The sequence below is a fragment of the Saccoglossus kowalevskii genome, chromosome 12, assembly GCF_978046115.1.
Source record: "Saccoglossus kowalevskii chromosome 12, keSacKowa6.1, whole genome shotgun sequence".
Taxonomy (NCBI): Eukaryota; Metazoa; Hemichordata; class Enteropneusta; family Harrimaniidae; genus Saccoglossus; species Saccoglossus kowalevskii.
Genome location: NC_140652.1, coordinates 5,720,037 through 5,864,215, shown reverse-complemented (window position 1 = coordinate 5,864,215; position 144,179 = coordinate 5,720,037). Strand labels below are relative to the sequence as shown.

Below are 144,179 nucleotides of genomic sequence, written 5' to 3'. Positions count from 1 at the left end.
CAACATTTCCTTCGCTTTTTCCAACATTGCACGCTGTTTTCTAACATTTTACAGTCAGTTTATGTGAACATCTATAGGTTGCTTTCAATTGGCATTTATTAAATGTGTTGACTTTACAGCTGCACGTTTCTATATGCCAACAACTTAGGTCATGTATACCGATATATCTACCAAAGTTTCCATAACTTTGCACAACTTTGCCATCACTTTGAACAACTTTGCCCGGTGTGTTAACGGCTTAAAACCCACTATGTGCCGATAGCATCTACAACTTGTTCTTGAAAATTAGAAGCAATTTGAAAACTTTTCCTTAATTATAATAGTTACAAAAAAACCACGATTTTCCACTATAAATGATTGCCATCACTGTAAAAAAAGAATGAAGTAACGTGGCCTTATATCTTTACTATGTGTGTGATGAAACAAAAAAATAAATTAAACTGCTCGTTTACTCAGGGAGTCTCCCATGCAAGTACTAACCACGCCCGTTCGTGCTTTACTTTGAACATTTGACGGTCACGTAACCACTTAGCTGCATGGATCATTTCAAGTTAAGCCGAATTGGCGGGTATTTCATGTTTTTGTATGTTTTAAAATCGTTATCGCTGGCACAAAGTACATTCTAGATTATAGTATTGACCTATGACCTCTACATACTTGGAGCAACAATACGGTAATTTAACAGCAATTCTCGAAATATTTATTCACATTTTCGAACTTTTAACTATGGTACTTGTTATTATGATATCTCAGGTAACAATCCCGCATGAAACAACCAACTTCGCAATCAATTTTCACAACTTTGTAAGCAGTTTGTTGTCGATACTTTGGTTGGCTGTTGTGATAATTTGTTTATATATAAGGCATTCCTGTTGCATTTACTTAATGTTTTCTAAATTTAACTGCGGGGGTGTCGTTACAATGACTTAGGTTAAATAAACAAACAACTCCGCCAACATTTCCTTCGCTTTTTCCAACATTGCACGCTGTTTTCTAACATTTTACAGTCAGTTTATGTGAACATCTATAGGTTGCTTTCAATTGGCATTTATTAAATGTGTTGACTTTACAGCTGCACGTTTCTATATGCCAACAACTTAGGTCATGTATACCGATATATCTACCAAAGTTTCCATAACTTTGCACAACTTTGCCATCACTTTGAACAACTTTGCCCGGTGTGTTAACGGCTTAAAACCCACTATGTGCCGATAGCATCTACAAATTGTTCTTGAAAATTAGAAGCAATTTGAAAACTTTTCCTTAATTATAATAGTTACAAAAAAACCACGATTTTCCACTATAAATGATTGCCATCACTGTAAAAAAAGAATGAAGTAACGTGGCCTTATATCTTTACTATGTGTGTGATGAAACAAAAAAATAAATTAAACTGCTCGTTTACTCAGGGAGTCTCCCATGCAAGTACTAACCACGCCCGTTCGTGCTTTACTTTAAACATTTGACGGTCACGTAACCACTTAGCTGCATGGATCATTTCAAGTTAAGCCGAATTGGCGGGTATTTCATGTTTTTGTATGTTTTAAAATCGTTATCGCTGGCACAAAGTACATTCTAGATTCTAGTATTGACCTATGACCTCTACATACTTGGAGCAACACTACGGTAATTTAACAGCAATTCTCGAAATATTTATTCACATTTTCGAACTTTTAACTATGGTACTTGTTATTATGATATCTCAGGTAACAATCCCGCTTGAAACAACCAACTTCGCAATCAATTTTCACAACTTTGTAAGCAGTTTGTTGTCGATACTTTGGATGGCTGTTGTGATAATTTGTTTATATATGAGGCATTCCTGTTGCATTTACTTAATGTTTTCTAAATTTAACTGCGGTGGTGTCGTTACAATGACTTAGGTTAAATAAACAAACAACTCCGCCAACATTTCCTTCGCTTTTTCCAACATTGCACGCTGTTTTCTAACATTTTACAGTCAGTTTATGTGAACATCTATAGGTTGCTTTCAATTGGCATTTATTAAATGTGTTGACTTTACAGCTGCACGTTTCTATATGCCAACAACTTAGTTCATGTATACCGATATATCTACCAAAGTTTCCATAACATTGCACAACTTTGCCATCACTTTGAACAACTTTGCCCGGTGTGTTAACGGCTTAAAACCCACTATGTGCCGATAGCATCTACAACTTGATCTTGAAAATTAGAAGCAATTTGAAAACTTTTCCTTAATCATAATAGTTACAAAAAAACCACGATTTTCCACCATAAATGATTGCCATCACTGTAAAAAAAGAATGAAGTAACGTGGCCTTATATCTTTACTATGTGTGTGATGAAACAAAAAAAGAAATTAAACTGCTCGTTTACTCAGGGAGTCTCCCATGCAAGTACTAACCACGCCCGATCGTGCTTTACTTTAAACATTTGTCGGTCACGTAACCACTTAGCTGCATGGATCATTTCAAGTTAAGCCGAATTGGCGGGTATTTCATGTTTTTGGATGTTTTAAAATCGTTATCGCTGGCACAAAGTACATTCTAGATTCTAGTATTGACCTATGACCTCTACATACTTGGAGCAACACTACGGTAATTTAACAGCAATTCTCGAAATATTTATTCACATTTTCGAACTTTTAACTATGGTACTTGTTATTATGATATCTCAGGTAACAATCCCGCATGAAACAACCAACTTCGCAATCAATTTTCACAACTTTGTAAGCAGTTTGTTGTCGATACTTTGGTTGGCTGTTGTGATAATTTGTTTATATATGAGGCATTCCTGTTGCATTTACTTAATCTTTTCTAAATTTAACTGCGGTGGTGTCGTTACAATGACTTAGGTTAAATAAACAAACAACTCCGCCAACATTTTCTTCGCTTTTTCCAACATTGCACGCTGTTTTCTAACATTTTACAGTCAGTTTATGTGAACATCTATAGGTTGCTTTCAATTGGCATTTATTAAATGTGTTGACTTTACAGCTGCACGTTTCTATATGCCAACAACTTAGGTCATGTATACCGATATATCTACCAAAGTTTCCATAACTTTGCACAACTTTGCCATCACTTTGAACAACTTTGCCCGGTGTGTTAACGGCTTAAAACCCACTATGTGCCGATAGCATCTACAACTTGTTCTTGAAAATTAGAAGCAATTTGAAAACTTTTCCTTAATTATAATAGTTACAAAAAAACCACGATTTTCCACTATAAATGATTGCCATCACTGTAAAAAAAGAATGAAGTAACGTGGCCTTATATCTTTACTATGTGTGTGATGAAACAAAAAAATAAATTAAACTGCTCGTTTACTCAGGGAGTCTCCCATGCAAGTACTAACCACGCCCGATCGTGCTTTACTTTAAACATTTGTCGGTCACGTAACCACTTAGCTGCATGGATCATTTCAAGTTAAGCCGAATTGGCGGGTATTTCATGTTTTTGGATGTTTTAAAATCGTTATCGCTGGCACAAAGTACATTCTAGATTCTAGTATTGACCTATGACCTCTACATACTTGGAGCAACACTACGGTAATTTAACAGCAATTCTCGAAATATTTATTCACATTTTCGAACTTTTAACTATGGTACTTGTTATTATGATATCTCAGGTAACAATCCCGCATGAAACAACCAACTTCGCAATCAATTTTCACAACTTTGTAAGCAGTTTGTTGTCGATACTTTGGTTGGCTGTTGTGATAATTTGTTTATATATAAGGCATTCCTGTTGCATTTACTTAATGTTTTCTAAATTTAACTGCGGGGGTGTCGTTACAATGACTTAGGTTAAATAAACAAACAACTCCGCCAACATTTCCTTCGCTTTTTCCAACATTGCACGCTGTTTTCTAACATTTTACAGTCAGTTTATGTGAACATCTATAGGTTGCTTTCAATTGGCATTTATTAAATGTGTTGACTTTACAGCTGCACGTTTCTATATGCCAACAACTTAGGTCATGTATACCGATATATCTACCAAAGTTTCCATAACTTTGCACAACTTTGCCATCACTTTGAACAACTTTGCCCGGTGTTTTAACGGCTTAAAACCCACTATGTGCCGATAGCATCTACAACTTGTTCTTGAAAATTAGAAGCAATTTGAAAACTTTTCCTTAATTATAATAGTTACAAAAAAACCACGATTTTCCACTATAAATGATTGCCATCACTGTAAAAAAAGAATGAAGTAACGTGGCCTTATATCTTTACTATGTGTGTGATGAAACAAAAAAATAAATTAAACTGCTCGTTTACTCAGGGAGTCTCCCATGCAAGTACTAACCACGCCCGATCGTGCTTTACTTTAAACATTTGTCGGTCACGTAACCACTTAGCTGCATGGATCATTTCAAGTTAAGCCGAATTGGCGGGTATTTCATGTTTTTGGATGTTTTAAAATCGTTATCGCTGGCACAAAGTACATTCTAGATTCTAGTATTGACCTATGACCTCTACATACTTGGAGCAACACTACGGTAATTTAACAGCAATTCTCGAAATATTTATTCACATTTTCGAACTTTTAACTATGGTACTTGTTATTATGATATCTCAGGTAACAATCCCGCATGAAACAACCAACTTCGCAATCAATTTTCACAACTTTGTAAGCAGTTTGTTGTCGATACTTTGGTTGGCTGTTGTGATAATTTGTTTATATATAAGGCATTCCTGTTGCATTTACTTAATGTTTTCTAAATTTAACTGCGGGGGTGTCGTTACAATGACTTAGGTTAAATAAACAAACAACTCCGCCAACATTTCCTTCGCTTTTTCCAACATTGCACGCTGTTTTCTAACATTTTACAGTCAGTTTATATGAACATCTATAGGTTGCTTTCAATTGGCATTTATTAAATGTGTTGACTTTACAGCTGCACGTTTCTATATGCCAACAACTTAGGTCATGTATACCGATATATCTACCAAAGTTTCCATAACTTTGCACAACTTTGCCATCACTTTGAACAACTTTGCCCGGTGTGTTAACGGCTTAAAACCCACTATGTGCCGATAGCATCTACAACTTGTTCTTGAAAATTAGAAGCAATTTGAAAACTTTTCCTTAATTATAATAGTTACAAAAAAACCACGATTTTCCACTATAAATGATTGCCATCACTGTAAAAAAGAATGAAGTAACGTGGCCTTATATCTTTACTATGTGTGTGATGAAACAAAAAAATAAATTAAACTGCTCGTTTACTCAGGGAGTCTCCCATGCAAGTACTAACCACGCCCGTTCGTGCTTTACTTTAAACATTTGACGGTCACGTAACCACTTAGCTGCATGGATCATTTCAAGTTAAGCCGAATTGGCGGGTATTTCATGTTTTTGTATGTTTTAAAATCGTTATCGCTGGCACAAAGTACATTCTAGATTATAGTATTGACCTATGACCTCTACATACTTGGAGCAACAATACGGTAATTTAACAGCAATTCTCGAAATATTTATTCACATTTTCGAACTTTTAACTATGGTACTTGTTATTATGATATCTCAGGTAACAATCCCGCATGAAACAACCAACTTCGCAATCAATTTTCACAACTTTGTAAGCAGTTTGTTGTCGATACTTTGGTTGGCTGTTGTGATAATTTGTTTATATATAAGGCATTCCTGTTGCATTTACTTAATGTTTTCTAAATTTAACTGCGGGGGTGTCGTTACAATGACTTAGGTTAAATAAACAAACAACTCCGCCAACATTTCCTTCGCTTTTTCCAACATTGCACGCTGTTTTCTAACATTTTACAGTCAGTTTATGTGAACATCTATAGGTTGCTTTCAATTGGCATTTATTAAATGTGTTGACTTTACAGCTGCACGTTTCTATATGCCAACAACTTAGGTCATGTATACCGATATATCTACCAAAGTTTCCATAACTTTGCACAACTTTGCCATCACTTTGAACAACTTTGCCCGGTGTGTTAACGGTTAAAACCCACTATGTGCCGATAGCATCTACAACTTGTTCTTGAAAATTAGAAGCAATTTGAAAACTTTTCCTTAATTATAATAGTTACAAAAAAACCACGATTTTCCACTATAAATGATTGCCATCACTGTAAAAAAAGAATGAAGTAACGTGGCCTTATATCTTTACTATGTGTGTGATGAAACAAAAAAATAAATTAAACTGCTCGTTTACTCAGGGAGTCTCCCATGCAAGCACTAACCACGCCCGATCATGCTTTACTTTAAACATTTGTCGGTCACGTAACCACTTAGCTGCATGGATCATTTCAAGTTAAGCCGAATTGGCGGGTAATTCATGTTTTTGGATGTTTTAAAATCGTTATCGCTGGCACAAAGTACATTCTAGATTCTAGTATTGACCTATGACCTCTACATACTTGGAGCAACACTACGGTAATTTAACAGCAATTCTCGAAATATTTATTCACATTTTCGAACTTTTAACTATGGTACTTGTTATTATGATATCTCAGGTAACAATCCCGCTTGAAACAACCAACTTCGCAATCAATTTTCACAACTTTGTAAGCAGTTTGTTGTCGATACTTTGGATGGCTGTTGTGATAATTTGTTTATATATGAGGCATTCCTGTTGCATTTACTTAATATTTTCTAAATTTAACTGCGGTGGTGTCGTTACAATGACTTAGGTTAAATAAACAAACAACTCCGCCAACATTTCCTTCGCTTTTTCCAACATTGCACGCTGTTTTCTAACATTTTACAGTCAGTTTATGTGAACATCTATAGGTTGCTTTCAATTGGCATTTATTAAATGTGTTGACTTTACAGCTGCACGTTTCTATATGCCAACAACTTAGGTCATGTATACCGATATATCTACCAAAGTTTCCATAACTTTGCACAACTTTGCCATCACTTTGAACAACTTTGCCCGGTGTGTTAACGGCTTAAAACCCACTATGTGCCGATAGCATCTACAACTTGTTCTTGAAAATTAGAAGCAATTTGAAAACTTTTCCTTAATTATAATAGTTACAAAAAAACCACGATTTTCCACTATAAATGATTGCCATCACTGTAAAAAAAGAATGAAGTAACGTGGCCTTATATCTTTACTATGTGTGTGATGAAACAAAAAAATAAATTAAACTGCTCGTTTACTCAGGGAGTCTCCCATGCAAGTACTAACCACGCCCGATCGTGCTTTACTTTAAACATTTGTCGGTCACGTAACCACTTAGCTGCATGGATCATTTCAAGTTAAGCCGAATTGGCGGGTATTTCATGTTTTTGGATGTTTTAAAATCGTTATCGCTGGCACAAAGTACATTCTAGATTCTAGTATTGACCTATGACCTCTACATACTTGGAGCAACACTACGGTAATTTAACAGCAATTCTCGAAATATTTATTCACATTTTCGAACTTTTAACTATGGTACTTGTTATTATGATATCTCAGGTAACAATCCCGCATGAAACAACCAACTTCGCAATCAATTTTCACAACTTTGTAAGCAGTTTGTTGTCGATACTTTGGTTGGCTGTTGTGATAATTTGTTTATATATAAGGCATTCCTGTTGCATTTACTTAATGTTTTCTAAATTTAACTGCGGGGGTGTCGTTACAATGACTTAGGTTAAATAAACAAACAACTCCGCCAACATTTCCTTCGCTTTTTCCAACATTGCACGCTGTTTTCTAACATTTTACAGTCAGTTTATGTGAACATCTATAGGTTGCTTTCAATTGGCATTTATTAAATGTGTTGACTTTACAGCTGCACGTTTCTATATGCCAACAACTTAGGTCATGTATACCGATATATCTACCAAAGTTTCCATAACTTTGCACAACTTTGCCATCACTTTGAACAACTTTGCCCGGTGTGTTAACGGCTTAAAACCCACTATGTGCCGATAGCATCTACAACTTGTTCTTGAAAATTAGAAGCAATTTGAAAACTTTTCCTTAATTATAATAGTTACAAAAAAACCACGATTTTCCACTATAAATGATTGCCATCACTGTAAAAAAAGAATGAAGTAACGTGGCCTTATATCTTTACTATGTGTGTGATGAAACAAAAAAATAAATTAAACTGCTCGTTTACTCAGGGAGTCTCCCATGCAAGTACTAACCACGCCCGTTCGTGCTTTACTTTAAACATTTGACGGTCACGTAACCACTTAGCTGCATGGATCATTTCAAGTTAAGCCGAATTGGCGGGTATTTCATGTTTTTGTATGTTTTAAAATCGTTATCGCTGGCACAAAGTACATTCTAGATTATAGTATTGACCTATGACCTCTACATACTTGGAGCAACAATACGGTAATTTAACAGCAATTCTCGAAATATTTATTCACATTTTCGAACTTTTAACTATGGTACTTGTTATTATGATATCTCAGGTAACAATCCCGCATGAAACAACCAACTTCGCAATCAATTTTCACAACGTTGTAAACAGTTTGTTGTCGATACTTTGGTTGGCTGTTGTGATAATTTGTTTATATATAAGGCATTCCTGTTGCATTTACTTAATGTTTTCTAAATTTAACTGCGGGGGTGTCGTTACAATGACTTAGGTTAAATAAACAAACAACTCCGCCAACATTTCCTTCGCTTTTTCCAACATTGCACGCTGTTTTCTAACATTTTACAGTCAGTTTATGTGAACATCTATAGGTTGCTTTCAATTGGCATTTATTAAATGTGTTGACTTTACAGCTGCACGTTTCTATATGCCAACAACTTAGGTCATGTATACCGATATATCTACCAAAGTTTCCATAACTTTGCACAACTTTGCCATCACTTTGAACAACTTTGCCCGGTGTGTTAACGGCTTAAAACCCACTATGTGCCGATAGCATCTACAACTTGTTCTTGAAAATTAGAAGCAATTTGAAAACTTTTCCTTAATTATAATAGTTACAAAAAAACCACGATTTTCCACTATAAATGATTGCCATCACTGTAAAAAAAGAATGAAGTAACGTGGCCTTATATCTTTACTATGTGTGTGATGAAACAAAAAAATAAATTAAACTGCTCGTTTACTCAGGGAGTCTCCCATGCAAGTACTAACCACGCCCGATCGTGCTTTACTTTAAACATTTGTCGGTCACGTAACCACTTAGCTGCATGGATCATTTCAAGTTAAGCCGAATTGGCGGGTATTTCATGTTTTTGGATGTTTTAAAATCGTTATCGCTGGCACAAAGTACATTCTAGATTCTAGTATTGACCTATGACCTCTACATACTTGGAGCAACACTACGGTAATTTAACAGCAATTCTCGAAATATTTATTCACATTTTCGAACTTTTAACTATGGTACTTGTTATTATGATATCTCAGGTAACAATCCCGCATGAAACAACCAACTTCGCAATCAATTTTCACAACTTTGTAAGCAGTTTGTTGTCGATACTTTGGTTGGCTGTTGTGATAATTTGTTTATATATAAGGCATTCCTGTTGCATTTACTTAATGTTTTCTAAATTTAACTGCGGGGGTGTCGTTACAATGACTTAGGTTAAATAAACAAACAACTCCGCCAACATTTCCTTCGCTTTTTCCAACATTGCACGCTGTTTTCTAACATTTTACAGTCAGTTTATGTGAACATCTATAGGTTGCTTTCAATTGGCATTTATTAAATGTGTTGACTTTACAGCTGCACGTTTCTATATGCCAACAACTTAGGTCATGTATACCGATATATCTACCAAAGTTTCCATAACTTTGCACAACTTTGCCATCACTTTGAACAACTTTGCCCGGTGTGTTAACGGCTTAAAACCCACTATGTGCCGATAGCATCTACAACTTGTTCTTGAAAATTAGAAGCAATTTGAAAACTTTTCCTTAATTATAATAGTTACAAAAAAACCACGATTTTCCACTATAAATGATTGCCATCACTGTAAAAAAAGAATGAAGTAACGTGGCCTTATATCTTTACTATGTGTGTGATGAAACAAAAAAATAAATTAAACTGCTCGTTTACTCAGGGAGTCTCCCATGCAAGTACTAACCACGCCCGTTCGTGCTTTACTTTAAACATTTGACGGTCACGTAACCACTTAGCTGCATGGATCATTTCAAGTTAAGCCGAATTGGCGGGTATTTCATGTTTTTGTATGTTTTAAAATCGTTATCGCTGGCACAAAGTACATTCTAGATTATAGTATTGACCTATGACCTCTACATACTTGGAGCAACAATACGGTAATTTAACAGCAATTCTCGAAATATTTATTCACATTTTCGAACTTTTAACTATGGTACTTGTTATTATGATATCTCAGGTAACAATCCCGCATGAAACAACCAACTTCGCAATCAATTTTCACAACGTTGTAAGCAGTTTGTTGTCGATACTTTGGTTGGCTGTTGTGATAATTTGTTTATATATAAGGCATTCCTGTTGCATTTACTTAATATTTTCTAAATTTAACTGCGGGGGTGTCGTTACAATGACTTAGGTTAAATAAACAAACAACTCCGCCAACATTTCCTTCGCTTTTTCCAACATTGCACGCTGTTTTCTAACATTTTACAGTCAGTTTATGTGAACATCTATAGGTTGCTTTCAATTGGCATTTATTAAATGTGTTGACTTTACAGCTGCACGTTTCTATATGCCAACAACTTAGGTCATGTATACCGATATATCTACCAAAGTTTCCATAACTTTGCACAACTTTGCCATCACTTTGAACAACTTTGCCCGGTGTGTTAACGGCTTAAAACCCACTATGTGCCGATAGCATCTACAACTTGTTCTTGAAAATTAGAAGCAATTTGAAAACTTTTCCTTAATTATAATAGTTACAAAAAAACCACGATTTTCCACTATAAATGATTGCCATCACTGTAAAAAAAGAATGAAGTAACGTGGCCTTATATCTTTACTATGTGTGTGATGAAACAAAAAAATAAATTAAACTGCTCGTTTACTCAGGGAGTCTCCCATGCAAGTACTAACCACGCCCGATCGTGCTTTACTTTAAACATTTGTCGGTCACGTAACCACTTAGCTGCATGGATCATTTCAAGTTAAGCCGAATTGGCGGGTATTTCATGTTTTTGGATGTTTTAAAATCGTTATCGCTGGCACAAAGTACATTCTAGATTCTAGTATTGACCTATGACCTCTACATACTTGGAGCAACACTACGGTAATTTAACAGCAATTCTCGAAATATTTATTCACATTTTCGAACTTTTAACTATGGTACTTGTTATTATGATATCTCAGGTAACAATCCCGCATGAAACAACCAACTTCGCAATCAATTTTCACAACTTTGTAAGCAGTTTGTTGTCGATACTTTGGTTGGCTGTTGTGATAATTTGTTTATATATAAGGCATTCCTGTTGCATTTACTTAATGTTTTCTAAATTTAACTGCGGGGGTGTCGTTACAATGACTTAGGTTAAATAAACAAACAACTCCGCCAACATTTCCTTCGCTTTTTCCAACATTGCACGCTGTTTTCTAACATTTTACAGTCAGTTTATGTGAACATCTATAGGTTGCTTTCAATTGGCATTTATTAAATGTGTTGACTTTACAGCTGCACGTTTCTATATGCCAACAACTTAGGTCATGTATACCGATATATCTACCAAAGTTTCCATAACTTTGCACAACTTTGCCATCACTTTGAACAACTTTGCCCGGTGTGTTAACGGCTTAAAACCCACTATGTGCCGATAGCATCTACAACTTGTTCTTGAAAATTAGAAGCAATTTGAAAACTTTTCCTTAATTATAATAGTTACAAAAAAACCACGATTTTCCACTATAAATGATTGCCATCACTGTAAAAAAAGAATGAAGTAACGTGGCCTTATATCTTTACTATGTGTGTGATGAAACAAAAAAATAAATTAAACTGCTCGTTTACTCAGGGAGTCTCCCATGCAAGTACTAACCACGCCCGTTCGTGCTTTACTTTAAACATTTGACGGTCACGTAACCACTTAGCTGCATGGATCATTTCAAGTTAAGCCGAATTGGCGGGTATTTCATGTTTTTGTATGTTTTAAAATCGTTATCGCTGGCACAAAGTACATTCTAGATTATAGTATTGACCTATGACCTCTACATACTTGGAGCAACAATACGGTAATTTAACAGCAATTCTCGAAATATTTATTCACATTTTCGAACTTTTAACTATGGTACTTGTTATTATGATATCTCAGGTAACAATCCCGCATGAAACAACCAACTTCGCAATCAATTTTCACAACTTTGTAAGCAGTTTGTTGTCGATACTTTGGTTGGCTGTTGTGATAATTTGTTTATATATAAGGCATTCCTGTTGCATTTACTTAATGTTTTCTAAATTTAACTGCGGGGGTGTCGTTACAATGACTTAGGTTAAATAAACAAACAACTCTGCCAACATTTCCTTCGCTTTTTCCAACATTGCACGCTGTTTTCTAACATTTTACAGTCAGTTTATGTGAACATCTATAGGTTGCTTTCAATTGGCATTTATTAAATGTGTTGACTTTACAGCTGCACGTTTCTATATGCCAACAACTTAGGTCATGTATACCGATATATCTACCAAAGTTTCCATAACTTTGCACAACTTTGCCATCACTTTGAACAACTTTGCCCGGTGTGTTAACGGCTTAAAACCCACTATGTGCCGATAGCATCTACAACTTGTTCTTGAAAATTAGAAGCAATTTGAAAACTTTTCCTTAATTATAATAGTTACAAAAAAACCACGATTTTCCACTATAAATGATTGCCATCACTGTAAAAAAAGAATGAAGTAACGTGGCCTTATATCTTTACTATGTGTGTGATGAAACAAAAAAATAAATTAAACTGCTCGTTTACTCAGGGAGTCTCCCATGCAAGTACTAACCACGCCCGATCGTGCTTTACTTTAAACATTTGTCGGTCACGTAACCACTTAGCTGCATGGATCATTTCAAGTTAAGCCGAATTGGCGGGTATTTCATGTTTTTGGATGTTTTAAAATCGTTATCGCAGGCACAAAGTACATTCTAGATTCTAGTATTGACCTATGACCTCTACATACTTGGAGCAACACTACGGTAATTTAACAGCAATTCTCGAAATATTTATTCACATTTTCGAACTTTTAACTATGGTACTTGTTATTATGATATCTCAGGTAACAATCCCGCATGAAACAACCAACTTCGCAATCAATTTTCACAACTTTGTAAGCAGTTTGTTGTCGATACTTTGGTTGGCTGTTGTGATAATTTGTTTATATATAAGGCATTCCTGTTGCATTTACTTAATGTTTTCTAAATTTAACTGCGGGGGTGTCATTACAATGACTTAGGTTAAATAAACAAACAACTCCGCCAACATTTGCTTCGCTTTTTCCAACATTGCACGCTGTTTTCTAACATTTTACAGTCAGTTTATGTGAACATCTATAGGTTGCTTTCAATTGGCATTTATTAAATGTGTTGACTTTACAGCTGCACGTTTCTATATGCCAACAACTTAGGGCATGTATACCGATATATCTACCAAAGTTTCCATAACTTTGCACAACTTTGCCATCACTTTGAACAACTTTGCCCGGTGTGTTAACGGCTTAAAACCCACTATGTGCCGATAGCATCTACAACTTGTTCTTGAAAATTAGAAGCAATTTGAAAACTTTTCCTTAATTATAATAGTTACAAAAAAACCACGATTTTCCACTATAAATGATTGCCATCACTGTAAAAAAAGAATGAAGTAACGTGGCCTTATATCTATACTATGTGTGTGATGAAACAAAAAAATAAATTAAACTGCTCGTTTACTCAGGGAGTCTCCCATGCAAGTACTAACCACGCCCGATCGTGCTTTACTTTAAACATTTGTCGGTCACGTAACCACTTAGCTGCATGGATCATTTCAAGTTAAGCCGAATTGGCGGGTATTTCATGTTTTTGGATGTTTGAAAATCGTTATCGCTGGCACAAAGTACATTCTAGATTCTAGTATTGACCTATGACCTCTACATACTTGGAGCAACACTACGGTAATTTAACAGCAATTCTCGAAATATTTATTCACATTTTCGAACTTTTAACTATGGTACTTGTTATTATGATATCTCAGGTAACAATCCCGCATGAAACAACCAACTTCGCAATCAATTTTCACAACTTTGTAAGCAGTTTGTTGTCGATACTTTGGTTGGCTGTTGTGATAATTTGTTTATATATAAGGCATTCCTGTTGCATTTACTTAATGTTTTCTAAATTTAACTGCGGGGGTGTCGTTACAATGACTTAGGTTAAATAAACAAACAACTCCGCCAACATTTCCTTCGCTTTTTCCAACATTGCACGCTGTTTTCTAACATTTTACAGTCAGTTTATGTGAACATCTATAGGTTGCTTTCAATTGGCATTTATTAAATGTGTTGACTTTACAGCTGCACGTTTCTATATGCCAACAACTTAGGTCATGTATACCGATATATCTACCAAAGTTTCCATAACTTTGCACAACTTTGCCATCACTTTGAACAACTTTGCCCGGTGTGTTAACGGCTTAAAACCCACTATGTGCCGATAGCATCTACAACTTGTTCTTGAAAATTAGAAGCAATTTGAAAACTTTTCCTTAATTATAATAGTTACAAAAAAACCACGATTTTCCACTATAAATGATTGCCATCACTGTAAAAAAAGAATGAAGTAACGTGGCCTTATATCTTTACTATGTGTGTGATGAAACAAAAAAATAAATTAAACTGCTCGTTTACTCAGGGAGTCTCCCATGCAAGTACTAACCACGCCCGATCGTGCTTTACTTTAAACATTTGTCGGTCACGTAACCACTTAGCTGCATGGATCATTTCAAGTTAAGCCGAATTGGCGGGTATTTCATGTTTTTGGATGTTTTAAAATCGTTATCGCAGGCACAAAGTACATTCTAGATTCTAGTATTGACCTATGACCTCTACATACTTGGAGCAACACTACGGTAATTTAACAGCAATTCTCGAAATATTTATTCACATTTTCGAACTTTTAACTATGGTACTTGTTATTATGATATCTCAGGTAACAATCCCGCATGAAACAACCAACTTCGCAATCAATTTTCACAACTTTGTAAGCAGTTTGTTGTCGATACTTTGGTTGGCTGTTGTGATAATTTGTTTATATATAAGGCATTCCTGTTGCATTTACTTAATGTTTTCTAAATTTAACTGCGGGGGTGTCATTACAATGACTTAGGTTAAATAAACAAACAACTCCGCCAACATTTGCTTCGCTTTTTCCAACATTGCACGCTGTTTTCTAACATTTTACAGTCAGTTTATGTGAACATCTATAGGTTGCTTTCAATTGGCATTTATTAAATGTGTTGACTTTACAGCTGCACGTTTCTATATGCCAACAACTTAGGGCATGTATACCGATATATCTACCAAAGTTTCCATAACTTTGCACAACTTTGCCATCACTTTGAACAACTTTGCCCGGTGTGTTAACGGCTTAAAACCCACTATGTGCCGATAGCATCTACAACTTGTTCTTGAAAATTAGAAGCAATTTGAAAACTTTTCCTTAATTATAATAGTTACAAAAAAACCACGATTTTCCACTATAAATGATTGCCATCACTGTAAAAAAAGAATGAAGTAACGTGGCCTTATATCTATACTATGTGTGTGATGAAACAAAAAAATAAATTAAACTGCTCGTTTACTCAGGGAGTCTCCCATGCAAGTACTAACCACGCCCGATCGTGCTTTACTTTAAACATTTGTCGGTCACGTAACCACTTAGCTGCATGGATCATTTCAAGTTAAGCCGAATTGGCGGGTATTTCATGTTTTTGGATGTTTGAAAATCGTTATCGCTGGCACAAAGTACATTCTAGATTCTAGTATTGACCTATGACCTCTACATACTTGGAGCAACACTACGGTAATTTAACAGCAATTCTCGAAATATTTATTCACATTTTCGAACTTTTAACTATGGTACTTGTTATTATGATATCTCAGGTAACAATCCCGCATGAAACAACCAACTTCGCAATCAATTTTCACAACTTTGTAAGCAGTTTGTTGTCGATACTTTGGTTGGCTGTTGTGATAATTTGTTTATATATAAGGCATTCCTGTTGCATTTACTTAATGTTTTCTAAATTTAACTGCGGGGGTGTCGTTACAATGACTTAGGTTAAATAAACAAACAACTCCGCCAACATTTCCTTCGCTTTTTCCAACATTGCACGCTGTTTTCTAACATTTTACAGTCAGTTTATGTGAACATCTATAGGTTGCTTTCAATTGGCATTTATTAAATGTGTTGACTTTACAGCTGCACGTTTCTATATGCCAACAACTTAGGGCATGTATACCGATATATCTACCAAAGTTTCCATAACTTTGCACAACTTTGCCATCACTTTGAACAACTTTGCCCGGTGTGTTAACGGCTTAAAACCCACTATGTGCCGATAGCATCTACAACTTGTTCTTGAAAATTAGAAGCAATTTGAAAACTTTTCCTTAATTATAATAGTTACAAAAAAACCACGATTTTCCACTATAAATGATTGCCATCACTGTAAAAAAAGAATGAAGTAACGTGGCCTTATATCTTTACTATGTGTGTGATGAAACAAAAAAATAAATTAAACTGCTCGTTTACTCAGGGAGTCTCCCATGCAAGTACTAACCACGCCCGATCGTGCTTTACTTTAAACATTTGTCGGTCACGTAACCACTTAGCTGCATGGATCATTTCAAGTTAAGCCGAATTGGCGGGTATTTCATGTTTTTGGATGTTTTAAAATCGTTATCGCAGGCACAAAGTACATTCTAGATTCTAGTATTGACCTATGACCTCTACATACTTGGAGCAACACTACGGTAATTTAACAGCAATTCTCGAAATATTTATTCACATTTTCGAACTTTTAACTATGGTACTTGTTATTATGATATCTCAGGTAACAATCCCGCATGAAACAACCAACTTCGCAATCAATTTTCACAACTTTGTAAGCAGTTTGTTGTCGATACTTTGGTTGGCTGTTGTGATAATTTGTTTATATATAAGGCATTCCTGTTGCATTTACTTAATGTTTTCTAAATTTAACTGCGGGGGTGTCATTACAATGACTTAGGTTAAATAAACAAACAACTCCGCCAACATTTGCTTCGCTTTTTCCAACATTGCACGCTGTTTTCTAACATTTTACAGTCAGTTTATGTGAACATCTATAGGTTGCTTTCAATTGGCATTTATTAAATGTGTTGACTTTACAGCTGCACGTTTCTATATGCCAACAACTTAGGGCATGTATACCGATATATCTACCAAAGTTTCCATAACTTTGCACAACTTTGCCATCACTTTGAACAACTTTGCCCGGTGTGTTAACGGCTTAAAACCCACTATGTGCCGATAGCATCTACAACTTGTTCTTGAAAATTAGAAGCAATTTGAAAACTTTTCCTTAATTATAATAGTTACAAAAAAACCACGATTTTCCACTATAAATGATTGCCATCACTGTAAAAAAAGAATGAAGTAACGTGGCCTTATATCTATACTATGTGTGTGATGAAACAAAAAAATAAATTAAACTGCTCGTTTACTCAGGGAGTCTCCCATGCAAGTACTAACCACGCCCGATCGTGCTTTACTTTAAACATTTGTCGGTCACGTAACCACTTAGCTGCATGGATCATTTCAAGTTAAGCCGAATTGGCGGGTATTTCATGTTTTTGGATGTTTGAAAATCGTTATCGCTGGCACAAAGTACATTCTAGATTCTAGTATTGACCTATGACCTCTACATACTTGGAGCAACACTACGGTAATTTAACAGCAATTCTCGAAATATTTATTCACATTTTCGAACTTTTAACTATGGTACTTGTTATTATGATATCTCAGGTAACAATCCCGCATGAAACAACCAACTTCGCAATCAATTTTCACAACTTTGTAAGCAGTTTGTTGTCGATACTTTGGTTGGCTGTTGTGATAATTTGTTTATATATAAGGCATTCCTGTTGCATTTACTTAATGTTTTCTAAATTTAACTGCGGGGGTGTCGTTACAATGACTTAGGTTAAATAAACAAACAACTCCGCCAACATTTCCTTCGCTTTTTCCAACATTGCACGCTGTTTTCTAACATTTTACAGTCAGTTTATGTGAACATCTATAGGTTGCTTTCAATTGGCATTTATTAAATGTGTTGACTTTACAGCTGCACGTTTCTATATGCCAACAACTTAGGGCATGTATACCGATATATCTACCAAAGTTTCCATAACTTTGCACAACTTTGCCATCACTTTGAACAACTTTGCCCGGTGTGTTAACGGCTTAAAACCCACTATGTGCCGATAGCATCTACAACTTGTTCTTGAAAATTAGAAGCAATTTGAAAACTTTTCCTTAATTATAATAGTTACAAAAAAACCACGATTTTCCACTATAAATGATTGCCATCACTGTAAAAAAAGAATGAAGTAACGTGGCCTTATATCTTTACTATGTGTGTGATGAAACAAATAAATAAATTAAACTGCTCGTTTACTCAGGGAGTCTCCCATGCAAGTACTAACCACGCCCGATCGTGCTTTACTTTAAACATTTGTCGGTCACGTAACCACTTTGCTGCATGGATCATTTCAAGTTAAGCCGAATTGGCGGGTATTTCATGTTTTTGGATGTTTTAAAATCGTTATCGCTGGCACAAAGTACATTCTAGATTCTAGTATTGACCTATGACCTCTACATACTTGGAGCAACACTACGGTAATTTAACAGCAATTCTCGAAATATTTATTCACATTTTCGAACTTTTAACTATGGTACTTGTTATTATGATATCTCAGGTAACAATCCCGCATGAAACAACCAACTTCGCAATCAATTTTCACAACTTTGTAAGCAGTTTGTTGTCGATACTTTGGTTGGCTGTTGTGATAATTTGTTTATATATAAGGCATTCCTGTTGCATTTACTTAATGTTTTCTAAATTTAACTGCGGGGGTGTCGTTACAATGACTTAGGTTAAATAAACAAACAACTCCGCCAACATTTCCTTCGCTTTTTCCAACATTGCACGCTGTTTTCTAACATTTTACAGTCAGTTTATGTGAACATCTATAGGTTGCTTTCAATTGGCATTTATTAAATGTGTTGACTTTACAGCTGCACGTTTCTATATGCCAACAACTTAGGTCATGTATACCGATATATCTACCAAAGTTTCCATAACTTTGCACAACTTTGCCATCACTTTGAACAACTTTGCCCGGTGTGTTAACGGCTTAAAACCCACTATGTGCCGATAGCATCTACAACTTGTTCTTGAAAATTAGAAGCAATTTGAAAACTTTTCCTTAATTATAATAGTTACAAAAAAAACACGATTTTCCACTATAAATGATTGCCATCACTGTAAAAAAAGAATGAAGTAACGTGGCCTTATATCTTTACTATGTGTGTGATGAAACAAAAAAATAAATTAAACTGCTCGTTTACTCAGGGAGTCTCCCATGCAAGTACTAACCACGCCCGATCGTGCTTTACTTTAAACATTTGTCGGTCACGTAACCACTTAGCTGCATGGATCATTTCAAGTTAAGCCGAATTGGCGGGTATTTCATGTTTTTGGATGTTTTAAAATCGTTATCGCTGGCACAAAGTACATTCTAGATTCTAGTATTGACCTATGACCTCTACATACTTGGAGCAACACTACGGTAATTTAACAGCAATTCTCGAAATATTTATTCACATTTTCGAACTTTTAACTATGGTACTTGTTATTATGATATCTCAGGTAACAATCCCGCATGAAACAACCAACTTCGCAATCAATTTTCACAACTTTGTAAGCAGTTTGTTGTCGATACTTTGGTTGGCTGTTGTGATAATTTGTTTATATATGAGGCATTCCTGTTGCATTTACTTAATCTTTTCTAAATTTAACTGCGGTGGTGTCGTTACAATGACTTAGGTTAAATAAACAAACAACTCCGCCAACATTTCCTTCGCTTTTTCCAACATTGCACGCTGTTTTCTAACATTTTACAGTCAGTTTATGTGAACATCTATAGGTTGCTTTCAATTGGCATTTATTAAATGTGTTGACTTTACAGCTGCACGTTTCTATATGCCAACAACTTAGGTCATGTATACCGATATATCTACCAAAGTTTCCATAACTTTGCACAACTTTGCCATCACTTTGAACAACTTTGCCCGGTGTGTTAACGGCTTAAAACCCACTATGTGCCGATAGCATCTACAACTTGTTCTTGAAAATTAGAAGCAATTTGAAAACTTTTCCTTAATTATAATAGTTACAAAAAAACCACGATTTTCCACTATAAATGATTGCCATCACTGTAAAAAAAGAATGAAGTAACGTGGCCTTATATCTTTACTATGTGTGTGATGAAACAAAAAAATAAATTAAACTGCTCTTTAACTCAGGGAGTCTCCCATGCAAGTACTAACCACGCCCGATCGTGCTTTACTTTAAACATTTGTCGGTCACGTAACCACTTAGCTGCATGGATCATGTCAAGTTAAGCCGAATTGACGGGTATTTCATGTTTTTGGATGTTTTAAAATCGTTATCGCTGGCACAAAGTACATTCTAGATTCTAGTATTGACCTATGACCTCTACATACTTGGAGCAACACTACGGTAATTTAACAGCAATTCTCGAAATATTTATTCACATTTTCGAACTTTTAACTATGGTACTTGTTATTATGATATCTCAGGTAACAATCCCGCATGAAACAACCAACTTCGCAATCAATTTTCACAACTTTGTAAGCAGTTTGTTGTCGATACTTTGGTTGGCTGTTGTGATAATTTGTTTATATATAAGGCATTCCTGTTGCATTTACTTAATGTTTTCTAAATTTAACTGCGGGGGTGTCGTTACAATGACTTAGGTTAAATAAACAAACAACTCCGCCAACATTTCCTTCGCTTTTTCCAACATTGCACGCTGTTTTCTAACATTTTACAGTCAGTTTATGTGAACATATATAGGTTGCTTTCAATTGGCATTTATTAAATGTGTTGACTTTACAGCTGCACGTTTCTATATGCCAACAACTTAGGTCATGTATACCGATATATCTACCAAAGTTTCCATAACTTTGCACAACTTTGCCATCACTTTGAACAACTTTGCCCGGTGTGTTAACGGCTTAAAACCCACTATGTGCCGATAGCATCTACAACTTGTTCTTGAAAATTAGAAGCAATTTGAAAACTTTTCCTTAATTATAATAGTTACAAAAAAAACACGATTTTCCACTATAAATGATTGCCATCACTGTAAAAAAAGAATGAAGTAACGTGGCCTTATATCTTTACTATGTGTGTGATGAAACAAAAAAATAAATTAAACTGCTCGTTTACTCAGGGAGTCTCCCATGCAAGTACTAACCACGCCCGATCGTGCTTTACTTTAAACATTTGTCGGTCACGTAACCACTTAGCTGCATGGATCATTTCAAGTTAAGCCGAATTGGCGGGTATTTCATGTTTTTGGATGTTTTAAAATCGTTATCGCTGGCACAAAGTACATTCTAGATTCTAGTATTGACCTATGACCTCTACATACTTGGAGCAACACTACGGTAATTTAACAGCAATTCTCGAAATATTTATTCACATTTTCGAACTTTTAACTATGGTACTTGTTATTATGATATCTCAGGTAACAATCCCGCATGAAACAACCAACTTCGCAATCAATTTTCACAACTTTGTAAGCAGTTTGTTGTCGATACTTTGGTTGGCTGTTGTGATAATTTGTTTATATATGAGGCATTCCTGTTGCATTTACTTAATCTTTTCTAAATTTAACTGCGGTGGTGTCGTTACAATGACTTAGGTTAAATAAACAAACAACTCCGCCAACATTTCCTTCGCTTTTTCCAACATTGCACGCTGTTTTCTAACATTTTACAGTCAGTTTATGTGAACATCTATAGGTTGCTTTCAATTGGCATTTATTAAATGTGTTGACTTTACAGCTGCACGTTTCTATATGCCAACAACTTAGGTCATGTATACCGATATATCTACCAAAGTTTCCATAACTTTGCACAACTTTGCCATCACTTTGAACAACTTTGCCCGGTGTGTTAACGGCTTAAAACCCACTATGTGCCGATAGCATCTACAACTTGTTCTTGAAAATTAGAAGCAATTTGAAAACTTTTCCTTAATTATAATAGTTACAAAAAAACCACGATTTTCCACTATAAATGATTGCCATCACTGTAAAAAAAGAATGAAGTAACGTGGCCTTATATCTTTACTATGTGTGTGATGAAACAAAAAAATAAATTAAACTGCTCTTTTACTCAGGGAGTCTCCCATGCAAGTACTAACCACGCCCGATCGTGCTTTACTTTAAACATTTGTCGGTCACGTAACCACTTAGCTGCATGGATCATGTCAAGTTAAGCCGAATTGACGGGTATTTCATGTTTTTGGATGTTTTAAAATCGTTATCGCTGGTACAAAGTACATTCTAGATTCTAGTATTGACCTATGACCTCTACATACTTGGAGCAACACTACGGTAATTTAACAGCAATTCTCGAAATATTTATTCACATTTTCGAACTTTTAACTATGGTACTTGTTATTATGATATCTCAGGTAACAATCCCGCATGAAACAACCAACTTCGCAATCAATTTTCACAACTTTGTAAGCAGTTTGTTGTCGATACTTTGGTTGGCTGTTGTGATAATTTGTTTATATATGAGGCATTCCTGTTGCATTTACTTAATCTTTTCTAAATTTAACTGCGGTGGTGTCGTTACAATGACTTAGGTTAAATAAACAAACAACTCCGCCAACATTTCCTTCGCTTTTTCCAACATTGCACGCTGTTTTCTAACATTTTACAGTCAGTTTATGTGAACATCTATAGGTTGCTTTCAATTGGCATTTATTAAATGTGTTGACTTTACAGCTGCACGTTTCTATATGCCAACAACTTAGGTCATGTATACCGATATATCTACCAAAGTTTCCATAACTTTGCACAACTTTGCCATCACTTTGAACAACTTTGCCCGGTGTGTTAACGGCTTAAAACCCACTATGTGCCGATAGCATCTACAACTTGTTCTTGAAAATTAGAAGCAATTTGAAAACTTTTCCTTAATTATAATAGTTACAAAAAAACCACGATTTTCCACTATAAATGATTGCCATCACTGTAAAAAAAGAATGAAGTAACGTGGCCTTATATCTTTACTATGTGTGTGATGAAACAAAAAAATAAATTAAACTGCTCTTTAACTCAGGGAGTCTCCCATGCAAGTACTAACCACGCCCGATCGTGCTTTACTTTAAACATTTGTCGGTCACGTAACCACTTAGCTGCATGGATCATGTCAAGTTAAGCCGAATTGACGGGTATTTCATGTTTTTGGATGTTTTAAAATCGTTATCGCTGGCACAAAGTACATTCTAGATTCTAGTATTGACCTATGACCTCTACATACTTGGAGCAACACTACGGTAATTTAACAGCAATTCTCGAAATATTTATTCACATTTTCGAACTTTTAACTATGGTACTTGTTATTATGATATCTCAGGTAACAATCCCGCATGAAACAACCAACTTCGCAATCAATTTTCACAACTTTGTAAGCAGTTTGTTGTCGATACTTTGGTTGGCTGTTGTGATAATTTGTTTATATATAAGGCATTCCTGTTGCATTTACTTAATGTTTTCTAAATTTAACTGCGGGGGTGTCGTTACAATGACTTAGGTTAAATAAACAAACAACTCCGCCAACATTTCCTTCGCTTTTTCCAACATTGCACGCTGTTTTCTAACATTTTACAGTCAATTTATGTGAACATATATAGGTTGCTTTCAATTGGCATTTATTAAATGTGTTGACTTTACAGCTGCACGTTTCTATATGCCAACAACTTAGGTCATGTATACCGATATATCTACCAAAGTTTCCATAACTTTGCACAACTTTGCCATCACTTTGAACAACTTTGCCCGGTGTGTTAACGGCTTAAAACCCACTATGTGCCGATAGCATCTACAACTTGTTCTTGAAAATTAGAAGCAATTTGAAAACTTTTCCTTAATTATAATAGTTACAAAAAAACCACGATTTTCCACTATAAATGATTGCCATCACTGTAAAAAAAGAATGAAGTAACGTGGCCTTATATCTTTACTATGTGTGTGATGAAACAAAAAAATAAATTAAACTGCTCTTTTACTCAGGGAGTCTCCCATGCAAGTACTAACCACGCCCGATCGTGCTTTACTTTAAACATTTGTCGGTCACGTAACCACTTAGCTGCATGGATCATGTCAAGTTAAGCCGAATTGACGGGTATTTCATGTTTTTGGATGTTTTAAAATCGTTATCGCTGGTACAAAGTACATTCTAGATTCTAGTATTGACCTATGACCTCTACATACTTGGAGCAACACTACGGTAATTTAACAGCAATTCTCGAAATATTTATTCACATTTTCGAACTTTTAACTATGGTACTTGTTATTATGATATCTCAGGTAACAATCCCGCATGAAACAACCAACTTCGCAATCAATTTTCACAACTTTGTAAGCAGTTTGTTGTCGATACTTTGGTTGGCTGTTGTGATAATTTGTTTATATATGAGGCATTCCTGTTGCATTTACTTAATCTTTTCTAAATTTAACTGCGGTGGTGTCGTTACAATGACTTAGGTTATATAAACAAACAACTCCGCCAACATTTTCTTCGCTTTTTCCAACATTGCACGCTGTTTTCTAACATTTTACAGTCAGTTTATGTGAACATCTATAGGTTGCTTTCAATTGGCATTTATTAAATGTGTTGACTTTACAGCTGCACGTTTCTATATGCCAACAACTTAGGTCATGTATACCGGTATATCTACCAAAGTTTCCATAACTTTGCACAACTTTGCCATCACTTTGAACAACTTTGCCCGGTGTGTTAACGGCTTAAAACCCACTATGTGCCGATAGCATCTACAACTTGTTCTTGAAAATTAGAAGCAATTTGAAAACTTTTCCTTAATTATAATAGTTACAAAAAAACCACGATTTTCCACTATAAATGATTGCCATCACTGTAAAAAAAGAATGAAGTAACGTGGCCTTATATCTTTACTATGTGTGTGATGAAACAAAAAAATAAATTAAACTGCTCTTTTACTCAGGGAGTCTCCCATGCAAGTACTAACCACTCCCGATCGTGCTTTACTTTAAACATTTGTCGGTCACGTAACCACTTAGCTGCATGGATCATGTCAAGTTAAGCCGAATTGACGGGTATTTCATGTTTTTGGATGTTTTAAAATCGTTATCGCTGGTACAAAGTACATTCTAGATTTTAGTATTGACCTATGACCTCTACATACTTGGAGCAACACTACGGTAATTTAACAGCAATTCTCGAAATATTTATTCACATTTTCGAACTTTTAACTATGGTACTTGTTATTATGATATCTCAGGTAACAATCCCGCATGAAACAACCAACTTCGCAATCAATTTTCACAACTTTGTAAGCAGTTTGTTGTCGATACTTTGGTTGGCTGTTGTGATAATTTGTTTATATATAAGGCATTCCTGTTGCATTTACTTAATGTTTTCTAAATTTAACTGCGGGGGTGTCGTTACAATGACTTAGGTTAAATAAACAAACAACTCCGCCAACATTTCCTTCGCTTTTTCCAACATTGCACGCTGTTTTCTAACATTTTACAGTCAGTTTATGTGAACATCTATAGGTTGCTTTCAATTGGCATTAATTAAATGTGTTGACTTTACAGCTGCACGTTTCTATATGCCAACAACTTAGGTCATGTATACCGATATATCTACCAAAGTTTCCATAACTTTGCACAACTTTGCCATCACTATGAACAACTTTGCCCGGTGTGTTAACGGCTTAAAACCCACTATGTGCCGATAGCATCTACAACTTGTTCTTGAAAATTAGAAGCAATTTGAAAACTTTTCCTTAATTATAATAGTTACAAAAAAACCACGATTTTCCACTATAAATGATTGCCATCACTGTAAAAAAAGAATGAAGTAACGTGGCCTTATATCTTTACTATGTGTGTGATGAAACAAAAAAATAAATTAAACTGCTCTTTTACTCAGGGAGTCTCCCATGCAAGTACTAACCACGCCCGATCGTGCTTTACTTTAAACATTTGTCGGTCACGTAACCACTTAGCTGCATGGATTATGTCAAGTTAAGCCGAATTGACGGATATTTCATGTTTTTGGATGTTTTAAAATCGTTATCGCTGGTACAAAGTACATTCTAGATTCTAGTATTGACCTATGACCTCTACATACTTGGAGCAACACTACGGTAATTTAACAGCAATTTTCGAAATATTTATTCACATTTTCGAACTTTTAACTATGGTACTTGTTATTATGATATCTCAGGTAACAATCCCGCATGAAACAACCAACTTCGCAATCAATTTTCACAACTTTGTAAGCAGTTTGTTGTCGATACTTTGGTTGGCTGTTGTGATAATTTGTTTATATATGAGGCATTCCTGTTGCATTTACTTAATCTTTTCTAAATTTAACTGCGGTGGTGTCGTTACAATGACTTAGGTTAAATAAACAAACAACTCCGCCAACATTTTCTTCGCTTTTTCCAACATTGCACGCTATTTTCTAACATTTTACAGTCAGTTTATGTGAACATCTATAGGTTGCTTTCAATTGGCATTTATTAAATGTGTTGACTTTACAGCTGCACGTTTCTATATGCCAACAACTTAGGTCATGTATACCGGTATATCTACCAAAGTTTCCATAACTTTGCACAACTTTGCCATCACTTTGAACAACTTTGCCCGGTGTGTTAACGGCTTAAAACCCACTATGTGCCGATAGCATCTACAACTTGTTCTTGAAAATTAGAAGCAATTTGAAAACTTTTCCTTAATTATAATAGTTACAAAAAAACCACGATTTTCCACTATAAATGATTGCCATCACTGTAAAAAAAGAATGAAGTAACGTGGCCTTATATCTTTACTATGTGTGTGATGAAACAAAAAAATAAATTAAACTGCTCTTTTACTCAGGGAGTCTCCCATGCAAGTACTAACCACGCCCGATCGTGCTTTACTTTAAACATTTGTCGGTCACGTAACCACTTAGCTGCATGGATCATGTCAAGTTAAGCCGAATTGACGGGTATTTCATGTTTTTGGATGTTTTAAAATCGTTATCGCTGGTACAAAGTACATTCTAGATTCTAGTATTGACCTATGACCTCTACATACTTGGAGCAACACTACGGTAATTTAACAGCAATTTTCGAAATATTTATTCACATTTTCGAAGTTTTAACTATGGTACTTGTTATTATGATATCTCAGGTAACAATCCCGCATGAAACAACCAACTTCGCAATCAATTTTCACAACTTTGTAAGCAGTTTGTTGTCGATACTTTGGTTGGCTGTTGTGATAATTTGTTTATATATGAGGCATTCCTGTTGCATTTACTTAATCTTTTCTAAATTTAACTGCGGTGGTGTCGTTACAATGACTTCGGTTAAATAAACAAACAACTCCGCCAACATTTTCTTCGCTTTTTCCAACATTGCACGCTGTTTTCTAACATTTTACAGTCAGTTTATGTGAACATCTATAGGTTGCTTTCAATTGGCATTTATTAAATGTGTTGACTTTACAGCTGCACGTTTCTATATGCCAACAACTTAGGTCATGTATACCGGTATATCTACCAAAGTTTACATAACTTTGCACAACTTTGCCATCACTTTGAACAACTTTGCCCGGTGTGTTAACGGCTTAAAACCCACTATGTGCCGATAGCATCTACAACTTGTTCTTGAAAATTAGAAGCAATTTGAAAACTTTTCCTTAATTATAATAGTTACAAAAAAACCACGATTTTCCACTATAAATGATTGCCATCACTGTAAAAAAAGAATGAAGTAACGTGGCCTTATATCTTTACTATGTGTGTGATGAAACAAAAAAATAAATTAAACTGCTCTTTTACTCAGGGAGTCTCCCATGCAAGTGCTAACCACGCCCGATCGTGCTTTACTTTAAACATTTGTCGGTCACGTAACCACTTAGCTGCATGGATCATGTCAAGTTAAGCCGAATTGACGGGTATTTCATGTTTTTGGATGTTTTAAAATCGTTATCGCTGGTACAAAGTACATTCTAGATTCTAGTATTGACCTATGACCTCTACATACTTGGAGCAACACTACGGTAATTTAACAGCAATTCTCGAAATATTTATTCACATTTTCGAACTTTTAACTATGGTACTTGTTATTATGATATCTCAGGTAACAATCCCGCCTGAAACAACCAACTTCGCAATCAATTTTCACAACTTTGTAAGCAGTTTGTTGTCGATACTTTGGTTGGCTGTTGTGATAATTTGTTTATATATGAGGCATTCCTGTTGCATTTACTTAATCTTTTCTAAATTTAACTGCGGTGGTGTCGTTACAATGACTTAGGTTAAATAAACAAACAACTCCGCCAACATTTTCTTCGCTTTTTCCAACATTGCACGCTGTTTTCTAACATTTTACAGTCAGTTTATGTGAACATCTATAGGTTGCTTTTAATTGGCATTTATTAAATGTGTTGACTTTACAGCTGCACGTTTCTATATGCCAACAACTTAGGTCATGTATACCGGTATATCTACCAAAGTTTCCATAACTTTGCACAACTTTGCCATCACTTTGAACAACTTTGCCCGGTGTGTTAACGGCTTAAAACCCACTATGTGCTGATAGCATCTACAACTTGTTCTTGAAAATTAGAAGCAATTTGAAAACTTTTCCTTAATTATAATAGTTACAAAAAAACCACGATTTTCCACTATAAATGATTGCCATCACTGTAAAAAAAGAATGAAGTAACGTGGCCTTATATCTTTACTATGTGTGTGATGAAACAAAAAAATAAATTAAACTGCTCTTTTACTCAGGGAGTCTTCCATGCAAGTACTAACCACGCCCGATCGTGCTTTACTTTAAACATTTGTCGGTCACGTAACCACTTAGCTGCATGGATCATGTCAAGTTAAGCCGAATTGACGGGTATTTCATGTTTTTGGATGTTTTAAAATCGTTATCGCTGGTACAAAGTACATTCTAGATTCTAGTATTGACCTATGACCTCTACATACTTGGAGCAACACTACGGTAATTTAACAGCAATTCTCGAAATATTTATTCACATTTTCGAACTTTTAACTATGGTACTTGTTATTATGATATCTCAGGTAACAATCCCGCATGAAACAACCAACTTCGCAATCAATTTTCACAACTTTGTAAGCAGTTTGTTGTCGATACTTTGGTTGGCTGTTGTGATAATTTGTTTATATATGAGGCATTCCTGTTGCATTTACTTAATCTTTTCTAAATTTAACTGCGGTGGTGTCGTTACAATGACTTAGGTTAAATAAACAAACAACTCCGCCAACATTTCCTTCGCTTTTTCCAACATTGCACGCTGTTTTCTAACATTTTACAGTCAGTTTATGTGAACATCTATAGGTTGCTTTCAATTGGCATTTATTAAATGTGTTGACTTTACAGCTGCACGTTTCTATATGCCAACAACTTAGGTCATGTATACCGATATATCTACCAAAGTTTCCATAACTTTGCACAACTTTGCCATCACTTTGAACAACTTTGCCCGGTGTGTTAACGGCTTAAAACCCACTATGTGCCGATAGCATCTACAACTTGATCTTGAAAATTAGAAGCAATTTGAAAACTTTTCCTTAATTATAATAGTTACAAAAAAACCACGATTTTCCACTATAAATGATTGCCATCACTGTAAAAAAAGAATGAAGTAACGTGGCCTTATATCCTTACTATGTGTGTGATGAAACAAAAAAATAAATTAAACTGCTCGTTTACTCAGGGAGTCTCCCATGCAAGTACTAACCACGCCCGATCGTGCTTTACTTTAAACATTTGCCGGTCACGTAACCACTTAGCTACATGGATCATTTCGAGTTAAGCCGAATTGGCGGGTTTTTCATGTTTTTGGATGTTTTAAAATCGTTATCGCTGGCACAAAGTACATTCTAGATTCTAGTATTGACCTATGACCTCTACATACTTGGTGCAACACTACGGTAATTTAACAGCAATTCTCGAAATATTTATTCACATTTTCGAACTTTTAACTATGGTAATTGTTATTATGATATCTCAGGTAACAATCCCGCATGAAACAACCAACTTCGCAATCAATTTTCACAACTTTGTAAGCAGTTTGTTGTCGATACTTTGGTTGGCTGTTGTGATAATTTGTTTATATATGAGGCATTCCTGTTGCATTTACTTAATGTTTTCTAAATTTAACTGCGGTGGTGTCGTTACAATGACTTAGGTTAAATAAACAAACAACTCCGCCAACATTTTCTTCGCTTTTTCCAACATTGCACGCTGTTTTCTAACATTTTACAGTCAGTTTATGTGAACATCTATAGGTTGCTTTCAATTGGCATTTATTAAATATGTTGACTTTACAGCTGCACGTTTCTATATGCCAACAACTTAGGTCATGTATACCGATATATCTACCAAAGTTTCCATAACTTTGCACAACTTTGCCATCACTTTGAACAACTTTGCCCGGTGTGTTAACGGCTTAAAACCCACTATGTGCCGATAGCATCTACAACTTGTTCTTGAAAATTAGAAGCAATTTGAAAACTTTTCCTTAATTATAATAGTTACAAAAAAACCACGATTTTCCACTATAAATGATTGCCATCACTGTAAAAAACGAATGAAGTAACGTGGCCTTATATCTTTACTATGTGTGTGATGAAACAAAAAAATAAATTAAACTGCTCGTTTACTCAGGGAGTCTCCCATGCAAGTACTAACCACGCCCGATCGTGCTTTACTTTAAACATTTGTCGGTCACGTAACCACTTAGCTGCATGGATCATTTCAATTTAAGCCGAATTGGCGGGTATTTCATGTTTTTGGATGTTTTAAAATCGTTATCGCTGGCACAAAGTACATTCTAGATTCTAGTATTGACCTATGACCTCTACATACTTGGAGCAACACTACGGTAATTTAACAGCAATTCTCGAAATATTTATTCACATTTTCGAACTTTTAACTATGGTACTTGTTATTATGATATCTCAGGTAACAATCCCGCATGAAACAACCAACTTCGCAATCAATTTTCACAACTTTGTAAGCAGTTTGTTGTCGATACTTTGGTTGGCTGTTGTGATAATTTGTTTATATATAAGGCATTCCTGTTGCATTTACTTAATGTTTTCTAAACTTAACTGCGGTGGTGTCGTTACAATGACTTAGGTTAAATAAACAAACAACTCCGCCAACATTTCCTTCGCTTTTTCCAACATTGCACGCTGTTTTCTAACATTTTACAGTCAGTTTATGTGAACATCTATAGGTTGCTTTCAATTGGCATTTATTAAATGTGTTGACTTTACAGCTGCACGTTTCTATATGCCAACAACTTAGGTCATGTATACCGGTATATCTACCAAAGTTCCATAACTTTGCACAACTTTGCCATCACTTTGAACAACTTTGCCCGGTGTGTTAACGGTTTAAAACCCACTATGTGCCGATAGCATCTACAACTTGTTCTTGAAAATTAGAAGCAATTTGAAAACTTTTCCTTAATTATAATAGTTACAAAAAAACCACGATTTTCCACTATAAATGATTGCCATCACTGTAAAAAAAGAATGAAGTAACGTGGCCTTATATCTTTACTATGTGTGTGATGAAACAAAAAAATAAATTAAACTGCTCGTTTACTCAGGGAGTCTCCCATGCAAGTACTAACCAGGCCCGATCGTGCTTTACTTTAAACATTTGTCGGTCACGTAACCACTTAGCTGCATGGATCATGTCAAGTTAAGCCGAATTGACGGGTATTTCATGTTTTTGGATGTTTTAAAATCGTTATCGCTGGCACAAAGTACATTCTAGATTCTAGTATTGACCTATGACCTCTACATACTTGGAGCAACACTACGGTAATTTAACAGCAATTCTCGAAATATTTATTCACATTTTCGAACTTTTAACTATGGTACTTGTTATTATGATATCTCAGGTAACAATCCCGCATGAAACAACCAACTTCGCAATCAATTTTCACAACTTTGTAAGCAGTTTGTTGTCGATACTTTGGTTGGCTGATGTGATAATTTGTTTATATATGAGGCATTCCTGTTGCATTTACTTAATGTTTTCTAAATTTAACTGCGGGGGTGTCGTTACAATGACTTAGGTTAAATAAACAAACAACTCCGCCAACATTTCCTTCGCTTTTTCCAACATTGCACGCTGTTTTCTAACATTTTACAGTCAGTTTATGTGAACATCTATAGGTTGCTTTCAATTGGCATTTATTAAATGTGTTGACTTTACAGCTGCACGTTTCTATATGCCAACAACTTAGATCATGTATACCGATATATCTACCAAAGTTTCCATAACTTTGCACAACTTTGCCATCACTTTGAACAACTTTGCCCGGTGTGTTAACGGCTTAAAACCCACTATGTGCCGATATCATCTACAACTTGTTCTTGAAAATTAGAAGCAATTTGAAAAATTTTCCTTAATTATAATAGTTACAAAAAAAAACACGATTTTCCACTATAAATGATTGCCATCACTGTAAAAAAAAGAATGAAGTAACGTGGCCTTATATCTTTACTATGTGTGTGATGAAACAAAAAAATAAATTAAACTGCTCGTTTACTCAGGGAGTCTCCCATGCAAGTACTAACCACGCCCGATCGTGCTTTACTTTAAACATTTGTCGGTCACGTAACCACTTAGCTGCATGGATCATTTCAAGTTAAGCCGAATTGGCGGGTATTTCATGTTTTTAGATGTTTTAAAATCGTTATCGCTGGCACAAAGTACATTCTAGATTCTAGTATTGACCTATGACCTCTACATACTTGGAGCAACACTACATTAATTTAACAGCAATTCTCGAAATATTTACTCACATTTTCGAACTTTTAACTATGGTACTTGTTATTATGATATCTCAGGTAACAATCCCGCTTGAAACAACCAACTTCGCAATCAATTTTCACAACTTTGGAAGCAGTTTGTTGTCGATACTTTGGTTGGCTGTTGTGATAATTTGTTTATATATAAGGCATTTCTGTTGCATTTACTTAATGTTTTCTAAATTTAACTGCGGTGGTGTCGTTACAATGACTTAGGTTAAATAAACAAACAACTCCGCCAACATTTCCTTCGCTTTTTCCAACATTGCACGCTGTTTTCTAACATTTTACAGTCAGTTTATGTGAACATCTATAGGTTGCTTTCAATTGGCATTTATTAAATGTGTTGACTTTACAGCTGCACGTTTCTATATGCCAACAACTTAGGCCATGTATACCGATATATCTACCAAAGTTTCCATAACTTTGCACAACTTTGCCATCACTTTGAACAACTTTGCCCGGTGTGTTAACGGCTTAAAACCCACTATGTGCCGATAGCATCTACAACTTGTTCTTGAAAATTAGAAGCAATTTGAAAACTTTTCCTTAATTATAATAGTTACAAAAAAACCACGATTTTCCACTATAAATGATTGCCATCACTGTAAAAAAAGAATGAAGTAACGTGGCCTTATATCTTTACTATGTGTGTGATGAAACAAAAAAATAAATTAAACTGCTCGTTTACTCAGGGAGTCTCCCATGCAAGTACTAACCACGCCCGATCGTGCTTTACACGGCATGAAATCGCGTGTTTCCGGTACGGTTACACAACGGTTACATGGCAGTTATGCAGTAAATCCGCCGCGTAACCGTCGCGTAACCGTCGGACTATGTGGGTGACATATCCGTCGCGTAACCGTCTGCCGGAAATGCTACGTTTGTCGTCCATTCAGTCCAACGTAAATCAACGGTAATTTCTGAAAAACCGCAGATTTCCGTTCAACGTTTATACCGTATACTTTTAAATAACCGCTGATTAAGTTGGACGGAAGAAACGTAAATGCAAAAATATACGCCAATTTACGTTGAAACTGAAACAACATATACAGCTGGGTAACCGATCATTACGTGAACGGTTTCCGTCGTATTCTTGTGTTCTTCTACATCATGTACGCAGAGTACGCCCATTGTAAATTACATTTATTTTGACGTTTTCCGGGAACTGCCTTATAATATTTATCCTTACATGGTGTGTATAATCGTTTACAATTTAAATGTGCTTTAGCAAATATAATAAAATTATTCCATATTCGTATATAGCGCCCTCGTATGGCTTGTTTTTAAATCGCTTGTTAAGTACAATTACTCCCGCATCATGATCCCGCCATCAACGACAAACACAGTCGTGGCTTGAGGATTGATGTGCCCCCAGACGTGCTTAGCTCCAATACATCACGCTTCTTGTACGTCTTTATCAGTTCAATTTCATGACATTTAAAAAATCTAAAGAAAAGTCTAGTATGATAGAACGAAGTTCCGTCATATTTTACGTTTTGGAAAAAAAACGTGTAAGGGGCTGCACTTGAACTCAGCCAAGACAGCTCACACTTGTTTGTTAATACATTGTTTATAATCACGTGTGTTACTTCAACAACAAAAGAGGTGTTACCACTGTGGCATCAAGTGATATTTGTTTTGTCTGATGTGACTGAACCACGGTTACTAAAACCGTAACTGAACTTATAAACATACTGTTGATTAACCTATGATTAAAACACACAATGAATGTTTCTTAAAACCATTATTTTCGAAAGTTAGAAAAAGAGTGTCAGTGTTAGTATATTGTAGTACGCAATCATGTCTCAGCCAAGTCACTTTCGAGTGGCGTTCACGTTAGAGATCTACTTGAACGCTCGACACGAACCGAAATCAGTAGTGAATTTTCAGAGAACACATAACTATATATATATATATGATCGGATACAGTAGTAATGAATGAAATAAATGCAAACTGTCGTCGGCGACGAATATTCATGTGCTGCAACCGGTATTTTCTTGCGATGCTACATTGACGTAAACAAAAAAATCGAATCTTCTAAGCCGTTCATTGCATGATGACTCGTAGTAAATACTATAATAACAAAAGGAATTAAATTCAATATGTCAATTATTGTTTTCATCATATGTGTATCGCTTTCCATGTTTGGGTCAACTAACAGATCGACGAATGATTGCGTGATTTCTGCAAGAGCCGAGTGGGTCTCGATGTGGGTCCGGACAAACGTAAACCCAGTGCTGTAATTCTCTTCAAACATAAAGGCTTAAAATATCGGCACGTGCCGAGATCCCAACATGTGCACGTAACGGATGCTGATGTTGAAAAGGCTGTAGACTGGTAGCTGTACAATTCGTAAATAAAATACGTTGGTCGTTACGTCCGTGGAATTAATTATATTCGAAGTTCATATTTAGTGCACTACTCTAGTGAAGAGGGATTTTGGTTAAATGCACAATGAATGTGTAACGGCACTGGTTTGTATACTTGCCTTGGCACAGCTATGCCCGTGTGAGAGACATTATGGAACTGTTAATAATATAATAAAATATTTAAATTTAAAATGTGTATTTGTTGTAATGTCAATGTAATGTGCCTGCTCAAAATCATCCGATACCTTGATAAAAACTATAATGGTCCATTAGAGGATGTGGATCTACATGTAAGTGTCAACTACGTTTGTTTCTATGAAATATGTGTGGTCTAACCAAGATCTGATTGGCCAAGAACAGTATACTATACCAAATTATAACCGAAAGAGAGAGACTATTCCACTTCCGTCTGAAGATAAAAACGAATAGAAAAATTGTAATTAAAATGTTCGTTGGTAGAAACTACATACAGAATGCTTTATCCCGATGCATATTTCGTCGAGAGACCATTTTGTCAAAAGTATGATGTGAATTGGCATTGCTGAGCACACTCCCCATAATAATATCATGTTTTGCTCCGCATTTATTGTAATATTACAAATTAAGAAATCCGCTGCAATTAATAGTTGGTGGTTTGTTGATGTTAAATGGATAAAACTCAATTCACACACCAAGAGGTGTCATTCTGACATTGCTTCCAGCGTCTCTTTCGTTACACTATTCAATCAGGAGAATGTAAAGTTTCACCTCGTCCAAAAACGTCCACGCACAAAATATATATAATTATATGTATGTATATCAAGTATAAATGGGAAAGGATGTTTTGTCTTAACGTATATATTGAATAATTACGACACCACGATTATCTGGACTACTACATTTATTTTTTATATCGGTCTTAGCAAAGAACCACAAAATGCCAGTACCGAGGATTGATTCCGATATTCTGATTAGTCCACCGTCCACCACTGTTCTATCTCCCTTTGTTCTATGTCAAAAATTAACGCTGTTTCGTTTGTCATTACTTTGCGCAAAATAACGACAAATGTGCAACTATATCAAGTACGAAGTCTAGGCAGGTAGTGTGAATAGATCTGGTGTCGTGTCGTGTCCCGGGGTGCGAAAACGAAAGGGGCTTCCCCAAGGAAGTAATTTACACGAACCAGCTCCCTGCACGAACCTAATTCGGGAAAGTAGTGTCACGTGAGTGTATTGATCTACTGAAAACTCATCTAGTTGTGTTTTATGTTTGAGAATATTACTCAAACACCTTTTTACCTATCGATTTCTTCGTTCGTTATTTTTTCAAAAATCTGCCCACGCTCGCTGCTAGAAACCGGCATTCAGAATTTCCGACCAGAATAAAAAATTGCCGACCGGCGCTATGCTATTTGTTTGCAATACACACAGGATGTCGGCCACTGGACCGTTATGCATCAGACTCGTAATATTACTAGTCTGGGGTTATGCTATTGTCACGACATGGAAGGAGTACCTACCATGGTCACGTTAAGGTAGTGAGAAGAGTTTGACGACGTTTTTGAATAAAGTGTTCTCTGCCTGTTTTTTTTTTTCATTCAGAACCATACTTTAGAATTTATGATTCAAAAGCCTAAATATAGAGGGACACGTTCGCACTAACCGGACAGTCATTGTTACCACATGACAAAAAAATTGCGAACCTTGTAAAAATGACGCGATTCCGAGAGCTCACAGCGGAATTTCCGCTTGAAATTTGCGCCATGCATTTCCCGTGATCAAGTTCATTGAAATGTGTCCCCGGTAATCAAAAGACCCATTTTTTTTTCGATTTCAAAGCAGGTTTGTTGTTTTTGTCCCATAACTATTTCATACTATTCCACAGACTATTATTCTGTGACAAAGCATTTTCTAAAAAAAACAGACATATTTCACAACGTTATTATCTTGTGAATGTGTGAGTTTAAACGTCCGAACGCACCTAATTTTACAGCGGTGCCAATGGGTTCATTAATACCTGGGGTTACACAACACTAAGGAGTTGATTTGTAAATTGTGTTATGTCAAGTGGACTCATATAGTTATAACAATTTAAAATTAAAATATAACACTTGAACGCATATGCAACATATAATCTGTTATTTTATTGTAACCAGGCGTGACGTTTTGAAAACAACGTTTTACCCGCATCTAGCAAGATTATGAAATGGTCCCAATTGTGGGCGTGCCAACACAACGGCGCCATCAAGACTAGATTGGAAAAGACTCAAGTGTTTTGCAAAGTTCCAAGATATAATTCTCAGAACAGCTGTGATTGCTTCATGAATATTTATAAACAGATCGGAACTCTAAAACAACCCCAGGCACTGCGACAATAGTTGCGTTCACGCACAGCTCCTTAGCACGGGCTAAGAGGTCAAATTCCTTAGCCCGTGCTAAGAAAACGTGCGTGAACGCTTAGCACGGGCTAAGGAATGCTAAGTACGGGTTAAATCTGATCCGAATTTAAGACGCGATCTAGACCTTAGCACGGGCTAACGAAGTTTGCGCGAACGCTTAGCCCAGGGCTAAGCGCCCTCTGCGGCGACCTTTGGGTGTGAAAATTGTCCCATGTTCGTATAACGACACTATTCCACCAGTCATTACTCCGCGCTCGCTTCCACACTAATCGGGTCACTGTAGTAGTAGAGCGTACATCAGCTCCAATCGTAGACAAAATAAATTTGGTTCGCTGTCTACGACATGCATTAATAAAACTCTGTATTCTGTTACGACCGTTGTATACTGTTTATGTGCATCCAAATAAGTTGGGTCCGTCTTCTCTCGCGTACCTGTGCACGTCGCTTCAAATTTAGAACGAAACATGCCAGCAGCAGAAATAGAACCTCGCGCGTGTCATCCATTTTTCGTTCGTAAATAGCGGCTTACCAAAGGTCACCGACTAATGGCACCTCTTAGCCCGTGCTAACGACTGGCCCGCCCTGTGCGTGGACGCAATTGGGTCTAGCCAAAATGCAAATATGCTAGATAAGCCTAAATCAGCTTAAATCTTAGCCCTACTTCGTGTAACGTGAACACAACTAATGAGCGATAAAAACTGAAAAAAGTTGTGACGTCGCTCGAGTGAAATTATTTAAAAAATGCACTCCTTTTTCTCTCTACATAGTCCCACTCTAAAGAGACTGTACTTATTTCAGTCCATCAACACCCGGTTGGGAAACGCCTTTGTTCACAGTCCCTCTATCTGATAGAGGGACTGTGCTTTGTTCTAAGATGTTAATCCCCCCGATCGCTGGTAACAGTGTGCGTTATGCTTGTGGAGTGAAACCGGTGACTAGATTTACACTGTCTTCCGCTCTGCACCTGTGAATCTTTGTCATTTTATACAGCTTATTTCGAAATTATTCCGAGTTGCGTGTGTAATTTATGTCCGTAAAAGCTTCCTGATCAGGCACGTGTAATTTAAAAGATATGTTTATTTAATTGACATAACAAAAATCCAGAATTTCAGACCATCACAGCCAGCACTGTTCATTGCAGGGTGCCTTGTTACGGTGACGCTGTACAAAAAGTTTTCGCCCTATGAAAATGCGTCCCTACATCTAAAACGATCACAGTCGTCATATTTTTGTTTAATATTTTAATTATTCCCCAACATAGATTATTTTGTGTAGAAGCAGTATTAAAGGGTTCATTTCAGTCGATCATTTTACCGTTAGTTTTGCCCCCGTAGATATTTGTATCCGCCCACGAACCAAGATGGTTGTCGAGTATCGTTCGAAGAAAACGACTGTTCGAAGTTTTTTTTTTATATTGATGCCTAAAATGTTGAAGAACCATTGATTTATATCTTAGAAATATCCGAATCATGTTGGTGTAGTCAGATTCCGATATTCTTCTCAGAAAATCACTGAATTAAACAGCTCCCTGATTTAGAGTGTACAAAATTTGTTCATGTTATATCATTTATCTCCATGGTTATATCATGGAGGTATGGTTATATCAAGATGGCGATTCGAATGATCAAATTCGATGTTATAGTGACAGTATCTGATTTTAACAAACCTCACAAACACACTTTTCCGACTTGAGCTATTATTTTATTAATATTGAGGTGGAAGTTAAAAAAAAGTGCCCAATGCTGTTTTAGTGGCTGTTCTGTTTGTTTCGATCAAACTAAGATCGTGTTTTAACACATAAACTACGTACGTTCGATACGTTTTTTGCGGCCCTGACAGAATGGATGGCTGCGTCGATGTCTCTGTTTCCGTAGCCTTCTATCGTGCATTCAGCAGCAACATTCTCTGGGCCCTCTTGCAATATATCATTCCAATCGATATCGAAATCGACAAAATCCTCGTAGTTTTCTCACATTTCGGTAAATAATGTACCGTCTCTCGCGTTGTGCCAAAAATCGAAACGAAGTGTATACGCATGCGTAGATGTGATTCAAGAAAGCTTCTGTTGTCATAATAATAATAATAACTTTATTGTCAACCTATCTCCATTGAGATCTGGACTAACATACAATAAAGATTAAAAGATACAGAAAATATAAATTGAAAATACAACAACAATAAATAAAAGTATAACCGAATAAGAAAAAATAACTGTTAAAAAAAGTCTTTGACAAAGTAGTAAACAAATAGTTTACATATAAATGTAAGAATGCATTATATTTTCAGGGCAGCTGGCAATCTCTGTATATTTTCTTTTCTTATAAGAAAGCATTTGTGAATGTATTTTGATATTTTGAGAATCAGTTTTTCATCTTTGTTATTTAGAAGAGTTTCTAATTTCTGTCTATTGGTATTTTAGGCTGTATTTTTAATTTTTTGAATATATCGTTTCTTTCATTTATGTATAATTTACAATTTAGAAGAAAGTGTATTTCATCCTCTACTTCATTAGTTTTACAAATGGGACATTTTCTATTGGATATATCTATGTTGCCGTGTCTTCCTGTTTCTATCTGTAAAACGTGCGCACTGATTCTTAATTTTGTCATTGCAGCTCTATGTGATGGGTTTTTAACAACTTCTAAATATTTGTCATATGTCATACCATATGCTAATTTTATGGTAATAGAAAAGTAGGCTTGCGTTCACTTGGGTTAAAGGCCCAATTCACTTGCCCCGGGCAAGTGTGAATTGGAGGTGTGGCTATTCTAATGAGTGTTGTTAATCACTTGCATAGCCTATGACGCATGCTGTTTCAGCGGTCCAGCATCACGTGACTTTGATTGACAGTAGTAATTATTCAAGATTAGTCGCGCATCCCTTTCCCCGGTTCATGTTTTTTACTTTTATCCGCCAAAATCTCAGCTCGTACACAATTTATTGTCATAAATATTACACACAGTCACTGCTGTGATATTTATAGTCACATGCATCCACTTTGGCATGACATAATCGACCTGTAAGTTTGAGAAAACACGTTTTTACCGGAGCTTGGCTGGAGCTGTTTACTACAGCGTGACAAGCAAGGAAATAATCCCTATTGTTTAGGAGCGTATTTATAGTATACCTGGGCCTTTATTAACCATGGAGGTAAAAAGAGACCTCCATGGGTTAACAAATAAACAATTTGACGAACGTGTAACACGCATTGAGACAAAAGAAGTATTATCGTTTCCCAACCTGAGGTTGAGAGACTGCGTTTCTATCCACCCCTTATCACGGAGATCTTACCATGGATCTTACATAACCAAAGCTCTTTATTAACAGTTTATTTGTTCACAACTCCCGACTTCGGGCAAATTTATATTCTTGATTATCACAATAAAAATAACATTCCAAAGATTTGCTAAATTAAGAGTTGTAGTACTATCAGATTAAATACCACATCACAGTTGAGAGAATAAGACAAAACTATATACAGTATACCATGGAACTATAAACCCCAGGGAGAACAACCACTTCGTTTCCTTTGAACTATGATAGTTGCCGCGATGTCGAATGTTTATTTTGACTGTGTATTTCGTCGCATTAAAAAATAAGCCGATTTACGCAAATGAACGTTTATCTCTGACTATCGGTCATTTTCGGAGTCAATCGGGCGACTTCGGGAGATCACATGATCGAGTTGTTTCGGTTATAGCATAAAAAACAATGGTGCCAAGACAAAAATACTGATAAATGAGCGACATTCAACGTGAAAAAAACAACACATTGCCACTTCTGGCGATCGAAGGGAAACACGGAATAAGTCGGAATATCTCGACAACAAACAGCATACGAAACCCCATGTTTCGCAAACTTTCGCAACCTTAGTTTTCTGAGGGTTGAAAAAAACAAGAAGTAATCTAAAAACGACATTGAAAATTATGAAAACTCGCTAAAACTCCGACCCGTTGCATGATTTCCGGTACACTGAAGGTCACCCTGCAGACCGACTTGTTTGCGCATGCGTAGTGAACGAAATATTTTACTGCGCAGATATGATTTTTTTTTTTCAAGTTTACCGTTTCCAGCAAAGCGGTTGATAAGGGCGTATCGGCGGCAACTAACATGGCGTATGACTAATGTTGTGGAAACAAAATCGAAGCACTGTAAGATAAACTAAGACAAAGGTTTTTGTAATCCTCTTAGTTTCGTTGTTCTTCCTGGGGTTTATAGTTCCATGAGTATACAATGTATTTCAGCAAAAACAGTTAGACGTAACTTTGCAAACGAAACCCAAAAATGTTTAGCTAACGACTACCAAACACGCATATGAAAATTTCAGCTTACAACTGAATTCGTGCCGAAAACATGCACAGCACGTTGTGGACACCGTTGTGATTACCGGTAACCCCAAGTGCCAAATCAGGATAAACAGCCATTGTCAATAGAGTAGCCAAGGTGTTAAAAATGGATTATGTACTGGCAAACCAAATTCTGCATAGGCATATGTCCCCAACGCGTTCTTTTTGGATCATTTCGTCTTTTTTTTTACTCAGCAGCTCTCAAAACCTAATATTAAATGTAAGAACGAAACAAATCTGTCGCGATTTCACGCTTTCACGGTAAAGGGGTGGTGGCTGCTCCCCCGCTGTAAACCCCTGCGTTTACTATCAACTCTTTCTACCGTGTCCTTACTTGGTGACGTTTCTCAATTTGTAAACTTGCCACGCTACTAATTTCGCCCAATCACCCGCTTTTATCGGTTTTAAGCCACTAATTATCACATAATATCTGACCACGGGATCTTTTCCGACCGAACAAACTACCACATTTATATCACTTTCTTTTCTCGCTCGCTTATTTAAAACACCAATCGCTGGCTCAAACACTGATCACTGGTACACGAGTGGTTGAATTTGTTGTTTCAATGGTAAAGTTTAAGGATACAACGAGTAATAGAGTATTAATTACTATTAAAATCCGAACGACACGATGCGACAATCTATGATACTTTGTATGGAGGGGGGCAAAAGGGGAAGCTGGTACAGTTTTACGGGAAATAAAAATGGCCTTTTACAATTTACAAGGAAAAAAGACGTTTTTACAATTTACAGTGATAATTGAATTTTGCAATGAATTGTGTCATCTAGTCATTTCACAGTTTCGAAAATGTAATTTCGCTTGATCATTCTTTACGACTTTTTTAATTTGGATGTAAATTCTTGTACATACCGAGAAAAATTACACATTTTTACAGTGTACGATAAAAATATTTGATTGATTACGTCGTACGTCTAGCCTGTGATTACACGATTACGGAATTTATTTTTCCAATTTCCGTTGTACGAACAACAAAATATTGCAATTACGTTGAACGAAAATAACCCTCCTTGCCCCCTTGTATCATTCGCGCACGCAACTTGAACTACGACCTTTTGTTTAACATGCTGAAGGAGCCGAACTGTGTTCCGTTTGAATCCAGGACTGCTCTCTCCTTTCATCAATGATTATCGAGACAGTTACTTGATAAAGACAACGCTAACTGCCTAGGGCAAAGAAACGAAGAAAATATTGATGTGTTTTCCCAAAAATAACGATGCCAAAACCACGAATTAAAATGCGCGCAGCGGGCGATATTTTCAAAATAAAGCGGAAATTAGACAGGTTGGGTGAAATTAATACTGTGCACTCGGTTGGTATAAACAGATCATTAAATACGTAAAAATACGACCGGACAATATCTATCATTCTGAAATATGCCAAAGACAGAAACAAATGCAGCACGTTTTTTTATGAGCCAAAATTAACAAAACAAAAATTCTACGAACGAAACAGACCCTGTTTGCAATGTTTATTTACACCGCGGCATCTCTTAAACACATTCTCAAAATTTGCGATGTTAATTTTACAAACGTTTAAAACATTGTTATTATGATATTTTTTGGTCAGCATATAAAATAAAAAAATCTTTTGTTCAAAGGGCGGTGGTCATCGCGTCCTGTTGGATAGAGGACTCATAGCGACGTATACAACACGTGTAAACATTGCTTCATTACATGAAGTACGAAAACGCGCTGCGCAACGACCAGCGCCCTTCAAATTTGTACCTGTATCATACTATTTTAAAGGACGTTGGCGTTTTTTAGTTTGGAAAATAACTTTTCAATAAAGTGGTTATACACTAAATATTTATGTAAACAACTAAACATCTAAATAGACTACTAGTATGTTTTAATATTTTTGTAAACTGAATGACGACATCATTTCTGTGAACAACTGATCACCGATATCACGTAATTGACTATGTATTAAATATTTCTGTGAACAACTGCTCACTTATATCGTGTAATAGACAACAACTGTAACAACCAGTCTTCTCGGTCATTATTATGTTCAGTATTATGTAAATTAGATAATGAAAAGTTCTTATTTGTATTGTTGTTTTATTTGCAAAGAATAATTAGAATGTACTGTATACACGTAATTTCTATTGCATGTTCAAGGGTACCGAATATCCCGCCGTTTAGGCCCCATCCACAGCTTTACCCTAATGTGATATCATGGAGGTAAAAGACTTTTTGTGAAACGTATATTTTTACTATCGCATTTTACAAAAGTCGAAACTGGGTGTATCATGGTACAACACACGCTGCGACAACTGAGTGATCAGCGACATCTTTGTTGGGCGATGTTTCAATGGTGAATTAGTTTATTTGAAATGGAGTGAATATGAATATGAACTCTATTACAACGTGTTTGAATTATGTGCAGCAACGGGCAATGGCCTACATAGTTCACGCATTAATATCTAATTAAATTCGCTTAACTCCTGAAAAGCAGGAGATATTTTAGATTAGTTTTATGTTTACCGATGTTCAACATTTTAGAATAAATGATTGCTACCGTTGTCGAATCAATCAAGAGGCTCGAATCCGGAAGGCTTGGTTATTTTAAACTTCGTAAATAGCATTCTTTTCAAGCGGCGACTTCATTCAAGTTTAATGAACGTAAGTGAAATGTATGGAAGAGACACGATACTTGTACCTACGAAAGTTACGACTCTTATTCTTGAAATCTTTCATAAATACATGCACAAAATACAAGCATATACCATTTTTTCAATGACACAAAAATCATACTTATTGTTTGAAATACTAGTAACTGATACCTACACATATAACGGTGGGTGCGAATTTCAAATATTGAAACCCTTGGCCAAAACGTCCGTCCACCGGAACGCCCAAACCCAATTTTCTGTCATTTTAAATATAATTACTAAGTAAAGTAACAAGGAAGGTATACATGTTCGATTTATAGTTATAAATCGATGCCAAAGCAAATTCAGAAAATGCAGATAACAGTATAACAGGAAGTGGACACGATGTCTCGACGTCAGTTATTTTTTTCGCTTTCACACATTTTTATTTAGGCCGCAGTTTGGTTACGTCAGAAGTGTCCAATACGCCGGACCTCAGCGTGTTGTTTCTCGGTGTTTTCTTTTACATTTGTATGTACATAGCACATTTCGACGAAAAGGTAGTCTGCATTATCGGAATAGTGTCTTAAATTGAAGTCTCTGCTTTATGTTTCTACAATGCTGTCTTTGGAATAACGATTGAGAAATTAGTTTTCCTTTAATATATACCAACCATTAGTTTTGTTTCCTCGGCAGGCTAATTGACATCTCTCACAGCCACCCTGGTTGCAATTGTAAAAACAGATTTCACGAAGCTAATTTAGTCAATGCATGGAGGTATCTGTTTATACCTCCATGGTCAATGATAGTTGCGGTTACGCAATCTAGCACTTGATCATGCTGTAGTTAGACCACCCATGGAGGCTCTTTTTACCTCCATGGGCCACCTAACCTTGGGATTTAAATGCAATGGTTGTCGCGCCGCGTCGTGTTTGATATGGACTCATAGCGACGTATACAACACGTTGTTTACTTACAAACAATTCAAACACGCACTGAGCAAAGACCACCGCCCTTTCATCAAAGGCCTCTTCTAAGCTATGATTTATTTATACCGCCCGAATATTTTGATTCGAAACAGCCCCTCCACAAAATCCTCCATTATTTTACAATGTGAAACCACCTTATTATCGATATCCAACAACATTTACTATCTTGAATATTACATTTAAGCCCAAATAATAAACGTCAACAATATTAGTAAATGCTAGAACAATCTCAATTATGAATTCTAAGTAGGAAGACTGAATAGACGTGATGTCACAGCGTCAACCGTAGTGCTTGTCATGATTACAAGATCCTAAAGCGGAAGTGATGCAATCGTAGAACGATTTTTAGCCCTTGAAAGAGAAGCAACGTCATAACAGTTATAAATACGCCTGTCGTTGTGTTGGTTGTTGGCTCACCCGCTTCAAGTTGTCCGAATATAACGCCTCGTTAATTACTACTTAATGCTAAGTAGTGTTGTTTGAAATAACGCTATTTTACAGAGTGGGTTGCGTGAATTGTCGTATGTTTTAAAATTACGTCAATTAGTCGCGTGAATCCGGGCCAGAATCCCAGGGCCGACCTGCCGTTCACAAAAAAACACTCCTGTAGATTCGTGTGCTACAGTAACTCATGAGTAGACATCATCTTCATAAAAAAAGATCATAAAATTTTCCCTGAAAATTATATGGTCATCAAGTATTGCAATACACTACATAGTAATATAGCATTTTGTTTAAAAATTGTAATATAAATGATGATATAGAAACATTCCCTGTAGACACAATCAGGGTAGAACAAACTCCCAGACATCGCATGGAGACAATGGCATTTAATGTGACGTACCATAATCCGTTAATTGTTAAACCACCTATTTTTTAGCTGTATATTATATACTATGATTTATAAAGCAACAATAGGACTATTTGTATTTTAAAATAAAGATTGAAATTGGTGACCTTTTAGATCTACTGTGAAATACTTTATTTTCGCGAATATACCTTTTTTCTATATGTCTCATTCAACTCGTCAGAAATCAGTAAAAAAAATCCACGCAAAACACTCAAAAACACTTTTCAGCAAACAATAATTCCAGCTAAAATAAAGTATTTCACAGTACATCAACGTCCATCGTCGACCCTGTTCTATTGTAATGTGTTGGCAGTAACTTAAAAATTACATTATCTAAACACATGTTTTCTGAGATAATGTCCGCCGGGATCTTGCTCTGCCGGAATCCAGTAAATCTCAAATTCAGGTTAACCTCAAAACACATTTCGTGCTCGTAGTATTAGCGATGGTGCGGGTTAAACCCATACATTATCCATGTAAGGTCCAAGGCCACTTCACAAAATGTCAATAGTCGATAAAGTGTTAATTCCATAGATAAACATACACAATTTACTGAGGGCGCGCAACCATCGCATAAGCCATGATAAGGAGCTATTTTGCTTCACATGAATTGTAAAGTTCAACTGGATTTGAGATCGGCGAGGGCGCAATAACAGAAGTAATATTATTATTAGTCACTACGGATTCGTCTGTAATAAATTATTATATGTCGCTATAATAGCGTATTTATGTAATGTACAGTTACAGTCGCTAGTTAAGCACTTCGCCACAATCGAATCATTGAGTATTAGTTCAAACAATACCATTGTAAAACAAAAAATATATAGTTGACGATAAATTAGTAAATTATAAACGGATTAGTTAGAAATATATTTCTATAGTCTTTAGACCTGGCTACCTAAGCAGGTTTATATGAAAAGTGAATGATGTCTACCATGTCAAGCCAGTAGTGCAGCAGTTCAAGCTGCGTGATTTCCGCTTAATAAGTTGAACGTAAAACAACGACAAACTCAGAGTTGCCCGTCAATTTACCTTGAAAATATACAACGGGCAATGTAGTATATCAGTTCTTTAAGTTCAGCGTAAAACGACAGCAAATTTGTGAATTTCCGCTGTTTACATTGGGCGTATCAAACGCGCAATTTCTAAATTTACGTCGTTTAAGTTTCGACGGTTACGCGAGGGAAATTCGAACGTTTACGCACCCAAATATAAACAACGGATTTACTGCAAAACAAGTTGCTAATCCGGCAAGCGGCTACGACGGAAATTCGAATTTTCATGCAGTGTTACTTTAAACATTTGTCGGTCACGTAACCACATAGCTGCATGGATCATTTGAAGTTAAGCCGAATTGGCGGGTATTTCATGTTTTTGGATGTTTTAAAATCGTTATCGCTGGCACAAAGTACATTCTAGTATTGACCTATGACCTCTACATACTTGGAGCAACACTACGGTAATTTAACAGCAATTCTCGAAATATTTATTCACATTTTCGAACTTTTAACTATGGTACTTGTTATTATGATATCTCAGGTAACAATCCCGCTTGAAACAACCAACTTCGCAATAAATTTTCACAACTTTGTAAGCAGTTTGTTGTCGATACTTCGGTTGGCTGTTGTGATAATTTGTTTATATATGAGGCATTCCTGTTGCATTTACTTAATGTTTTCTAAATTTAACTGCGGGGGTGTCGTTACAATGACTTAGGTTAAATAAACAAACAACTCCGCCAACATTTCCTTCGCTTTTTCCAACATTGCACGCTGTTTTCTAACATTTTACAGTCAGTTTATGTGAACATCTATAGGTTGCTTTCAATTGGCAATTATTAAATGTGTTGACTTTACAGCTGCACGTTTGTATATGCCAACAACTTAGATCATGTATACCGAAGTTTCCATAACTTTGCACAACTTTGCCATCACTTTGAACAACTTTGCCCGGTGTGTTAACGATTTTGTCTTACCGTAATTGTTGAATACCAACTCTCCGACTCCAGAAATATGCGGAAATAGGTCAGTACATGATCACGTGACGACCTTTGAACCCACTTATTTACCACCACCTACATAATTATTGACGACTGTTTGAATGTTCATAAATTGTTAAGTTCAAGTTCGTACTCTGTTTCGGGCTCTATTATCACTAAGAAGAATAAGTAGGTCATGATGAACTTGCTTCATAAAACGTTACTGCTACCTTCATCGTAATGTAATCAAATGACTAAACGTAATGTAATCAGATGACTAAACGTAATGTAATCAAATGACTAAACGTAATGTAGTCAAATGACTAAACGTAATGTAATCAGATGACTAAACGTAATGTAATCAGATGACTAATTGTAATGTAATCAGATGACTAAACGTAATGTAATAAAATGTCTAAACGCAATGTAATCAAATAACTAAACGTAATGTAGTCAAATGACTAAACGTAATGTAATCAGATGACTAAACGTAATGTAATCAAATGACTAAATGTAATGTAATCAAATGACTAAACGTTATGTAATCAGATCACTAAACGTAATGTAATCAAATGACTAAACGTAATGTAATCAAATGACTAAACGTGATGTAATCTAATTTAAAACATATTCCGGGTTGAGTATATTATTATTAAAGTCATTTATATAAATGTATTCAGAAATGTTGTGCATTTGTTCTGAACACATTATACATTCTTTGTTTTGTAGCAGGTAAATGTCAGACGAATTAATGTTAACAGAATCCAGTTCAAGTCTATCAAAACGATTGCCGCTCATAATACCTTCACACAATTTCTGGAACAAGCCTAATAAAGCCCGAAACAGAGTACGAACTTGAACTTAACAATTTATGAACATTCAAACAGTCGTCAATAATTATGTAGGTGGTGGTAAATAAGTAGGTTCAAAGGTCGTCACGTGATCATGTACTGACCTATTTCCGCATATTTCTGGAGTCGGAGAGTTGGTATTCAACAATTACGGTAAGACAAAACATAGTTATATGTAACCAGAACTTGAGTGAAACACTGAAATTGCTGTTAATGTCATCAACGAAAACCTTATAATCTGCCGGAATACGATGGAGCGCTTTTAGAGACAAATTCTAGAAAGTGAAGCCAAGTCTGGAGGTCGATCAGCCTGAGTAAATATTTGCGGTGTTCTCATAAAAACAGTATTATTGTACATCTTATCTTGCTTGTAGGCATATTTTATTGCGAGATAACAAGAACAGATTACTTGATTCGTTTTTATGAAGTGTCTGTGCGTTGCTTGCGTTCAGTGACTTGATTCTACTGATATGTCTGATGTAGACAAGGTAGTTTTCCAATGAGTCACTGGAAAGTCCCAGTACAGGTCCCTTATACAGACGCATATCTCCGTAAAGCAAAGCGAAGTCGTAACTGATTTGAAGATTGCGCCACTTAATTTTAGTAGTCCTAATTGTCAATGTATGTAGACAAATATTTAAATACAAATACATATTTGTATTTGAGTCATATACTGTCATGTAAACAAGGCCGATGCAGGTGAGCATCCATTGATTGGTGTTCGTCGTCGGGATTGGTTATACCGTTCAATGAAGGGGGGGGGGGGCAAGGATTATTTTCGTTCAACGTAATTGCAATATTTTTTGCTCGTACAACGTAAATTGAAAAAATAAATTCCGTAATTCTGTAATCAAAAGCTAGACGTACAACGTAATCAATCAAATATTTTGTTCGTACACTGTAAAAATGTGTCATTTTTTTCGGTACGTACCAAAATTTTCTAGGTTTTCTTTTTTAATTTTCCGTAAATGTAAAATAACTTTTATTTTCTCTGTAAACTGTGAACATTCAATTTTCATTGTAAACTTTAAAAACGTCCTTTTTTCCTTGTAAATTATAAAAAAGCCCTTTTTATTTCTCGTAAAACTGTACCAGGTACCCCTTTGCCCCTCTTCAATTATTGTAAAATACTAAGTATCAATCTTTTACCACGAAACTGCATTACGCAGTGTAAAATAAATTCTGTAACAAATAGATCGGTCATTGACATATACGTGCTGTAGCCAATTCAAGAACATGGTAATTGTTGTTGCCAATTTGCATATGCTTTTGAAACCCTAGCCTCACTCTCATTACTATTAACTAAAAAAGGATAAAAGAATAAATCTGAGTACTTTCATCCTGCAAAGAAAAAAAGAGAAAGTGTTACTATCGTGTGACAACTCGATTAATATCGATAAAAATTGACAAATTGGTGAACAACAGGTCATTCTAATAACTATTTTTTATTTTATTTTTTATAATATTTTCTGAGTGATTTGATTTTGTTTTTCGTCGTCTAGCTGCTTTGGGTCCCCTAGTTTGGTTCTTATTGAAAGTTAAAACACTGATGACTATTTGGCACATGATACGATACGCCATATTGTACATGTGTAAGGGGTATTTCCACGGTGGCCCCCTAGAGCGGTCTGAAATGGTGCTTGTTATTAATATATTGAGGTTTTGAGTTGGTTTGCAGGTAAGAGATATATTTTCTGTTGACATCACAACTTGTGTGGTTGTGGATCTACATTAAATGGCGGCGGTGATCGTCGCGTCGCGTTCGGTTAGAAATGCTCTTTAAAATACAACGTATAATCGAGAATTGTGTTCAGATTCGGTTACAAGAGACGTGTGCCAATGTAGAGACAGTTATGGTTCCGAACTATTACAATTACTGATCATGATGTATATGTGTGAATCGATTCTAACGAAATCGACAAAAATGACCTCATAGCCATGTTGTGGTGTATGTTTGTGCACTTGGCTCTCAATTCGCATCATCATAGCACCAAGACAATATAGACGCGCCCATGGAATGAACGAGACGCTGTGAAAGAGTCACTCATTATAATAACAACAACAACAAGCTTATTCAGGTCAATGGGCTGTACCATTGTCACAAGGGGTAGTATAATTTCATATAGAGGAGGGTAATAAAAACATCAATATATAACTTTGTAAAACCGTTTAAATATAGATTAAATCAGGTTTAAACGTGTTAATATTTATACTGAATTCTGAATAAAGACATTATTTAAGTGATGAAATATTGGACTGGCCTAAGATAGAATTATGTGTGATCTACCATATATTTGTATTGTCTTTAATTGATCAGGACCTGTCTACGGGAGCCCTGCGTCAACAGCATATAGTATCGGTTATGTTTAGAAATGACGGATTGTGAAATAGTGGAATAGAAACTGAACATCGCGGAGTTATTACTTGTTCATTATATGTAATCTTAGTTATAATACTTATAATGTTTTTTGTTATTTTATATATTATTTATTTTTTCTCATGCACATGAAATATTAAATTTATAACACTGCATTGTAATCAGCTCATTTTGTATCATAGCGTTGTTTATCGAAAATACCACTCTCGTAGAGCCCATTATACAAAATGCTGTAACATCAGATTTCACAGTTCGTAATCCATTTCAAATTTAGTTTGTGTGGTATTGATCTTATTTCTTTGTCATGGGCACGGTGTTAATTTAAAGTATAACGCGATATCTCAGAATAACGCGATATCTCAGACCGTTGCTCAGACTGACAAAAAACTAAGTCTTATACTACGGAACTATAGCAAAACTTTAGAATTGCCGATGATTATATGTGCATACTTAATTAGCTTAATTAGTATCTGAATCGAATTCTTGTTTTCACATACTGCTCGTGATCAAGAGACAAAAATAATATTATTAGTTCCAGAACCAGCTCTGAAACTCGTATTTTTTAGTTCGGTTTCCTTCTTTCTTTTTCACTTTCCCACTTTCTTTTTTTCATTCTTTCTTTTTGTTCTTTGAATTTGGAATGTTCTTGGAGTAATCACACATATGTTGTCGTTATTTCTGTGTTCCCGGCCCAGCATCCTTTGCGCGCCTATGTGAATTGACGATTTTTTTTGTTTGCATTTCTTTCGTAATGTTGTGACAATGACTAAAAATTATGGTTCAAAATCAACTTCGTTAGAACCACTCCATACATTGATATGAAAATCGGCCGTAATAATTTTAACTGAAATGTATTTACGTACAATATACGCAAACCGCCATATTTGATTGACCTTGCAATGATCAATTGCCCCTCGATTTTTATTTTTACAAAACAAAACATTATCTTATCACAAAAGGAAACAAAATCTCAAATTTAAACAACACAAACTTAATTTCTCGCACCAAAACTTTAGTTTATAACAATACTTCAAATTATAGAAACACAAATTGAATTTACAAAACTATACTTCAAAATCCCGTAACAATACACTATTAAACTAGAAATTATAATACTTTTTAATAAATTAAGTTTGTCTTGCAAAAAGTAGTTTGTAATTCTTTTATATTTTCTTTTTAATTATAGAACTCGCCTTGCGGAAGCTGAGCAGAATGGATAAGCTGATACCCAGCGATTCTGAAAAGTCAGATTCAAGTATATATTCGATAAGTTACATTTAGTCAAGAAGCGTTGAAACAAATCACGTGACATACAATTAAAACACTAAAATCAACGTCATCTCAAACTAACCATATCACGTTCCGGTTTGTGTTAATTTTAAAAAAAATGTTTGGGGGATTGGTCAAGTTTTAGTAAAAGCAGTAAATAACTAAAGTTTCAACATTTCTAATCAGTTAATTAATTAATATCTACTCACATAGTGAATTTCAACTCCACCTATATTTTGGTCAGACAGTAAATTAGATAATACAATTTCCAAAGTTGTTTTCTCGAAAATTTGACTTTCAATTGACATTACTCCGAGGTTAGGATGATTAGTTTGGTTATTGTACTTCATATAAATGAGTTCATTAGCAACATTAATTTGCAATAAGTATCAATCTTAAGGTATAGATGCAGGTTCGTGGGAGCTAAGAATGATTTGTCTTGACTAGATATTGTTAAAACGTCGGAGCTTTGTCATTGTTGGAACATACTCAAAAAACGATTTTAAATTACAGGGAACAGAGGCACGCGTATGTGATTTAAAGTACCGAAAGTTTGTTCGCGTTGCTCTTTGATTGACAAGTCACTGTTGATGTTATATGCAAACGAGTTGCTGGCCTCAGTAACGGGGCAGCGGTGTGTGACTTCCTGTCCTGGCTCTCTGTTTACTTACCTCAAGCGATTTAGGACGATTTAATTTTCGCACAAAACAGGGCCACAATTTCGTTTGTTTCTTTTTCTCTTGGTGCATAGATTTGAAGCTTTTTGGCATTGTGGGCGAAACTAAAAAATGTTTCCACACATTTTTATTCCAAAGGCATTTTAACACTGAAATAAACATTTTAGTTTTGCTGTAACGATCCCCGTGCTGGTTGAATTGCGATGCAATTGACAAACACTGCTGTTTTTGTCATCTACCTTCCAGTGTCAACATACACAAACGTAAAATGCTTGGTTAATTAAAAATAGAAAAATACCCTGTAAATTACAAAAAAAATCAAGAACGAGATGCTGTTTTTAAACACCGCGGAAAAATCATACACTCTGCGATGCCATCTTTGTTACCTTAATCAGCTAGCATGCACCGGTAGCGATGTCGCAAAGTACGTTGTGTAGATGTGCTCGTCGACCTCTGGTACTAAAGCACTCTATGAATGAGGTATTTCCAGAGGTAAAGGTTCGTTTTCATCGCCCCGTCTCGTCTGTAATTAAAAGAAACCTGCCTCGATTTACAGTAGTTTCCCTTCCAATACTACTTCAGTTCAAATTTGTTACCGGCGTTTGGGTGATTGAATAGTAAACATAGCGAATAGACGTTGTGTAGCAAAATATTTGGGCCCATTTCAACCAGGTCGTCTAACGTCGCACGGTTCATTTCAGCGGGGATCGCGGAAACTGCGTCATACAAAGTATTTTTTAAAGGGGCTCGCTATGTTTACGTAACTGTATGAATATCTCATCTGCTCTACGTAATCCATTGTGCCCCTCCTTCTGTGGAATTAATAACACGACGCCATGATAGTTTTCACGCAAAATTGTGACTTCGCGGACGATTTTTCGTCCTTTTTTCCTCAAATTGTAAATATTTTTATTTTATTGTTTTTACTAGACGACTTAACATCAGCAAATTTCAGTGTTTATTGTATTTTTATGAGCCTCAGTTACACATATGAAGCGAATGATTCGTTTTTATCACTTATTTACAAAATGGCGATTATCTCAGTTTTATTTTTTACTAAAAAATTTGATTTTAAAACTATTTAACTTCTAGACGGTTCATTTGTTTTCAATGGAATTTTCAGGGGTGATTATTCAGGTCTTTCCCAAGTGAGTGGCTTCGTATGCTTCCACTGTTTTCACTGGAACAGAAACAATAGAGCTGCCAATTAGCGGCTCTGTCAATTGTGAACGATTTATAAAATGTTAATGTATCAAAGAGCACTGTGTAAAAACTTTTCAATGGAAACACTAATAGATAAGCCACTTTGTTCCTGGTAAATAGAAGTTTCAAATAAGTGTTTTTAAATCAAAAATCAAAAGTTAAATAGTTTTAAGTGCACTTTAACCTAGAATGCATGATTTTAACTCAAAAAACACACCACTTAATATGGTATTATAGTACATTATTGTGAACCATAGAACTTGAAAGTTTAAATAAAACATTTTCAACTGATATATAACTTGATGGGTAAATTTATATTTTACTCATGTAATTACAGTAATTAGAGCCAATTAAAAACAATGTCTCCCAACCTGCATCTCTACCTTAAATTCGACTTTAGATATATGTTTATGTTTTATTTACTTATGGATACATAATCACTACTTACACATGAACTTGCTTTGATCATTTTTTCTTTATATTCATTGTTATAGACCCCGTTGAACGCAGTGATTCCCCGAAGTATCCAACTCTAAGGCGACGCAGAGTATGTAAGTAGAACTATGATTGTATCAAGAATGACATCACAGTGTGACTGTACATGTGACGAATACATTGTGAAATGTTTATGCAGAAAATACAGTAATTTTACAGAGTAAAATCATATTTATTAAAGTTATTGTTCATACATAAGTTGTTGAACACACTACATAGTTTGTAATTTCATTCAACTTTTTTCAGTCATAATTCAAGGCAAATAAAAGGCAAAAACATAGCATATGCTTACTCAATACAGTGAGCTGTCAAATAGATGTTAGAAGTTCAACTTTACAAGAAAAGGTTCAATTTGATTTCCAGATTATGCGATACACATAAAGATGTTTTTGCAATTAAGATACATTCTAAAGGTACTGGTAATTAATTAGAAGTTTCGTCTTTATCTTGTCTGCTGTCGCATGAGCTACGGAAAATGAACGTTACTGACATTTTGCGTTTACCCGGTTTTCTGGGATGTTAATAGTGGTATTAGCGGACTATTAGCATTGATAATGCAGCTATAAACAGTGTAATTCATAGCGATTATGATAGGTGATTATGATCTCTGATAAAATATGTATTTTAACACTAAAACAAGTAATAGTAAGATTATTACTGTCTAAAACGTTAAAATTATTTTGTATGAATTCCCTAAAAAGCGACGTTCGGATTCAGTGATTAATATTATACAAATGGAAATGAAACAATGCAAGCATGACTCTGTTTTACTGTTTAGGTTCGTTTATACCACATTATTTATTAAATTCAGTTCTCGTTAAAATATACTAGAATCTGTAGCTGATTTTACATGAGCCTTGCACAACTACACGTAAGCTTCATGGAGTGTGTTCAGATCTATGCGAACTGGAATATGTTTTACCTTTGAAAATAAATTAAACTATTTTAGTAGTTTAGCACTGTTTGATTTTTATAACTCGCGACACATGTAAATATATTCTGAACACCGATTTATGGTGTGTTGAAAGAATGGTATAATGAGGTTATGAACGGTACACTTGGATATTCGCTTCCTTGTGTGATATTTTACACTATTCTGCTATTCTTTTATGGCATGGTTTATTTATATGAATATAATCATTTGTTACTTACTATTGACACAGATACACTGCCTGATATAAAAAGACCATGTGTCTATCGCACGCTGTGTGCTCATTTCGTCAAGTCATTAGAACTTCCCGGTAAGTATAATTATTTGTGCTAACGTTTGATAAATATTGAACGTGTTTAACTAAACGTTTGACATTATTTACCGTCACCTCTCACGAATAAACTTATGTTTTAGAATCCGCCTTCAGGTCCGATGACAAGTACAATATGTGTTACTGCGAAATTTGTCATGACCGGCGTGGGGATAGTGATACTTACAAACGTGGATTTCCTGAAAAAACATATACTCTTCCTATTGGATGGGTACGAATTTCATTAGAGTAAGTTATACTGACATGATATATCAATAGGACATGATACATAGTTATTATGTGTAAATATAAAGACATTATCACATAATCTGTCAGTAGAGCAGTATTACGAGCGACACTTCGGGTACCAGCTATTATGAGTAAACGACTGAGTTAATTGAGTTATAATCAGTAGAAATTTGTGATAGCATTATGCTGTTATGCATCTAAATTTATTTTAAAATCGACGTGGTAAACAAGATGCCATCACATCTTTGCGTTTTACCATTATGCGTTCGCATCCCATCATGACGTACACGGTTAAAATCATTAGACTTGTAAAATATTTCGTACACAAAGGTAATTTTCCATTAATGGTAATGATAAACACATGCTAATGACCGCTAAATTAAATCTTTTATGGAAACAATCCTTGAAATTAAGGTGATGTTAAGATGCGAACTACAGTACTATATCACCAATGACACTTGTCTTTACATTTCAGAGTTCCGAGACATAAATTAGATGGTTTGAATGTTGATAGAGTGTATCACGTAGCTTTTCATGGAACCTTGCTCAATAAAGTAGAAGATATTCTCAACAATGGATGCCTTCTTGCAGCCGGTTAGTATTTTGCTTGTACGTACATGATCTTTAACACAGAGGAGACAATAAAATCGCAGAGCAGCATTGTCGTGTCAATGTTTGAACCTTTTATATGCCTTATATATATATCCACTGATATATCTGACTTAATTATAAAGAGAATATCGTAGGTACTGTTCTACATTGTAACCACAGTTTACTACATCACCTACCAGAAAATCCGTGGAAATAATAAATTTCATTTATTACTCGTTAGGCTTAATTACAGATTACAGCCCCAAACGGAACTACTAGAGAATACACCAGGGTTCAAAAGTAACACTCTGGGGTAGCATTCCATAAAAAAAGGCCTGGCCTAAGGGGTCATCCACTGGGCAATCACGCACCAGAGGCCTGCCAGTTCTTTTTTTTGTTCCGCTGGCTAACGGTTGTGTAGTTTGTCACCTGCTGTATTTATCGGACAAAAAAGATACAGATTGCAGTTTTCTGACTGAGCCTATCTAGAAATCTAGTGGTGATTGACAATCAACGTCATTACGGTAAAGGCTTTCCTTATTAGGGGCCCAATTTTTTTTACCTGTTTTTTGTTGAATCGACAGCTCAGTTTAGCCTTAATTCCTATTTTTGGCGCGGTGAATTTTCTCGTTTTTTCACAATCTTCGATTGCATCATGCTTTAATCCTTAAAAAAGACTAAGATCGTGCCGACTTAATTCGACACATTAGATACGTTCATCTTGCCATTTAGTGCTGCCAGTTTGGGACCCAAACATATGTGTTGTCATTTTGTTATGGTCGCAAACGGGACTCGGGATATTGCCTTGACGGAATTTGCGTTCTGTGGCATTTTCGGTCGCGGAATCGATGATTGAGACAAGACCTTCAAAACCGTTTATCTTTGAGTTGATGGGGTTGATAACACCGGTGATGAGACTTTCTCTCAATGTGGAGTTAGTTTCCCCGTTCAATGTTACCGAGGCGGGCAAACACCGTTCTAGCACTTTTGCTGGGGGATCGGCGTTGTCGGTGAACAGCATATTCCCACTGGGGCGCTGAAATCGACACCGAGTACCAAGGCGGAATCGGTACTCCCCTTAGGGACTGAACTGGTTCAATCCACTGAGACTTCATTGGGACAGGCCCTGTTGCCTTCCATCACCGGTACTATTCAAGGTGACCAGCTCTTCCATGTTGAAGAGATGGCTTGGAAGGCATGGATGTTTAATCTGGCCTTAAAAGTCAACTCCCTTCTGCAGTTGTAGGGTAGGACGCAGGAGAAACTGGGGGATGCCACAGGTTGAGAATTGCCTATTCCTCCTCTCATGGTCTAATGTGTCCCATCCCCCCAGTGATCTCTCCTTTAGAGGATCGCGGGACAACTCACATCAGTGGGAAAGGGAGCGTCCACTTCTTTTATAAAAGGAGGTCCTCTCCCTGGAACGGATCGCCTTATGTGTCCTCTTTCGAATTCCCCATACCCCCTTCAAACTGACCAAGCCTCGCGTGCCCCTACTTGTTACTCTGCGAGGGGGTGTCTCCAGTGTTGGTACTCCAGTGCCGAGAGGTATGCATCCCCCATGAGGGTGCAGTTACCACTTCCTCAGCAAGGGGGAGGGGCGAGTGCGAGCTTGCGAACTAGGCAGTGTTTGGCATGATATTTTGTTTTCGTGGGGGCCTTTGGACTTTTTTGTTTTCATCGGCGCTCCCCCTCCCACTGCTGCCATGGAGTCCATGCTTGTTGGCCAACTACCTTGGGGACCTTGTGTGACCAGATTGTGGAGGGGGCTCAGAGGGCGATGGAGGGGTGACTGGTGCCCTTCAGGAGACAAGGATTGGAAGACTGATTCTGGATTGGGTCGGGCTTGTCCCATGCCTCCCAATCTCGATAATCATTCCTTTGTTAAGGCAGGTTACGCGGATTGGGAAAGCCATGTTGCATGGTCATTTGACCGGCACCAGAGCCTGTAAGTGCATCAGGCGCTGCCGGCAGAACTTAAATCCATAAACTTCGTAGAGTGGCCCTCCTTAGTCAGAGCATCAGCTCATCCTTTTAAGTTCTGACCAGCTGATCTTGAGGCAGTTGGAACAGTTTTGCACAGAGAGTCGCTATATGTGACATACTGCAAGTCCATACTGCCCTCTTGGCAAGGAGCGGTTTTGGTTGAGCAAGAGGCAATACTGAGTCAGTGCACCTACCCTACTCTAGCGGGAGATGAGTTTTATCACTTGGGAAGAGGGCCTTGGGTGCATGACTGACTCATTGGTGGCTGGCTAGCTGACGCGGTGGTCGTTATTGGTGGTTGCTTGTATTCATTTGAAGCAATTATTCTTGTTGGCTAGAGCTGTTTGCCCTTTTTCGGCCAACAGTTCAAACCAAAACCGCAGAACAGCTCAGACAATAAGTCCTATGCTTTTTGACCAGCCAGTGAGGATCTAAAGCGCTCATGGTCTCTTTCTAAGAGGCAGAAGAAGACCGGGAGCAAGAAGTGTCAGTAGAAGTCCAAGAATGTGGCCCTGGTAGTAGGACGTTCTGGCATTTCGGAGGGCCAGGGAGCCACAAGTCTCGTTAAAGGCTTCACTGGCTGCCAGGGCATGGATGGTGGTGCGACTCCAGGTTCCACCTCCAGAGTCCTCAAGCTCAGCCCCACTGTCTTCGACCTTCTACATTGAAGTCTGGAGTTCAGTAAGCTTCAGATCCAAATTCCTGTCTGCTCCTCCCCATCCTATCACACCTCAGCAGCACACACCAGCTTGGCACAGAAGAGTTTCTGACCCCTGGACGCTCGCAGTAGAGTCTTGGGGGTATCAAAGCCCTCTCCGGTCTCCTCCTGCTCTGATGCTTCGTCCGAGCGACGAGGTCAAGGCAGAGACAACCTGGCAGGAAGTTGCCAGTCTTCTGAAGAGTTGGGCGGTATGCCTTGTGGAGAACCGCATTTAAAGGGTTTTATTCCCACATCCTCCTCGTTTCCAAGAGTTAGGGGTGGCGTCCTGTCCTAATCCTCAGATGGTTGAACAGGTTTGTGGAGCTCAATCGCTTCTGGATGGGAATGCCCATTTCCATGTCTCTGTTAGTGCACTCGGGCAATTGACAAGAGTCGCGGGAGTTGAACGATGCATTTCAACATCCCCCATTCATCACTCTTGCAGTTGGTATCTTATTGTGCAAGTTTTCGAGTATACCGCCCTCCATTTTGTTTTGTGCACGACACTGTACATATTCACCAGGGTGTGTTTAGACAGGTGACCCAGCTGCTCCACCGGTCGTTGGTTTATCTGAACTCATACCTTGGCGATTGGTTAAGGCACAGCCAAGACAGAGAGGTGTTAGTGGAGCATGTATGATTAGTGCAACCGCTCCTCCACGAGTTGGGTTTTTCTTTTAAATATAATATTATAAAGTCAAACCCATACCATCCCACAACGTAGTTATTCTGGGTATGCAGGTCGAAAGGAAACAAGAGCTTGTGCACCCCTCTCAGGCGTGGTGTGACTGCTTTGTGTAGCTCGATAGCCAACTCCGGTCGATGAGATCGGCTTCTATGTGCGAACTGATGTGCCTTATCGGCTTCAGTCACTTTAGGATTCACTTGTCAGAGAAAGTCTTGGCGGCCCTCCCTTAGTGGAAGGACACCTGGAACTCGGAGAGGGGAGTGAGCCTAGATCTGATGACTCCCTCGCTGACTCTAATTACATATGCGTCGCTCTATCTGATGGACCATCTAGTCAAAATGGTGTGGTCTCTTGGTTGGAGTTGCAGATCATCCTACTGTCTCTGAAATATTTTTTCAGAAGGTCGCAAACCACCACAGAGTTCTGCGTCAGACAGACAACACCTCTGTAGTGTTGTACAGCTAGAGGGGGGGACACGTTTTCCCATGTTGTTGAAGCCAGCGGAGGAGATTCACTTTTCGTTACTGGAACTGAGTGGAGCTATGGCTTACCACCTTCCGAGGATACGCAACAGTGATGCAGATCCCCTAGTTAGTGGCAGATCACTTTTATTCGTCTCTGGGACGGCCCCCGGATAGATCTGCTCGCCAATCACTGGAATGCCAAGCTTACGACGTGCGTGCCACGGCTCCCAGAGACAAACACATTTGCCACGGGCGCCCTTTAGATCTCTGGAAGTACCATGGACGCTTACGCATTTCCACCATCCAACTAGACACTAAGTGTTGGAGAAACTGCGACTTGAGCCACCTGCCTTCTGTTAATGGTGGCGCCCATTTGGCCAGGAAGGTCTGGTTCTATGTTGATGGACCTTCTAGTCAAGTCCCCAGGGGAGTTGCTGGATCTTCTGGATCTGTTGTCCCAACTGGAAAGCACTCTCTCGTTCAGCCAGGCATTGTTCCATCTTCATGTGTGGAGGCTGTTAACAAATTCATGTAAGCTCATAGCTTTTCAACAGAGTTATCCAAGTTCCACACTTTTGGCACAGTCGTATGGCACTAGACGTTATCGTTTGTATGAGCCCAGTTGGAGACTCTACATCGATTTGTGTAAAGGAAAGGGGAATGATTATCTCTGTCCCACTATTAGCGAGGTAGCTGATTACTTTGTATTTTTTGATCAAGGAAATCTATCAAAATTCTTGGATATTTGTCGATATTTGTCGGTTTGTTTGGTCTGCTTGGCTGAAACTGGCCTGGAGTTCAATTATGCACAACTGTTTTAGTCTTTCCACACTGGGACTTGTCGTTGGTTCTAACAGCATTACAACACCCCCTTTGAGCCTATGAATTGGCAGACATGAAGTATGTCATTATGAAAACAGTTTACCAAGGCACTCTCTGGCATTAGATAGATGGCGCCCGTGGCAAATGTGTTTGTCTCAGATATAGGGGCACTAAACTTTAGTGACGGATGTTCCTCCTTCACGAACTCACTATTTATTTGAAGACTTGGATGGGCTTTCTTGCCAAGAATCAATCTCAACCGATTGTCATCCAACGTCTCACTAACTTAATGGGCTTGAAAGACCGTCAGGAATGGATTTTATGTCCTGTCTGAGCATTGAGCTGGTACTTCGATCACACCAATGTGTCTTGGGCAGTGAGAAATGCTTGTTTTTCTGTTATGGGCGGGGCAAGCAAAGCCTCCCTGCCTCGAATATCACCATGTCATAGGGGATCACCGATATGGTCGTGGAAGCGTATAATTTTATGGCTTCTTCAACGACCTGTTTGGAACGTCATCGTTTGGGCACACAAAGTACGCGGAGTAGCCAACTCTTTGGCTTTGATGTCTGGTCCCTTGTTCGAGCACATGCTCCGACCAGGGTTCTGAAGATCTCAGAATGTCTTTATTAACTATTACCTGGGAGACCTCCAAATGCTGGAGGAGGATCTCTACAGGTTGCGACCAGTGGTGACAGGTCAGACAGTTTATGTTGACCAAGCCGACATGCGCAGAAGCGTTAGCATAGTGGTGTCTTCAGCCGAAACCAGTCTCCTTTTGCTTGGTGCTACTGGCTTCGGTCTGTACTATCGAACCTCAAAAATATTCTGTTTTATGCATTAAAATTGTTGGGGCCCTATTATTATTCACACGGCCAGCTTTAATAAGCTTCCCTAGATTTGGGGGTCTACTCTCGGGCACCCGGTCCCTGGAGAGTCACCTGAGTGGTTGTATCCCAGAATAAGACTCCTTGTTAGTGAGTAGTTTTAGATTTCTCTCATTTTGTTGACTTTTTCTGCTTTTTGTGTCGAAAAATGTACATTTCAGCCGCCAGAGCCTCCCCACCTCCGGTGAGCGTGGTACTCTGCCTAATGAGTAATAAATGAAATTTATTATTTCTACAGATTTTCTGGTGGGTGATGTAGTAAACTATAAGAGTTGTACAAACCCGTTTGTTTTCCTAATCATAAATACCAGAAAATCCGGGGAAAACGCGCCCACCTCCCCACATGCTTCCGAGCGGCCGTTGTGGCACATCGGAACATTTGTGGGAATTGAAACTCTGGTGCGTGATCGCCCTGTGGGTGACCCCTTAGGCGAGGCTTTTTTTTTAGAGAATGCTACACTAGAGTGTTTCTTTTGGACCCGGGTATATTCTCAACTAGTTCCGTTTGGGATTGTGATCTGTAATTAAGCCTAACGAGTAATAAATGAATTGTATTATTTCCACGGATTTTCTGGTAGGTATGATTAGGTAAACAAACTGGTTTGTACAACCCTAATAAACTGGTCTAGTAACAAAGGTCATGGTAAATGTTTATTACATTCATTTTGACAAAGAAACCATTTTCAGAATGTCTCAGTATATAATATTATAATATAATAATCTTTATGAATTGCATACGGCTTTTGTTGCCAGACGTCGTGCGTCAGAAGCGCCCGAGCTTGCGGCCTACTAGGGCAGCAAAAGCCGCATCCAGTCCAAGAGGTTTTAAATATATACCATATATAATTTTACAACAGCGTGACCTCAAACACACGACGTAATTTAGAATGACGCGTTTTGTATAGTATGATGAGAGCCAAGCGCGCTGGGTCAGGCGTGGTACGGAAAATTATTACCCTTATGTGAGGTCGCACTTCCCATAGCGTTACGAGGCCAGGCAATACGAGGTATATAATAATCTGCTATCCTGCATACGAAAACTCTGCTCCACTGACAGGAATGTAGAAGACTAAATTAAAACATAGATCAACTGAGTACACGATCCGGCTGGGTACATGATTTCCATATCCATGACAACTTCCCTCAGAAATTTGACACCACAAATTTTCTAGTAATTTATCAAAATGTAAACACAATTAAACAATACTCGGTTTCACACAGAATGTATTCAGACTTGGAATTCATAAAACCAACGTAAGTTTTTACTCATACTTTACCAAAGTGTGTCACTAATGAATTTAATAGTTACATTATTTAAATAATAAAGTTACAGTATTACATTATTAAATAGATAAATAATAATCGCAAAACTACCCCCCCCCCCTATTTTGCACTTAAGCCATTGGGTAAGCAAACTCAGCTAACTAAATGTTTGCAATAAGTAAAATATGACTCGACATCATATTTATTCATAGTTAGTGGTATAGACGTAACATGTCAGATGAAAGACTCTAACAATTTGTTTTCCCATCGGTAAGGTGATGTTGCTCTTGGTGGTATACGATTGGGTGAACGTAAAGGTCATTTCAACGACGAAAGAAAACCAGAAGGTTTCGATACTAAGCAGATATTCGTATCTCCAAGTATAAAATACGCTGGTCATGGTGCATATGCCTCCTCGGTCAAGTAAGTACACACGTATATGCACATCCTTGATAATAGTATATTAGTACTTTATAATTTAGCGAGATACACTAAGTCTGCGGCCGAAATATGCTGTGTTTATAATTGCAAAAAAATAAAAAATAAAAAAAACAATTCATCATATATGTCCAGTTCTGTTACAGCCATAACAAATGCGTGTTCTATCATTTGTATTATTTGGTAAACATGTGTCCCCTAGGACGGTATTTTTAAAAGTGGTTGAGGTATTAAATCTGATATAAATAAGGACATTAGTTTGCGAGGACAAGCACAAATATTAAATCATATTCTTAATTAAATGCAATTATTACTGTCGTTATTTCGGTCATGCGGATTTTAAAATTAATAACTGCTATACAGTAACGTATTTAATAATGATAAGACTTCTACGAATTAGTTTGTTAAACGAGGATATTTTAATCGTGAATAACAATAACACTTTCAAACTCCAGAGAAAACGTATACTAGATTAAATATATGTGTGTAAGCACTAGAATACCTAAAAAATGATGACGACTTTAAATAAACCTATTTTGCATACGCGCATGCGTGCACATTTGAATGCAGAAATATTCGATTATATTTGGCTTTGACATGTAGGAATATAGTAGGGTAGCACTAGGGAGTGAAGGGATTAAAAGGGTTATCTGTGATTTAGGCGTTTCCTACAAGTTATTAAAAATGCTACTATAACAACCTTTTTTATAACTCTTTATTTATAAATACGTTTATAAAGTAATATGCAGCTTTATGGTCTTTACTGTTTATTTATTTTTGTTATTATCAAATTCTTGTTACCGATTTAAACATAAATCGTATAAGACGGTGATAAAATAATGCAAATTGGGCGCTGAAAATCCCAGAAATGATGAATCTCAGCAGAAAAATGCTTTTTAAAATGTTTGGTTCGGTAGGTTTGTTAGAAAGTGTTCCTATCTTAAATATCGGATTTTGATATAATCAGGTATATTGAATGAATCATTCATATTTGTCATTTTCTCCTTCACTAGATGGACAGATAAGCGTACAGGAATCAGTTACAACGCCAAAGTCTGTTTTCAAGTATGGATCAGACCTGATTCGTATGCAGTTGGCCCACAGACACTCGGCAAAGATTCTGTTATCGATGAGCATTTCAGTAATGACGAATTAGAGTGGTTCACGACTGAAAAACCAGCAGTCATTCCATATGGCTTACTGGTGAAACTAGAGTCAACCTCAGATGGTTCAGTAACGGCGTACTCAGAGTTACTGAAGGTACTTGGTGATATTCGGCCAAAACCGGACGAGCCACGCACTGATCGCATTATTGATCGCATTGCTGAACGCTGTACAATTTGTTGACAATTATATTTCATTGGATATTGGTGTGTTTTTTTACCTGCATCAACCATAGTTCCCGTTATGATCTCTCACTATCATATCATTTACATATTTGAATTACAACACGATTATTGCAAACCATATTGTATCGAGATCAATAATTGTTACAACGACATCAGAATATACTAGTAACTAAATGGTTATGTAATTGCATGTTTGACAAACTCATATATTCTTATAGGGTTAGGTTTTGTTCAGTGAAATTACTTCATGCAAGTGTGTGTGACCACCGTCTAACCTTTCTTTCAAATTATCTATACAGAAAAATATTATCAATTTGCCGGTATATATTGAATTCACATTTCTGCAGAAACTCACACGTAAACGAAACTTTGTGAATTCTGAAATGTTTGGACAATGTGGTATTATTAAGAAGAGTGTCTATACTGTTGATTAGGATTATGTGAAAAACATCATCCCGGAGACAAACAAAGTGTAGTGTATGAGATAAAAAATATTCTACACTCTTATTTGCATATTTTGTCTGAATGTATTTTTTGTCATGTTTTCTTACATTATGAATGCGAGTGTTTAAAAATCAGTTAAATCCTTTAGCTACTTTAAAATCACTTGTGTTTTATAATAAAAAGCATTAAGTTATTCATTTAGTTATTTAAAATCTCAAATGATTTGATATATTACAACACAACTGTTTTAATAAAAAACATTGTTACTGTTTTGAGGGAAATTATTTATAATGTGTATAATACATCCAACATTATAAAAACTCTTAAAATGTTAATTAGCTGTATAAACATTTCTGAGAAAAAAGTGTTTTAACTGATAATTTCAAAAATCATAAACAAAAAACTTGTATATCCACCGTTTATGAGTATATTCGTATGATCGGTTTTGCGATCACGTACTTTGTAATGTTTAACTATTCCGCTATTGTACATTCACCGACTGCATCCATTTCATTCAATTCACTTTTCTATCCGTCCTATTATTGGTTTGATCATACTAGTTGGAACAACAGCAAAATTACTGGTTTGTAATAAATCTTACTTGATATTGTGCTAAACATGGAACGTCAAAATGCACCAGCTAACAGTCGTGTGATTACCACATATATATACGATTGGTGGACTTCCATCTCAACGACTCAATGCTATGTTTACACGGCAGCATTTTTATCTGAGCCCTACCACACGAGCCAGCACAAATGGCCGTGTATACGCGTTCGGATCGAGCCAAGTTCGGCTCCAATAAACCCTCGGGTTTGAACTCCGATAGGGTTGGGCCCCGACATTGCTCCAACCATGTATACGCATCAGGGTTTAACTCTCGGGCCAAAATCACGCCCTCGGTCGTCTGAAAAATGGCCTACAAAATTATGCGACAAAAACTTGAAAAGACGACTGAACAGATCCAATGAAAATTGAAGAAACTTGTTAAAGACATCAAGATATAAATCATAGAATGGCTCACTGTACGGCCACGTGATCTTACTAGGTTCAGGTTGACAACTGTTACACATTTCACAAAAGTTATTGTGTGTTCATTGCAAAGCAAATGGCCATTGACCCGAAAAGCAAATACATTTTCCTTTAACAGCATTAAGTGTATGCAATAGTAACAATGAGATACATTTAAGTTCTGTTTTTTATAACAAAATAAACAAAACTAATGTGATTGGAACGGAGTTTGAGGAATGAAGCAGTGTCGTGCTAGGCTTGTTGCGCACATTATTTAATTCTGTGAAAGAAACACACCTTTTGACCGCACACCTTGGTTTACATTAAACGCCCAATTTACCGACGTTATAACACGTTGATCGGATAATCTTTTTACATTAAATTATACTGATTAGGATATGTATTAGCATCCATTTGTAATAATCTCAGCCAATAGCTAATGCATCTTTTAAAGTAAATAACATAGAGAGGAAATCGGCCACATTCGCCAACAGCGGAGTTATTACTTACACCGAGTAGAAATTTACAAAATTGATTTTGTACTTGTCCAATTTGAGGAGCATTCTCATAACCCCGGATTTCACTACCTTATAATAAGATTTGCACAATGATGGGATCGAATCATTTGAATAAATCAGATATAGTCATACCACCAAGTTTTCGAATAAATATTTTACGTTGGAATAATGCTTTTTTATTCAGTGCTGATTGGTATAATTTGGTCGGATTCCAAATCTGGATGAAAATAATACACAAAGATACTTTTACCAAGTGACAATCTTAATACCATGATCGGTATAGAACCATTTTTCACTTTATCTGTGTTTTGTTTAGGTTTAGAGTTAGACCCCAGTGAGAACAAAATTGGTGCATTTTATTTATTTGTCGTTGAGTGTGTATTGGCACAGAGAACCTATGGCTACGTCATCCGCGTACATCAAGGTTTTGAAGATCGTTGTCAATGCAAACACCCTCACACTCAACAGTACTAGTGTATAAAACGAGATCATTGATAAATATACGAAATATTATAGGGATGAGCATACAGCCTTGACGTGTCCCAATAGTGCATTTAAAATACATTTACTCTATACCACCCGATGAAATTACACAAGATTGCAATTTGCTGTACATTGAGCTGATAACCGACTATAACTTTGTATGCCATATTTGATTAGATTCGACCACAGAAAATCGTGTTGAAACGTGTCAAACGCCTTTGCGAAATCGATGAAAATACAATAGAAACGACCTTTTTTCTTTGTTAAATATTTTACTGCTATGGCCTAGAGTGTGAAAATGTAGTCACATTGCACTTCAGACGATATACAATTCTTACGACACCAAAGGTCCAAGCGTGAATTTAGAAGTTTGGTTAAAATCTTACTTATTACTGCTAGAAGGAAGAGACCCCTATAATTGTTGATGTCGGAACGATCATTCTTTTATTTTATAATAATGGCTTTAGACTAGATTGCTGGAAAGTTACTGCAACAACTGGAGTATATGTAATTGAATAAAAGCAATAAGACGGGACCAATGTGTGTCCAGCTATGTTTGAATAGCTTTAACTATTGTAAGGCAGTGGTGGCACATTATCCCCACACTTGTCACAGTGCTCATCGTGTAGCTACAAGTTCCCAATCACAGCTAGTCTAAATTCATTGGCAGGTGAGATCGGTTTGTTCAACAAGCCATGAAAATACTTGTACTACCGGTCAGATTTAATTTCATGGGTTATAAGGGTGCAATGCGTTTAATATTTCGCAAAAGGACCCAGAATTTCACAGAATCTTGTTTTGTTCATTTATGTTCGTGTTTGTCTTTAACGAATCGTTTCTTATTTCTACATATAGCTTTGAAATTAGTTTTAGCAACTCTATAAGCGGTTTTGTTTAGCTGTGCTGCATTCATCATCACATCCCATATCACAACAGTTGAACAATTACAAAATGGTAATTTTGCATGACAATAACTTAAGTGAATAGGCTAATACACATTTAGCGTATTTTAGCTGCCGTGTATCCAGTTTATTCGAGATACCTAAATTATAACACCAGTGCATTGTCTCAGTTTCATGAGTGTTATCTTTTTCTCCCAGCTCAAAAGCATCGTGCCATGAGAAGAAACAACGACACAAGTAAAATCGTTTTCATACTAGTATTTACCGGCGCTGTTCGAACTGAATTTAACTATGGCTCTCGTTCGGCCCCGACCGTGTAAACGCATTGGAGATAATCTCCTATGAGTCAGTGGGAAATGCAGCAGTTCGGCTCCGATAAAATGTTACTGTGTAAACGTAGCACAAGTGATCTCATCCCTACAGCAAATGTTCTATTTCATGTTAATCACATGAACGATATTTCCGAAATGATAGTACACATGGTGCATCTATGGTACTCAATGCACATCAATCGAGAATGTTGGGTAATTCCTAACAATTATTGATGCAGACACATTCCAGTACAAAGCAATGGAAAGTTTGGAATTTCATCTAGATATTCGAATAAAATATTAGCCATATAGAAACTATGAATTGCATAGGAGCGAAGATAAAGGATGTATAAACAATCAGCTTAATTAATCAATTACATTTTTTGTATTTCAAGATGATCTAATTATCTGCGGCGCATCATAATCAAAAAGTTTAAAATCAAGTTCATTTTTGTCGTACAAACGAAAAAGTAGTTCCCTAGGAACGGTTGAGTAGTATTGTAAATAGATGACGTCATTAGAACTGTTGGGTACGAGAGTGTCATAATTTAGAAACGTAACCACTTGAGTATCATTGATCTTTTCTAAAACGTAGAGGGCGTCATCTTGCAATTCATCAAATTTTCCAATAATATCGTAATGCATATCACATACTTTACCAAGCGCAAGTATCGGAGTCCAATGAATATTTATTTTCTGAAAACTGGTTCGAGGGTCTATTAGGTATTTAAAAAACTCAAGAAATGAGCCTGTTTTCAACGAATAATGAAACGGATTTTTGCGATATGTTGCAATGATGGAAGTCCCGTATTTGTTTTTGTAAAAATTGGATTGCTTTCTAATTTGTTCCGGTAAGCGGATAATATTCTATGAAATGGTTCCCTCACAAATACTGATATAATATAAAACCCGGTTCTGGCTGTTATCAAACATTGTCAATTGCATTTACAGTTGTCTCCAACGCATGAGGTGGATAACTAAACAGCGTCAGATTCGGTCATTAAAACAGAGATATATTATGATTCAACAATGCGTCAATTATTTGAGCTCGAAAAAGACAATATTTAAAGTAACTAACATGTCCCCAGCGCAAAGCATTTTTTGAACCGTATTGCGCAAATACAACGTTGATTGAATATCTCCATTTAAATAGTTCGTCATACGCTGCCTGATCAGTAGCAATGAACACCACTCGTTGCATTTAATCATCAAACTGTTCAAGATTACAAATTCAACTTTTAGTCATATTTATATACACATAGTTTAGTAACTGTACAATGATTTGTATATGCAAACTCTTATTAAATCAAATGTCATATTTAATGATATTTAAATAATAGCACATGGTTGTGAGGGTAATCTCACGATTTGTTGCCTGCCCAAGGGATGGTGGTCATGACAAACAGCCCGACGGCAGACAACAAATCGTGATAATGCCTGAATGACCATGTGTTATTTATTTTATCACATCGAGCAGACATCCGCTATTTTCAGCCACGGATACTAAAAGTGAACCACTCAATTTATCGAGTATAACATTTTTGAAATGAATTGAGAAATTCTCAAACGCAAGTTATTTAACCACTCGGCAGATAAAAATGTCAGAGTGCCGTAGAAGTGTTTGAAAGTACTTTCTCACGAACATACCACGCCTATTCACAAGCCAACACAGCTTTAGAGTGTTTTCGGTTAGCATCGGCGTGGAACGCGTAGAAATGCTCACAGCGTAGAATGCGCTGCAGCGATCGCGGCTGCGACGTTTCAGTGGCGGCTTTGACGTACATTTTTGCTTCATAGTAAGAATACCCCAACATCAAAACAGAGTATCTTACTTAATATCCATTCTGCCACGTTCGCTGTCTATTTTGGATGGCTAAAGTTACTTCGAAACCTTGAAAGCATCCCGAAATCAGCAACGGCCTGGGAAGCACTAGTGCAGTGGACAACAATTTGTTGCGTTATCGTTGCAGTAGTTCAGTGACGTCATCAGTGTGATATACTCATGTAATATCCACTTGGCGGGCAATATCCCATGTAATATCCATTTTTATTCAATGTCATGTGACGGCTTTTCAATCACAGCAGGCCTAACATCAGTGAGATGTGATAAGAATAGATGAAGATCGACTTACAAAACCAGACACTACTTCTCTCTTTCATATTTAGCTACACAAGCATAAGTAGTTTACAGGCGGCGATGTGGTTCGCAAAGAAGAAAAACAAGTGTATTCAAATTTGGCACACATTTTACCTAGGTGACCCCCATATTATCTACGTCAATTACATCTCATTTTGAGGTCGAATGGCAATGTCACAATTTTTCCGATTACGACTGTGCGACAACATGAATAGTCGGCATCTGTACTAAGAGTTGTGAAAGACATATCCGAAAATCCAATAAATCGGCTAACCATATCATAATATTATACTATTTTGCTCCAACCCACCCAAACCCAACCAGATACGCTTTCAGAGTTCTCTTGCCTATTTCTCTATCGTTCTATATTTTTACTATAACTCCGTTGTCTTTAGTTTGCCTGTCATTTTTATATTCTATTTTCGTAATAAAAACACCCAGTAGTTAAACATTAGTGTCTGTTAATGAACCAATATTCAAACCTGACAATGCTGGGTTCTATAGTTCAAATAAAATACCAACTCACCCCTTGAATTTTAGAGTTTATGATGATGTAATAATTTAAATATGTTTTTAAAGAAATCACACCATCAATTGAACAAAATGTGCGCTGCCACTAAACTAACACAAAAAGAGACGCTTGCCACAAACAAGATTAGTAAATGTTGCATTAAAGTTTTTTTTCCGATTTCCTTACATTGTCCAATAGCAGTAAGACAATCATACAAACAAACATCTGAGAATATCAACTATGCTGAAGAAAGATAATCATCTCCGGGTTAGTAGCATGCAGCACTAAAACGTCATCTTATATATATATATATAACAGTGGCATCAATGGAAAAAGTGAGACAATCGAGAAGAATACCAAGTAAAACGTCTTAGACGATTTTAGCAGGATTGATATTTCTGGTTAACATATTATTAGCAGTCTCATCGGGTTGGTTCATTAATATCTCAGTTCGATATACTCTTGTATTTTATAGATAATGCATGTTTATTGCACTGGATAATGTTCTGCAAGACATGCATACACTCTCAGACTAAAATATTATTATTTCGAAGTCTATGTGCTCCCTAAAAAGATCACAAGGGGCGACCCTGGTTGCATACACAAATACAGCCTAGATTTGGACAGTAAATTGCATAACGACCCAAAGTATATTAAGACGTATTTTACCACGTAGCCATGGTTTGCAAACCACGGGGTGGCGACCGTGGTTGCATACACATATTCATGTCTAAATTTTAGATGGCCACCAATATCTTGGTATTTGTTGTTGAGAAAAAAAAATGAATTGCCTAACATTAAATTACAGTAACTAACATCTTAGAGAATAAATATAAGCAGTCCGTAATATATATAATTGTAATATAAATTTATTTATGCAATGTAGAGAGGCCACTGACATATAAGTACAAGTAAAATATGTCCAAAATGTATTCCAGAGCGCTTAATAACTGTGCTAAAATTTGCAGGGTAACGAGGATAATAACCCGGAAAACAAATAAACAGAAACTTGCATAACAATAATACTAAAAATCTATCTTGTTGAATTACGTTTTTTGGTTGCATAGGCAAAACATTTGGCAAGGTTTCTAACAACAGTCACATAAGTGGTGTTCATTAAATGAATAAACTTGTCTATTGTGGGGGAAATAACAAAATTTTCTGGGATATATAGAATGGGCAAATCAGAGAAGTAAAATTCCTCAAATTGGTTAAGGTTACAATAAACACAAATTCTGTCAGCCCTTTTATTATGTAATGGTCTATCAGCTTCAATGCGCAAATTGTGTGCAGAGACACGAAATTTACAAAGACAAGTTCTGATTAATATATTGTCAACAATGTTTAGATTTTTTCTTGACCAAATACAGTTATATATGTATTATATGTTGAAAGGTTAGGTGATTGATGTAATTTAGTATGACATTTTTGAATGTCAATATCCCAAGATCTTTGTTTAAATATTGCAATAAAATTATCAATATTGTTAACACCTTGGGTATGCCAAACATCACCAAAGCTATATGAAAAAAGAAATTGTTTCACGTTCCATGCCCAACATAAACGGTCATTATTAGCCTCCAATTTCTAAACATATAGGTAGACGATATTTGGGCATGTCTAAAAGATGAAGCCAATATTTAACAATTCGTATCAGCCTACAGGAGCGTAAGGGGTGGCGCCCCAATTCACCACGAATAGCAGAAATTTGAGAGTTTGAATACACTTTAAGAACCGAACGACATAACTTATTTTGGTCTGTTTCTATGTCATCGCCATTGTGGAAACCCAAATTTTGCACCCATACATAAAAATTGGTACAATTTTACAATCGTAAATAGTGAACGCAATCCTCACGTCTAGATTGCCAAAACGTGCCATGATTTGATTGACGGAAAACAGTGCTATATTTCCTTTGTTTGCCATAATTTTTGTTTCTGTTATGTTAATTTTCAATTTCCTCTTTTCGGAAAAAATTGAAAAACTATTTAACAAGCGTTAGAGGCCAATGGGTCATCGGCAAATAACACACACAAAAAAGCTTAAGGGAGGCAAGGTGAAGACCCGCTCTTTCATGCTTGACTGGGTTACCAAGGTCATTGGTAAATAACGAGAAAAACAATGGAGATAATACACTCCCTTGTTGTACCCCTAGTTTACAGTCAAAGAAGTCCATTACACCACAGGGTGAACGGACATATGATTTTACATCTGAATACATTGAATACAGAACCCGAAATAATTTACCCTTGATACCGACCTTGGCTAATTTATAAAACAATAAATAATGGATAATGAGATAAAACGCTTTTTGAAAATCAACAAATACACAATACACACAAATAACGTGAAATAAGTGACTGTGAAATATAAATATTATCCATGGTTGAATAATATTTCCTGAAACCACCTTGTTCCTAAACCAAAAGGATTATATAGTGCAACCCACACCTTTAAACGTTGATAGATAATGTCACTAAAGATCTTAGCAATGCTAAGATAAGGTAAGATGATTACCCCCCCTTTAATTGTTAACGTCGCCCAGAAGGTAATTTTTGTGCAGTAGTACAATTAAACCAATGTTTCAGAAAAACTCCAAATGACAGTATTTTGTTGAATAGTAAAATAATTGGCTGTTTGAGTGATATTGGTGCATTTGTAAATATTTCTGGGGAAATGCCACCAAGACGTGCAGCTTTATTCGGTTTCAGTCGGACTAGACTATTATCAAGCTCAGATATGGTTTTGTCACAATCTAGTATATCAGTTTCAATATTAATATTGCCACTTTTATTTTTCAACAAAATGCTCTATTTGTACAATGAAATTGGCATCGTCTTGATTTGAATGCCAATTTTCAGCCTGGTACAACCGTCAAAAATAATTGTACCAATCATCTAGATCAATATCACGTGGCACACTATCATTACTCATTTTAAAAGTGACCAGAAAAGTTTTGAATCTTTATTTCTGGCCGCCAGAGTTATTTTTTTTTTTTTTTGCAATTGAACATACATATATTTTTTTTACTTTTTTAAAAGAGAGTGATAGGCGTTCCTGTAAATGTGGTACAAGTTTAAATTTGTACGTGTATTACAATTCGAGTATATTCTCAATGACTTCTGTGCTACCGTTTTTATACATATGGCTACATTTATTATCATACCAAGAGTTATGTTTAACTTACAGAGAAAATTGATAAATTTTCATATTTTTAATCGAAGAGTAAACCATGTCAGTCAAAATAGTCGATGACAATGTAGTCATTATAAGCTGGATTCAACCCAATATTCGACCAAAACTTTGTAAAGGATTCTTTGAAAGTGTTGTCCCATTGATACTTACCTTTACGATTACCACAAAACAATTGATTCATTGAATTATATTGTAAGGCAACATTAGGGCTGAAGGTTATTAGCTGATGATTAGATTCTAATCGATCAGCTATATCAAAACTACTGATTAAGCGAAATCTGTTATAAGGTAATCTATTACACTACCAGCAACATCATTGAATAGTCTTCCATTGACAATTATTTGATTGGTGTGTTTGCAAAATTCAAGTAATAAATGCCCATCGTGTGATAACCTGAATGGTAAGCTGTCATCATCATACAATATTTACAAGTCAGAGCTAATGTAATCCATGGTATTTGCAGTCCTTGCATTACAATTTTCGACAATTTTCAAGCATGTTTGACCTATTTTGATAAACAACGTGACTGGTCACAATTATTTTTTTTTATTTCTATATACAAAATATTAAGTTCAACAGTTAAAGCACGCTTGAAAAAACAAATGTCCTAAATTGTGCTCACTTTTGCCAGCAATCTAATATGGTAGCTAAACAACGTAACTAAACACAATTACTATAATTTGATTCAAGTGCTAGTTTATCTCAATTTCAATCCCATTAATTTTCAATTTGTGCTACACTCAGTTCTTACCTATCCTTTTTGAGCCACAGTGTTTCATGCTATTGTGCTAGGACTCAGATGAATAGAGAACAATATATATCATGAAAGACATGTTTTCCTCAGATAAGTTTATGCATCCCATACTTCCTTTCATTAGTGAGAACAAATATAGAACATTTCTGTTTAGTGTCTAACTTCAGCATAGAACTTCATTCAATGCAAGAGTGTGAAGCTTGTGTCTTCAATGTATTGTTTGATTTAGTTATACTTTAGTTATATATTTGTGAGAGGTCTACAACCACTGTTTCATCCGGTGTTAAACTCTTTCAGATCTACTTTACGATTTTGAGAGATACAGCTAGTAGGTTTGCTGACTATTGGCTATTAAAATGTGTATTCACCATGTCCAACAAGTCTGGTAATATATAAAAAAAACAGATGTGAAGGTTTGCCTGTTTTTATAGTGTGAGTGCACATCTTCTTGTTGAAGGGGGTAATAGAATTGGACGTTTTCTACTTTACAAACTCCCGGGTTCATATAGAAAGATTTGAGACACAGATGACATAGCCATGATCTGAAAGGGAACATGGAGCAATGTTTGTAACAAATGAATAAAGAAATTAAAAAAAATGTCCGACGCGAGATCCGGCACTGTTTTCGTCATATGAATCTTATCACGTCGGTTTTGTATGATGCCAGTGGTCAGTTAGCTCATATGTTTTAAATATGGTATTACAATTTTGGATGCCCACTCCTGTACTAATATTTCGTGCTGTACAATCCATGTTCAGAAGAAGATCATAAACACATAACATGGCAACTGTTGGTTATAAAATACACAACGAATTCTTTGATGTATGTACATTTGTTGGGTGTATTTGTGCGTACACCGCGCGTTGTTGGAAATAACCCTGTGACTAAAACGTGCCTCAGTGTTGCTGTGGACATCCTTCAAGTACCATTTGAATCTTGTGGATACAATTATCGTGATTACAGCGTTTGGCAGGCCATTATTTTATTAGTCTTTCAAGATCACTGCGCGTAAGATCGGTTTCTTGAATGTGAATGTTAACTAATGATTGCTAAGCACAAATGATTTATTAAAACCGAGCAGTCATATTTGACATGATTGCATGACATAGCTCGAGAGATGTGCTGTTAGATTAATTACCAACAAAGCTATGTCACTATTTCCTCACCCAAAAACCCACGCAGAGTTCTCAGTCTTGACTTTCATTCAATACAACAAGAGTTGTTGTCCTCTAAAGATGCTTTGGTGGAGAGAGTGACACATCAGATGGAGGTTTGTGGAGATCTGGTTTGATAGCTGCAGTAATCAGCAGTTTGAGCACATTCTGTTCTACATGTGATATAGTCAACTATTTTTGAAAGTGGTTGAAAACTATGAAAGGTTCTGCATATATATTTACAGCAGTTGTTCCTGATAGCAATATACTGTTAGATACATGTGCATGAATAAGGTAGCACTGTGCTCACCTGTATAGTTCATGAAATTATCTCTGCGAAATTATTATAAGAGAATTTTGTTTCAACTAAGAAAGTGAAATTATGGATAAATTAAAGAAATGCACGATCAATAAATTTTAACCTTGAATGTTAAATGAAACACAAAAGTCAGCAGCGCGCACAATTCACATCACCAAAATGATCATTGGCCACAATTACCTACGTTCATGTTATTGAGGTAGAGATGCAGTTTATTTGGCTTGCTTTTTAATTGAGTAATTAGACAACAAAGATGATATTATATATCCAACTTTGTAAAACTTGTCTTTATTTTAAATATCCAGAATGCGTTTTTGATATTGGGTCAAATATATGCTTTGTTGGGCAAAAGTGGTTTAAAAAAATTAGCTTAAAAACTTTAAGTTCGTTTGTAGATAAAATTACATCACTGGTTACCTTGGTATACTCCTAATTCGAATGTGTCCACTCATCTCTCTAACGGATTTCAAAGTCATTCCTTTCTATTTTTGCATAATTTATAAATCTATATTAATTGCGGACTTGTTATTTTTGTTCCACTCGCCGTAATAAACTGTCCGGACGCATTTTGAAAGGAAGCACCTTGTCAATAAAGTGTGACAATTTCAAGGCAAATGGCCAAAGTGTCTATCAGTTATTTTAATTTCAAACCCCAGAATTCACCAAAAATAGAAGACGAGAAAAATGGTAATTTGCATATTTGCGCGTTAAACTGGGAATTACTGCTTTGTCACACTTCTTAGACTTTCCATACTATTGAAATTGAAAGTTAACGTATAGACATAGACATTTGATGTAAAATCGTTGAACCAGAACAACTGCCCTTGAATATATATAAATCAGAAACAATCAGCGCATGGATATACGTACAAAACATGCTGTTGTACTACCGGCGAAAAAATGGGGATGCTAGACAGTGTGCTTCGTTAGTTTTTTTAAAAATGGAATGTCCGTCAAATTGACGTTAACTTCCCTATGTTTCACGGTAAAAGCAAAGGTCGTGGCCTAGTTGTAGGCTAAAAAACTCAAAATCATCAAAAAGTATTATGACGAGGAAAACAAAACATCAGACGCGTAGAAGAGGTCAGCCACAAAACTTATAGGTCAAAAAAGTTGTTATCAAGTTACATCTCTCTGTGATTTATTTTTCATGGGAATTATTTGCTTGTTTTCTATTAATTTTAGCGTACCTTTGCAATTTATGTTAGCATTGTCAGTTGTTTGCTTCATTGAATTAAACGGAGTTCGTCCGGTTACGAACAAAGCTGTCTCGCACCACCTAGCAAAACTTGAGAATGATCGAAGTACAGGTACTTATTGGACAAAAGCTACATGAAAGTCTGCATCTCCCCGACCCAGTGAATATATTCGGTAAGAATCAAAACTGCAAGCCTCAACATTTAAATATATTGTAATGTTGTATGTTGTATAATTATATGTTGTATTTTTAAATTGAATATTCCTGAAAACTTAAAAAAAAACATCTGCATCGGTTTTTGATGACGCAGTACGCGCGTACATGTTTAGGAACTGCGCATGTTCGGGTCTCTGCTTCAAAATATCCGCGTAGAGGACAGTGGTATTTTGCTCTGGTGTTTCGATTTTCACAGGATTTAACACGTTTTAGTTCGAAATTATCGATCGATAGTTTCTACCGATATCATGTTTGAGTTGTGTGAAGCGGATCGAAATATAATTTCGAAAATTGTGTTATTTTCAGACAATTTCGATGTCATGGTGTCAACGCTGTCCTACCTGTGTTATTATATGAGTGGTCGGCAAATGTACCGGCGACTGACTAACTATGTCGATCCTACTTTTGAATCTTCATTCTACCTCTCTTTCTTTTCAGACCACGCATAATGTAATGATAGAAATTAGGAAAAACGCCGAGGAAATATGTTTGCTTTGCAAGCGAGCGAGAACTGATTTGAGAATAAATGCATGCACGTGATTTGATAAACTATGACCCGTACAATCCGATTTGCATATTGCCAATCAAAGGCCCTGTTATTTGCGTACTCATGCAAATTAGGCAACTGGGCATAAACATTGCCACGTGTGAGTGTTTTTTTTAAATTATTTTTAACCAGAAAACAACCAACAATTTTAACGGTGTTCCAATGAGAATTCATTAGTCAAATGTCCAAAAGATCAATATAAAAAGCGAAACAAACTATTTTTTATTGAAATTCACAAATAAACTGCATCTCTACCTTAAATTGTATATTACTAGAAAACCAAATACAATAAACAACAGGTAAAATTCGGAAAACATCTTAACCGAATGAACATTTATGACATAGCAGTTAGGACTGAGTAAAGATAATATTGTCGAAATAAAATTAGCCTTTTTTTCTTCAAACAGCTATGAAACCGAGTTTTGGTAAGCTTTTGTGGAATAAATAAATACACGTCACGGGTTTCTTTACACCCTCGAAATCACCCCCTCCCCTAAACCATAGAACATGGTCCTGACATGTTGTATTGTGCATATTATGTACTGTGAATTAAAATAATTATAATTATTTGTAAATAATTAGTGTAGGCAATATATAGTAAAATATTTATTTAAACATCAGTTATGTACATTAATATTATCATTAGTTTTGCTAATACGAACGTAAAAGTGTTGGTCCAGGTTAAATGTACACAAATTGTGCATGTCTGGGCATGAATATATAATGACTTAGTGTGTGTTACAGACTTTTTATGCAGTATAGAAATAAATGCAAAACACAGTCAGAAGTTGTGTATGGTATTCAACAGTTGTTCAACTATACATATAATAATAATTTGGCATTGGATCCTCAACCAGACAAGTGTGACTTCATCTTCTTACACAATGTGAAATAGTTGAAATATGCTTTGCTTATATGTCTTTTTAAATATAAACAACGTTTGACAATACTAATATCATGAAGTATCTTTATACAACTGTGACAAAAATTCTTCCCACAGAAGATCTCAACTAAATTAAGGTGCTTAGTAAGCCCCAAAAACAAGGCCGCTCTGCACTGCGTTGCTGGGAAACAGGCACCGAAATAATGAATGATATTCACCGCTCACATAAAATAATCAAGCATTCCTCGTACTAATGAATACGGTATTACAGCCACAAAACAATGCCCAAACTTCACTTTTTTTAAAGTTTGTGGAGATTAGCTGTATATTACTGCCCCTCTTCGTGTGTACGTCTGTCTCGTGTCCTACACATTTCTAATAATATATTTATCGGTTACACGCAGACAAATATGTGACGAAATTCAAATTAAAGAATAATAAAATGAGAATAATCGCCCCACTGAGACGCCATCATTAATGGAGTAAGTGTTGTTATATAGACAAAGCCTCAATCTATTTGCATTACTCAAAATGAGGCAGTGGCGGATCCAACAAAATGTATTGGGGGGTTGCAAGCTTCGCGTAAACCAGATACTATGAATCGTCATGCGTTTGGGGGGGCATGGCCCCCATGGCCCCCCCCCCTCTGGATCCGCCACTGAAATGAGGTCTGTAAATTTACACGTCGGTTATATTAAATATATGATGAACAAATATTAAGAAGTTAACCTCGGATTGTGCTGAGTTACATTTAATAATATTATAATAGTGTTATTTTTACAATATATTCATTGAAAATACGTTTATTTTGAACTTCAAAGGTCTGTGTACATTTTTATTGGGACAATCGCTTCCAACTATTCCCATAATACAAAGTGTTGTGACGTCACAGCAAATTCTGGCATGCAACGACTGATTATTTTGTAAACATTGGATACAATTCATTATTATGAGCGTGTAACAAAAGCAGTGGGTATAAAAATATTGAAACGCGTATAATTTCAATTATTGTATATCGTGTACAGTACTTATTTTCATTCACAGTACGTCATCTGTGAAATCGTCGCAGTTAGGCGAGGAGTAATTTTTATGCAGTAAATACACCCATGAATTGGATCGCACGTAGGTTAATTTTACAGCAATTGTCCAAAGTCACGCGATTTGTTTGATTTTCATAATGGTGAAAGGATTCCGATCATTAACAGCACCGTCGACTAAAATACTTATGGTAGTTCTGACAGTGTTGTTTATTATTATTGGAATATATTTACTAACAGGACCGAAAGGTGAGTCCCACCATATGTATTCATTGTTTAGTTTTTCATGTCATTGCAAGCACGACAATTTTAACAAAAACATATAAGGAATATCTTATAAGTGACACTACAAATCGTTTACAGTAACATAATTACTAATTTTGAACTAAATTGACATCTGGACCTTTTCACAATCTGTAAATTATCACGACACAATAATGACAAACATTAACGTGCATGGAGAAGCTGAAGTTGGGAGAATTTAAAATGATGCATCAAATGTATACATTTTTATATCACGCATGCTTTTAGCTGACATATGGAACTGCAAGTAATGTCCGAATTAATATAATTCTTAATAACAGTTCAAGAAATATTGCGTAAAAGTACCAACGTATTGAGGTATTGGGATATTTTGTTTTAGTCAGCCATACTGTCAAAATTTGGCGTACTGTCTATGAATGCATACTTTGAGACAACCTCGTAATAACCTTAATATTTTACATCTTTTCCCTTCAAAGATACACCATTGGGAATGCCGAAATCCAAAATGTTTAGAACAGAATCAGCGAATGTCTTTGTATGGAGTCTGGTCAAACTCTTGTTGCAGCCATGTTTGTGTTTATTATTAGAGGACGCTTACGCGTGTAATCATTCCATATTTGGAATTCGCATTTCTTTATATAATACCGCAAAATTACAAATGCTGTAACTTATGGCGTTACGGTGATAGATCTTTAATAATGTATTAATATAAATCTGTCACCGTAACGCCATACGTTACAGTGTGCCGTAATTTTGCGGTATTTTACGTGTTATTTTCATCCTAACATATTAGGAAATGCGAATTCTAAATATGAAATAATATAATATTCCTCTAATAATAAAAACAAACATGGCTGCCACCAGAGTTTGACCGGACTTCACACAAGAAAGTTCGCTGATTCTGTTCTAAACTTTTTGTATTTGGCATTCCCATGGTGTTTCCTTGGAAGGAAAAGATGTATAACAATAACTTTATTACTTTGTTTGAGTATAAAATTATACAGTCAGGATTTTTCGTTAAATGCCTTATTTGTAATGATAACACTTTTGTTTGATGGAGTTACTTGTGATTAAAATGGCGTCAATATTCAAAATAACCGATCTCTTTGTTTTAGGAAATCCAGAAAACGATACTTTTCCAACAGTCACGTATGTCTCACACTTTTTGAATGAGTTTGTACAAAATGCCACTATATATAATAACGAGGAATTTCAATCAGAAGAAATCGACGAAATTGATCACGTTTCCCAAGTAAACCTCAACCAAATTCAAGAATATAGAAAATCTGTGATAAGAAGGGAATGTACCGATGCTAGACGTAGCGGTGTTAAATTCCAAATGGGTGGAAAATCGTCAATTTACAATGACGACTATAAGATTATATTTTCCGCTCTTCCAAAAATTGCCTCTACAACCTGGAAACGTGTATTTCTCGTTTTACAGGGAGATGTGAATTCCATGGATTCGTTATATCACAAGGACGTACAGCATAAATATCACTACCCGCGGTTGTCTTCACTGTCGATGTCCGAGGTAAACATCAGAATGAAGACATACACAAAAGTAGTATTTGTGAGAGAACCATTTCATAGGATATTATCCGCTTACCGAAACAAATTGGAGAGCGACGACGATATTATCTACAGAAAAAGATATGGCACAACCATCATTGCAAAATATAGGGAAAACCCGTCTTCGTTTTCATTGAGAACTGGCTCCGATGTTACATTTCTTGAGTTTGTTAAATACCTAATAGATCCTGACACCAGTTTGTGGAAAATGGATATGCATTGGGCTCCTATGTTTCTACTCGCTGACGTGTGCAATGTGAATTACGATATTATTGGCAAGTTTGAAGAATTGCAAGATGACGCCCTCTACGTTTTAGAAAAGATTAATGCTACCGACTTGGTAAAGTTTCCAACTTATGACACTCAAGCGACAAACAGTTCACGCGACTACACATATTTTTACTACTACTCAACTGTTCCCGAGGAACTACTTTCTCGTTTATATGACAAATATATACTTGATTTTAAACTTTTTGATTATGATAAGCCGCTTATACTCAAACCAAGTAAATGAATTAAATCTGTGAAGTAATAAAACAAGTACACGAATAGATTTGTGTCAATGTCTGCGAAGTGATAATAGCAGTAGCAAGGACATCGCAAGTCTGGGTTAAAGTGTATGACATAATTGCTGGAATAATGGAGCTAATAAGTTACCATAGTTGCAATACTCTTAAAGATTTATACAAAAACATTGTCATGCTGCTATTCAATACTTGAAACTTTCACAACTCTCCTTCTGTGCTTGGTTTCTTAGACAAATTACATCATTATACTTATATATGCATATACTTAGTATGCTGAAATGTTATTTATAGTGACTCGGAAAACTGAATAAACACATTGCAAATATGTATAAACATATATTCATGATGTGACCGATATGCGGATGTATTATGATCCTTGGAAAGCATGGTTGATTTCGGCTCTTCCTCGGCAACTAATGCTCTCTTCGAGTTAGGGAATCTATAAGAAGAAATTAACTGAAGTCAGTTGTATAACATTGCATCTGCTGCGGTCTATTTGATGACAATCTATTCAGACAACTTGGAAGAAACGCTAGATTCAAATGTGTTAATTTAAATACTAACTTATGGTCGCAAAAACTCCATTAGGGTCATATATGACAGCCCTCTGGACTTTATAACTCCCTTTTCAGGTAATACCATGTATATGATATTTGAAATGGATTGAATTTTACATTTCAATACAGGGAGCAAAATTTACAGCTGAAATCATGGTAATATCTTCTCAACCTTATTGAGCACTCAATGTTTAGTTAGGACTGGTAACTGGTGAATGTCACGTTCGGTGATTTTCAATTATTGGCCATTGGAATTGGTTTAGTTGTACATAGATTAGATAGGTGTTTATTTCATAAAAAATGTAAGTCATAACAACACACACAAAATATAGAAAAAATGTACAAATAGAATATGGTCGTAGTTGGCGACTTTTAATCAAATGTACCAAATGTTCACTTAGGAATAAATGTGGAAAATGGATGAACAATACACATATGACCAGCTAATATCATAAACAACAAATTCTGAACTTTTGAGCGAAAACGTTGCATCAGTTATCATTAGTTGTATTGCGTCATTGACAACATTGATAATTATGTCTAAGGTTTGGCTGTATCCATATATAGTGGTAAAGCAAAAATGTATGGTTTCTTGAGTACATTGTCAAATAATCAAAGTATTGTTTAGTATGTTTGAATGACATATCTGTCAAAATGTATTAATAATTTTTTCACCTGTGATTGGACGAAAGTAAAGTTTTTATCAGCGGTACCACAATGAAACTAACCACTGAATCGTGATCTAATATGCCCGCAGCGAATGTTTGCAAATGATTTCCTTCTCATTTTCATCCTGCATATGTTTATTTCATTAAATAACGTAATATGTAAATAATGAATTTCAAACAAACTATATATTATTACACCACGAATGAAATGCACAAGTCGAAACACGAAATACAGTTTTAGAGTCATTAGTAATATATATATATGGATGAAAAGCAATATATTTTCGTTGGTAAACATTCGATTTATAGTACTATGTACGCATTGAAATGTGTAGTCGCCTGGTACAAATGTATGTAAATATGAGCCGTTGACGGCGTACGTAATGTACAAACGAGCCTCCGGTTTCACTGACGATATCGAACAACATATCACATCAATTTGCATAACACTAGACGTCTAGTTTCGTTGCTGCATTGAATAGTGACATAAAATTGAAAAACGGTCGGAATTAATAATCACAGGTATAAAGTGAAGTGACGTTTAGCGAACTTCTTACACGGGACCTTGTCTTAGTAATAAACCGACGTTAGCTCTACGTTCATGTCCTACCATGGCAACAGCAGAAAACATGTTGTTGTTTTTAGCGGAGCGGATCGTCAGCCAGCCTACCGGCTTGTATGTATATTAGTTTGTATATTAGTCATCTATGTGTGCATTATCATGGTCTAATGTATTAACGTTATGGACACTTGATCTTATTTAAAAAAATTTATACCAATTTAGTACATTAGTTTCACCAAATGAACTCTTTAATGGAAACACGTGGATATCCTCCGGTTTATAGTGATTGTTGCCTTGTTATAATTACGTCATACAGAAGGTACTCAATAGAATGACAATTTATGAATTTAGATAAATTGAATTTGTTAAGAATATAATAAATTATTAATAAATAGGTCAAACAAGAGTAATATTAAATTATTCATTATCATTTTTGGATATGATGTTTAATACAATCATGAACGGATTTAAAAACCATCCTCTTTAAATAGAAAAAAAGAACAATGTTTTAACATGTTGCCGTATGAGGCGCACTTATGTGCGACGCAGGTCTCAAACTGATGCGTGCGATGATTAAAAGGAAAACACTTTGCCTTATATGAGACATCTGAAAAGTAAAAGTACAACCTATGCACATACTGGAGAGTTTGCATGGGTCACCGATCTAGACACTACAACACTGACAAAAGTTTTCTAAGAAAATGTAGCATGAATTAAATAATTTTTAATGTGATGGTGTATTAAGATGGAAAGGTAGGTAAAGTATATACGCTGCAATAAAAAAACCAAACATGAAACAGACTTAAGTTATTGCCACAAACCGACCGATGAAGCCATGAACCCTTCATGAAACAAAATCACCACGGAACCACGGCTAAATAAGTTATAGTCTGAATGATAATTTACATAAAGAAGCCTTACCATAGAAACATCACTGGTGGAAATAAAAAAAAACGATCAGGTCAAGTTGAAATGATATACAAAACACAAATCGAATATCGAATCGAAATGAGAATCTTAGTAAAAACAATTAAAAACAGTTAATGTTAATGGGATAGACGGGAAACAACGGCGAAAATGGATTTTAAAAATAGAAACGATTTAGTAAAAACAAAAAACGGATTTAAAAAATAGATTTTAAAAATAAAAATGGATTTTAAAAATGAAATTGGATTTTGAAATAAAAAATTAATTTTAAAAACAGAAATGGATTTTAAAAATGAAATTGGATTTTAAAAACGAAAATGGATTTTGAAATCAAAAATGGATTTTGATAATAAAAACGAATTTAAAAAATGAAAATGAATTTTTGTAAAAAAATGGAAAATTTAACAAAAATAGATTTAAACAATTGTTTTTTAAAATGAAAATCAGAAACGTAAGTGGATTTTAAAATCGTTTTCAGAACTGAAAATGGTTATTAAAAAGGAATTATAAAATAAAAATGAATTGTAAAAATGGTTTTATAAAATGTCATGTTGTGAGCCACACCGGTTGCCGTCGACGAACCTTTGTCAGGGGTGATACTAGTAATTAAACTGCCGCCATTGTTACCAATAAACATGTGTTCTCTAATCACTAATGTGTTTTCCTTGTGAAACAAATGTATGTGTGATACAATTTAATTGATTTAGGTTGCATAATACCGTTATAATTAAACCAGAATTAACCCAGATATGACCCCAAAAGCCGTATATTCACGAATCTTACTTCCCTATACATTTCTTTACAAAAGTTGAAGAGCAATTTCCAATAAACCACCCGTGTGTTGATAGTGCGTAAAATATAGACAGTGTTGTGCTCTGCCATGTTTTTCAAAACTTAAAGATTGAATTAATGTCAGAAAGTACGTACAACTAAAACTAATTAAAAAAATAAAACAGACGAACACAAATAATGGTACGCACAACACAACAATTTGCATCTAAATTGTTATATCAGCGTACAATCGATCGTTATTTGGATATTAAAATGGAAGAGAAAGACAAATCGTGTGTAATGACTCGTTGATAGGGAGCACTAAACTACACGGATGACAGATGATAACATCTTATTTATACTGCTAATTAATGTGGCACATACTAACGAGTCACTAACGCATTTCTGTGTATGTCATGATTCTTGCGGTATACCCACCTGGGGCTGTGGTTGATTTTTTCATTAAAGGAATTTATATAATTTATATTTTTAGGTGGTTTAATCATATCAAAGATGTTGATACGTGGGTGTCATGGTTCGATGTCATGTAGTCTAATCTCAACATCTCCACGTGACACTTGGACAAGCACCTTTATAGTAATCTGATCACGGATGAAGTAATAAGATGTTGATATGTTACCCCTACTAATACGTTTCCCAATATTGGGGATTATGCAATTACACACACTCTTAAAAACCATAATCTTATCACAGACGGTTCGACATGATTAAGGAAACACGTCGTTTAACTCTGTAGGTTACGTAAGGTTACTTGCATATATCCTTATACTACCAGCTGCTGATATATGATTAACATATATTATTAATTAGCTAACTAACGCCAGATATTATATATGATAATGTACATTTAATTCCACTTTGCCTATTTCTCTATGCAATATAAGTCATTGCGTATCCAGGCTGGGTGTATGTTTACGTTTGTTCCATGCGTTGGTTCTGTTGTGTGTATATATAAATACTTGTCTGGTATCGTTTTTAAACTATTTATCAACGCTATATAAATTGAACGGTACTTTTATTTAATTTATTTGCATGGATTGCAAAGTTTAAGATATTTATTTTTTTCACAGCATAATTGAAAGTAGTTACTTGTATTGATTGCCAGTGTTTCTAGCTGCAAAATATAATATCATCTACGAATGTATAAACTAGAAATACATTATGAGAAATAATTAACCATGATTATTATTAAACCCCCACCATATTTTGTCCTATGGGGTGGGATATCTTCATAGTAATAAATTATATTGGAAAATGATTCTACACTTGGTAATTTCCAAGAAAAATATTACAAGCAATGAGATGCATTTTCAGAGAGAAACCAATGTCCCCACTTGATGGCCCGTTTTATTTTGTTAGTATTGCCGGCGATGAAGTTATTTTGCAAAATGATTGGATCCGCTGCATTCTGTATAACTTTCGAGGAATACCACTGCCCAGAAACGAATTGTTTATTTGGCAAAAATCTGATTGCTATTTCATCGTCGTTCATTGCTATTCGGTAAAACATTTCTTGCGCAGAACCGTTTTTGCGGATAGCGCCTTCTTCTGTAAATTGTGACAACTTTTGGTCTAATCTTTTGGTCAGTGTGCCCCATACACGACGTGTGTTGGTAGTAGCATTAAGAAACAAAAGGCAAGTGCAAAAGCCATTGCCTCCTTCATATTTATCGCTGTTAACAATCATGTCAACGGCTTCGTCTGTTGGCTTGAACGCATGAAGTGGGTAGCTAAACCAAACAGCGTCAGATTCGGTCATTAAAACAGAGATATTATGATTCAACAATGCGTCAATTATTTGAGCTCGAAAAAGACAATATTTAAAGTAACTAACATGTCCCCAGCGCAAAGCATTTTCTGAACCGTATTGCGCAAATACAACGTTGAGTGAATGTCTCCATTTAAATAGCTCGTCATACGTTGTCTGATCAGTAGCAATGAACACCACTCGCTGCATTACATCATCAAACTGTTCAAGATTACAAATCCAACTTTTAGTCATATTTATATATGCATAGTTTAGTAATTGTACAATGGCAAATCCATAGCGACGTTGTATATCGGCGCAAACTCTTATTAAGTTTGATGTCAGGTAGTCGCTTTGATTTATCGCAATTTTTCCATTTGTAGTATATTTACGGCGTTTTGTATTTGGTCCAATCCAATCTTGACCTTCCTTGGCACTGGGGTCGTCTTCATAACGGACCATTTTTTCTTCAGCTTCTTGGTTCAGACACAATTTCTGTACTATCAACACTGTCAGTAACATACTTACTGCAATTGTCATCCATCTATACGTTGTCTGATTGAAGTTGAACATGATAATGTTGGTCATACACCAGCTGTCTTTATATCTTACGTCACTCTGTAAAATAATGATATGCACTGATGAAGACTGACTTACTAAACAAGACACTCTCCTGCTCTCTCTTCCATGTGCCAGCATGAAGCAGTTTGCAGGTGGCAATGGTATTCACTGTAGTATGTGTGTGTTTGAAAAAAGCTAATGTCTCAAATTTGAAACACATTTTACCCCAATATCATCTACTGAGTATGTATAAATGTGTCGCCTTCTTACAATACACGCCATTTTGAGATTAAATGACAATGTCACAATGTTTCGACTGTGCAACAATATAATCTAAAGTGTTGATTTTAGGTCAAAAAATGGGAAATACACTGCTATTTGTAAGCAAAATATGTAAAAATCCAACAAATTGGTTACCCCTATGATAATATAATACCATTTTTCTTTCAGTCCAGCCACCCCACATGCCTACGCTTTCAGATATTTGTTTTTCTATATTTTACATCCACACACTAGCTGCATATTAGTGGCCTTTATTGAACCAATAATTACACTAGCAAACATTGGGTTCTACAGTTCAAAGAAAAAAACAAAATCACACTTCGAATTTTAGTGTTTTGGATGATGTAAATATTTAAATATATTTTTAAAGAATTCACATTGTTTATTAGAAGAATATATCCTACCACTATGCTAACGAGTTTTCACATATATGGTCCCTCAAGGTTTTTATCATATTTACAAAGTTGTTCATTAACAGGCAAGCAAAATACAACGTCTGTGGTTGTCAAATGTGCTGTCAGCTGATACGCCAACTTCAAATATTATCAGTGCTTGATTTTCCCAACCATTTTTTTAATGATTTATAAGCAATGTAATGCATAGACCAAGCCAAAATAAAGTATGTGCCCCTATCATCTGTCAAATACATAATATGTTTTGTTTAAATCGCGTTAAGTGACCTGACTGACCTCGTGGCTGTCTACGGGTGCTAAATTTGGTTGTGAGCTAGTCTTCGTCGTGGCCACGATTGTCATTCCTTTCATGGAATGACCGTTTTTCAATTCTGTATTGACACCAACATTGTATCCAAAAACTCAGTTCATAGCTTGATTTCACTTAAAATAATTTATTTGATAAAGAACAATTTGTTCTCGAGCAATAAATATATAAAACCAGCATGACTATTCTACAAATAAGGTTTTTTATTCATAGAACCACCTTTTTATTTATTAACAATAACTTAACTTGTGACAATTGAATACTATTACTTTCACTGAGTCTAAAATACAATACCTCTTTACGAGCAGAAAAAAAAATATAAAGGATAAAAAACAATAAAGACAAAAACAATAAAGGAACAAAAATAAAGTAAAAAAAACAAAAAAAGAAAAAAACAATAAAGGGAAAAAAACAATAAAGAAAAAACAATATACATGCACATTGAAATTACACAACCAACAATAGGTGCGAGTTACTCAATACACAGAACAAGGATTGTAACATTTTTGAGAATAACTGATCCCATTTTGCTTCACGTGTGATAGCCACTACATAATCGGACAAGGTATTGTAATACGTGTATAGGACATCAAATATACAAATGCTACGCGTGATGAAACCTTGCTCACGTTGATCTCACAGTTAAAATAAACCATGCAATGTCATGAAGCCGAGATTGTACTTCTTTATGTACGTCTGGTATTTTGATCAACGCGACATCAAATGATCGTGAAATTATAAATGACGGTGAATTGATGTTACTTCTATGAAATGGGAACTGGCGTTTGCATTTGTCTTTTGTTTCTTAATGCTACGACCAACACACGTCGTGTATGGGGCACACTTACCGAAAGGTCATATTAAAAGTTGTTATAATGGCACTGTGAGTCATTCCTGCATCGCATGTACAATTGTGTTAGTCCAGTGAATGTCTAATAAACACATTTAAAGGTAAGTATTTACCAAAGTGAATCGCTATTTTAAGAAAGTTAGTAGTTAATTTGGTCTCGAAGAATATTCGCCGAGATAGATATGCGAGAAAAATGATTATGAAATCGCTACAAACCTTACACTCGCAGTGAAATTGTGAATATAGCAGGTTACTCCAATTTAGCCGTCTATGACCATGTGACAGTGGCAACTGCCTGTCAATAGAGTGTGCTCTTACGTACATCGACGTTGAGAGTGAGCATTCATTTAGTGGTTGTGAATTATTGTGAGTTATAACTGGAGATGTTAGACTGAGTGAACTGTTTGGTGATTATGGGTTGTAGACTGTCTTGCTTCAACTACGCCATCAATAATTTGAACAAATTATTAACATTTAGGCCTAAATGGATTTTTTTTCTCGCGTTCCATCAGAAAAAAAAATCGACTCAGTGATGCGGTTTTTCTTTGTAATAAAATTAATCAATATTTCAATAACCTGTCAACAGTTCAATGTTTAATGTGTTCTTTCGAAACAAGCATTAGAAGGGAAGAGGGTTAAAAAAACATTGATTGAAACAGAAGACGAAAAAATCATGTTTTTCCGTATGTTGCACAATTCCTTTTATTTCACAACTGCACACATATTTGTGAGGCGCAGGATTCATACCGACACTCGTGACGACTATACAAAACCTATAGCCTTACTATATACGACCTTAAATTAAAGAACGTTAAATTATGAACACGTTAGGTAGTTTTCATGGAATTACAGAATGGCTTAGTGTAGTTAATCTACCGTAGCCCGTATAGAAGTTCAAGTTCTAAATCAACACAAAATTTCATTAGCTACCTTGACAAATCTTACCACAATGTATTTTTTATATGTTCTAACCTCTCCCATTACAAGCAACAATGATGCTGTGTGTTTTTTTTTTAATTTTAAAATACTTCGTCGTCCTCAGATTTCGGATGATTTAACATGTACGTGAATTGTCGCCCTTTTGATAAATCAACATGTGTACATATGTGTGTTTCCATGTGAATGAATGTATCATCGTGTGATACAGTTGTATTGACTTAAATTGCATTGTCAGAGATAATACGGTTATAATTAAAACCTGAATTAACCCGGATATTACGTCAAAAACCGTGTATTCGTGAATCCTACTTCTCTTTTTTACATTTCCTCATATAAGTTGACAAACAATTCTACTCTCTGGTAATAAACCACCAGTGTGTTAATAGTGCGTAAATATAGACAGTGTTGTGGTCTGCCATGTTTTTCCACGTGAATCGAAGCTCAAAGACTGAATTTATGTCAGAAAAGATGTGCATACAACTCATAACGATTTACTGGTGCACAGCAAAGAATTTTCCCGATTAAGTTGTTTCGCAATGTAAAATCGATTGTCATTTGAATATTACTGGGCATCATCATACATGTAATACCAAAGTTAACAAAATTCAAGAATAACTAACTGGCGGTCATATTTTTCTTTGGTTTTTGACGATTCATGAATATTCATTGACTGTTCTTCGAATATGACTGTGGTTTATTACGTTGAAAAAACAATGACAAATATAAACAATTTGTGTGTAATTAAAACGAGACTACACTTATGAAAATTGACAAAATCTTATTCACTATTGGCCCACATACAAAGTCAATACCGCATGTCTGTATGTGTTGTGGTTTGTAAAACTTCGTGGTATACCCGCTTTGGGCAGTGGTTTATTTATTCATTGAGGGCATTTATAAGTGCTTCAAACATTTCAAGGGTGTTGAGACGTGGATACCATGGCTCGACCTCATGCAGTCTACTCTCAACATACCCCCATGACACTGGAATGAGTGCGCATTAACACCTGGTGCCACATCGCTGGTATTTTAACTAATCAGACAAACAAGATTTGTGGAATTCTTTATTGTATTTTTATATAGATTACAGTGTGTGATACAGTAGGCATTTCATAATAACCCCCCATGTAGTAATATAATCACTGATAAAGTAATAAGATGTTGGCATGTTACCATACTAATACGTTTTCCAGTTTTGGGGTTTATGTAGTCAATGATATTTTCTAGCCATATTTATTGGACTAGAAAGCTTTTATACTAATTGAAATGCACACGATAAATGAATGCACAAAACCCAACATATATAGATGCACAATAGTTTTAGTTTTAGGCGTTTGAGTGCATAGTGTTCAAGAAAAGTGTGTACACCGTGCCTGCTAACGTTTTTGAAAGGAAGTAATTTGCATACGAATGCCTATTTCGAAAGTAGACAAACCATGGATTCTGGATTCATGGATGATGGATTCTGAAGATCGATTACAAAAAGACAACAGAAAGCTGAACATTTACAATACGGTTTTATTTTTACTAACAGAAATTGAGTACATCTGAGTAAATAATTTCCCGTTACAAGTGAAAATATGGCACCAAACCACGAAAGTATGCACGAAGACATTACAGCGGGAGGAGGTCGATGCGACGGCGTACTGTCTGAGTGTATATATTGAGGTATTCTTGTAATAACCTCATTAATATACATCTTTTCCTTCCAAGGATACACCATTGGAATGCCGTCTTCAAAAATGTTCAGAGCAGAATCAGCGAACTTCTTTGGGTCGAGTCCTATCAGACTCGGAATTCGCATTTCCCAATATAGTAGGATGAAAATACCCCGTAAAATACCGCAAAATTACGACACGCTGTGACGTATGAGGGTACGGAGACATATGTATAATAATAATCATTAATTAATATTTGGGTAATATTTCCATGGTCAATAATTTCTAAATAACAACGAAAAGCCATGCTTAATAAAGATATTATAAACAATTAGATGTATTTTCAGAGAGAAACCAATGTCCCCACTTGATGGCCCGTTTTATTTTGTTGGTATTGCCGGAAATGAAATTATTTTGCAAAATGATGGGATCTGTTTCATTTCGTATGTCTACTGAAGAATACCACTGCCCAGTAACGAACTGTTTATTTGGCAAAAAAATGATCGTTATTTCATCATCGTTCATTGCTATTCGATAAAACATTTCCTGTGCAGAACCTTTTGAGCCGATAGCAGCTTCTTCCGTAAATTGCGACAACTTTTGATCCAACCTGTTGGTCAGTGTGCTCCATACACGACGTGTGTTGGTAGTAGCATTAAGAAACAAAAGGCAAGTACAAAACCCGGTTCCGCCGTTGTAATTTTGGCTGTTAACAATCATGTCAACGGCTTCGTCATTCGGTTCGAACGCATGAAGTGGATAGCTAAGCCAGACGGCGTCAGATTCGGTCATTAAAACAGAGATATTATGATTCAACAATGCGTCAATCTGCTGAGCTCGAAAAAGACAGTATTTAAAGTAACTAACACGTCCAAAAAGCAAAGCGTCTTCTGAACCATATTGCGCAAGCACGACGTTGATTGAATGTCTCCATTTAAGTAGCTCGTCATACGCTGTCTGATCAGTAGCAATGAACACCACTCGCTGCATCACATCATCGAACTTTTCAAGATTACAAATCCAACTTTTAGTCATATTTATATACGCATAGTTTAGTAACTGTACAATGACAAATCCGTAGCGTTTTTGTATACCGGTACACACTTTTAGTAAATCGGATTTCGTCTGTTCACTTTCATTTATCTTGGTTTTTCCAGATACTTTATTTGCGGGATGGAGTAGCTGCTTTGAAGTTGTTCCTGTGCGATCTTGACTGATATTTGGACTGTGCTTGTTGCAAGAACATTGATCTGTATGGCCGTCTTCGTAACGCAATATTTTCTCTGCAAATTTGGCTTCTTGTTTTACATAAATATTCCGTACTGCCATACCAATGACTATCGTACACGCTGCAAATATCAGCCATCTTCGTAATATCAGAATCGGGATTAACATGATAAGCTTGTTCTCTGACTTGATATACGTCACTGTGTAAAACAATTTCATGCATTGATCAGTAAATATCTAATGTTGAAGAAAATGCATAAAGTATTTCATTTTCGACTCTATTGTGCCAATGTAACACGATCGTTTTTCTTTCAATGGAAGGTTGTTCAAATAAACAACTCTGATTTTACAGCCGTTTGTCATTCATAATGTGTAACATAGTAAGGTCGTAGTTGAGTAACTAAATTTCAGAAGTCGCATTCGTGTATTTAATGCTATTGGATTCGATAGACTTGCATGTGCTTAGGTTAATGGCGATAAAACAATTGTAAGTAATATACATAAAGATGCATTGATCGACTCAGTCAGTCAGATTACCATGTGATATTTATTGTAAAAGCTTCTTGTGAAAGTTTATGTCATTTTAATGTTCATTTAGTCTCTCCCAGCAGCAAGCTGTGTCGCGATTAAAATTCCGTCTGGCTAGACTGGTCTGTTTGCGTAGAAGCCTATTATTGGCAGCGATATCGTTATGGACTTTTAATATGCCTTGACTTAGTCTCGGTGTAATTTAAACTGTATCATGTACCATGTGTCGCCGTGAAGTACTCCCTCAAACCCCTATCAGTGTGTATTCTCTATAGGATTTAATATCGCTAATAGAAGAAGAATTGTCATGTTAAAAAAAATAATGTAAGGGTTTACCAGTTTTTATCTTTATAAAAATTGGAAAAATAAAGAAAAAAATCGTCATAATAATTTAGAATGAAGGGAAAGCAAAAACATATTAGAGGTTTAGATTTGTTGCAGACCAGTCATAATGAAGAATACTTCCCACTATGGAATTTGGTCAGTAAGATGTAGTCAAAACCTCCCGCAAAAGATCTCGCCTGATTCAATCACTTGATAATGAAAACGCATTCGAAAAATCATTCAAAAAACAGCAGACAAATAAAAAACTTATATTGCAAATTCAGAAAAAAATGCGCTGTGGATGTTTCACTAAATTCTGGTCACTCGAATGTCACTAAATCATCAAAACCAACGTTATGTATTGTTGCAATATGTCAAAGACAAAAATGCAGTTTTAAGTCCAAATTATGGAAGAGATTATAATCTTATAATTCGCAACCTCCTAAAATTTAGTGGTAAACTACGTTATGCTCGTCCAGGGTATATCAAGAGCGCTTTAATTGAAACAGTTGGCAATTACCATGTGTAGGCCAATTATGTATAATTTCATACCAAATCCAAAAGTAAAATGTTTCATAATTTCATAATACCAATGTCACATACCAGTTATAGTCATGATTATACATTCAAATTCAACCACAGTCTGAGAAAATTAACAATTATGCACACGCGGCGAATTTGAACATGTGACGAATCTTTATTCGAAAGAATTTCACACTTAAAATAAAATGTGCATTATCAGGTTAATAAGAGGAGCAAACTAAATCAATGAATGATTAAAATTTATTTATTTATGTATTCCTATATTTTCGTTTGATCAATGCGACATACAACAGTTACGACAACGTGAATAAATAACAATTTATGCAAAAGCAATTGTACAATTCCATGACTGTCTTAGTTGGATAACAAATTAATAGGTTAATAACAAGTTGACATTTTTAATTAAGTAATTCTAAAAAGCGTGTAGCTATTTGGTCTCATGATTTACTCAAATAATTACTGTATATGAATACATGTAGAAGATGTTTCTACAAACCTTATAATCGTGGTACAGTTGTTCGGCAAGTATGGACGGCAATAGAGTGCTAATTAGATACAGAATGTGTCTGCTTTTATAACAGCTGACCATGTGACAAGTATCTGCCAATAGAGTGTGCCGTAGCGGGTATCGATGTTTGGAGTGAGCATAGATAAATCAAATCAATAATATTGATCATAAGTTAAACGCTGCCACAATACACTGGAAACCTGACTTCTTCGTTCTCGAGGGACGATTATTTGTGTTTACCAGTGTAACAGCCAAATATTGCCCTATATTCTTGGTTGTACAGCTCCACCAAGAGCAATCTAGTCTAGTCTAGACTCTTGTTTTAGAGACCTTCAGATTACTTTAGAGACATCAGAAATTGCGAAAAAACGAAACAAAAAAACAAAAAGCATGATCATTGGTTGGGATCAAATTCGTAACTCCTAAGTCAAAAACAAACACGGTGTTATTTGGTCTCCTGGGAATTACATATATAAGTGGTAAGATTTTCAAAAGTGCCACTTTACAGTATTGTAATTATTATTTGTGATCTGACTATGCATATAACTCATCCACTTACCATAAATTAATATGTAAATGTTGTGAACAATTGAAGCAAAGCCCAGAACAAGTGTAGCTATTGATAGTGACACAATCATTCAACGTGACATGAACTATATTTTTGTTGGTTAGTTTCTATTTAAAAAGAAGAATAAACGAGTAAAATAAAAATGCTAAATTAATCGAATCCTTAGATTTTATTTGGTTCGTGCGATCATAGTTTATTCGCCCTGGTTTACTTGGCGTTATGCTCGTAATCATGCAATCGATTGAATAGTACTCTTCACACACGCAGGCCTACGTACTTCCATCTTCGCCAGCCAAGAACCATTTATTCAACCTCGACATAAACCTTGGCAGATTTCACCACGATTTACTGTCGCACGCCCGCAAACGATTATAAGATTCATTCGGGCTCATTTCCATCACCCAATCAGAACTCACGATAGAAACAACAGATTACCTGATAAAATTATTAAGTGGAGTATACAAATCAACGTGTTGACAATTAAAAGAAAACGCTTAGTGCTGTATCTGGTGGAAATGGTGTGTTTATTTGTTGCAACGAAGACTGGACCGGCCAAGGCGACATGTTATCGGTTTGCACACGGTTTGCACAAATTCTACTGTCTCTATTCACTTGCCCACAAACGATTTCCAACGTTAGAATAAGCAATTTTGAAAACATGTCAACGAATAAAGACTTTCCGTTTTATTGTTTTAATCTGCGATGACTGTATCGAAATTAAAGGCGTATTCATAAACATACTATCAAGATTTACAGGGCAGTGTTCGTATTCCATATAAATAAACAATGTATTTTACACGCGTTGTATACGTCGCTATGAGTCCTTATCAAACATGACGAAGTGCGACTTTTGAGCGACCAAAAGCAGTAATTTTTCCTGTACAGAGGCGGCGGTACGAAATGTTGCATGGGGGCGAGATCTACTCCCCAACCTTTCGGCGAAGGCGCCCCCCCCCCCCCCGTGCCGCAGCCACTGCTGTGGTTTCATTAGTAAATTATGATATAAATTGTTGGTAGACTTATACCGATAGAGGCATGGTAGATTAAAAGCGATAATCATGGATAGAAGAGTTCACTTAGAGGCAAGGTAACAGCTGTTATACCTAGGCGAATAAATAGTCTACCCATACCAGACATGCAAATAAGCATAGCTCACTCAACGCGATTGCATATGATATCGTTTTAAAAATTAGACGTGGCATCACGTAGCATAATCGCCAGGTATGTGATTGGCCTACGCGAAGAACCTGACAGTAATCGGACCTGGGAATGACCTGTGACACAATGACATTAATTCACATAGTTGTATGTCTCGGTGTGTCTCTTCTGTTTTCAGAGTTGTAAAAATTCCAGTTAAAGAATTTCGGCTTCAATTTCACTGATGAAAAATACTGTTTTTTATACTTATATACTAATCGCCTAGTTAGAACACTTACATCCCTTAGAAAGTCAAAGATTCTTTGCCAAGTTCCTCTCACCGATTTTCTGAGTTATCCCATGTACTCACAGGTTTGAAGCACTGCTTGGTTTCACAAAATTTGAATAAAGAATTGGAATATATAACATAAATGGACGAGATAAAAGAAAGTCTTTACATGTCATCTGTAAGACTAGGAAGTTTTTATATAATTCTAAAAAAATAACTGCTAATACATTTAAATTGGTATTAAGAAAAACATATGTTTTGTCATTGTTTATGAAAAATACAAGGGTAATGCATTGGGTTTGTAGGTAGATAGGCTCTTCATACCATTCTTTGTTTAAACTGAATGTTTTTTCAATGGTTTAATGCTCCATTGATTTAAATCTAATACTTAAACCTGACAAGTGTGTGCTAAGGAATAAGTTAAACATAGTGTTTTTCAAATGTGCCACGGCTATTACAAGAGTAGAAGTCTGGAGTAGTATTATAAATAACAACCGTCAAATGTAAGCTGGGTGGTAAACAAGTTTATACACAAACATCATAACATTATGTTTCATACTCCAAATGATATATGGCGCATGATTAGCTCTCTTTTTTCAAAACATCGCTTTATGTTTATTATACAGTTTATAAATCTTTATCAAAATGATTTAACCATGTGATGTCTGTTTTAGTTTCGTTCTTGTGAACTGTTCTATCAATTGCTGTTGCTCTTGTGTTCCCGGACTTTACAACATTTCCTAATACGACTTGTGTTTTCCCATCCAAGAGAACTGGCTTAACTGTGTATGATACCATATGGCACAATTAATTTACACCTTTTACATTCCCCAGTCTTCCAGAATGTTTTCTTTTCTTAATAGAAGAATATTGAGATCCACTTGCCAGCTTTTTAGTAACACTGACATTTTAACATTTCTCATGTTTGTCCTTACAATCATACTGTCTTTGTATAAACAATGAAGCCGGTCTCTCGATATCAATAGAATATGCATTCATGTGCATTTGCATAATTCCATTCACATATATCCAGTGTTCAAATCTAGTATAAATTTCTCTGTTATTAAACAGATGTTCTTTTGTCATGTTATTTCGCAGTAATTGTTTATATAACTTCCTTCATATAAACTGTTGATTAGATCTGACTTTGTTTGATTTTAATTACTGGGGTTAATATGGCAATTGGGTAAACAATTTACATAACTGTGGATTTAGCATTTCATTTGTCAGACTGAAGGAGTTAAAATGTGCACGATTGTATGTATACGACTTATGACATGTTTTTTTTAATCACAATGCCAATAAATTTCTTAAATACATAAACATAGGACAATATCATTGATAATATAATTATACCACTATTTACTATATACGCATTATTAACTAGCAATTTTAATTAAATGACATACTTTCCATGCAGGAATTACCCGAAATGCTGTCTCTGATGTAGCAAAATAACTACATATATTCTATTAGAGAACGCCACACTCATTATTACGCATTGAATACAATTATTTCAATAATATAACACCAGTTCTACGGCATAACATGCATTCCTGTATTCTTTGCACTCTTTGTACAAATCTTGTTCTCTGATTGACTTTCAGTTTAGTTTAGTACAGAGTAACGTTTTTGGGATATCATTACCTGAAACAGTTATTTTCCGTTCAACTGCGATATCTTGTAAGTTGCGTGAAAGACGCGCGCCGAAAGTTTGCCGGAAAAAAATCAAACGATTAGATTTTGAGCCCGAATTCCTTTATTTCGTAGCTTTGATTAGCTGATCTTTTACAGAGGAATTTAGCGCTTGAATACTCTCACTTCATCTAAATTGACCATCATAAAATGTGTACAGCACATTATTGAGCATGAAAATATCCCCAAAATACTCTCGAATTTGTTGCCACTACGACGCTATTACCTTTGTTTCTCCTGTTTTTACGTTCGATTTCACGCATAACGCTGGATCTCGCATTGAACGGAAAATAGTCGCACGTTAACAATAGTCAACACATGTTGAAGGAATATCTAGAACGTCACGAGGAAACGTACATAGCAATGGTTTGAAGTTCTTACAAGTTCTTTAATCATCTTCTGTGAAACTAGAAAAATAGATTCATTCACCCTATCAAATCTATTAAATAGTATTCAGACTTCAGAATTCATCTAAGCATTGCCTTCGTTTTGTTAATTTCTTGCCCAAACACTGAGATACAATTTTATTGCTAAGCAATTGTGAGAAACATTTGTAAAAGAATGAGCTTAAACGTAGCTTAAACGTTTTCTTTGCATCTGAACAATCTCCATTAAAATTGTGAACAAACTCCTATGTGTTGTAATGTATCAAAGTGCAAACAAAATCATATAGGCAATGCTCATGCTTTACAATTTTACAGGTCTTGATTGGGAACATTTTTGAAAATTTAATAATTTAATCCAGTTAAACATAAACAAGAAACATGTGACAATGTTAGCATTTAGCTGAAGGTGTTCACTGAGTAAATGTGTGGTCAGCGATATTTAATTATCACTACCTAAGAAGTATTAGGATATTAGCGAATAAAATATACTAATCATGGTTGTGTGTTAATATCCCAAAAGCATAATCTTCAGTGATGAACGATTTCAGGTTAAACAATGTCGATGCTTTGAACTGTCTTCGTGTCGCGAAATTACTTCATAGACGCACTTCATCGCGAGAGGGCGCGATTGATAGGAAAAGTCTACTGTCGTCGGTGAAAAAAAAAACTCTCATAGAACTGTACTTTGTGATAGTTGTTGAGACTCTGCTGAACAGTATAACAAGATTACCCCTACATATACTAATTCAGCTGCTAAGAGTTACTTCAAAGTTGGGTTTGAGCTGTTTCATCCACTTTAGTTGTTTCCATTGGCTCTTCGACCGGAGTTCCAGCAGCTCGTGCAGAGCCCATCGAAATAGTACAGTGATGCGCGTTTAAGCAACATAGAACGTTTTGTGACGTAGCTCAGCCACTCGAGGATACACTTCAATCAGATGGGCGATATTCTCTGCTTAAACGTTCTACAAGCTAAGCTTTTTATCAAACCAATTAAACAGTTATTGCGTCGAATTAACCAAAGCAAATGTCCCGGATATTGTATTTACACTTGATTCACCAATCTGGGCATTTCTCAGTAAATAGCGCCACCCTGTGACGATGTTTCACTTCTATCATCAGCCTGTTGTTTATAATAGTATCTCAATATATATCTAAATGTTAATGCGATATACCGAGGTTGTTGTATTTGTTATTTGTTTGATGTAAACATTTTGAGAACTGAGCTCACTGATCTCCCTCCTGTACAAGAACGATGTTGTCAACCGATTTAGCTTGATCTTGCAACACGTGTGGTTATAATGAATGCAACATTTTAGAATTGCACGAGAAAATCCAATCAAAAATCATAGAATTCAATAGGTGTGTCACAATCCTATCATGGCTCAGACTATAATAATTGAGCTGAAGTAATCAGTGAACTATACATAATTGTGTGAATATCAGTTCAATACAATAGCTGGTAAATATGTAGCTATATATCGATGGCGCTGGAGAAGTGTTGAGTGACTTTTGACGTTAAATAAACTCCTAACAGCGAACAGCGTCCACGGCGATCATTGCCAATACTGATGCATGTGAATAGCGCCCTCCATGGCTCTTCTGATTTAAGTTTATCTTCAACAGTGCTATTACTAATATGTGGTTACAGCGCCCCCAAGTGGGGAACATTTATGCGCTTTTGTTTGACATTCCTGTTCAGTAAGACGCCCTCAATGGTAAATTTTATAGATGACAACAATGAGCGAAAATATAATCTTATAATACATGCAGCGCCACCAGTGGTGGGTTATTCAACTTTTATATACATTATTATTATTTTTTTCAACGCACTTGTGTGTGGGCAACAAAACAAATGAATGAATGTTTAATTGATTAAACATCGAGTAAGGGAAAAATGTACATTTAATATCTCACATCGTTGCATTGAAAAATCGTACATGTAAACAGCCTAAGTGTAGCAATTGTGTTGATATGGACGTAAAGCTCAAAATAATGAAAACCTTGATGTTGTCGGCCCATTTTTTTTAGATCAGCAGCATTGAATATGGAATTGTTGTTGTAATTGGTGAGGGTCCAAACTATTAAATAACAAACACACACGCTAGCTTATATTACGTATATATTATATATTAGCATTGAATATGGATTTTTTGTTGTAATTGGTGAGGGTCCAAACTATTAAATAACAAACACACACGCTGGCTTATATTACGTATATATTATATATTAGCATTGAATATGGAAATGTTGTTGTAATTGGTGAGGGTCCAAACTATTAAATAACAAACACACATGCTAGCTTATATAACGTATATATTATATAGTAGCATTGAATATGGAATTTTTGTTGTAATTGGTGAGGGTCCAAACTATTAAATAACAAACACACACGCTGGAATATATTACGTATATATTATATATTAGCATTGAATGTGGAAGTTTTGTTGTAATTGGTGAGAGTCCAAACTATTAAATAACAAACACACACGCTGGCTTATATTACGTATATATTATATATTAGCATTGAATATGCAATTTTTGTTGTAATTGGTGAGGGTCCAAACTATTAAATAACAAACACACACGCTGGCTTATATTACGTATATATTATATATTAGCATTGAATATGGAATTTTTGTTGTAATTGGTGAGAGTCCAAACTATTAAATAACAAACACACACGCTGGCTTATATTACGTATATATTATATATTAGCATTGAATATGGAATTTTTGTTGTAATTGGTGAGAGTCCAAACTATTAAATAACAAACACACACGCTGGCTTATATTACGTATATATTATATATTAGCATTGAATATGCAATTTTTGTTGTAATTGGTGAGGTCCAAACTATTAAATAACAAACACACACGCTGGCTTATATTACGTATATATCATATATTAGCATTGAATATGCAATTTTTGTTGTAATTGGTGAGAGTCCAAACTATTAAATAACAAACACACACGCTGGCTTATATTACGTATATATTATATATTAGCATTGAATATGCAATTTTTGTTGTAATTGGTGAGAGTCCAAACTATTAAATAACAAACACACACGCTGGCTTATATTACGTATATATTATATATTAGCATTGAATATGGAATTTTTGTTGTAATTGGTGAGGGTCCAAACTATCAAATAACACACACACACGCTGGCTTATATTACGTATATATTATATATTAGCATTGAATATGGAATTTTTGTTGTAATTGGTGAGGGTCCAAACTATTAAATAACAAACACACACGCTGGCTTATATTACGTATATATAGAGTAGAGGACTTTTCCCATTATTTCAAACAATTGGTCATTCTCTGTTTCATTGAAACAATTTGCGCATCATTCACGATAATTATTCAAAGTTTCATTGGGTTAGTTAAATCTGCTGATTCTCGGACTTCAATTATGCAAATATAACTTTCAATATAAGTATCTAGCGACCAATTTAAAATTTAAGGTCGTTTATTTCGTTAAAATTAATTTCATCTGTAGTATTCCTTCAATAAAAATAATAATTTGTGATAGTTATTATATTGCAGATGACGAAAGACTTAACAACCCAATTACAGTTATCGATTATGACGACGATGCTTTCCCTATTTATTGTGTCACCTTGACGTCACAAGAGCATTTTGTCGCTAGGGGCGCAACTTTTAGAATATATATATATATATATGGTTCATAATGTTGACATTGACAAAAAGATTGCTATATGTCATTAGACCCTGTAGCGTTAGAATGATTCTAGCCAGAAACTGATAAAAGCTATTAAACATAATTAACACATGTTTATTTACATTTTAATGAACTTTATTGAACGATTTCTACGCATATGCGGAACACATGGGTTGGGTACGGGTTATAATTGTCTATGGTTTCACGGAGACTGGTGCTAGTTGAATGACGTAATGTATATCGCATTGTGCATTACTAGAAGCTTCTTTGGGACTGGTAGTTGGACGATAGCTTGTATATAGATGATATATAGATATCTTCACAATATATATGATATACATAACTATAATGACCGCAGTCGATCTTCGCATAATTTGCATGCATCTCTACCATGGGCGCAGGCAGCCGCGTCTGTGATAAATCCTGCTTTGAGGCATAAAGCACAGTCTTGTGACGGGTTAGCTAGGCCACATACAGCTGTACCCATAGACTCTGTTACCATCAATCCCAATACGAGAACAACCAGAATTGCGTACTTCATCTGAAAATAGTAAAATGACACATATTTACATATATTGTCACATACGTTTCAACCTTACTAACAAGTTTTCTAGGCAGTGTCGGAAAATAACATCAGTCTGAGACTGACTGATTTTGCGTAAGACCAGTAGCTTTGACAACTAACATTCCCCTTGACCGATATGGACTGGCAACATTATTGCTTGCAAACTGAAATCATGAATTAAGAAATTATTATTATTTCAACAATTATATATGTGATCACCTTGACAACTGATGGTTTCTGGTATTAGTTTCCACAAAATCTATAAAATCTTATATAAACTCTAATATTGTATATCATGAGACTTTAATATATTTTTAAATTTAACATAAAACAAATATCCAAGATTTTTTAGAGCCAACAAAACACACATTCTGTCATTCAAACAAAACCTCTACCAACCAAAAGCGCCATCAGTGTTCGGTGAAAGTCGCCCTTTTCTTCCCACAACGAGGCTCCCACAATGCAATGCAACTCTCAATATGAGTTAGCTTGACTTTTAAAGCATGTACACAACTTGTTTACAACTTTCAAATATGGCCCTTTGCATAAATTATGCAAATCATTTTTTAACGTAAAAATAAATATATAGATAAAACCTAATGATTTATAAATTTATTTCTATTGATTATAAGTATCTATCTTTATTTTGGCCCAAAATGTATTCATTTTCCAGCACACACGTCAGATGTAAATGTGTACAAATGTTAAATTAAAGAAAAAATCAACTATCATGAGAAAAAAATTAAAGCACAGTCTAAATTGTTAATTAATGTATTTGGTTGTATTTGTTATCCAGTTTCGTTATTTTGGCATATTGAAGTTATTGTTCCATTTAGTGTTCACTTTAAACCTTCAAATTTGCTATTTTTTTAAAATACAAGACAAAATTTTTCATGTACATAATGATATAATATATGCCAAAAAACTCTGACGTCACAATTATTTACTGTCGAATGTATTTATTTATAGTACTTGCTCAGGAAATTATAACAGTTTTGAATAAGTGTGTTCATTTTAACAGACATGTAATTATCTTTTATAATGTTATAGTTGACTTGGAACTATAGTGTCAGTATATTTACAAGTACACTAGTCTGATGTGATTGCAGTCATAAAAAAAACAGTTGTTTATTTCATTCTCAGCAACACTTGATCACATCGCCATACCGTTTTCAAAAGCATATTTCAATAAAAAATAATTCATTCATTTTTTTTCTTCAGTTGACATGTCTTTTCATGTAAGTAGATTACTAATGTTACTATCGGCGAATCATCGGTCGGAGCTACGTCACAGAACGTTCTACGCTGCTATGGCGCGCAGCATTGTACCGTGTATTTCTATGGGCACTGCGCGAGCTGTTTTGGAAGTCGAGGAAACAGGACAAACTCAACTCAGGAGAGTCTCAACAACTATCCCAAAGTACACTTTTCTAGGAATTTTCGGCCTTTGTTTTTACCGTGATTGTTGCCAAGCGGTGAAAATGTCCCGATGTCCGCTCCGATGGTACAATAATTGTAATCTTTGCCGAGGCTTATGAACTGTCACTAGAATTATACATAAATCATATATTGCGCTTTTTATTTTTAAGATTATTGGAATTCCGTATATTGTTGCTATAGCATTTTACCTTTGTGTACAGATTTGTATGCCTATCAACGCTCCAAAGGAATCTGATAGAATTGTAGAGAACTTCTATAGAGAATATTATTTCTATAGAAAGTTTATTCTTTTCGTGGGTATTGTAATGTGAAATTGGTCGTGATAGTCAACGCGAGTATGGCGGTAGTCGTCATCATGAAGGCCATTTTGATATTTGCAGAACTGTTAAAGCCGCGGCTTCTACTAATGTGCAATAATGAAACAAAAGGGAGGCGGTTTTTATCAGAGCATCTAGTCGCATGGGAAATGGGGCATTTTGAGTTAACAATTAAATGAATGCGGCTTCTGATACAGATTTTACGGCGGCGATGTTCGTAATATTTCTAAGATATTAAATAGTCAATAACGCAATACAAAGACGTGTTTATTGTTGACCAGACTAAACAAGTAGAGTCTCAGTACTGGCATAACAATGCTGCCCCTCTTAAACATAGGCATGCAAATTAACGACTTTAAATTAATCACCACATCCCCCGGTAATTGCCTGAAATTTATTTGTTTCTTTGTTTTGTTTTCAATGGGGCGGGTTGTATCACTGCTGTGCGACAACATCACATGACGATCGCCTCAATTTCAAATATCCAAGTCACGCATGCGTAGTTATAGCAACCGTTGAGGGGGTACTTTTTATAACCTAAAGTGTTTTTGTGATTTCTTTGTTAACGCCGACAGAAATGACAAAACGGTTTTCAGAAAATGTCACGCGATATCGAAATTAATCTTCGTAATGTAACTACTATTTGTGAATGGTGATAAACCACTTTGTTCGTTGTACGAATTAGGACATATGTTGCGAGGTGACGGGTATCCGAGTGGCAGCATGCAATGCTGTATAGTACACGTGTGACCTGATTTACACTATAATTAATTATGACAAGCTGTTTTTTTTTGTAAATATAAATTCAAAAAATTCGTGATTCGTTCTTATGTTCGTGCATTGAACATTTGATGCACGAGATTAACAAAACGAGGTGGTGTGTACGAAACCTACGTTTTTGTAAAGGCTCATGTTACAAAGAGAGTGTCAGTCATCTCATAGGAATATTTCCCAAGAATTGTGTTGAATTTAGCACATTTTGAATATACCTAAGTACAAGATAAGTGTCCCGTGTAAATATACGTCAATATGTAACAAGCTAAAGACGCTCGGTGTTTTTCTCGATGGATGTATTCCAGTATATTGGCTATTTTCTGTACAGCTGTAGATACGCACTTGGAGAGTTATGGTGAAGTGCGTTTAGTCGCTATAGTAACCAAAGAGAGCTGAGCAACTTTTCTGGGCAGCATTTATTACCATTTAGTCTGATTGGTCCGCTGAAATACCGAAAGTTTACCAGCATTTTAATATTAATTAATGAGAAGGACATTCAAGCTATGTACGTCATTGTTTATCAAGAATTTCAAAAGGAACAGACAAGAAATACGAACGTTAAACTAATATGGCAGTGACGTTATTGTTTTGTTCGTATTGCGGTAGACTACATTCAACAATAAACGCCAATGCCCGCTTTTTAACTATTCCATGAACAGTTTGATACGGAAGCGGTTCAATTCCATGATATTGGTGGTATAACGGCATTTTCCTCGATATACATACATTTCGTTTGTTAAATAACTAATTATTTAATATATATATATATATATATATATATTTATAATGAGTTTTACTCGTATTGCATGTGGTGTCAAGAAAAATACAGACTCGCCCTATATGAAATAATTTCCAACTGCTATGTAGTAACTATGAGAACGAGGCGATGCAGTATAGGAGTCGTTTTATACCCCCTCTCCTCGATAATGAAGAGAGCTACACCATATCATATGTGTATGCCGGCTCGTTATATAAGGGAAAGTCATCACGAGTATCAAGAGCATTTCTGTTTGAGTCATTCGACGTATCGTATTCAATAATGGTTCCATGCGACGTAGACAACGCGTGCAAAATACATTTTTTTTTTCATACGACACTTGAACGCGCTACACAACGAAACGACCATTAACTAATTGTTATCATACATTACAAATTAGTTATTCAAATAATAAATCAGTAAATCATGGCCATAATTTTTAGTTATTATAACTAGAAATACAAAATTGTTACACCGAGAATTGTAATGTTACGGCGCTAAATTTGTATTATACACAATTCACAATTTGGTAACTCAAATATTATATATATTGTGTTTCATTTTGACGATACATGATTTCACCGTTACTGTAACATGTTAATTCAACCCCATCTCTGGTTACAAGATTTAAGTTAGCACAGGGATGGTCTTGACGTAATGACCAAAATTTACAAAAAAAACAAAACAAAACAAATAAACTTGATTCAATGTAATTCTATATATTGTTGCTTTGACATTTTAAAACTGCTTGGAGTTTTATAGTATGTCTATCACTGCCTAATATGAATCTGATAGAACTGTGGACAACCTCTAAAGACAATATAGTCTATATATAACAATACCCATGCAAATAATTTCTATAGAAATATGGGATCTACTGCTGCGAAAAGTGCAAAATCGAAACGAAATCTAAATTAATAACCTAACCATCAAATGTTTCCGCTAGATAATATTTTGAAGTAAAAGATAGTGGAATTTAAATTTCTTTTGACTATTGTGATACAAACATTACGGTTGTGGACGACAGAACAATAATATGTACACGACTGTTAGGATATAGCATACATAAACCGAAAAAAACATAGTTATTTTACAATGACAATCTTCAAACATTCGTGGATATTGTGAACAAATGAAAATTGTTTAGTCACCAAATTACAATATGGAATTGTTAAGACAAAAGTCAATCCGAGAAAGTAAGCGAGAATAGTCGTAAAAAACTGATCGAATTGGTTCGTGACAATGATATGTGGAGAAGAGGTGCTCATTCCGTGGAGCAGCCACGGCGATGACAGATAACAAACTGACCATCGTATAACTGCACAATAAAGCCGGTCATAAATATAACAAAATGTCCGAAAACTGAATTATACTGAAAGGAATAAAAACTTGAAATAGATTCATTTCAGCAGATTACTTCTAATATGACCCCTTTCACCGCAGAAGTTATCCTCCAGAATTTCTACCGAAATAACACGATCACGCCGCCGTGGTATGCGATAATTATTATCCCACGTATATCCGAGTACACGAAGTTCTGTTTTGAATAATTGACTCTACGTCTATCAAGTACAACTGCGATATGTATTTGGAATTAGGAAATAAACAACTGACATTTTGCGCCTTGATGGCTGCACGCGGAAATGTCCGATGTATCAAATTAAACGAAGAAATATTGTTTTATATGTTTGGAAATACACGCACAAATACACACTTGTATACCATTGTGCTAAATTCACGGTTCGTCATTCCGCATTGATATTATCCCAGATAATGTCTCACTAATAAGCATGATATGAATAACTCACTTTCAACAGCGATACAGTCTTGCCGTTATAGGAGACACCAATGCAGGTACGCTCTGTCAAGAAGAAAAGTGGGAATCAGATAGTCGTGTCGAAATTCCGATATATGTAACAGCAGCCAACTCCGTCACTGCTCGTTTAGAGCTGCGTATAGGGACACGCGCCTCGTGACGTAGTATAATACTATGTCACATCCCGTATATGCAAATTATCAGGGTCACACGCTCACACCCTTTGCACAGCCTGGCCCATATACAAGAGGATACAAAAGAACGGCACATTTAAACATAAAGTTAGTTGATATCTTTTTTGATGAAAATAAAGTACTACACAATGACAACACCATACAAATAATGTATAAAATATAATATACACCCGACTCGGTTACCTATGTTTGCAATCGTGCATGGTAATACGTAGGAAAAAAACATGTCTGACGTTGAAATACGGTGTTGTAATTGTGTATTGTATTTCGCAATGTATTCAAACTTATAACAAATATATCATTTTGTATTCATGGTATTTTGAGTAGACTATTGCATAGTCAAATTCATTCACTCGTTCATTTATTCAACCAACCAATAGTTTGTTAATTCATTCGATTTCTCTGACACAGATTTGTTACCTAAAATTATGACACTCTGTGAGGAAATGTTAGACTAAACTCACAGAGTATATGCTCACCGCGACCACCCCCAGCCACAAAAACTTGCCTTTATTTCAGTGTCGTCAACTTCGCGTGAAGCTACACTGGTTGAACTGGATGTCAGGCAACGTATACTACAATGATTGGAAAGAACAGCCCATCAAAATATCAAAATAAATATTCAAATTATTCAATAATATTCGAGTAAATACTTATAAAACAATACACAAAGTCGCTTGTGTTTTCAGTTTTAGTCTGTAATCTGCTCCTTGGATCTCATGACTCTTAAACAGTGTGAATAAACTATATTTTGAAAGAACGAAAAAGTTTTCCTCAAAAAAGCGAAATAATAACATCTTTAACACGGCGGTGATTACTGGCTGTAATTCGCTGTTGAGGTGTTGAAACTAACATGATCTATTGTGTAATGCACTATGACAGGAAGATGATTAGTCGAGTAATAGGTTGACAAATATTTCCGTGTTGGATTAGCATTGACTAAGAACTCTATACAAATGGAAGGGGGAAACGGACCGTTGATAATGTATGTACCTGGTATAGTGCTTGAGCTTGCATCCACTGACAGAAATGTGGTTTCATGTGAATTAGGAAATAATCCCCACCTGTCAGGGGACTAAGTGTTTGCAATTGGAATGTCAAAATTTCAAAACTCCCAAATTCATGTTATTTTTGAGTTGTGAAGAATATCTGCTGACATTATCATCAATATTTCTCTTGTGCAAATTAGTCCGTGATTATAACTCAATGCTGGTGGATATTCAGCAGCATGTACTATAGGAACGTAGCTTCAATACTAGGTTATTTTGGAGTAACACATTATTATTGAATGCCATACGCCTATTTTACACAGGCTCTCGTGGGGATAGGTTCCAGCCACTCTGCCATATCACGCTACTTGTTGCGACAAATATACTGTTTGCGTACACGGGAGGCAACAACATCACTTGGAACGAAAGCTTCACATTCCTGAACGCAATACTGAAACCAAGACTGCCGCAAGCATGTGGGTAGAAAGTACCTGCTGCACTAATCCGACTAATAGTCGCACCCTTTGTCAATACTGCATCACAGAATTGTACTAAAATAAAATAAAATTGTACTAAAATAAAATAACAATATATTTTCCGATTTGCAACTTCTAACGGAGTATAAGGAAATAATAAGTGTTGCATTCCAGTGGGAACAAATTGCCCTACAGTTAATAGTTAAGCACGTAACTCATAAAAGCTACATTTTTTTTACTTTACGTTCATATATATTGACGATGTGCTTTCAAGATATTGTGATTACATTCTATTGGTATTTCCGAGTCATTTCGTTCGCGTCGTACACTGATGTTTACTTTTGATTTGTTTTTTGCTTTTCTTTTTGGCAACATAATCTTTAGCAAATTATTTGTGCTTATGTTATTAATGGTACATGGGTCGGTGGTCTCAAATGCAGAATAAGAATAAACATATTTGTATTAAAAATTAGGATTTCAATTGACATGATTCATTTTCTACTTGATGTACGCTCGTGGTTTATTATAATTGGGTATCGCCGCAGTCAATTCTAATGATGTAGCATATACCGTAAATCTAATTGCACGGCAACAGATGTACACTCTACCATGGAATTAGTGGAAATGTTGAAATAACGTATCCAATATATGTATCCTAGCAACCGGTGGTAGATAATATTTTTCCGTAATGCATCCACATACGTGCTCGCACCATATGTGTCGGGCGCTCAAGTACAATGAGATTAACAGTCCTGTCATTGCCGGCTTGATCACAATCGACGTACACTGAGTATTACAAATACTGCTCTGTACGTATAAATTCATGACAAATGATATAACCTTCCTAGGACATAACTTCTGTAGTATTCCTGATATCATGGTTGCGGTTCATTCAAAGCAGTGCTGTTTATAATCAAATGTACTGTTAATACGTATACAGTCGTCTTTATATAATACTTTCATTGCAATAAATACAGTGCATATCGCTCTCCTTAGTCCTATCACTGATGTAATATATGTCAATACTATGTTGGGAATCAACAATTCGTGTCTAACTGCAACTCATGCTCATTCAACGGAAAAGTGTTATGCATGTTGTTAGGCTCTATGTGTAGGGATATTAAATATTACATGTTGAATCACGTTATATAATTTAAATTTTCGGTGTATGGGTAATAATGTGAATTTATTTTAGAAGTATTGCTATTTGGAATGAATATGGGTATTTAGAGTATATGGTTCAACAGTTTGTCAGCGGAATTTTTGCCAGTAAGAACATAAATCTTATAAATAATACATTCAAATATAATCAATATAATATATTTTTTTTTAAAGTTATATAATTTTATGAGAGAGTGATATTATTACAACTACGTGTATAACATCAACTAAACGCTACTGGACCAGTACGTGAAATAATGCTCTTTTTAATTCATCTATAATTATTTAATAATACTTTTTTTTTACTGTTTAATTGTTGGTTGCTTGTTGCTTAGAAGGTTGGTTTTGCGCTCGCAGTTTATGCGATGTTCTACATGTGACCATGAGTGTACTCATTTGTACTGCGGCTGTCGCAAATTGGGCAGATTCGGCCAATCAAATTGTTGTTGTGACCACATTTAATCAAATTTGTCGTCAATTTGTTGCATATTCATAGTCGGTCGTACTTTGATCTAATATACGAGTATCATGCTAACAGGCAAATTCAAAAACACCCATTGGCTAATTCAAGGCAGCTATGGTAGAAAGGTTAGTAAGCTGGAGATTGTAACATTCTTCTGTAAGAAAATGGCCCAGGGCTATTCCTGTGTTCAGCAATCCACAGACTCAGTCATTTTCCCCCTATGCCTGTCATTATGTTCCACCCAATTAATTAATTACATTGCCATACATCACAGGACTTTCTCGCATCCAAAATGTTAGATACTCCGCATAGCCAATATATACATCTCGTAGGTAGGGAATCATTGCTGTGCAGCATGAATAATTGTTGATAGTTTCATTAATAGAACCACATTTATCACAAATTATTGTAGATTTTTAGTCATTTCAATAGTCATTGCTTATTAAGTGCACATGGAGAAGTAATATTTGAAAACAATAATATGTGGCAGTGTCTAATAATAATCTAGCTTCTCCTTCACCGAAAGTTATCCTCCGTTTTATAAATTGTCTCTTAGAACACCGCGAGATAGTGCGTGTTTACAGATATAAACCCACGAAAAGCGGACATCAACATTTTAGTGCACACAATTATTGGCTTAGATGTTTCACGTGTTATCAAATCTGGGCCGATTGATCCATGCGCATGTAGAGTGCTATAATTGTATTGTCAGTTGATAAGCTTTGTACGTTTCCAACTTCAACAAGACCTACTATAATAGGAGCTTGTCAATAACGGACGCCAACTATAATGGGAAAGCTTGTTAATAACTGACGCATTATGGATTACAGAATGGCTTTCTTTGTATGCGAAGTAAGCCTGGATCCTGGCTAAATATGTAAAGAGGATAACGAACGGACACATGCGGTGTTACAAAGTCATAAATAAGGTTATATTTGACCCGGTAATGACGGACACAGCTAATAGAATGTTGAAGGACGGCATTGGTAGACCACTTAGTTTATTGAAATAAAATTATATTTGCTACCTTGGACAACAATTTTTGAACGTAAACGGACACTGAAATCTCGTTGAGAGCGAGAGGTTCACGAGATTTGTCTCTTTTCAAATAGCTTTCGCTACACATAACACAAATGTGGCCACAATGGCCAAACATTTGGGAGTTGCGTGATCGTGTGACGCCAGAGTGAAGAGATAAATGTACGGCTATTATTCTTGTTAAGAATCTGTTAAAATTTTCACATTTCTGATATCTTTGTATGATTTTGTTGAGCCATCTGTTGCTGAGACTCAAGATTCAGCATATTTCAGACCTAAAAGTAGAAGATTAAAATTAGAAACCATGCAAATAATTGTGATTGGCGTTTCCTAACTCGTATATCTTCTTATACATCTGGAGGCGACATTATACCGATATTTAATAAAAGTGGTATACATCTTTATGTAACAAGCGATTGTATTTATTTTTGTTGAAATGCAGTTTTTCATCAGTTGCACAAACAAGGTTATATCAAGTTCCCCATATTTAATAGATTCAATTTATATATTTGTTTCTAAAAATGTGCATATTCTGTGTTTCCAGTTACATAATTGGTAGTGTTCAACGTACACCGTGTGATATATAAAGCCTTGCATGGTAATGTTTATTCTAGCAATGCTTAAATCTGATTGATGGGTTCGTTTGCACCTGTCATTCGTTGTATTATCAATATTTGTCTTTCATACGTCATATATTTTTATAAAAGCTAGATTTAATATAAATGGGTCATTTTTTGTCATTTCAATTGATCTTTGGGACATTGATCATACAACTTGTGTAACAATGCAGACTGCCAGTTTAACGCTAGAGAAAATTGTAATTGGTTCTCGCCTCTCACGTGACAAATGGTGATGGTATCAATTACCAAGCCTCGTGCTGTCGTGGCTTATTGTGTGGGTGGTTGAGCACTATCGAATTGAATGAGTGATGATCATTGTTGTGTTTCAATTGCCGTCACTCTCTTGATACATGATCCGAGTATTTACACAGTGACATGGAGGGATAGAATCGATTCAAATGCGAGCGTTACTAAAACATGTTCCAACAAGTCACATTTAAGTTGAATTTGTATGAGAATTCCAATGTATAGTAAATTGCAATTACCATTTTATTATTCTTCTGATTTTCAGGTTGAACTACCTTGAATTCACAGCTATTAAATACTGTTGTAATTTGAATGAAACTATCACCATTCTTACACGTGCTCGTGGTGCCCTACTTACAATAAAACCACCGCTAGAGGGCAGAGTCTTTCATTTGTAGATTGACACATACACTACATGTAAAGATCCCCTTAACCCTTAGCCTTTAAATCCATATTTACTTGACCAGATAAAGGTTGAAGATAAAATCTAACAAGTGACCATTGATTCACATAATTATTCCTATTTTTTGACATATAATACGACAAACACAAACAAGCAAGCATGCATGCGCTCTCATTAAACAAAAAATATATCACGTGACTGTGAAATTGATAGAAAGACGACAAAACTGAAGAACTGATGTGGAAATACAGAATGGGCCGTATGACTTCCATAGGCAATTTAGTTTACAAAATAAACTTTCCTAATACTCTCATATTATTTAAAATATTTTTATCGAGGCAGTAACTAATGTGGAAATATGTCAATTTATTCAAAATTTCACAACCAAATTATAGAAAAAAAATTGAAATTGATGTTACAACGAAATAATTGTGCTCAAAGGGTTAAGGTTTAAATACAACAAAGTTTATCAGTTAACTATCGATATTCATGATATAAACACTGTACAGATGGCATACAATAACATGTAATATATGAAATACAATCGATTTATCGTATACAGGTTATATACGATATACAGGTGACATAAGATATACATGTAATGCATGAAATACAATCGATTTATCGTATACAGGTTATATACGATATACCGGCGATATACGATATACAGGTGACATAAGATATACATGTAATGCATGAAATACAATCGATTTATCGTATACAGTTTATATACGATATACCGGCGATATACGATATACAGGTGACATTAGATATACATGTAATGCATGAAATACAATCGATTTATCGTATACAGGTTATATACGATATACCGGCGATATACGATATACAGGTGACATAAGATATACATGTAATGCATGAAATACAATCGATTTATCGTATATAGGTTATATACGGTATACCGGCGATATACGATATACAGGTGACATAAGATATACATGTAATGCATGAAATAGAATCGATTTCAGCTACAAAGTTATGCGATATATCGACGATATAAGGGTGACATTAGATATGCATGCATAATACGAGATACAATAATCGATATATGATCTACCGGCGATATAAGGTGATATGCGATATATATATATATATATACGATATACAAGCGTTATGCGGTCGATGTACAATACACATGTGGTATATAATATATATGCAGTTTACGAGTATATGCAGGCGATATACTCGCGATAAATACGCGATGCATGATATAAAGGTAATGTATGATATACGGGAATATATACGAGACGAGGCAATATAGATGTATATGCAATTTACTGTATATGGTAATATGCAACATAGAGGCGAAACAAAACTATTGATTATGACGATATTCTGTCGGAGTTTATTGTGTGCGTGAAAACTGGTGCACATCTTTTCATTATTATCAATATCACAGCGGTAGCAAAGAGGGATTATTCTCACGCATTACTACAAGCTACTAAAGCGTGCTACAATTTATCGATCTACGTTTTCTCATTGTTGATTCAAATAAACGACAAATGGCAGGGAATCTCAACATAATTAACCAAGATAAATAATGTAAATATTAATCCTAAAACAATATAAATAGTAAAGTATGTAAAGATTGTTAAATGCTTTCTACAAAATTAAGAAGCATTTTTGCAAACACATTTATTTTATTACTCACTCTGGTGTCAACCAACCGCTGACAAGGCTCTCTAAAGCCGCATCGATTAGTGAATGTATATCAGACAGCAGATTTGCCTTTAGTATTGAGTTTGTAATGCACACTTCTAGAATAGTAGTCGGCCGTTTTAAGTGTTCAACGAAAATATGGTTTGAACTCGGGTCTACGCGGGTCCCATGTAGCAACCAGTACGCTACCAGTAAATGCTTCACCGCGCTACCGGTCGTAAAATGGCTATATCAAATATAACCTATATTGAATTAGTGATGGTGGATAACATGGATACAGGAAATGGTTAGAGGAATGTTAAGCTTGCATATCTATATATAGTAATGTGACGTCAGCATGTGAGAGACACGTCATGGATTAAACGATTTAATAAAATATAGTTCAGGATTATGGGTTCAGTGATTTCAGCTTTGTTATTATAGATATATGACTGGGTTACAGATGACCTTGGAATTTACATGTGTTATAAGTAGTCAATTTATTGCTGGCGATGAGTGGCTTTCACACACCAATATCCAATGTGTTCGCATACATGCTTTGAGAAAGGTTTGGAATACACGAATTCCGTTTTTTCAAATGATCTTGAATGTGAATGTGAGTGTGATTTTTGTTTTCTATACTGTAGGATATTTGAAATTCAAATTCAAATTTTAAAAAATAAAAAAATTAATGTGAAGACTTATTTATTTAGTGAGTTTATAGAACCTTCAGTAAGAGTTATGCTAACTATTGTCGTTGGATAACAAATCTACCTTCTTTGACCATGGGCCACTCAATAATTGCTTTATAATAGTTGCGACGTACTCTGGTTACGCTATGTAGGCATGTTCAAAGCCAATATTTTATAATTACAACATTTGGGAAATTGAAAAAAACGACTAAATATGAATTGCGATATACGAAGAATGCGACATTGCGATATACAAAGAAGGCGACATTGCGATATACAAAGAAGGCGACACTGCGATATACAAAGAATGCGATATTGCGATATACAAATAATGCGACATTGCGATATACAAAGAATGCGATATTGCGATATACAAAGAATGCGACATTGCGATATACAAAGAAGGCGACACTACGATATGCAAAGAATGCGATATTGCGATATACTAAGAAGGCGACATTGCGATATACAAAGAATGCGATATTGCGATATACAAAGAATGCGACATTGCGATATACAAAAAATTCGATATTGCGATATACAAAGAATGCGATATTGCGATATACAAAGTATGCGATATTGCGATATAATAAGGAGGCGACATTACGATATTCAAAGAATGCGATATTGTGATATACAAAGAATGCGACATTGCGATATACAAAGAATGCGATATTGCGATATACAAAGAATGCGATATTGCGATATACAAAGAATGCGATATTGCGATATACAAAGAATGCGATATTGCGGTATACAAGTAGGCGACACTGCGATATACAAGTAGACGACATTGCGATATACAAAAAAGTTAATCATATACTCTGACAAATAAATCACGTGATTATGGGAAATATATGTACCACGCTCATGACGTCAAGTATCACGTGTCTGTGAAGGAATCAAAGCGTCGGGAACGAGACAGATTCGGGTTAAATGCCATGAAGACGTGCTTCACCTTGTTCTAAATCTGAAAGCAGTTTCTGTTCTTGGATGGATAGATGTCTCGTTTCTTTTTACCACTCAAAAGACGTGCCACCCACGGTGTGTATGATGGATGAGACTGATTGTGTCCATGTGGAATATGACGCGTTATACTATTCCCAATTGTTAAGGTCGGGAATTAAAATGTCACCTAAAACGAACATCGTAAATGAAAGTAGACCACTTGTGACGATAAATTATATCTGAAGTAAAAGGATTCTTCGTTTAATGTTTAATGTAATGTTGAACTTTTTACATCATAATAAAGTATTACGACTTAATTGTTGTTTTCATATATTTGCGAGTCAATCGCAGTCAGTAATCCTAACCCAGTCTAATGTGCGTGGAGAAAGAATTATTGATACATTACTATACATTTTATAGTTCATAATTCAGTTGGAAAAGTATTTCAAAAGAATGTTTAAATTCATGCTTGGATCTGTGATTGGAAGTTCGATCTACACATTTCGCAATAGTTATGTTTCTTAACAAGTAAGTTATAAAATAATTGAACATAGATAAATTAAATAATGAATTAAGAAACAAACAAACAAACAATAAAACAACTGAATAACAAAATATCAAAAACGTTCTGTCTGTTTCAAGCTTGTTTTCGCAAAGTTTTCGTGAAATAAGTAGAATATAATCTGATTGATTTGACATGCATGCAATCTTATTGATTTGAGATTCATGTAATCTCAGTGAATCGACATGCACGTAATCTTAATGAATTGGTATGCATGTAATCTTAGTGACTTGACATGCATGTAATCTAAATGATTTGACATGCATGTAATCTTAGTGATTTGACATGCATGTAATCCTGGTGATTTGACATACATGTATTATTAGTGATTTGGTATGCATGTAATCCTAGTGATTTGACATGCATGTAATCTTAGTGATTTGACAAGCATGTAATCATAGTGATTTGACATGCATGTATTCTTAGTGATTTGACAAGCATGTAATCCTAGTGATTTGACATGCATGTAATCCTAGTGGTTTGGCATGCATGTAATCTTAGTGATTTGACATGCATGTAATCCTAGTGATTTGACATGCAAGTAATCCTAGTGATTTGACATGCATGTAATATTAGTGATTTGACATACATGTAATCCAAGTGATTTGACAAGCATGTAATCCTAGTGATTTGACAAGCATGTAATCCTAGTGAGTTGACATGCATGTAATCTTAGTTATTTGACAAGCATGTGATCCTAGTGATTCGACATGCATGTAATCTTAGTGGTTTGACAAACATGTAATCCTAGTGATTTGACATACATGTAATCTTAGTGATTTGACAAGCATGTAATCATAGTGATTTGACATACATGTATTCTTAGTGATTTGACAAGCATGTAATCCTAGTGATTTGACATGCATGTAATCCTAGTGGTTTGGCATGCATGTAATCTTAGTGATTTGACATGCATGTAATCCTAGTGATTTGACATGCAAGTAATCCTAGTGATTTGACATGCATGTAATATTAGTGATTTGACATACATGTAATCCAAGTGATTTGACAAGCATGTAATCCTAGTGATTTGACAAGCATGTAATCCTAGTGATTTGACATGCATGTAATCTTAGTTATTTGACAAGCATGTCATCCTAGTGATTCGACATGCATATAATCTTAGTGGTTTGACAAACATGTAATCCTAGTGATTTGACAAGAATGTAATCTAAGTGATTTGACATGCATGTAATCTAAGTGACTTGACAAGCATGTAATCCTAGTGATTTGACATGCATGTGATCTTACTGATTTGACATGCATTTAATCTTAGTGATTTGACATGCATGTAATCTTAGTGATTTGGCAAGCATGTAATCCTAGTGATTTGACATGCATGTAATCTTAGTGATTTGACATGCATGTAATCTTAGTGATTTGACATGCATGTAATCCTAGTGATTTGACAAGCATGGAATACTAGTGATTTGACATGTAATCTTAGGGATTTGACAAGCATGTAATCTAAGTGATTTGACATGCATGTAATCTAAGTGATTTGACATGCATGTAATCTAAGTGACTTGACAAGCATGTAATCCTAGTGATTTGACATGCATGTAATCTTAGTGATTTGACATGCATGTAATCTTAGTGATTTGACATGCATGTAATCCTAGTGATTTGACAAGCATGGAATACTAGTGATTTGACATGTAATCCTAGTGATTTGACAAGCATGTAATCTAAGTGATTTGACATGCATGTAATCTAAGTGATTTGACATGCATGTAATCTAAGTGACTTGACAAGCATGTAATCCTAGTGATTTGACATGCATGTGATCTTTGTGATTTTACATGCATTTAATCTTAGTCATTTGACATGCATGTAATCTTTGTGATTTGACATGCATGTAATCATAGTGACTTGACATGCATGTGATCTTAGTTATTTGACATGCATGTAATCTTAGTGATTTTACAAGCATGTACTTCTAGTGATTTGACATGCATGTAATCCTAGTGATTTGACAAGCATGGAATACTAGTGATTTGACATGTAATCTTAGGGATTTGACATGCATGCAATCTTAGTGATTTGACAAGCATGCAATCCTAATGATTTGACATGCATGTAATCTTAATGATTTGACATGCATGTAATCTTAATGATTTGACATGCATGTAATCCTAGTGATTTGATAAGCATGATTTAAGCTGGTCCAGTGCAGAATGTCACACCAATGATCACAAAAAAACGACGCGTCCTGTTCGATATGGGACTCATAGCCACGTACACAACGCGTGTAATAAACATAAAAAACTGCGCGATGACCTCAGCCATTTAATAAATTGTTATTGATATTCAACCAAAACACTGGAGAATTATATTAATGCACTAGTACCCCTTTGAACTCGTTGTTACACTGGATCCTGGGACAATGAAAAGGTCACCATCACAATGAACATACGATTCAAACTAGTAACGCTTTATACAACATAGCCTGTTATTTAACTTTTCAACAATCAAAGCATATGTTTGATGAATAACCGTTGGACTGTGCTGTGTTCGACTTAATAAGGAAAGCTGCCACACATTGCCGAATTTAATACGAATATATTTTTAAAAAGACCGTTGACTAGGTATCAGTGTGTTGAGAATCACTAAAAGTGCGGTTTTGAAAATAAGTGATTGATAGCTGTTCGAATTTTCTATCAAATCCTAATTCTGATAAAAAGAAGTCCCAAATGTGCGATAATCTTTGGTGTAAAGTAATATTCCCCATAACCTATTTCTTTTGACAAGTACACGTTTCAAAACAGACGTGATCTGGATAAGCGGCGTTTTTATTGTTTTGAGCTTATGAACGAATATTTCCGGTGAACGGAATTAAACACGTGTCAGGAAATCTTTACATTTCACAAAAATCGGTAGTTGTTATTATTTTACAAGCAGCAACAAGTAAACCGCGGACCTTTCATTTACAAAAAAAAAATATTATAAAAAAAATGTGAAACTACACTATTTAAATAAAAGAAACATTCCTATTTGTAAGTATATTTCGCTATATACATAGAGAGAGACCTCCCGGTATGTGGTCTATTTTCAAGGAAAATAAATCTCTGAATGTTGATCATTTTCCGAAACTGTGTTGTTGCTAGTAATATACGGCAAAAATAGGATAAAGAACCATTTTTTTCGAGAAAAGAAAAACGTGTGTTTTCCCTGAGTAGTTAATATAGAATAACCGGTTAATATATGAATAGTGAAAAGTATTATTATTCTTATAAGCAAATTCGAAAATACAAATGCGCGACTTGCGAAAAGTGCATTGACACTGTAGACAGGTGCACATTTCACAACGCTCTCCACAAACGACAGCTCGAAATCTAGCGTGTGACGAACGCGGACTCACATCCTTGGTATTGGTGAAGGGGTTTTTCACCGGCACTCCGAAAATCGACTTTATTGTGAAAGCAAAAACACGGAGGTTGGGTTCAAAATGGAATCATTTCCAGAAATTTATGTCAATATTATTAGGTTTTTAAAATTCACTGTATGGACAAGTCGAATTTCTGACGTCACATACATATGAAGTATATTCATGTTCAGTATGACCAATTCAGTAAAGTCACACACATCTGAGTTAACTTAGTGCAGAACTCGACCCAGGGTTAATAATATTCAGCTCTGGGCTAGTTCTGGACATGCCGTTGCAGTTTAATTTCGTTCCTTCCCGTTCCTAACGCTTTTGTTGTTTTCAACGCTTAATACTTATGTTCCTACTTGTGTTATACCCGTCGTCGCCGTGGAGAGGGTTAGCATGAATTTTTCAATAATCTACACCATTCTTGGTTTGAATAATAATAATAACTATGCAACGTAGAATACATTTAATATAAATTGTTGAAACTCAACAATAGATAAAACTGTAGTAATTCAACTCCCTACCTGCGAAACAACAATCAAACGCTGTACATATGGCCGCACCTAATGCTACGATTGGGGCGGGGGTCAGAAACGGAAGGAAAGAGCAAGAACGTGGCAGCTGTCTATGACGCTAATCTGCTAGCACGTGTGTTTCCATTATTATTTGAATTGAACTGAAATGAACATATATTCCATTACCTAAAGTGAGTAAATAAACACATTCCTGGTGAGCATATGGTGACGTTTTTATGTGTTGTCCCTTTCACCATTAATAAGCACACAGGAGTTGAAGTATAGGGCATGGGTCTTATTTCCTGTGTGTATGTCGAGTTTTCATCTTGCTTAAACATATCAGGGTGAATGCTCACTACACCTCGATGAATCGATGAATGAGTTCGGATCAAAACACGAACAATTTTAACCAAAATCAAAAATCAAGCATCATTTATTCGCATTACTAGGCAAAACTAACTAATCATAATGCACCATAGTTTAAGTTTAACTCATATTCTAGTAGAACTCACGTGCTATATCTGATTCGTGTTGTGTTCCCACCTGTTCTGAAAGCGAAAGAAAGCAGAATATGGATTTGGCACGCTTTACAAAACGCCGTATATCCACGTTTTCTCTGTACACAGAATCGTTATTTCATGTAATATTATCAATTATCATAGTAAAAAAGAGACCTGCACGCCTGAATTGAGAGTTGTAAACAAGAGAGTAATAAGTTCATAGCAAATGCAAAAGACAAGTTACCTAGCAAATTATCATAAAACGACATTGCTATGTTACGAGCCCAATACTAGGAAAGCCTTACCTACCAGTTGTTATCACAAGAGATTGCAATTCCCTTCCGTTCCCTAACAAGTAATAACTAGAATAAATATACCACGTCAGTGCTGCATGTTGTATGTTCTTTACATACGTGTACCGTAACTACCGATCAATATCAATGGTATACCGCATGTGGTAAGTAAATTATATCGACACAGAATATAATAATTTTAATAAGTCTTTCAAACTTAATTGTTATGGAATTATGGAAATACCATTTTGCTTTGTTAAAACAGTGGTACATGTACAGTTTCTACACGGATATGTATAAGTAACACCATGGGTTAAAATGATTTTGTCCGGGGCGTATACTGACTCAATTAACCGATGGTTCGTGGTGTTACTTACTTCTATACATTGATTTTTATTAATCAGCAAAATTTCCTCATCAACAAATATTTTTTTAATTTCCACCATCTGTCAACACTGACCACTCATAGTCAGAACCACACATGTAGATAAGAATTATGTGCAGTAACGTCATGGTTTATTTCCAATTGCTGAAGAAAATTACCAGCCTTGCAGCTGTCACTGATTGGCTATTCGTGTTTCCAATCTCCTGATTGGTGTGCAACTGTGACGCTTATTGGCTACTGAAATAGATGTGTGCAACCTTTTTACGAGTTCTTTGTGAATTGAGAAAGTTAAAAATGTCCGAGCTATTTGTGTCCCGAATCTGTAACAAGAAAATCACTGTAACCAGGGACTACCTGGCCATGGCATACTTTTTAATGTTTGATGATGACCTATGTTATGTTTTGGGGGCATAGATGCATGTATTATTCACAATTTATGTATAATCCAAATTAAAAAATTAGAGAACATTGCTGTAACTTGTGGAACAAGTACCCTTATCAAACACTGCTAGACATAGTCCATATATATTTATGAATCTATATAAAACTGCAAAAATAGTTTCTTTTCATCCCCAATATAATGTCCTCGGTTGGTGACTGAATCAACTCTACTCCAGCAAAGGTAGTGTTAACTCATGTTACAAACGCCACAAAAAAAAAAAAAACTTTAATACGACCAAAATCTATAAACAAATATGACTGACAGAAATTACAGTTAGACATCAAAATGTTTATAGCAGATATCTATATATTTACTGAAATTGTGTATGATTTATGAGTTTTGTAGGTCAAACAATTATAGATTCACCATACCAGAGAGTTTAAATTTAAATGTCTTCAAGCCAGCTAAGTAAATTTAAAATGGATAAAACTTAACACCTAAACCTCCAAAAGTAAGTTTTAAAACGAATGGCATATTTCATATCTTCTTTCAGCCAGCTACACCAGAAAATAAATAACTTTCATAGATGGATCATACAAGAAAGTTTCAATTTAAATCTCTTTAGTTGTTGTTTTAGTTTTGACTTGAATAATGAATAACAACTAATAACAATAAAACATGTTTTCGAAAACCGTTGCTTATTTTATTACAAATTGCCTTTAGATGCAAATAAGTGTGAATTCTATATTTTCAAAAAACACCTTTCATTGATTGTCCACTATGTTCAAAATCCAAGTTGTAAGATTACTTTAATGCGGCATCAACTCCACCCATGTCCAGGTTATTTATAAAAACATTCCATTAAGCCGTCTTACCGTTTTTCACCACAAATAAATTGAAAACATATATTTTATGTCAACGCTACGTTTACTATACGTCAGGGACATCCCTCTATGACAAACTAGTTGATCAATATGCAAGACGTCACACAACAGACGAATGTCCTTTATAAAGTCGCTGTAAGAGGAATAACTAGTGTCAGCTCATAAATGGTGAGACACTAACAGGCAAACTCGGATGTTAAATTGCGGTCATCTGATCTAGTGTTATCGTACTGTAATTTCACATTATGCGTTACTCACTCCTCCTACACCGTTCTAGTTTGTGAAGGCAGATGGTAGTCTTGTATGGTTTAGTTATATCGGCACGATTGTAAGCAGGATGCCAACGAAGCGTTGTGATTGCATTTTGGGATTACCCAATTGCTTATTTCTTCATGTTTGTATTTCAGATTTATAGTATGTTATTAAAAAACACGACTGATGTGCAAATATGCACTATATAAGAGGGTATATAAAGACCATATTCTAAAATAACTTTAGCAGAGATGGGGCGTTTGGTTTGGTAGTTTCACTTAAGTTCACAAAGACTGCATTCACTCAATATATAGATTCATTTTAACAACTATAACAAGCAGAGACATGGTATCTATTTTGATACCATCAAGTTGCGATCTTTGTAATCATTAACGGACAAGGTCAAATCCTAATGCCATTTTGCAAATCATATCCGCAGCGTCATAATGCCATTGCAGTGAACAGTGGGACGTATCAGGTGGTGCACTAGCGGAAATGTGACATTGACAGTGAAGCATTCGTGTCCAGCGATTATAATTCTAAATACTTAATAAAAATATACTACACCTATACTGTGTCTATGTACTCCTAATTACAATAATTGTATTTGCCATGAGATTATCCGATAAAATGCTTATGGATAATAACATTCACACGCGTATCTCAGTGTTACAACTTGCCTGCCCTTTTGTAGATTAGGAAAGGATTATTGACTTACGCCAAATTATTAACTCCAAGAACAACAAGAAAAAGAAGATTTTTTCTATATCGCAGTAAAAGAGTTTGTATAAGTAAAATTGTTATCTCTACTGCTCCGTCATGTGCTTCTGGTCACGAACATTTGTTACGCGATAAACACGTAACATTTGAATTACCAAAAAAACAAAATGAACGAAATGAAATAAAGCACTTCGAGTGACAAATAGCTGATTACTTGTGAAAGGCGGTGTTATATCTGTCATCATTTAGGCTCATGCGAGATCCTGGACGGAACTCGACTCAGTGATTTGGAACTAATTACGGTATAACCGACGCTATACGGACCGCTATTTCTGACAGTTGGTCATCACAGTTAGTAATATGGTGAACGATTAATCAAAAGATATGACGTGTCCAGTACTTAGTGTGATTGGTTGAAGGTTTGAAGGTTACGCCCTAGAGTTTTTAAACTGCTTTGTAATTGGTTAAGGTTTTGAAAGTGAATAAAGTTGTTTTTGTTGCTCTCGGCGAGAACACCATGACAGACGCAGTCTTGGGGCAGTCTTGGGTCAGCCTTGCGATAGTCTTGGGGACTTTTCCCCAGGACGCTGCGTCTTAAAGAGTACTCGACTGACCGACGAAAGACGAGAGTTGATACGTATTCCGTTGTGTGCGTCTATTTGACTGTAAGGCTTAAGTGACTTTCCCGGTCCGGTACCTCAAGCAGACGAGATACAGAGACCATACGAGATTTCCCCCTGACACGGGTTGGAGAACTCCAGAGGAGGAGAATTCCCCTGTGATAGTAGCACAAAATCTGTAATACAGATTATCAATTTTAGAGAAAAAATATATCATTTAAGTACAATTTTTTAAACGCGGGTATTTTTATGGGGTGTCATCGTAATTGGTATTGTACATCGAAACCTCGTCAATCAAAATCGATAAAAATTATGACTGATAAATATGTCATGATTGATATAAGAAATTATTCAACTCTAGAGCGTCTATCTATTTTTAATTAGTTTTTTTGATCAATAATATTAAACATTGTCCACTGTATACCACATCGTTAGTGTGTTTGTGTGCCAATGCTATAATGACAATATCAGATTACATGGACGTTGTTTATTCATTGGCGGATGCGACTAAGCATTATTGCCACCGTGATAGTCAACATGATAAAAAGATGGTAAAATATCTCAATTTTGTGAGAAAGTTGTTTCTGAGAACAAAATTACTACACGAATCATTGCCCTTGAATTTGCAATAAGCACTAGTTGTCCACTACATTTGTATACACATGCTAGGTGAGTCTACCATATCTAATACTGTCGCTTCGTACAACGTATTTAAAATAATGAAAGTCACATCAACGTTTATTTTTGAATTACTCAGATAAACTGATGTTGAGCTCGATTACAGATCTGAAAGTCCCGGCTGTTACGACATGAGTAAAAGCAACCTACATATGCTACACGATGTAATGACGATATATGTGTATATAACGTTCACCAAATACAGGTACTTCACACGGTACCCAGAGTTTCTATGATCTCCTCCGATAGAACGCCATACCCTGTATTCGGTTGTGGTGGTATATTATTAAAGTAACTCGGTTGAAATTGTAAAGAAAAAAACTGAGCGTTGTGCCCGTAGAATAAAATATGCATATTGTATACAAGTGAATGTACAAAATATGTTAGCGTAAACCTTTAAATTCAATGAACAATGTTGATGGAAAAAATATAAATGTAATACGCATAAAATAATGCAGATATAACAAAAGCACGAGGCAGTATTTTAACGAGTTTATTAGAAGCACAATACACTACGATACATTTGAAACAAGCAGTCTATCGGCTGAGATAGTTCCGCTGTTAGCAATGCACATTTCAATTAAAGAACTGAAGACATCATTAGAAAATGAACAATATGTATAATATCAAAGCAATCGGACTTACAGTTTTTAACAAGAAGTCGAAATATCACTTTTTACCAAAAATTACAATAATATTCACCAAAATTAGAGAATTGAAGATATCATCACGAAATAAACAAATCTGAGAGAGGTCCACATGTAGTACCTATATATGTAGTATCAAAGCAATTGGACTTGTGGTTTTTAACAAGAAGTCGAAAATATCACTTTTTACCAAAAATGACAAAATCATTCACCAAAATTAGAGAATTGAAGATATCAACATGAAATGAACGAACCTAAGAGAGGTCTACCGAAGGTACATATACACCAAGTATCAAATCATTCAGGCTTGTAGTTTTCAAGAAGAAGTCGAAAAAGTAAAACATTGACACGGACGACGGACGACGACAGACGACGACGGACAATCACTCATATGATAAGCTCCGCTCGACAAAGTCGACAGCGGAGCTAAAAATTGCTGTGACTAAAGTCTCCAAACTACGATCTACGTAACAAATTCAAACCTAGTAATTTAATTTCACAAATGTGAGATTATTGGATCATCAAGAAAAGATCTTTGATAACATCGTAGTGGGAAAATGTCGTCCTCTAGCGATATAGTTCCTGTATGACGTAAAATCGGCAAGCAAAGTCGTTCAAATAGCAAACCTCCAAAAGATTAAAGATCAAGCCGAAACGACACTGTGAACGACGAATTTTGCACTCATTTACGTTACAGAGGTAACGTTGCTAGCGGGTGCACTCAGAGTATGTATTTGAGATGAAATCAGAAACTGAAGGAACCAACACAATCATAAGAGATGATTTAGTTGACAGGGTAATTCTAAAAAGAGAGCCTCATATTTACACAGTTAATTTGATTTTTATCTACATTCAGAATTCGGTATACTATGATTATGTAGATTACAAATATACGGAACAGATAACACCAGCAACGTGTTCGTGTGATATATACAACGGCGTGTCGTGTTCTACGTGGATTCCATGTGACGTATACAACGCGTCGTGTTTCATCTTGACGTAAACAACGCGTGCACACACATATGATGACGTTGGTTATTCATAATTGCATTCTGGGATTATTCGTGTGTTTACTATACGATGACATAAATTACATCCCTATGTTCATTATCCAAACACTGAGTTCAATCCCTTTCCTACATTTACGTATTAGTGCCAGTCATGGTTGGGTACACATTGCATACAGTGTATAAATTTAAATGACGGTTAACACACGTGTACAATGTCTGTCGCGAATTGTATAGTTTTCATCAAATTGTTGTAGTGAATACGAGTAACTTAATTTCTTGTGAATTAGCCAATTTGAAAGAGTAGTGGTGCAAATCATGTTTTGAAATACACCCTAAATATATTCATCATTATGCAACTCTAATATATTGTCCACCTGCCGCAATTCCCATATGCAAATGTATAAGGACAACGACAAACAATTCTGAATATGGCCATTTTCTTGATTACGTGACTCGTTAAATGCCCCCATAAATTTGGAATTCTTTTTAAAAATATACAGCACGTCCCATCTCACCGGTGTGTTTTTTTTTCTGTCTATAGTCAGGATTGTATATCTAAGTGTTCGCTGAGTTTACTGAAATGAACCAAACCATGACGTAATATAAATAATTTAAATATAACTGCTTATTCTAAAGTTGTTAAAATTTGAACTAAACTGGAGAAATTCGAAAAGAAAGCTTTCGAATGGAAAATGACCGTAAAAACATATTTTTGCAATGCATAACAATCTTTGAATAAAAAAGCATACAAAAAGAATGTTTGAAGCAAAGTGACGTCATTCTATAAAAATAGCAGAAACAAGTAGGTGAAGCAAAACAATAATTTACATAATTGTCGTATTACAACGCACATATTGTTTTTAACTTCTAATCCCTAATTTAATATAGCGCGTCATCAACATCAAATTCGAACAATCATACTAGTTTTAATTTTCATATTTCAGATGTAAGCAGAACTCAAATAATCTAGGTCGCCGTTGATTGAACGGGATTTCAATTATAGTACATCGTTATTATTTAATTGAAAAACATGAATATATACGTACACAAGTGAATATATACTGACATATGCTAACAGTGGCCAATGTCATTTTTTGTACAATAAACACATTTAAGCGTGTATGGGAAAGTCATATCTATTATATCTTATTTGACATATAACAAATTGAATAAATATAACGAAGTAAAAATATGCATTCAAGGGCAGTGAGATATCTCTTCATTTTATTTATTTTGTGTAAATAAAATTACAGTATATATGTATGTAATGTGATATCAGAAAGCTGTTGCATTTGCGTTAATAAAAAATAACAATCTCACGTAAATATAAATACGCGTATGTAGATTTTGTATATTTCATTTATTTATAACTAAGATCAAGGTCACATGACCCTGGCTCTGGAGTTACAAGGGCTCATCGTTTCGCTGAATATCAAAAACTTGAAACCAAATTGAACGCCGATGACGTGACGTGAGACAAACACCACAAACACTGCAGACAGTTTACTAATTAGTAAACTTCGTATAATTTGCAAAATGAATCACTGTTTTTAAATAATTGATAATATAAATATGATACTTACTTCTTGAAAACAAGTGTGTTACGAGAGAATCAAGTCCTGTTCCTCGCCGCTCAGTTTAGTGTGATTTCCAAATGACGGGTAAACTCGTCGCAGATGGCGCTATTGATGTACGAAAAGTGAACATTATTGTTTGCTCTCAGGCCACTAAAGGACTCGGAACAGATTGTGGTCTGAGCTTTGCTACCCGTTACCCATGCAGTAAAGTTTGGCAGAATTACTACAAAAAGCACAATTGAAAAATCTTGTTTTTACGTTTGATCGGAGGTATACGAGGGAAGACATCACCCGCTAAACAATTACCAGTTTTAGATGAACTTCCCAAATACACCGAATAATCTCAATATTCGGTCCGACATACAACACACAGCTGACGTTTTAGAAGTGCGTCCTCCAACGTCGCGTTATGGAGATGAAATGACAATGACTGGCAAAGCGTACTTGATACAAATTTAAGGCAAACTATAGCCGACGATGACTTCAAATATTTAGTTCGTCGGGCATACACACATATTGGCATTGCAAACTGCTCTTCTTTCCTGAAAGAAAATCCTTATTATGTGTATGACGATGAAACTGGGGTTTCGCGGGATATACGTTGAATTTTGCGCCACCACACTTCTTAAACAAGCTTTGGAACACGTATAATTTACGGATTGTCTAAAACCTATTTCGAAGGCCTTCACTTAATTCTCTAAACAATTTGGTTGGGCTGGTCTACTTAAAGGGCAGTGGTCGTCGCGCTGCGTCGTGTTCGATATATGAGTCCTTGCGACGTGCACACGCATGCTATATACATTGAGTGTTTACATGAAATTCGAAGTCCACTCGTTGTGCGACGACCACCTCCCAATAATGATGAATTAATACATATTCTCGATCTAACACGAACAAACACGAAGCCAACGATCGAAATGTAATTGCAGATAGCAGATATTACCGCACTATCGCAGTGTTCGTAAATGGTGTGTTATAGTATTTTTACATATTTTATATACGTTTTTTTTAAACCACGTCTACAAATAGACATGTTTTTGAAATAAGGCGAACGTTATAGAAAATAAGACTTTATTGCGTAAGTTCTACAATGTTAACTTTCGAACACTTGTAATTTGTTTGCCTAGCCTGGCATGTATTACTTATTTCGGTCACGAATCATAACACCACTTGCGTTCCAAACCCAACTTATTGTGGTTTCTTCTTAGCTCGGATAACTTGTTCAGTGTTTGATGTCACGTGATCTGTATAAAAGTCCAGACACTTTATCAGAACGAAGAGATTTCAGTGTACATCAATAAATTGTTAAAATAATTTGAAAAAATTCACAATCTAATAGCAAAATATTATACAAATATTAACCCTGGCTATGGTCAATATACAGATTTACAGAAAGCTTTATTGACCGAGGCAAATTCAGGCCTTGGATTTGGTCAATATTTCTATACTATTCTCCAATTTGTTCAACCTCGTTATCTTCAGTAGCACTCATTAGATAAATACGTTTCAGCTCTCTTGTACTTTTTTTTACTCTTTGGAACACTTGGAATCATTTTTTTCTGTTATTTTAAGTCAGTAACACGGCATATGGTTACAGGATGTCACAGACTAAGATGCAGTACTCGATGACGATTAAATAAATTAATTGAGAGTGCAATGCAAGTTAGGAGACCTTGTGTGTTTCTGAAAGTCAGTTTGATTGCAGGTAGTTTTGTCTAAGGAATAAGAACCACTTGGTAGTCTCCAAGAAAAACAGAAGGGTACCTACTTTTAATAATTTTTATAATTATTGGTATTTGCAAAAATAGGAAAACGAACTTTTTTTTGAGAAAAGAAGAACGTGTGTTTTCCCTGAGTATGGAGTTACTATATCATACCCTGGTTAATATATTATAGTGAAAAGTATTATTATTCCTTTAAGCAAATTTGAACACACAAACGCGCGACATGCAAAAAGTGCATTGACACTGTAGACAGGTGCTCACTTTACAACGCTCTCCACAAAAGAGAGTTCGAAATATACCGTATGACGAAATTTAATGTGAAAACAAAAACACGGAGTTTGGGTGAAAATTTATGTCACTGTTTCTGGATGGACATATGTAAGTCAAATTTCTGACGTAACATACATATACAGCATATTCATGTTCAGTATGACCAACTTAGTAAAGTCACAAATACCTTGTTGCACTTAGTACAGGAATATTACGTGCAAAGTGCAAAACTCGACCCAGAGCTAATAATATTCAGCTCCGGGCTAGTTTAGGACACGTCGTTGCAGTTTAATTTCGTTCCTCCCGTGTTCAACGCTTAATACTTTGTTCCTATTTGTCTTATACCCGTCATCTCCGGGGAGAGGGTTAGCATGAATTATTTAATAATCCACACCATTCTTGGTTTGAATAATCTGCTATGCAACGTAGAATACATTTTAATATAATCTGTTGAGACTCAACAACTGTGTTAATTCAACTCCCTACCTGCGAAAAAACAATCACACGCAGTACATCAGGCCGCATATATTGCTACGATTGAGGGGAGGGGGGACAGAAATGGACGGAAAGAACAATAACGTCACGGTGGCAGCTGTCTATGACGCTAATCTGCTAGCACGAGTGTTTCCATTATTATTTGAATAGAACTAAAATGATCATATATTCCATTACCTAAAGTGAGTAAATAAACACATTCCTGGTGAGCAAATGGTGAAGTATGTATGTATTAATAAGCACACATGAGTCGAAGTATAGGGCATGGGTCTTATTTTCTGCGTGCATGTCGAGCTTCCGCCTTGTTTAAACATATCAGAGTGAAAGCTCATTACACTTCGATGAATATTTTCTGGAAATGAGTTCGGACCAAAACACCAACAATTTTAAACAAAATCAAAAATCAAGTATCATTTATTCGCAGTACTAGGCAAAACCAACTAATGATAATGCACCATAGTTTAACTTATATTCAAGTAAGACAATCGTGTTGTGAACACGCGTGCTATACCTGATTTGTTTTGTGGTGTCTCTATCAGTTTTGAAAGCGAAAGAAAGCAAAATATAGATTTGGGACGCTTCACAAACACCGTATGTCAACGTTTTCTCAGTACACAGAATCGTTAATTCATGTAATATTATCAATCAATGTTGTAAAAAAGAGACCTGCACAAGAAAGAAATATAGGTTATAGCCTTTGCAAATGCAGAAACAAGTTATCTAGCACATTACTAAGTTACGAGCACAATCTTAGGAAGGCCTTGGCTACTAGTTGTTATCACAAGAGATTACAATTCCCTTCCGTTCCCTAAACAATTAAGAACTATAATAGATATACCAACTCAGTGCTGCATGTTGTTTGTTTTTTACATACGTGTACCATAATAACTACCGATCGATATCAATGATATACCACATGTTGTAAGTAAATTATATCGACACAGATTATGATAATTTTAATAAGTCTTTCCAACTTAATTGTTATGGAATTATGGAAATATAATTTTGCTTTGTTAAAACAATGGTACATATACAGTTTCTCCACGTATATGTATAGGTAACACCATGGGTTAAAAGGATTTTTTCCGGGGCGTATACTGACTCAATTACCCGATGGTTCGTGGTTAGGTCATGGTTCTTTCCAATTACTGAAGAATTGTCTGATCAAAACTTAATTGTTATTGAATTATAGAAATATCATTTTGCTTTGTTAAAACAGTGGTGCATGTACAGAACAATCAGCTTAATTTCCTTATCAACAAATACTCTTCTAATTTCTACCTTGTGTTGACACTGACCACGCACACTCAGAACCACACATGTAGATAAGAATTATGGGCGGTAACATCGTGGTATCTCCTATTACTAAAAACAATTACCAGCTTTGCAGCTGTCACTGATTGGCTATTCGTGTTGCCAATCACCTGATCGGTCTGTATCTGCAGAAAATCACCAGATGTGACGCTGAATGGCTACTGACATGTTATTTCGCACAGGTAAATAGATGTGTGCAATCTTAAACGATGACAGCGTTCTTTGAGAAAGTTACGAATTTCCGAACTATTTGTGTCCCGAATCTTTAACAAGAAAGCCAATGTAACCAGGGACTACCTGGCCATGGCATACTTTTTAATGTTTGATGATGACCTCTTGTTACGTTTTGGGGGCCATAAATGCATGTATTATTCGCAATTTATGCATAATCGAAAATAAAAAGAGTAGAGAACTCCACCAGATTTTCAGATGAAATGTGTCTCCGTATGCTTATGAATGTATGTTCCTACTTTTGTTGAAACGGTGTTACATTGCTGTAACTTGTGTAACAATTACCCTTATCAAACACTGCTAGACATAGTCCATATATATTTGTAAATATATATAAAACTGCAAAAATAGTTTTCTTTTAGCCTCAATATAATGTTCACGGTTTGTGACTCAATTCCATTAAAGGTATTGTTAACTCATGTGACAAACGCCACAAAAAACCTTTAATACGATCACAATCCATAAAAAATATGACTGGTAGAAATTACCGTTAGACATCAAAACAGATATCTATATATTTTACTGAAATTTTGTATGATTTATGAGTTTTGTAGCTCAAACAATATAGACTCACCATACCAGAGAATTTAAATTCAAATGTCTTCATGTCAGCTAAGTAAATAAAAAAAATTATGAAACTTAACACCTAAACCTCCGAAAGTTAAAGTTTTGAAACGAATGACATATTCCATATCTTCTTTCAGCCAGCTACACCAGAAAATTAATAACTTTCATAGATGGATCATACAAGAAAGTTTCAATTTAAATCTATTTAGTTGTTGTTTTAGTTTTGACTTGAATAATGAATAACAACTAATAACAATAAAACATGTTTTCGAAAACCGTTGCTTATGTTATTATAAATTGCCTTTAGATACAAATAAGTGTGAATTATATCAAAAAACATCTTTCATTGATTTCTTGTTCAAAATCCAAGTTGTTGGATTACTTTTAATGCGGCATCAACTCCACCCATATCCAGTTTATTTATTAAAATATTCCATTAAGCCTTCTTTCTGTTTTTTACCACAAAGAAATTGAAAACATATATTTTAAGTCAACGCTACGTTTACTATATGTCAGGAACATCCCTCTATGACAAACTAGTTGATCAGTATGCAAGACGTCACACAACAGACGAATGACCTTTATCAAGTCACTGTAAGAGTAATAACTAGTGTCAGCTTATAAATGGTGAAACATGAAAAGGCAAAAGTTGAATCGGGGTCTTCTGATCTAGTGTTATCGTACTGTAATTTCCTATGATGCGTTACTCACTCCTCCTAAAACCTTCTAGTTTGTGAAGGCAGATGATAGTTATGCATGGTTTAATCATATCGGCCCTCATTGTAAGCAGGATGCCAACGAAGCGTTGCGATTGCATTTTGGGATTACCCAATTGTTTATTTCTTCATGTTTGTATTTCAGATTTATAGTATTTATTAAAAAAAACACTACTGATGTTACAGCTTGTACATGTGCGAATATGCACTATATAACGGGGTATATAATGATCATAGTCTAAAATAACTTTAGCAGAGATGGGGCGTTTGGTTTGGTAGTTTCACTCAAGTTTAGAAAGACTGCATTCACTCAATTTATAGATTCATTTTAACAACTATAACAAGCAGAGACATGACATCTACTTTGATACCATCAAGTTACGATCTTTGTAATCATTACAGGACAAGGTAAAATGCTAATTCTATTTGCAAATCATATTCGCTGCGTCATAAAGCTATTGCAGTGAGACGTATCGGGTGGTGCCATAGCGAAAATGTGACATTAACAGTGAAGCTTTCGTGTCCAGCGATTATAATTCTATGTACTTAATAAAAATGTACTACACCTATGTTGTGTAGATGTACTCCTAATTACAATAATTGTATCTGCAATGAGAGTATCCGATAAAATGCTTAAATTTATAGATAAAATGTTACAACTTGCCTGTCCATTTGTAGATTAGGAAAGGAATTTTGACTTGCGCCGAATTATTAACTCTGAGAACAACAAGAAAAAAAAAGTTTTTTTCCTGATCGGAGTAAAAGGGTTTATATGAGTAAAATTGTTATCTCGATTGCTCCGTCACGTGCTTCTGGTCTCGAACATTTGTTACGCGATAAACACGTAATATTTGAATTACCAAAAAAACAAAATGAACAGGATGAAATAAAGCTCTTTGCCAGTGGCTCAATATTTGTAATTTAGATTATCAATTTTAGAGAAAAATTATATAATTTAAGTACAAATTTTTAAACGCAGGTATTTTTAGAGAATATCATCGTAATTGGTATTGTACATCAGAGCCTCATCAATCAAAATCGATAAAAACTATGACTGATAAATATATTATATTTGGTAATGACTGATCTAAGAAATTATTCAACTCTAGAACGTCTAACTATTTTTAATTAGTTTTTTTGATCAATAATACCAAACATTGTCCACTGTATACCACACCGTTAGTGTGTTTGTGTGCCAATGCTATTAATGACAATATCAGATTACATGGACGTTGTTCATTATTGTTACCGTGATAGTCAACATGATGAAAAGATATAAATATCTCAATTTTGTGAGAAAGTTGTTTCTGAGAAAAAAATACTACACGAATAATTTGCCCTTGAATTTGCAATAAGCACTGGTTTTCCACTGCGTTTGTATACATATGCTAGGTGAGTCTACCATGTCCAGAACTGTCACTTGGCACAACGTATTTAAAACAATGAAAGTCACATCAACGTTTATTTTTTTATTACTGAGATCAACTGATAAAGAGCTCGATTACAGATCTAAAAACCCAGCTGTTACGAGGTCTAACATGAGTGAAAGCAACCTTCATATGCTACACAATGTAATGACGATAGATGTGTATATAACGTTCACCAAATACAAACACATCACATGGTACCGAGAGTTTATATGATCTCATCCGATAGGACGCCATACCGTGTATTCGGTTGTGGTGGTATATTATTAAGGTAACTGGGTTAAAATTTTAAAGAGTAAAACTGAGCGCTGTGCCCGTAGAATACAATGTACACATTGTGTACAAGTGAATGTACAAAATATGTAAATGTAAACTTTTAATTCAATAAACAATGTTTATGGAATGAATATAAGTGTAATACGCGTAAAATAATGCAGATTTAACAACAGCATTTGGCCTTATCTTAACGAGTTTCTTAGAGGCACAAGACACTACAATAAATTTGAGATTGTTGTGACTAAAGTGTCCAAAATACGATCTACAAAACATGATCAAACCCAGTATTTCAATTTCATGAATGTGACATTATTGGATCATCTAGAATAGATCTTTGATAACATTGTAGTGGTAAAATGTCGCCCTCTAGTGATAAAGTACCTGTATGACGTAAACATCGATAAGCAAGGTCGTTCAAATAGCGAACCTCTAAAAGATGGCGGATGACAGATCAAAGCCGAAACGACACTGTGAACGACGATTGTTGCACTCAATTACGTTACATAGGCAACGTTGCTAGCGGGTGCACTCAGAGTATGTATTTGAGATGAAATCTGAAACTGAAAGAACCAACACAATAAGAGATAATTCAGTTGACATGGCAATTCTAGAAAGTAAGCCATATATTTACTCAGTTAATTTGATTGCCATTTTTTTACATTCAGAAATTGATATTTTTAAAAAATTGTACACAGGGGGAGCGGGTGGCTGACATTTTGTAATACTAGTCTGGTGGGTCATTTACATTTGAAGACACCCTTGAAACATGAACATATACTAAGATTGAGTTTCTGGGATTAATGTCTTAATTCGGCAACCGACCACACACGTTCTCGGTCTTACCATTTAGCATATATAAAGATGGTACTGATTGAATTCCAAGTTGTATTTACAATGTGTGGCATTAACGTGGTCAGTCAGCTGAAACAATTCATCAAATATTACTAAATTCGTGAACGACAATTGAAAAGTAAGAACATAACAGACGAATTCGCGTGGGTGGTTACTCAATGTAAATAAGCGAATATGGAAAGCGAATCATCGGGAATATTTAACTGTGAAACTGGCGGGAAACCTTTGTTATAATTAATGTGTTGCGTTACGTAGCGATCATGTTACATCAAACCAGTAGCCTTTCAGGGAGAGCAGTCACACGGTTCTAATCGGTATACCATGATTATGGAGATTACACATATACGGAACAGATAAAACCAGCAACGTGTTCCTGTGATATATACAACGGCGTGTCGTGTTCTACGTGGATTCCAAATGACATATACAACGCGTAATGTTTGGTATTGACGTAAACAACGCGTGCATACACATAGTGGGATGACTTTGGTTAGTTATAATTGCATTGTGTGATGTATTTGTGTGTTTACTATACGATGGCATTAATTACATCCCTATGTTCATTATCCAAACCCTTCAATCCCTTTTCTACTTTTTACGTATTCCTGTCAATCGTGGTTGGGTATACATTACATACAGTGTATCAATTTAAATGACGGTTAACACACGTGTACAATGTCTGTCGCTAATTGTATAATTTTCAGCCAATCAAATTGTTGTAATGAATACGAGTAACCTAATTTCTTGTGAATTAGCTACATTGAAACAGTCGTGGGACAAATCATGTTTTGAAATACATTCTGAATATATTCACATTATGCAACTCTAATACATCGTCCACCTGCCGCAATTCCCATATGCAAATGTACAAGGACAACGACGTCCATAGGCGTATTGGATGCACTCATAGCGGGATATATGGTCAACGGCTGTTTATTGTATATTTTATGTGGGAAAAAGGACATGTCCATTTTGTTGTTTACATGACTCGTTAAATGCATTCATAAATTTGGATTTCTTTTTGAAAATATACAGCACGTGATGACAGAATAAATAATGCGATGCACGAGACAAAACTCTGTGCCAATTCTAGCTACAAACACCCAATAAAAGAAAAGGATGTGTTTCAATTAACAAACACAATTCCTCGTGTTATAATAACACATACTGAAGTTAAGCATGTCTATTGATAGATTGAGATTGTGAACTTCACACTACAATACTCTCTTCAAATCACTCCCACAATAATCTACACTTACAATGGTCACACGTATCGTGACAAAACGCACCACATGATCTCATAATGTTTACGACTAGACTGCACACATTGTATCGACGGCTTAACTAGAATTATATATTCTGTGCAGATGTGCGCGTTCTATAAATGCCTGAATAATCTTCACGAGAAAACATAAACATATATTTCCAATAGACTTTCAACCTAAAATGTGTGTCTATGATACAATCACTATTTGCCCCGTCCCATTTTACCGGTAAGTATTTTATACCTGTCTACAGTCAGGGTTGTACATCAATGTGTTCACAGATTTCACTGAAACCATACGGGGATGAGAGAGTGATTTATTTAAACACTGTAAAGTAGAATTGTAGTAAAGGAAGGTATGACGTGATATGAATACTTTAAATATAACTGCATATTCTGAGGTCGTTAAAATTTGAACAGAAATGGAGAACTTCGAAAAGAAACCTTTCGAAGGTAAAATGACCGTAAAACATATTTTTGCAGTATATGAATATCTTTGACTAAAGGAAGGCATACAACAAAATTTTTGAGTCAAAGTTACGTCATTCTATTAAAATAGCTGAAACAAGTAGGTGAAGCAAAACAATAATTTACATAATTGTCGTATTACAACGCACATATTGTTTTTAACTTCTAATCCCTAATTTTACATAGCGAACAATTCAATTATATTAGTTTTAATTTTCATATTTCAGATGAAAGCAGAACTCAATTAATCTAGTTCGTCGTTGATTGAACGGGATTTCAATTATAGTACATCGTTATTATTTAATTGGAAAACATGAATATAAACGTACACAAATGAATATATACTGACATATGCTAACAGTAGCATTTACATATATTGTAGCCAACGTCATTCACATGTAAAACTTGTATGGGGAAGGGAGTCTAATCTATTAGATTTGTTTTGACATATACACATTTGGTGAAAATGCGCATTGTGCACGTAGTATGTAATAACACAAACACGGGCAGTGAAAATATCTCTTTCATTTAAAAAAATACAATTACAGTGTAAAAGTGTGTAATATGATATCAGAAAGCTGTTGCATTTGCGTCAATAAAAAATTATAATGTTACGTATATATAAATAAGCGTATGTAGATTTTGTATATTGCATTCAATTATTACTCAGAACAATGTCACGTTGCCCAGTTACGGACATGGAATTCCCTGTTCATACGAAGGCTCTCACAAGAGAATGCGATCATTATTTCGCGGAATATCAACAACTTGAAACCAAATTGAACGCCGATGACGTGATGTGAGGCAGACACCTCTAACCACTGCAGACAGTTTTATTGTGATACGATACTCCGACAAATATTTAAAAAAGACTGGAAATATCATTCAGCAATAAACAATTTAATAATTTTGATAACATAAAAAGAATACTTACCTTTTGAAAACAAACAAGTGTGTTACGAGTGAATCAAATCGTGTGCATCGCCGCTCAGTTTAGAGTGATTTCCAAAATGATGGGTACAGTCGTCGAAGATGGCGCTATTGATGTATTTAAGTGAACGTTTTTGTTTGCTCTCAGACCGCGAAATGAACAGATTGTGGACTGAGGTTTGCTACTCATGTATTAACGTTTGGCAAAATTACTGCAAAAAGCACGATACAAAATTCATATTTTTTTTTTATTTCAGTGGAGATATACGAAGGAAAGGCATCACTCCCGTGAACAATAATCACTTTTAGAAGTATCAGGTCGACAACTTCCAAATACACCAGATAATCTCAATATACGATCCGATACGATCATGGCAAACAGCAGATGAAAATGACGGGTTATTTGTTAAATATTGAGTTTGTCGGGCATACACACATATTTTTTCCTCACAAAGCAAATCCTCATTATGTGGATGATGATAAAACTGGTTTCGCGGGATATATCTTGAGTTGAAAACGAAGGGACGGGATAATTGTTTTGTTGTGCCCTACGAGTATCAAACTACCCACATGATATCGCCACCACACTTCTTACACAAGCATTGGAGCACGTATACTTTACGTATTGTCTCAAACCCATTTCGAAGGCCTTCAATTAGTCGAGTAAATATTTTAATGGTGCTGGACCACATAAAGCGCGGTGGTTGTCGTCCTGGTCGATATACGACTCATAGCGACTTACATACGCGTGTAAAATACATTGGTTGTTTATATCACGGGGGATTTCTCCTGCCTGGGGTTCTACACACGTGTCAGGGGGGAGAATATCGTCTCGTCTCTCTATCGCGTCCCCTTGAAACTTGTATCGGGATCGGGAAAGTCACTTAAACCTTACAGTCAAATAAGACACACACAACGAAATACGTTTCAATAGCCAGTCTTTCGTCGGTCAGTCGAGCACTCTATAAGACACAGCGCCCTGGGGAAAAGTCCCCAAGACTATCGCAAGGCTGATCATGACCCAAGACTCTCCCAAGAATGCGTCAAGACTACGTCTGTACTGGTGTACTCGCCAAGACCAACTAAAAACAACTTTATTCATTTTCAAAACCTTAACCAATTACAACGCAGTTAAAAGACTATAAGGCGTAACCTTCAATCATAAAGCCAATCACACTAAGTACTGAACACTTCATATATTTTGATTAATTGTTCACTACATTAGTAACTGCGAATATCAACTGTCAGAAATAGTAGTCCGAATAGCGACGGTTATATCGTAATTAGTTCCAAATCACTGAACCAAGTTCCGTCCATAACTTTGCATGGGCCTAAACGATAACAGATATAACAC

At 35.5% G+C, this 144,179-nt stretch overlaps 4 protein-coding genes and 1 long non-coding RNA gene across 5 annotated transcripts; 2 read left to right on the top strand and 3 right to left on the bottom strand.

Moving 5' to 3' along the window:
* Positions 1-49,596: 49,596 nt before the first annotated feature.
* LOC144363052 (neuralized-like protein 4) lies at positions 49,597-67,255 on the top strand. The gene is made up of 8 exons (XM_078013987.2): positions 49,597-49,648; positions 53,059-53,127; positions 55,516-55,572; positions 56,680-56,757; positions 56,862-57,006; positions 57,482-57,600; positions 64,683-64,830; positions 65,859-67,255. Exons 2-8 carry the CDS (start codon positions 53,085-53,087, stop codon positions 66,190-66,192), a joined length of 924 nt encoding a protein of 307 aa, XP_077870113.2. The 5' UTR covers positions 49,597-49,648; positions 53,059-53,084; the 3' UTR covers positions 66,193-67,255.
* A 14,610-nt stretch (positions 67,256-81,865) lies between these two features.
* LOC100373592 (carbohydrate sulfotransferase 11-like) lies at positions 81,866-84,193 on the top strand. Its single transcript, XM_002740286.3, has 2 exons — positions 81,866-82,065; positions 83,196-84,193. The coding sequence occupies exons 1-2, from the start codon at positions 81,957-81,959 to the stop codon at positions 84,164-84,166; spliced, it is 1,080 nt and encodes a 359-aa protein (XP_002740332.2). The 5' UTR covers positions 81,866-81,956; the 3' UTR covers positions 84,167-84,193.
* A 4,780-nt stretch (positions 84,194-88,973) lies between these two features.
* LOC102804428 (uncharacterized) lies at positions 88,974-89,954 on the bottom strand. The gene has a single exon (XM_006823509.2). The coding sequence runs from the start codon at positions 89,952-89,954 to the stop codon at positions 88,974-88,976; it is 981 nt and encodes a 326-aa protein (XP_006823572.2).
* A 4,330-nt stretch (positions 89,955-94,284) lies between these two features.
* LOC144363050 (uncharacterized) lies at positions 94,285-97,610 on the bottom strand. Its single transcript, XM_085506090.1, has 2 exons — positions 97,561-97,610; positions 94,285-95,869 (listed from the first exon to the last, which is right to left on the bottom strand). The coding sequence occupies exon 2, from the start codon at positions 95,835-95,837 to the stop codon at positions 94,764-94,766; it is 1,074 nt and encodes a 357-aa protein (XP_085362216.1). The 5' UTR covers positions 95,838-95,869; positions 97,561-97,610; the 3' UTR covers positions 94,285-94,763.
* Positions 97,611-105,451: 7,841 nt separating this feature from the next.
* LOC102803171 (uncharacterized) lies at positions 105,452-124,443 on the bottom strand. Its single transcript, XR_438562.2, has 3 exons — positions 124,353-124,443; positions 111,000-111,052; positions 105,452-105,879 (listed from the first exon to the last, which is right to left on the bottom strand). It is a non-coding gene; the product is annotated as an uncharacterized LOC102803171 (long non-coding RNA).
* Between the last annotated feature and the right edge of the window lie 19,736 nt (positions 124,444-144,179).

Bases quoted from the DNA above. Each gene is read 5' to 3' on its own strand.
- LOC144363052 (XM_078013987.2), top strand. From the start codon at position 53,085: ATGGATAAGCTGATACCCAGCGATTCTGAAAAGTCAGATTCAA. The intron at 57,601-64,682 runs GTTAGTATTTTG...CCCATCGGTAAG, and splicing joins TGGATGCCTTCTTGCAGCCG to GTGATGTTGCTCTTGGTGGT. The intron at 64,831-65,858 runs GTAAGTACACAC...CTCCTTCACTAG, and splicing joins GCATATGCCTCCTCGGTCAA to ATGGACAGATAAGCGTACAG.
- LOC144363050 (XM_085506090.1), bottom strand. From the start codon at position 95,837: ATGTTAATCCCGATTCTGATATTACGAAGATGGCTGATATTTGCAGCG.
- LOC100373592 (XM_002740286.3), top strand. From the start codon at position 81,957: ATGGTGAAAGGATTCCGATCATTAACAGCACCGTCGACTAAAATACTT. The intron at 82,066-83,195 runs GTGAGTCCCACC...TCTTTGTTTTAG, and splicing joins TTTACTAACAGGACCGAAAG to GAAATCCAGAAAACGATACT.
- LOC102804428 (XM_006823509.2), bottom strand. From the start codon at position 89,954: ATGTTACTGACAGTGTTGATAGTACAGAAATTGTGTCTGAACCAAGAA.